Source organism: Pyrgilauda ruficollis, unplaced genomic scaffold (assembly GCF_017590135.1).
Source record: "Pyrgilauda ruficollis isolate IOZ18807 unplaced genomic scaffold, ASM1759013v1 scaffold59, whole genome shotgun sequence".
Classification (NCBI taxonomy): Eukaryota; Metazoa; Chordata; class Aves; order Passeriformes; family Passeridae; genus Pyrgilauda; species Pyrgilauda ruficollis.
Window position 1 is genome coordinate 2310634 of NW_024527599.1, and position 123720 is coordinate 2434353.

Sequence of the window (123720 nt, forward strand, 5' to 3'; positions counted from 1 at the left end):
AAAGTCACTGCCCAGAATTTGCAATGCTCAGTTCATTTCTCACCTTGACACTGCATCAACACTGAACTGACAAATGGAACCCGAAAATGAGTGGGGTCAGCAGCCCAGGCTGCAAAGGAAAATCTGCCTGGATCTTCTGCTGTTTTACAAAGGTGACCAACACAATAACAATGTCATTTTTAATGAATAATCACTCTGCTATTTTAACCATTTTTCATGTACCTTCTGCTCATCCATGCAATATTTATTGATTTAAGGCAGTTTAAAAAGTAATTCCTGTAAGAATCATCCCAGAACATTTCAGTCAATGCAGGGGGTGGAGAGAAATCTTGACCATGGAATTCCTGCAAGTTTTACCTGGCAGCCTTTGCAAAGGGCAGGGCCCAGGCTCTGTCCCACAGCAGCCACTGGAGCTGAGTGAGTGCCCTGGGAATCCCTGTGCCAAATAATGAGCTTTTCCTTGTAAAAATAGCACAGGGTATTTATGAGTACAGGACCTGATTGGGAAAGGCTGAGTTAGCATAAAAATGTGCAAAATTTGGATATATGCTAATCTGGTCATCTGGGTTCCTTTTATAGTCACTGGAGAGAGATCAGACATTGAGATTAAATGGGATGAATCATTCTCCAGTGACAATCTTTTTCCACTCAGAGGAATCCAGTTCAGCCACTTAGAGCAGATTTCCCATTTCCAAATGGCTCAAAAAGTCATATTAGTGGGATCCCCCTCCTGTGTGACTTTGACAAAAACATTGAGACATCATTGAATTGTTTACATTACAGATCCCACTCAAGATGAGCACAGGCAAAAAAAAAAAAAAAAAAAAAAGACCCCCAAACAAACCAAACCTGGTGGTATTAATTTATGGGATGGAAACAGGTTGTTGTTTTTAGTTCACTTTATGTTTTCATTGAAGGTTTCTAACCTGGCTATGTGTCCAGTCCCAGGAGAGGCACCCAGGTTCCATTTGATTTCTCCTGCTTTTCCCACCTGGAAAGGCTTGGCTGGTCCTGATCCTGGTAGAGCAGGATCCTTCCTGGGGATGAAGCAGAGCACAGCAACCCTGAGTGTCCTGGAGGATTTGCTCTGTTTGTTTTTCAAATCAGAAACACTAAACTGGGAACATCACTAACAAAAAATCCCAACAACCTGCACAGCTTTAAAAGAGATCAAGCGTGCTTACTGCGTCCCACTTTGATTTACTGCACTTTAAACAGCTTTTAATTCTCAAGAATGTGGAGGTTCATGTGTGTGGAGGCTTTTCCAGCCCCGGAGTTGCAGCCTGGAATGGCAAGCCAAGCTCAGGGAAACCAGAAATCAGATTAAAGCAAAAATTAGCAAGTGAGAAAAACCTGAATACACACGAGGACTGTTTTCCATTGATGTGCTCTAATCTGTACTAAAAGGCCCAGGGAATTTTTAAATTCTGTTTTTCTTGAAGGTAGATGTCCAAATTTCATCTTGGCCCAGGCAGGCTGAGCTCCACCATCCCAGCAGCACTCGGTGCCAGACTGAGCTTGGACTTCCCTCGAAATAGAACAAATATTTCTATCAGCTTGCTGAGAATGTGAGTCACAGGAATATTTGCCAAAATTTAAACAAGCTAAACTTCAATCCTGCCAAAAGCCCCACCATTCAATTTGGCATCACTGGCAGCTCACAGGCTCAAGAGGGGCCTAAGTCTGGAAGAGCTGGGGTGTTTTTGGCAAACATAAATTTATTTTTCTCTCTCTTTACATTTTGGAAAATTTGTGCCTCTCTGTATTAATTTATGATGTCATTAAATAATTCTTTTTGCAGCTTGTATAGAAAGAATGTTTCTTTTGAAGATGAGAACTCCCCTGAGGATGATTATAGTGAAAAATTCCAGCCAGAGGGGAAAAAAAAAAACCCTTCTCTCTCCTTGGCCACTCATGTTTCTGCAGTAGTGCTTAAAAAGCAAAAATATCTACAATATTTTAATTTAAGGACCTGCTCCAAGGAGGTGCCATGCACTTGACTGTGACAGGAGGCAGCCTAAATTCAGTGTGAGTGGAGGGGATTTATTCCTGTGATAGCAGGCTGGAAGAGAATCATGAGCCTGTGACTTGCTGGTAGAAAACATCACGTTTTGAACGGATTTGCTCTCTGCAAAGAACAGGATCAAGATTAAAAATTAAAGAAGAGGAAATCTTGGGAGTGGTACAAGCAAAGCACAAAGCCTTGTCCAACATGAACCTTATTTAATGTGCAAAGCCTGCCATGAGAGAAATGCCTGGAAAACTGGGGTTGGGGGTGGTTTCATCACAGGGTTCACAGCCCAGCCTGCTCCTACTTAAACCAGAATTAAATTTAAACCTGGCATGGGCTGCTCAGCCTCACTGGGACATGGCAGGGGAAGGTTTGTGCACCTTGCTGGGTGTTTGTGGCCTCCAAGCCCCCAGTCCTGCCAGGAAGATCCTTTCCCTGGCCATGGGCAGCAAATGCTCCTGGCTGAGCACTTTGGGAATGGCAGTTCAGGTGTCCCAGAGGATTTACAGCAGCAAGGATGGAAAATTGGCCTCCTGAGCCCCAGCCCACCTTTGGAACCAGGTCCTGAGAGAAGGAAATAAAAAGGAGATTAATTAGTGCAAAGAGCTAATAACACCAATTCAATTGAAATCAGGATAATTGCAGGTTTTGTTAATTAGGAACTCATTTAATAAAAGAAAAGCAAGCCCCACTGGAACGAAAAGAGGAGGAATAGCTGCAACAGGTCACAAGGCTCTTGTTCCACTGAAAAATACTGATGGGGAAGAGGGCTGAAGGATTATTTGGCAGATGCCAACATTTTTCATCTGGGTTTTTTTGTTGTTGTCATTCTCAGCAAACACAAATTTTTGGCTTTGAACCATACATTGCTGCAGTTTGGAGGAACATTTTCAGTGGGCTGTATTTACAAACTGATGGAAATTTGACTTTTTAATAAGAAAAATTAGGTGGAGTGTCAGCGCCGTCTGCTTGGGCAGCTTTGGTTTTAACAGTCCTGAAAGACAAAATTTGACAAATGGATTTTCTAGCTGGGAGGTTCCCACTGATAAGAGAACACTGGGCCAGATTTGTGTGCTCAGGACATCCCTGGGCATCCACAGAGAACAAGATGTGCAGAGAACAATTCCTGACGTCAGGCAGGCAGCAGTGCCTGCTGCAGCTCAGCAGACATGAAAATCCCTGGGTTTTGTGTTTTCATGCCAAAATCCTAAGGCTCAATCCTATTTCTGTTGAAGTCAATAGGAAAACTTTTATAGACTGCAGTGTAGCAGGACCAGCCCTTTAATGTTCCCCTCACTGCAGCCTTGGCTGTGCAGTGCAGCTTAGCAATGAGGCACGCAGTATTTGAGTTTGATGGATGACACAGCCACACTGAAAATTGCAGTTTGCTCCTGCCCAGGGTGTCTGAGAGAATAACAGATGTCTGAATCTGATATTCAAATTATTAATTTGAGTATTTAATACTTAGTATTTATTATTCAGTATAATAAATAAAAGATATAAATATAACTAAATATTTAAGGTGTATATATTTATAAATATAGGAATTTATATTTAAGCATTTTCTATTTATAAATATAAATATAATACTATTTATATAGCTATTATTAATATAATATTTAGTATTTAATATCAACTATGAATCTAACACATGGAAGGACAGCTGAAAATGGAACAGAGTAATACCCAAACCATTGATTATCCCCTCTAAAGCCAAGAGCTCATTTTAGTCTGACACTTTGGAGCAGATTGCCCTGGCCATGAGGAATCAATCACGGGACATCCTGGAAAGGTGATGAACTTGCCTGGTGCACCAGAGTAATGGGAACCAGTTGGAGTGCAGGGCTGGAGGAACAGGGGACAGGGCAGGGATGGCAGTGGGGACAGGGAATCCTTACCACTTACAGTAAAAAAATCAAAGTACATTAATTATATTTATTAGCCACAGTGCCTCCCCTGGTCAGACACCTTTGGGTGAGCACTTGCTCTAAGCCTTACTCATGAGAACACCAAAGGTGAGGAAGAGTGAAAGGATTTAATCCAAATGAAAATTCTGCTTGAAATGAGTCTGTTCTTCCTTCTCCCCTTCCTGATGACACAGGCAGTTCAAAGCTGGAGGGATCCCCCCAGTGCCCCTCAGCCTTCCCTTCCCCATCCATCACTCAGGGCAGGGAGGCAGCTCAGGGCAGGAAAAGCTTCCCCTGGGGTTCTGTGCAGGATCAGAGTGCAGCACTGGATTTACACCAGCACCAGGACTGAGCACTGCCTGGAGCCCCTGGCCCCTTCCCCAGCAGGACCAGGGAAGGAGGAAGGGATTTTAATTCTGGGGAAGCCTTGCCCAGGCTCCCCAGGCTGGCAGGGCTCAGGGGGGGGCTGGAGGGGTTTGCCTGGGAGGCAAACATTCTCCTTTCAGACCTCCAGGACATGCAGCACGAGGCAGGAGGAACTCTGATACCCCTGGGATGCACTGCCCATCCTCCCTGGGGGGACACAGAAACCTGGGAGCAGCACAGACATCCAACCCAGAATGTGGAGACTGAAATGGCCCAGGGCTGTGGGAATTCAGGGAGTAATTCAGGGAGAGCAGAGCAGGAGCTCCCTGAGCTCAGTGCCTGTTGGAACCCTGGCTGCTGAGAATTGCAGACTTTCTGTGCTGCCAGGCACTGACCCCCAGGAGAACACTGCACTGACCTGAGGCCGTGGAGAAGTTCCAAAATGGAATGACAGAACTGGGATTGTGGGTGTGGAGTTTGAATAGAAGTGTGTGATATCACAGGGTGGGAAACTCAGAGTTTAAGGTTTTAGAACACAGTAATAGATATAAACAAGATGGAGGTTTTAGGGCCATGGCTGATCCTTCTCCTTCACCTTCTCCATGGGTTTGGGTGGTTTTGTGTCATTGGATAAAAAAGTCCACACTGTGGGCCATGGGTGGTTGGCTATTGGGTTATACCCTGGGATCCACTGCCCATCCTCCCTGGAGGGACACAGAAACCTGGGAGCAGCACAGACATCCAACCCAGAATGTGGAGACTGAAATGGCCCAGGGCTGTGGGAATTCAGGGAGAGCAGAGCAGGAGCTCCCTGAGCTCACACACACCCTGGGTTCAGCAGGCACAGAAGTCTCTAAGATCTCATTTAGACCAACTACAACTGAAAATCAGCAGAAGTGAAGCTGAACCCCCACACTTACCTGAATTCCTCCTAGCTGGGAGCAAAGAGCTCCCACTGCAGGCCATGGACTCCATGGAATTCAGGATTTACAGATGCTCCTACCCCAGCAGTGAGTCAGCCCTTAGTGAGTGAGTTGTTTCTCTCATGCATAACACAGAAATAACATCCCCTCACCTCTTGGAAGTAGCTAATTAGATTGTCCCCAAATCAGTTTTCATCCTATTAACAGCAAAAGAGGGGGAAGCAGGAGGTCAGTGACCAGGAATTAAATACAGAGAAAACATGAGCTGGAAAACTTAAAGGAGAGAAAGGGGGGAAAATAAAAATAAAATAGTTAAATATAAATGGTGTTTTCTTGCCAAGGGGCAAAAACAACAGGCAAAGGAGTTGCAGTGTTGGATGAGTTATAATCAGGAATATGGAGAGGCTGAGCTTGTTCTGATCACTTCTTTTTACTGCTTCTCTTCTCACCATACAGAAGGAGCTGTGGATAACACAGCCATGCTTCTCACAGCTCCAAAAACACATCTCTGAAGATGTGCAAAAAAGGAGAGAAATTACTTTTGTCCTAAGACAGATTAAATATCCTCCTCCTCCTGGAATCTCTAAGTACTCCTTTGGTTAAGTTTCAATTTTTCAGGTACAAGGGCCTGTCCTGATCATCACATTGATGTTAATAAAAAAATCCTGTTAATTTCCAAAGGACAGGACATTCTCCTTCCATAGGTACTGCATGACCCTGCTGACAGTCTAATATGGCAATAATTCCTTCCTTTGCTCTGCCACCACACTCAAAGGTTTGATTGGAAATATTTTGTTCCTTTCTGTTGTTTCTTCCTGTGGTTGAGATCCTTTGTGGGACAGTGGTTCCTTGGGTTGGTTTTCCACAGCTGAGCTCCTCTTGTGTCCTTCCCAGTTTTCCTTTCCACAGACACTGCACTGCACCATTCCAATGAATCATGCTTTCTTCTAATAAAATATTATTTGAGTCTGATGCCAAAGGCCAGATTTCCATAAAAGAGATTCAGAATGAGTAATAAGTACAACAAAAAGGATTTTTATTCTTCTGTGTTTCCCTCCCCACTCTCATTTTTGGGGGTCAGAGACTCCTTAGAAGACCAGTGGCATTGGAACTGATGTTTTATATCTCCAGTTTTGTTTAAGAGCTGCCTTTTCTTTCAACATTGAGGTGTTTCCACCTTCCTCACACTCTGAGCAGGGCCATCAAGAGCCAGTTTAGTTCTTGGTTCAACAAAATATCTCTTATTCCTCTGCCCTTTCTCACCCCAGTTCCTACAGCCAGGAGCCAGAGGCTGCCAAGGGCCAGCACAGAGAACCCCCAGGGGAAAAGACTTTTCCCCAAGGGAAATCTGCTTATCCCTCTCAGCCCCCCAGCTCCCCTCTTGGCAAGGTGAAGAGCCAACAGAAAAGCGTTGGGGCCAAAATTTGGGACATTTGCAAGGCAGAGCAGAGCTGAGCCAGGCTCCCTGCAGCAGGGCTGGAGCCTGGAATGAGGGATGTGGTTCCTGGCTGTGGAAAAGCTCTGCCCAAACTGCAGCAGGAGCATGCAAGGCAGCAGAGAGCACAGCAAACTCCAGCTTGGAAATGCACCCAGAATTAACAGCAGGGACACCCAGAGGAGCTGCTGGGCAGGAGCCACTGAGCCACAGCTCCTCTGCTTCGGGATTTGTTGCTAACCTGGAAACATCTTCAGCTCTCCAAGGCATCAACAGTGCCTTTCATGTGCTGGTACCGTGCCCCGAGCAGGGAACAAGTGGGAATTGCCAGTGTAAAGTGATAGTAAAAGCTGTCCTCACTTGTGTTTAATAGGGTACATTCCTTTTTGTAATATTGCTGAAAGTCCCTCAAATCTAAGTGAAATAAAAACTGTTCTTTTACTTACTGCTAATAACAGCCAGTCGTGCTGTCCTTGAGAGCCACATATAAAAACAGTCAAGAAATATTTTCAAATGGTAAAATACTGCACTATAAATGAGACTTCTGGAGATGTTACCTAAATTAGCCTCGTTCAAATGCCTTTGTGATATTTAATCATAATCATAAAAGTCAGAGTGCTTTTGCCTTTCCATCAGAAACCAGCCTTAGATGTTTTGCTAGTCCCAGCTCCACACTGGCTGGGTGTCGTGGTGTATAATTTCATAGACACAAAGACACTTCACTACCATAGCTCTCATTATTAAACAATATATTTTAATTGTCACCACCTTTCTCATATAGACATGGGCCAAATCTGCCCTTATTGGCTTCAACTGAGCTCCACAAGGGATGAATTTGGCTCAATATATATAAAAATACAGCAAGTTGAGTAATAAAAAGAAATGTTTGGGTTTCTTTTTTTATAGCAGCTGGGGTTTTTTGCCATCTGAACACACATGCCTGGCCAGTAAAATCCCCTGATAAAGGACTGAAGTGTTTAAGACTTCATATGCAGAATAGCCCATGGTGTTTAATTACAATAGCAAAGATGCCATGCTGTAAAAAACTTTCTTACCTGGAGAAGGGATCCATGCTCTCCAGTGAAGCTTAATTACCCAGGACATGCTGAGTTTTCCCCTCTGGCAATAACCTCTCACACCAATAACTCCACTGGTTCTTTTGACATCTGAATAGTTGAATATTGTTAATTTTTGCTCTAATTTCCTTATTTGGGTCACAGCTTTCCAGTGGTTTGCTTCTGATGAAAGTATTGAGCTTTAGAAGAGCTGAATTCCTGGGACATTCCTCTTCCTTTCTTCCACTTTTCCCTTGGAATTTTGCTCTCTCAGCCTGCTCTGGCACTCCTGCTCCCCCATCTCCTTCCCAGCATACTTGGCTCCAGATGGAGATTTATGCATTTCCCCTCCTGTGATCCTTTCCTGCTCCAGCAGCAAAGCTTTCAGCTTCATCCCAGGCCCAGAAGATGCAAATTTCTGCAGAATGAATTGACTTTAGACTTTAAAGGCAAAGCTTTACCTGGCTGCCAACACTCCCCAGTCATTGCTTTCACAGCTCTCACACACAAACACAGGGCACAGCACAGTAAAAATCCCCATCCAACTGATATTATTGTGGGGAGACCGAGTCTTTGTTATTTATTGAGTTATATCAGATTTACAGCTCACATTTCTGCCCAACTTTTATTGATTCATAAAGAGAAGATTCCATTTTTACCTGGAAAACTCTGCTTTTTGTGGGGAGGGAGGAAAGCTCTCCCTTGGAAAGCGCTGGGATCTCAGGCCATGATTTAGAACCATCACCTGCATGATCCTCCTCATCCTCACTCCTGCATCCCCAGCTTTTGATGGAGCCAATTTCCTGAGTGCATGTGAAAGCCTGTGGCTGCAGCCTGGAACAATCCTACCTCAGTGCTTCCCTTCTGTTGTTGATCCTTTAATTTCCTCCAGCCGGCTCCTGCAGGGGACTCGCAGTTTTATGCTGCTCCTTTGGACTAATCATTTACAACTGCCTTGAAAAAAAACAACCAAATCCCTTCTCTGTGCTACTGCTCCATGGAAGGGTCACTAATTGGGATGTACTTCCAGCCAAAAGGCAACACAGGCTTAACAGCAATTCCCAGCAACCTGAAAATTCTGCCCAAAGCTTTCTAACCAGAGCGGTTCTGTAGAATTTTACTCTAAAAATTAGGGTTGCAATCCATAAAATTCCTCTGCAGCCCAGATTTTCACACTTTGAAAAGGCAGGCCGGCAGGAAGTCAGATAAAACTGATTAATGGATGAAATGCCAGTGCCAAGGTCTGTTCTGATGGTTGGGAATGTTACACACAGGGCTCTTATCATGGGCACAGGTCTGGGTGTGGAAAATACAAACTTGAAAAGCATCTGCAATTGCAGATCTGGAAGAAAGGCACAGGCTGGATTGGAAGTTTAAAACCATGTGCCTTAAGGGGAACTGTTACCTAGTGACAAAACAGGAAACAAGATGAAATACAGAAGGGACATGCATTAATTCCTCTGAATTATTGATGTTTGTGGTCTGTAAAATGGAGATCAAAACAGTAATTTTATTATGTAAGAAAACCAATATTCATTTCAGGCTATTTTAGTAAAAAAATTTATTAAATTCTAACTTAAAACTGAGAATCTAATGCCCAACTCTTAGGCAACAGCCTTATTAATTTATCATGTTAATTATGTGATCACAGATCCTTCCAAATACATTTTTAATGGTGTGGCTTTTTGAGCTGTGCTAATAACACCCATCACAACAGTTGTGACTCAAACACACAGACATGAATGATCAGTTATTATAATTTTTTTTTTTGGTATTTCCATACATTGCAGGTGATAAAATTGTTCTTGAAGAATTATTTTATTGCATTAAAGGATAAATGTATACAACAGTTTGGTGCATTTTACACACCAGCAACCACTACAAACTATTGCTAAACCTTTTGATGAATACAAGCACATCACTTGCAGTGAAAACAAACCCACAGCAGATTTTCAAGACCAGAAATGGGGTTTGAAGCTATTTCTGGCTGTCTCAGCCAGTCAGACTCACCCTGAAAAACAGCAAATCCAACCTTTCACATGCTCATGATAAAAACCTGAGATTCAATTTAAAAATATGCTGGCATCCTAAACAAAGTGTATGCCAAGCTACTTTAGGGACAGAAAGGCGAGTTTAGGGACAGAAAGGAGAATTTAGGGGACAGAAAGAAGATTTTAGGGACAGAAAGGAGACTTTAGGGGACAGAAAGAAGATTTTAGGGGACAGAAGGAAAACTTTAGGGGAAAAAAGGGGATTTTAGGGGACAGAAATGAGATTTTAGAGGACAGAAAGGAGACTTTATAGGACAGAAAAGAGACTTTATGGGACAGAAAGGAAACTTTAGGGATAGAAAGGAGAATTTAGTGGACAGAAATAAGATTTTAGGGGACACAAAGGAGACTTTAGGGGACAGAAGGGATATTTTAGAGGACAGAAAAGGGACTTTAGGGGAAAGAAAGGAAACTTTAGGGATAGAAAGGAGAATTTAGGGGACAGAAAGGAGATTTTAGGGGACAGAAAGGAGACTTTAGGAGACAGAAAGGAAACTTTAGTGATAGAAAGGAGACTTTGGGGGACAGAAAGAAGATTTTAGGTGACAGAAAGAAAATTTTAGGTGACAGAAAGAACATTTTAGGTGACAGAAAGGAGACTTTAGGAGACAGAAGAGAAACTTTAGGGATAGAAAGGAGACTTTAGGGGACAGAAGGGAGACTACAGGACAGAAAGGCGACTTTATAGGACAGAAAAGAGACTTTATGGGACAGAAGAGAAACTTTAGGGATAGAAAGGAGACTTTAGTGGACAGAAATAAGATTTTAGGGGACACAAAGGAGACTTTAGGGGACAGAAGGGATATTTTAGAGGACAGAAAAGGGACTTTAGGGGAAAGAAAGGAAACTTTAGGGATAGAAAGGAGACTTTAGGGGACAGAAAAGAGACTTTAGGAGACAGAAGAGAAACTTTAGGGATAGAAAGGAGACTTTAGGGGACAGAAAAGAGACTTTAGGAGACAGACAGGAAACTTTAGGGACAGAAAGGAGATTTTAGGGGACAGACAGGAGGAGCTGGAAGGGCTGGAGGATGCTTTAGGCAGGAGCAGCACGAGCGCGGCGATTCCCGCGCTGCTAATTCCTCCCTCAGCCTGAGCCTCAGCCTGCTCTGACTGCAGCAGGAAAACCTGTGCATGGAGATCAGCACTGCTCTCTGGCATGAGATCCTAATTATTTGAAAGGCATTTGTTTTCATAGGTTTTTTGGTTGTTTTTATGTGTGCAGGGCATTTTAATGCCTCCTTACAAGGCTGTTTCCAGCAGCCCGGCCGGCGGTGCCCGTGGCTGTGCTTTGTGCTCCAGGGTTTCACCTCCACGCTGGCCACAGAAATATTTTCCAAATTCCCTGTAAAAGTGGTGGATATTTCCTAAGACAAATAGTGGGAGGTTTTTTGACCTGCTCTAATTTGCTGTTGATAGGGGAGATAGGAGGTGGGGGTGTGTGTATGTCCCTCTGTTTGTGGCCTGCTTGCAAAAAGGGTTTGTGCTCATGAAAGGATATTCTTGCTAGCTCAGTTTTATAGGGCTTTTTTAGCTACATAAACAAATGGAAATGTTTTTATTTCTGGGTTTCTTTAATTCAGTTGAAATCACAGCGAGACAAAATATGCCAATGCTCCCCTACCAGGTTTTCAGCCCAGACATTGCCATGTGGGGTCTCTAAATGCACAAGAAATTAAAAAATGAGGCAATTCAAACTTGGAATAAAATGGAATTGATGAGAAGTTTTTTATATTAAATTACTTTGAGGGGTATGTAAGATAAACAAACATTGAAAAGTGAAAAGGAAGATAAAAACACATTTACCAGCATTCAGAAAACCCCAGTGAAATATTTCTTTTAAACATAAGGTGAAGCCTTTGCTTTGTGCAGGCAAATGGCAGAACCCCCACTGAATTCAATGGGGTCAGAATTTGTACCCAGGTAGCTCCTTCCCATCCCTCACACACAAATATTGTGCTTGGTTGGGGTTGGCATTAAATAATTAAAGTCCTTTACTTATCTGTCTTATTAGTCCTGATGAATACATGGCATTGATCAGCAAAACTCTTCTAAGATAAAATAGAATTTAAATTTCCTGGTTTCAGTTCTGGAGGGTTCTGTAGCAGCAAGCAATAATGAACAGAGGAGGGAAGCAGCCAGACCTACAAAAGAAATGGTATTTTAAAAGGACTGGACTTAGGGGGGGGGAAAAAGGGTTTGCCTTTGTACATAAAGAGCTCTATTCATTAAAAGAAGTTTTTACAAATGTGGTTATTTCAAATAGTCAAAAAGTGTGAAATACACTTAAAATGAGTAAAATTTGTGGGTTTTCCTGTGGGTTAAATATGTGCCATACTAATAAAGCTCTCCTCACACCTCTTCCTAGCTCAGAGTCTTTGGCCTCATTCTGCAAGATGTTTGGAGTGGAGGGAGCTCAGCCCTTCCCTGGATGGAGCTTGAGCCCTGCCAGGCCCAGCTCTGCAGGGATTCAAAGGGATGCTGCAGAGATGCTGAGAGCTGCACCCAGAGCAGCGCCCAGCACGCAGCAGGGAGCTCCTGGTGCCAGCACAGCTCCAGGAGAAATCCCAACACTGAGCAAGTCACACAGATCAGAGACACCCAGCAACCTCAGATCACAGATCAGAGACACCCAGCAACCTCAGATCACAGATCAGAGACACCCAGCAACCTCAGATCACAGATCAGAGACACCCAGCAACCTCAGATCACAGATCAGAGACACCCAGCAACCTCAGATCACAGATCAGAGACACCCAGCAACCTCAAAGAAATCACAAATCAGAAACATCCATTATCCTCAAACCAATCACAAATCAGAAATATCCAGCAACCTCAAATAAATCACAAATCAGAATTATCCAATAACCTCAAACAAATCACAAATCAGAAATATCCAATAACCTCAAAGAAATCACAGATCAGAGACACCCAGCAACCTCAAAAGATCACAAATCAGAAACATCCATTATCCTTAAACCAATCAATCACAAATCAGAAATATCCAATAACCTCAAACAAATCACAAATCAGAGACATCAAATAACCCCAAATAAATCACAAATCAGAAATATCCAGCAACCTCAAACCTTCTGCCAGGCAGCCCCCAGCAGGTCCAATTTTTTAAACCAAAAATTGCCTGAATTCTGTGGAGGTGTCACTGCAGAGTCTAAGCACCTTTCAAGTACATATAAATATATATGTGTATATAAAAAAATATATTTAAAATTATATAATTAATATATAATATAACATGTTTATTAATATCAATATGCTAATTATATGTTATTATATAATTCTTATATAAGCATATAATTATTATATATTAATTAATACATAGTATTATATTTTCAATAGAATTCTATAGATAATATATTACTATAGGTATATTATTTTTATATACACCTAGATATAGCACATATATTATATATAATAATAGATAATATAATAATATATAACATATTAACATGTAATTATATATTTATATTAATTATATTATTATTATATATTAATATAAATATATATAAAGACAAATATATGTGGAGTCAGTGAGTCAGAGACCCCAACATCAGGCACACCTCACTCCTGACTGCTATTTAATGACAGTGAGCTGCTTTCTGCAGGAGTGCTCTCCTTCCCATTCCTGTTTTTAAACATACCTGGCACTTCCACTGTATAAAAACCACATCAGCAGCTTGTACATGAAAACACATCCCTGCTTCAGGGTTCATGAATGATGCAGGGCAGCATTCCTGGCTAACCCAGAGGAACTCAGCAGGAGTTACAGGGCAGCTCCTTCAAGGCTTTAGAAACTGATGGAAACCTTACAGGACTGATTTTCCAGTGTTTCACCCTGCCTTAGTGCTGGAAGAAAGCTTCCAACAGCTTTGAAATGAAACAAAGGTGTTAAAATCTGATTATTCCTAAGTACCCAATTTCCAAGCTTTTGTCCTTGCAGTTTTCAGCCACCAGTGATGTGCAGAAGTTGAGATATCAGTGTTAAAATAAATATCTTTAAACCCATTTGCAGCTGTGTAACTCTGCTGTCTGTTGCTGCACATGTCAGTGACACACCTGAAATGTAACATGACATCTCTGGAGTGGTTTAGGTACAGAAAAATCAGACATTTTGGAGAGCATGGTTTAGATACAAAAAATTAAAAGCTGAATCTCTGCTGTAGCAAAATCCTCTCAAATTTTCATAGCACTTGGTTTAATGTAGCAAGAAAATTATCAGTCCATTATTTAGTTCACATGCACTGACCCAAGGAATTATAATGATATTTTATAAAAGAATAGGGATAAAACCACATATGTTCCAGCCACATGGTAATGCAGCACCCTTCACTAAGGTACAGATTCCCTTTGCTTCATCCAACAGTAGAGAAGGAGAAGTTAACAGCAGAATAATCTTCCTGAACACCAAAAATTAGTAAGTTTTTATTTATTGCTGTATATTTATGTCAGGAGAGATTAATGGAGGACAGAGCCATGTGTTCCCTGTTCACAGTTGTGCTGTTTAACAAACAAAGTCCACAGCAGGAGTCTCAGAGCAGGAGTTATGTCTGCACCCACTGCTCCAACTCCCTGTCCCAAAGGATTTGGGGACACAGAATTCCAGGAGAGCCACTTGGACAGCAGGACATCAAACCTGGATTTCCCAGGCGACCCTTTCCTGATGTTCTGGGATGGGACAATGTTGGGGTGACCCTCCAAAGCTGCTCTCTGCATGAAGCTGAGCCTGTCTCACCCCATGAAACCCCAATTCCTGCCTCCCAAGTCCTTCAGCCCTGCCAGGGCTTGGCCAACCCTCCCCAAAGGAGCCACGGTGGGACCTTCTCTGGATTTGGGCACTGTCAGAGGTTCTTTGAGCAGAAGATCAATTTCTCTCCTCAGAACAGAACATTTTGTTGTGATAAGTTCCCATCCAGCCTGGAAGGTGTTTGGAACATGGGGAGGTGAAAATGGGAGCAGTTACAAGAGGTTTTGTTCAAAAACATTTTTGAAAACGTTAAATAATCACACTGTGCCAACCACTGAAATTGTTTCCTTTTCACCAAGCTCAAGCAGTGATTTTACAATATTAACAAAGCCACAAAAAATCTGCCTGAAATAGTAGCAGTAATCCTTAAAAAAAATCCTTAAGGAAGCCTTCACCTGAGGGGCACTGCCTGGGGAGCTGCCCAGGATGGTCCTGCCTCTCCTCTGTCCTGTCTGTGGAGCCATTCCCTGGCTGGCTGTGTACTCACAATTAATCACTTCTGCTCCCAATGATTCCCTTGCCTTTGGAACTGAGGTTTTCAGTGTTACAGCCCATTTGTAAATACATCAGCTCACACCTCAGTGTTGTACTTGGTACCAAGATACCATCTAGAGCTAATCTGATCCAGGCAGGCTGGAGCACAGCTCCTTCCCATCCTCAAAAGTCAGCAGGTGCTGGGCCAAAAGTCATCTTTTAAAGCTGCAGTGGGCCTTGTCCTGCTCTGGAAGCTGTTCCCTCCCCTTTTTCCTGAGACTTGGCTCTGCAGGACCCACTCCAGCCACCATTTGACTTTAATCAGAGCTGTGAGTGAGGTCCAAAACTCGTTGAAAGCTCATTTATCCATCCCAGTTCACTCCCTGCATGCCCAGTAGCACTTTCTGACAGAGAGGTGCTGGGAATGGCTTGGTTTCCCTCAGAATCCATCTGTGGTACACCACTGTGTGCAGCATGTGTGTTTATTGGATTCAGAGAACTGATTTTTAACTGGAAAAAAACTTCTGGGAATCTAAACAGTGCCCTGGAACTGGGATTGTGGCACAGCTGTGGTGACTGCAGCTCTGCTCACACAAGTACCAGCAGTGATGGCACCTCTCAATTCAGCAGAGCCTCGGAGGCTCTGTGCATCCTGGAGGTATTTCCTGGACCTTTAGGACTTGTATTGATCTCCAAGCTGTTGTATTTTCAAAGTTTCAATTGGTTGTGAAAGCTGGAGTAAAGTCAGAGTAAGTGCACCCACTGCAACATCACATGCTGCAGGGAGATCACCTGAAATCTGGCTGCAGCTCTGCATTTAAAGAAATTTAGAATTTAAATTGCTTAGTGCAAGAAAAAAAATCACCCCTCAAATCTATCAGCAAAAGTTTCTGCAAATGCTTGGCCTTTAAAATATTATTTCCACCACTTGAACCCTTACTTTGATACTGCCCCAAGCAGCTGCTGTAGTGGTTGCCTGCTGCACTGGGAAAATCTCCTCACTCCAAATCAGTTATCTGCAAATTCTATGCTTCATCTGAGCCACATAATTAAAGAAAATTTCCAGGGATTTCATTGGTAAGACAATACTTCCAGCTTGTATTACTCTATTACCAGCCATAATGATCTCCAAATCCTTCCATAGCCTATCCATCATTTTAGTTACATTTCTTGCTCAGAGAGGATGACTTTTCTGAATCAATTTCCCACTTTTGGAAAGCCCTATGTCTGCCAGCAGTCACTCTCCCTGCCTGAGCCCAATTTATTCTTTTCCAGCTCACCTTGTCCAATAATTGCAGCCTGAGAAAGGGGACTTTATTCCATTTCTTTCCCAGATTCCAATATACATTCAGAAAGTAAACTGACCAAATCTAGAGAAAAGCTTGAAGCTTTATCCTCATTCCTCTGGAGCTCAGCACTTTCAGCTTCATGTCCTCACGTTCCCTGAACTGATTGAAGAACATTCCCCAGACATTTCTGAGGCTCTGTCCTGGCCAGCCTCAGAACAGATTTTATGGCCAACTTTTTCATAAGTCTAATATTAAACTGAACTACTTCCTTTCTTTTTTTCCCAGCTGCCAATTTTCCTTGTTTCACAAACGAAGATTATCACTTTTCCTAATTGTAGAGTAAGGCCAGGGATCAGATTAGGATTGCCCCTTTTCATCATTCATTTTCCAAGCAGGACTCGAGTTTCAGGATTTGGCTGCCAGGAGCTCCAGTTTCTGCCCACCTTTCCAGGGGTTTGAAGGACATGCTCCTCCTGAAGCCCAGAGCTCAGATGGAGAGGGTTTGTTAGCTTGGAAGTTGATCTAAAATATCCCACCAGAATTATTCTTAAATTTCAAATTACAAATTTGTTTTTGGTCCTAATTTGTCATCTCACAGAGATCACTGGCTGACAATCCTTTGTTGCACTGTGGGCTTCAAATGTGACCTAAGATTCTTTGATTTGGCTCCAAAATTAGCTTATATCTTCATCTGCCCCAGACTTTCCTTTTTTTTGCCATTTTCTGGGAAGCTCTGTGGGTGATGGCAGCCAGACCTTGTCAGTTCAGCCTTGGGGGTGTGTATCCAGCCTTCCCACCTGGCCTGGGAATTCTCTAGATGTCCCCAGAACTTTCTTTCTTATCACAGGTCTCAGTCGTTCCAAAAAGGGCTTCCAGATGTTGCAGATTCTTGTTGCAATTACATCTGGCCACCTTTGATTTCTGAGTGAGTCCTGCAGAAAACAAGGGACTTCAGGAAAAAAAAAAAAAAAAAAAAAAAAAAAAAAAAAAAAAAAAAAAAAAAAAAAAAAAAAAAAAAAAAAAATTTCAAAAATTTTTTTTAAAAAAAAAAAAAATGAAAACAGTACCTGAGGGCACAAAAGTCAACAGGTTTTAGGGTGTAAACATAAAAAATATCACACCTTGGAGGTTCATACATTCAAAAAAGGGCTTCCAGATGTTGCAGATTCTTGTTGCAATTACATCTGGCCACCTTTGATTTCTGAGTGAGTCCTGCAGAAAACAAGGGACTTCAGGAAAAAAAAAAAAAAAAAAAAAAAAAAAAAAAAAAGAGAAAAAAGAAGCAACAACTTCTCAGATACTGATGTTTAAAAACACTGTCTGGATGTTCTGAATTAATATTGTGTTAGAAGAAGCCAAATGGCTGCGTGCCAGGGCTCAACCCAAGGTGTATTTTTATGGCAAAGCTATAAACCCACAAAATAAGTGGTTTATAATGGAAATTCTGACACACTTTTAATACGAAGAGCAGAAATGTACTGCTTGTGGCAAGTGAGTATTTGACAGCTGCAGTGCCTGAACAATCCCTCCTGAAGGGAGGATTGATTCCTCCTTATCTCATCCTGCTCCAGCCATGGGGCAGATGGCTCCAGCCCTGCTCAGCCACTCATCCTGGAGCCTTTCAAAGCCCTTTTCTGCCTGATTGCAGGGAGAAGCAGCTCTGGGGTTCCCAGAGCTCAGCCCTGGCTCCAGCAGAGCTCTCAGCAGCTGCAGGGTGGGAGGGTTTCTGTACCACTGCTCCTTCTGAGTGCCACTGAGCTGTCAGTGAAACCCAAAAATCAGCCCTGGAAACTTGATTCCAGAGTTATGGATCAGTCCTGGAGAAAGGAGGAACCCTGAGCAGTATTTAGGATACTCTATCAGTTTATACAGGCAGAAAGATCATTGACAGGCTGTGATAATAATAGAAAATATTGGCAGCAATGAGAAAGGACTAAAAGGAATTTCATAAGGTTGAAATATCAAAATGAACACTATACCTAAAGCAGTTTAATTTGGGAAAAGACAAGGGACAGTTTTATTCCCACGGGAATGTTACAAGTGGTCACCTACATTAGCAGTCTCCCATCAATAAATCATTTCTATTATATATAAATATATAAAGGGAAAGCTGGAGGAAGAATTAGATCTGTTCAGCTGACAATATCAATACACTGGTGTGTGCTGGCTCTGGATCTGATCTGTCTCTCTGCCATGTATTAATGCTGAGATTTCCAAATATAATTCAGGGGTTCTGGATGCTTTTGCCATCCCAAACATTTTGATTTGCAGTCACATTCTTCAGGAAACCCCAGAAAGGAAGGAGTCAACGTTTGGCTGCCAGAATGGAAGCAGAGACCTGTGTACACACACTTGTACACACAGCTTGAACTTATTTCATGCTGCACACAGCACTTGCAGAGAAAGGACTGTGGGGCAAAGTGAAGGAAACCTAAACAGCTGACAAATAAACACAGGGTGATGGATTCAACTCCCCAAGCAGCATGAATGCTTTCTATGCCATAAATTAACTTCTAATGCACAGATTAACTACAGCAGCAAAGAACAATGCAGAAGCCTTTTAAAGTAAAACGAAAAGAAAATGAAAACCAAATCACACATTACTTAAAAATAATCTGTCTGGAGATGAATTAAAACATTTGTGACTCTGAAGCAGAATTCACACCTTTATTTCCAGCATCTTCAATTAACACCTCTAGGAAATTTAACAGAGTTAAATGAATGTTCTGGAGGGTGTGCTGGATCCAGGGAAGCAGAGCCTGGGGCACACCAACTGCCTCCAGTCTTTAGGAGTCTGAGGGCTCAAGACATCAGCAATTTTTACTTGCATCTTGAGGATATTACTCACAAATGTACACTGGCTTAGCTTGGTAGATTCTAAGGGCATTTACAGCATGCTCAGAAATTAAACTGAAGATAAAAAAAGCCATTTGTTGTGTGTCAAATCACAAGCAGCCTGCTGGGCTCAGACGAGAAATGCCCTGTGGTTCTCCAAGGAGCTTCCTGGGAAACCAAACACTGCTGTGGTGGAAGGCAGGACTGAAACACCACTCCAGCACTGAAACACCAGCCCAGGACCAAAAACACCACTCCAGGACCAAAAACACCAGCCCAGGACCAAAAACACCACTCCAGGACAAAAAACACCAGCCCAGGACCAAAAACACCAGTCCAGGACTGAAACAAACTGAGGACCACAGGGCAAGAAAGAGACGGGGATGGAGGTGATGGAGATGGAGAGGCAGCACACAAAGGAATCTTAACAAGGATACAACAAGACACCTCAATAATTTGGCAATTAGAGGCTTTAAAAGCCTCTTATTTTTAACCTATAAAATCAGCTCTGATGCTCTGGTGAGCTGAGAACAGCATCAGTGTATCTGGGACAAGAGCTGGAGAGTTCACTTTGATTTTTCTGAGCTCAGGCTTTGCTCTATGATTATCTTCATACATTTCACGGTGATTCCTTAGGCTAATTTTTAAATATAAATTAATATTAGTTAGTTTTATCTCCATTTGGGTGCTATTGGAATGGAGCCCCAGAGGGGGTGCAAGCCCAGCTGTGCCTTGCAGAGGAGGAAAAGGAAGGGTTGACAGCAGCTCTGGCTGCTCCCAGCCCAGCCCTGCAGATCTCCAGCAGCCACAGTGCTTTCCTTGGAGCAGCTCCTCTCCTTTTATTAGCTCCTAGCTGCTTTTCTGGGGAAGAAAATCAATGGAAACTGGATTTCCCCAAATATTTGTTTTGGTGTAAAACAAAGATAGCCCAAGAAAAGTACTTCAGGAAGAAATCTCATGACTGAAAAATTAGACTGGTAAGATTTTAAGACCAAGTTAAAAGTTATGGGTTTTCTTGGGTTTACTTTCTTTGGAAGCAACAGAATCCTACAAACTCTTTTCTGGTACAACAATGCTCAGGACCCTTGAGGGTCTCAGCATCACCTTCTGGCACGATTTAAATCAGGAGAATTTTCATAAATAATTTTAATTATTAGACTTCAATAATTTAGATTTCGAGACACAAACACAACATCCACCCCTGAGCTGTAAAAGGTTTAACAACTCAGACCCCTAGAGTCCAAGCAGCAGAAGAGCTCCAATATTCCCTCTATGGCATGGGAGCAGGATGTGGAAAGTTGGAAGGTCAATGGAAAAACTCTGTGCCATAGGAACTCCATTTTGTTCCATGGTGAAATCACCAGGGGGAAATAAAGGGATGGAAGCCACGAGCACAAAGACAACTCTGAGCAGGGGATGCAGGGGAGATTTTAGGAGTTTGGCAGTTTGGGATTTTGGGAACTCTTTGCTCACTTGCAGCACTGTGCAAACCCCATTTACCTGGGCATTGCACAGGGAGCAGATCCAGCACCTGGGAATGTGTCCCACAGAGCCTGGGAGCAGTGCAGCACTCAGGGAGGTTGGGAATTTGGGAGTTTGGGAGTTTGGGAGTTTGAGAGTTTGGGAATTTGGTATTTTGGGAATTTGGGAGTTTGGGAATTTGGGATTTTGGGAGTTTGGGAATCTGGGAGTTTGGGATTTTGGGAACTCTGCTTTGCTCACTCGCAGCACTGTGCAAACCCCATTTACCTGGGCATTGCACAGGGAGCAGATCCAGCACCTGGGAATGTGTCCCACAGAGCCTGGGAGCAGCTGGGAGCCCCTAAAACCCCTGGGACAAAACTGAACGTGTCCCTTAACCCTACCCAGACCCAGGGAAGGTTGGGAATGTGTCCCACAGAGCCTGGAGGTTACTGGGAGCCCCTAAAACCCCTGGGACAACTGGGAGTTTGGGATTTTGGGAACTCTGCTTTGCTCACTCGCAGCACTGTGCAAACCCCATTTACCTGGGCATTGCACAGGGAGCAGATCCAGCACCTGGGAATGTGTCCCACAGAGCCTGGGAGCAGCTGGGAGCCCCTAAAACCCCTGGGACAAAACTGAACGTGTCCCTTAACCCTACCCAGACCCAGGGAAGGTTGGGAATGTGTCCCACAGAGCCTGGAGGTTACTGGGAGCCCCTAAAACCCCTGGGACAAAGCTGGAGGTGTCCCTTAGCCCTGCCCAGACCTGGAAGGTGCAGCCAGGGCTGGAGCTGCCGTGGCCCTGCAGGAGCAGCCCTGGCCCAAAACCTCAGCCTGGGGGGACAAAGTCACCCTGCCAGAGGCAGAAAATGAGTTTTTGTTGAGCTCCTTTTTCCCTGTCTGCAGCTGAGGGAAGAAACCCCAACACTGCCACAGCAAGCACTTGGCTTGCCCAGAACATGGGAGGTCCTTTCCTCGGAGCAGAGGACAAGCCCAGGAATAATTGTGAAAATAAATACTTCAAAACTTGGCTCTCTTTCTTCACCTCCACAAAAAGGAGCAGTTAAATCCATAACCTGAGTTTCAGACTAACTTTTATAAATTATTTCTCCGCTGCAGCATTTCTTTGATGTTTGTGTATGAAATACTTCAACTTTCAGGGGAATCATAGTCAATGTCCACTCTCATTTTAAAGTATAATTTGTGGCTTCAGTATTTATAATGTTATTTTGATGAAACAGAAAAAATATAACTCATTCAATATTGTTTATGTCTGGTTTGAAGTCCCAGGTGTTACAAATTGAAGTTCAGATATTCAGATTTTTCACATCTTTTGCAATTTTAAACTGTGCCTATATGAAACAAAATTTTTGCCTTCCCAGGGCTCCTTCCCTGACTGATCTCCTGTTGATTTCAGCATGATTTGGCTTCTACCTGACAGCAGAATACAGAAATTGGCTAAAAGTAAATTCTGTACCATAGTAAGGATTATTTTGCTTTCTCAGTAACATTATACTGTAAGTCTATACAGTATAAACCACACAGCAAAGGAATATTTATATATGAATTATTTCCATACAAAAAGGAACTGATTTTTCCTATCAGTGTAATATTATTGTAACACATACATGGGGCTGTCTGAAAAGATGAAATCTGAGGTACAAGGTGGGAGCAACCACTTGGAGCATGGATGAATGGAAAATAAAGAGCTGGAGGATGTTCATGGGCTCTAAAACAAAGCACAGCCACAATTTAAACAAGGATTGATACAAATAAAAGTTTATATCTACAGAAATATTCCCTAATATAACACATGCAATTTTTTATATAGTAATAATTAGGGGGAAAAAAAGGATTGGGAAAGAATGGGAGCACATTTTCATGTTTTCCTGTCTTATTTATGATTGTTTTTAAAAGATTAGATAAATTAGGAAGAATATCTCAGTTTGAAAGAACAAGCTCTGCAACACCCCCCATGCAAACAAGGACTGGCCAAGGAGAGAGCAGGGTCCTTTTTGGGAATGACTTCACTGCATCCCCTCCAAAATAAAAGTGGCCTGAGAAAACAGAGAATTCCTTCAGGTACAAACCAGTGTTTTATTTGTAACAGCATCCATCTCATCTGTTTTGGACAGCCAGAAATGCAGAAGGACATCTCCAGAGCCCAGAAAGGAGAACAGCTCTGAGGCCACGTGAGCCTTTGTCACTGGAGAATGAATCCTCCCAAGAGGCACCAACAAAATTAGAAATAGGTGGCAAAGATAAAGCCAATTAGATGCTTATAAAGTATAGCCCCTTCCACTATCTCTGCTCCTTCCCAACAGACAGCCCCATCTGGAATTTATTCTCAGGATGCTCCTCACAGGTCCGGCAGTGCCCGTTTCACACCATGAGGGACCGCGAGCTCCGAGCCCGGGATTTCCCAGGGATGCACTAATGTGTCAGACTTGTAAAATTGCTCTTAGAGCTGCAGCTCCACTTAGAGAAGGAGGAAACTCACTTTAAATACTTAAGGCTTTAATATCTAGTCCATTACTCTGCAGAAAGGTCTTGTAAAGAGTCAATTATGGGATACTTCTGATTCGATCCACATGCAAGGGAAATCCGCTCCTTTGCCTTTAAAGCCCGGGACTAAGTGTCCTGTTTAAATAATTAGTGACACTTTTTCTTTGATCAAATTGATTCACATTGTTATTCTTTTATGTTAATTTAAAGCTTAATCCATGTAAAATCCAAGACAGATCTTAATCCATCATTCAGAGGGCTTTTACAAAAAGGCACCGTGGTGAGATTGTCCAGAAAACACGACAGGTTAAAGACAGTAGTGAACCAAATTGAAGTAAAATGCTAAAATGCCCTTTTTTCTTCTTTTTTTTTTTTTTTTGCCTTCTAAAAACCTGTGAATGACCAACCCAGTTAATAGCGGTAGCAGGGTAACAATTTGGAAATAATTGTGAGTGGAGACACAAAGCTGGCAGCTGCTCCAGCACAAACCCCATTCCCCAGCATGTTTAATAATGAAGCCAAAATCTGGGCGTCTCCTGCTATTAAAAATGTGTTAATAATGGAAAATATTTTAAAATAAACTGCAGTTACTTTTACTTATATTCTTGTTTTCTCCTCAAAGCTTAGTTGCCCAGGTTACAGGGAAGTTACCAGCAACAAAGTTGGAATGGTTTTCAGACAGAGCTTGTTAAGGTGCTCAGCCAGTAGAGCATGTAGGAGAAAAACCACTTTCAATATTTATAATTTCCATACTTTGGTAATATTACTATAAATCTACAAATGAGAGGTTGATAATACAGTTAGCTCTATGAGTGCATAAATATTTAAGTTTTGCCCAAGCCCATAAATTCAAGAGGCTTTGCCAACTCTTTACTTGCTGTACACATTCAAATAATCCAAATTAGTCTCTCAAAGCTGAGGTAAAAATCTGTTACAGTCTTACTGGAAAGTGACCTGATAATTTCTGGATATCAGTTATACTCTAACCATAACATTTCAGATGTTTTTGTGTTTTCTGATAACAATTAAAGAGTTGTGTTTCTGGACAGGAGGCACAGATGAGGCACAAGAAATACTTTGCTAAAATACTGCTGGATGCATCTTCAAAAGAGTCCATCAAGGATTTAAACCCTCCAAGTGTTTCTAAAAGACTGAAACTTTCTAAAATTACTGCAACACTGCAGAGGAAATAACAGCAAATAATAACAATAATAATAATTTTAAAAATCAAGGCAAACAAGATGACTGTTTTGTTTATCTCCATGACAAAATCCTTGAGCAAAATTATTTTCTAGAGTGACAAATCGAAGGTAATTGCTGCAAAATTCCCACTTGGGGATGAACAGCTGGGTCTGGAGGACCTCTGCTGTCCAGGGACTGTACAGGCACACACTGCCAGCCCCAGCCCTGCTCTGCAGCCATGGGAGCAGCCTTGCCTTGTCTCCAGCAATTCCTCTGGCTGCACCATCACTGTGAAACTGCCAAAATGAGTTCATTTAGCTTAATAAACTCAGGACTTCTGTGAAAGAGTGGCTCAGCTACCTATGATTTATAAAGTTAGAGACTCTGTGAGAATTGCCATAGGAATATTTTGATTTGCCTGCTTAAATTTGTACACGGGTGATGAAACTTGGGGGTTTGTGGATATTTTCCTTTCCCAATTTCAAACAGAGTGGAGTGTAAAGAAATTTCCAGGTGACACTGGGGACACCAAAGCACTGAAGATGCAGCAGATCCAGCGTGGTCCCACCAGACACAGCAGCTCCAGCCTGGTGAGCTGCACCCTGGTGAATCCAGCTGGACAGAAAACCTTCACAGGTTCCTTCTGCACAGAACAACCTCCATCTTCTGGGAGAAATCAAAATACACAGGAGCTGGAGACAATGGGATGAGCCCCAGGACAACTGCAGTGCACAAAACCCCTGGGATCCATCCCCCACTCACTGAAGGGCACAGACACAAGTCCCTCTTTTGTACAAGAGAAATATAAAAGTTATGCCTACAAATGTCAGTAAGAAAAAGAATGCCTTGCTATTAAAGCAATGAGGCACTTTAGGGAGCATGAGAAATGCTCCCTAAAAGGATTTTATTCTGCTGTTTAAGCTTGGGAGAGATTCCCCTGTCTGTACTGTGCTGAGCCCTGGGCATGCAGAGCTCATACACAATCGACAGACCTATAAAAGCAGCTGGGCTATAGTCTAATCTTGGTTAAGCTACTAATTTTCCTTTATTAAGGAATAGATTTTATTTTTCAGGAGAAGCTGGCCAGCCGAATGCTGCCCCAGCACTGCTGAGTTGCAGCTGCATTTCTCTTCACAGAAAAAAGCAAAGCACCACTTCCTAAGAATATTTCTAAAATTCACATTATCTGAACCTCAGAGAAAGAAAAAACAATTCTTATCTCATTTACTGCTCCTGTGCTGTTCACAAGTAAAACACGTTGTAGAAGATTGTTTACCTGAAGAGAATTTAATTGGATTCTAGTGTGTTTTAATTCACTGACCAATTGAATCCATGTGTGTGTATCAAAACTGTCAGCTGACAGTCACCGAATTCTTGTTAGTTGAGTGCTTAACAAATTCAGTGTAAATGTAATGTAATATAGTGTAATATAAAATAATATCGTATAATAAAGCCATTAATTAACCTTCTAATATCAATAAAGTCAAATGCATCATTTCTCTCCCCCTCATTTCTCTCCCCTGCCTTTACCATACTGAGTGCCACGTGAAGGGAGGCTGCCCAAGGCACTGCTCTGTCCCCTCCCTCCCTGTCCTGCCCTTGACAAGTATTCTCCTTTTAGAGGTATTAAATCTTGGCAACATCCACTGCACTTCCCACTTAAGCTGAAGTAAGTACATGTACAGAAGGGCTCTGTCAACATATCTGGAAAGATGTTTGGATTAACGAACAAAACCTATTTCAAATCTCAGATAATAAAATGCCCTCCTAAATCCTAATTGCAACTTTCCTCTCGTGTCTTAGGCCAGCAGGGCAGCAGCTGATGTGCCGATGCAGATCAAGGTTTAGTTTGATAAATGCGGCTTACGGGCTCGGGTATTGCTGACTGCCAGAGTGGCTGAATAGGATCCAGCCTTCTAAAGGTGATTATCTGCCTAAAGAAGGAAGAAGATGAGCACAGGACAACCTTGTTTGTCATTTTGTGCACTTAATCAGACAAAGCTCATAATGCTAAGAGCTTCTCTATACTATCAAAAATAAAACACAAGCAGCTTTCAAATAAATTACACCAGCGTTTTCCAGAGGGGAGGTCCGTAGGTGTGCATGGCAGAATTATCTTGTGGTTGCTGTTTTCCAGCAGAAGAACTTGGAACTGGAACATTAAATCATATTCTCAGAGACTTTTCCTGACACTGCTGAGGTTGCAGCCAAACCTCACTGTACAGGACACAAAAAGCAGCTTTTTTGTTTTAAAGAAGATGTCCAGCTATAGTACATCTACTTAGATAACAAAATCTGTCCTTTGGGTTAAATTGCTATCTAAAAAAAATAGAAATATAATGTCCTTTCCAGGAAAATACCCCTTTTCTGTACTGACATAACACCAGGGGTATGTGGGTATTGCTTTGGCTTTGAGTCTGCACAAATAATAATAATAATAAATGCAAGAATAAAGGAATTCTGGTGTAATCTGGCAGAGTGATGCATTTCTCACTTATGGATTTAATTTACACAGCATTGTGTTTAAAGCAGGTGTCCTGTTACACCCTTCCTTTCAGTTTGTTTTATATGACAAAGAAAAGAACAATTCATTTTCAGGAAGGTCTCTTGACTTTCAAAAGGGAAAATCCGAGAAGGGAAAAAAATAAAATTTATTCCTGGTTCTGCTTTAAGGTTAATACAAAATCCACAGCTCTGTCACCAATTTCTGTATGGTAAAACATCTGTGATATTTACTTCACAGTACTTGAACAAAGAAATTAAACTTAAATTAAATTTAGTTAAGTACTACTATAAATACAAATGTGGTATTAAAAGCAGACTTGTTCAAACTGCATACAAATAAACAGCATTTGCAGTGGGGAGCTCTCCACCATTTCAATGACAAAATGCTTTCTGAAGAAGCAATAAAGGTACCTAAGGAACACAAATTTAATACTAGTGTTTGAAAAAATTATAGGAATCAAAATCTCAATTGAACTGGGTTCAATCCTGGAAAAATTAAACATTTAGAACTGCCAATAACTTGTTCCTGGCAGCTGATGGTAACTAATGTTATTCTCAATTTTATCCCAATGTAACAGCAATTCAATTCTTATTTTCATATTGAAATACAAAGTCTGCACTTGTGTATAGCAAATAACTAGAATTATAAATGTACTTCACAGTGCAAATATTTAAGCAGCCTAAATTCAGAAGTGAAGGGCATTTTCTATAAAGGATGTGAGCAGGCTCAGTGACAGGAGCACTCACTCAGTGCCAGGGCCAGTGCTGACACTGAGAATTGCACTTTTTGGTCATTGATAACATTTCAGCTCCCAATCACAACATTTCCCAACTAATTATTTCCAGTATCACTTATTCCTAATCATTTCCTAGCTGAAAGGTTTGGATTCTCCCAAACAATTTCCAAGTGTGCTGTGATCACACCTAATTCTCCATCTGAGTCATTAGCAGGATAAAGTTGTTACACTTGTAATGGTATTTGTCCTACCCTCAACATTCCCAAACTGTTTTCTCTAATCCTTTAGGAAACACCATAATGAGGCTCATCTAATGCCTTCAACTAGTTAGGAAGGCAAACTCCAAGATTTAGCTCCTCAGTCTGTCTCTAAATCTTCTAAGTGAAAGATGATTTACAGTTAAGCTATGAAAAATGTGACCACTCTCAAGTCTGGAAAGTCTCAATCTGATTGCAGGGAACTTCAATCCTGAGCAGAGATTGAGTCTCCCTCACTGGAGACTGCCTGACTTAGGCAATCAGCAGCTGGTGTGAAACATTCATTAACTTATAAAAGCTTTATAGACTTGTCTGAGCTTCTCTTAGGGACAAAATGGTCAGGTTTTGCACTGAAAACACTGATCTGGGAGGTGAAGTTTATAGCTTCTGTGTTGGAGATCGAAATGAAATGTTTCTCTGTCCCATTTTCAAAAATGTTATCAAATCAAATAAACCAGAAATCGTTATTGTGAGAAAAAACAGAGTCATCTCAATACATTAGGACAAACATTAACAGAAATTCAAAGGGAAAGTGGGGTGGTTCTTGTTAGGATGAAGCCAAATCCCCATTCTTTGGGAACTGAGCCCAAAGGGTCTGGAGAACAAAAGGATAGGACTGACCTTACAGAAGCCAGAAAACATCATAAAGACAAGCCTACATTTTGTTTAGGATTTAAAGCAACGATTTAATAACTAATTTCACAGTGAGCTAATCAGGAGGTGAGAAGGAGAGTGGGACCTCTGCAATTTAATTAAAATATAAATGTATTTGTAGCAAGCTTTTGAAGGTTGATGTTTGTCTTCTGCCTTGTCAGAGACCTTCCTGATATCACACCCACTCCAAACTCCATCCCCTGTTAACTCAGGCTCTCCTCAGCATTCCCAGCCAGGCTGGAATTTACAATACAGCTCTGCCCAGTTAAAACAGCACCAGCTGATCCAAATTAATAAAACTCAAGTCTCCGATAAACCAGTCGAAGCTATTTTGTCAAACTGAAATTTTCATTTCATAATTAACCCCTGTGCAGGGCAAAAAAGACAAAAGGGAACCTGCAGCCAAGTCAAAGGAGCAGAACTGAAGAGCTGAATTTAATATATCAAGGCCAATATTGACCAAAATATGTATTTAAAGAAATGGATTTTAAAAATCTGATAAATATATAAAAGCTTTGAAGAAAAACAGCCTAGGGAGTATGCAAATGACATCTCTGAAAGCAAATTTGGGCTTGATCCTAAAAACCACTCCTAATTAAGTCAAAGAGGACTATTTCCTTGCAAAAATATTCTTCTGTCTTAAAGTTCTGTACACTGAGCAGGAGTTTTATTACCAGTTTGATGGCCCAACAATAATCACCTCAGTGTATGAGACCTCTGCTCAGGCTGACCCCAGAATTTAAACCTCCGCTCCCCTCCTCATCCAGAATAATGAAATGGCTGGAAAGAAAAGCAGAGTCCCAGAAAGGAAACTTTTAAATGGTTTGGAATGGAATGCACATCCAATGTATTTATTTGTAAAACTATTTGGAATAGCCACAAGTTCCTCATATGGAAATGAAAATTAAAGAAAGATGAAAGAAAATTAGTTTAGTGCTCATTTTGCCTTCCTCTAAGAACATATTCCACCAGAAATCTGGGACAGGGGCTGCTTCAATGTTCACAGGGCCCAGCTTTGGGCAGTGCTGGCTGGGTTCAGCTGGAGCAGCAGGACCAGCATGATCATTATTCTGAATTCTGAACCATTATTCTCCAGTTCATGTTCATTTTTCTCCAGTTCTGTGTGGGTTTCAGCTAGAGCAGCAGGACCAGCACTCCTGCTGAACCATTTTTCTTCAGTTCATGTTCAATATTCTCAAGTTCTGGGTGGGTTCAGCTGGAGCAGCAGCATTATTCTCATTTTTTCTCCAGTTCTGGGTGGGTTCAGCTGGAGCAGCAGCACCAGCACACTTGCTGAACCATTATTCTCCAGTCCATGTTCATTTTTCTCCAGTTCTGGGTGGGTTTTAGCTGGAGCAGCAGCACCAGCACACCTGCTGAACCATTATTCTCCAGTCCATGTTTACCTGGGGAAGGAGAGTTTGGGGTTGCAGTTCTTTCTGTGCCAACACTGCAGAGGTGATTTGAAAAAGTTATTTATTTCAGCAGCTCCTTTTCAATGACCACCGTTTGACTGTGGGGCTGCTCTGGGCTTTTGTCTCTGCTGATCCAAAGGAGTTATTTGCAAGCTGCTGTTCAGAGAAGCTGTGAGAGGCTGAATTAACTCGAGATGAAATGAAAGCATCTCCTGTGGCACTGGGTGTGCCCCAGGACTGGCAGCTGGGCACTGTTGTGTGTCACTGCTTTAGCACAGATCACTTCTGGAGGAAACCAGCACAGAAAAGCCCCTGCAGTGCCCAGGGGGTTCTGAAGTCCTGCTTTGATTGCTCTGAATGCAGCACTGACAGCCCCAGCCCAGGCTGATGTGTGACTCAGGCAGGGCAAAATGAACACCTCAAACAGCCAGGGAAGCTGTGAATTGCTTATTTGTTCTGCAGAATATATTCAAAGTGTGCTTTGAACTCCCCTGGGCTGTGAATGGTGACCAGGAAGAACGTGAGAAAGGGGAGAGAGAGCAAACAAATCCCATTTTCTGATTCCAGCTCCATTGTCCTCAGTGGTGCTTTCCCCACCTTTGCACTGGGAATAACTCCAGGTTTGAGAAGTTCCTTTATGCCATGGAAAGGTTTCATCCATGGTTTGATCTCACCACAGCATTGTCAGTCTACCCAGCCCACATCAATAAGTAATGTGCATTTACTTTATTTCTGTAATATTTCAGATTTTTAGGGGGGAAAAGAATTTTGATAAAGGTAGACACAGTATTATTGTTCTCAGTAGCAACTCCAATGAAAAATAAGGTAAACCTGCTGTCAAATAATAAATACAGAAACTGCCTATGTTTGTCAGACTCATCTTTTTCATCTCCTGTCTCTGATAATACAAATTATTCTCACAATCCTCAGAGAGAAGAAGGCAAACAATATAAAATATTCACTTACAAGCAGCTTATATTTTGTATTATAGTGCCACTTAGAAATATTTGACTATTGTGCAAAATTGTACAGGATTCTGTCCAAACATATCTAGCAAATCATCTGCTTATATTTAAAGCTAAGTGCTAATCTTATTACTGTTTAATATTCCCTGTTCTGGCTTTATACACAGAATATCAGTGATTTAGAGTTAAGTAAATAATTGTATTTCTGCAGGGATCAGAGTGAAACTCTCAGAACCCTGGCAGACCAGAATGCTCTGTAATACCAAAGAGAAAAATCAGTCCTATTTGAAAAAGAAATTTTAAAATATATATTTCCAGGTTGCAAATGGAAAAAAAAAATTGTTTTTCAACAGCATGATCAGCTTTTATGTTATTAATTGGCTAGAAGCTGATTTAGATACTGGGACTGGTGGAAATAACACCAGTGTTCTGCTGCCACCTGCAGCTGAACGAAGAGGCCTCATTTCTTCAGCAGCAACCCAAGTGTGGCTGAAGTTACACATTATTTTCAACAATTAATATTATATATGCAGGGTTATTATCCCCAAATCTGGCAAATGTTATTATCTTGCATGAGTGAAGAGAAAACTGGTGAGAAATTCAAAAGGCTGATGCACCCTCTTGAGCAATTGAGGAGAATAAACATATTAAAGCATTGAAGAGTGTGAATAAATGTCAATTAATGGAATATTCAATGCTTGCAGAAAGAATTTCAAACTGGTCTTTACTTAATATTTAAAGTATTTTCACATGCTGTGAAATGCTTCCTTTTGGTCTTCCCACGTGGAAATCAGGACCAAATAAAAGAAAATATAAGAATGCATTGCTCTTCTGTGTGGGCCTGACAAAAAAAGGTAACATAAAAATCAAATTCTGTTTCATCAGAACAAGCTATTAACAAAAAAGGGTAAAGAAGTAAAGCCCAAGTAAACATGCTGTTTTAAACCTGTAAATGTTCAAAAATCAATGTATTCACTACTTGTTATTCTTATCATTTCTTACAAGCTTTGGATCTGTTTAACCTGTCATTAATAAAACACTACAAATACTTCTGGAGCCATCACAAACACACTTGTCACAGCTCCTTGTGCTTTCCTTGTCACCACAATCTATATAAATAGTTTCCTGAGATTACAGGTCATCCCTCCAGGAATGAGGCAGCAGCAAAGATCTATTACAGCCTCCAACCACATCCTGATCCCTTTCTCTGGGTGTGTTATTTCCAAATATTTATTAACATCCAGAAGTCACCCAGCCCTGGATCTGAAGTGACAAGTAGGACTTCACACAGCCACAGCAATTAAATGAACAACCTCCCACTCATCTTTCAGCATTGTGTAAAACACTCCTAACTTCTCAGTGATTTTAAAAATAAACAAAGCCTTTGCCAAGAAAGACTCTTAAAGCTGGAGATTAAACCAGAAACTTTCTGTAACAGATTTGAATGGTCAGTTCTGAATGGCTTAAATTCTTATGGAATTTTTACAGAATGGAAGTCACTTATATACACATATCCATGTGTATCTAAGATATAAAGATGTTCCATAAAGCAATGATTGTCTGCATATCTGTGTGTGTGTGTTTGTGTGCACACATATTAATCCATTTTTAAAATACTAGATACAAAGGTATTGCCTAAAGCAATGGAAATCCAAGATATGAACAGCCAAAAAAAATGAAACAGATCATACCCTGATAACTTATCACATATTGTTTCTGCAAGATCTAGAATCAAATAAACAGATATCAGTATTAAATCAGAGGAGTAGGTAAGAAAATGCAAACAAAGCATTATCTTTTGAAAAAAATATTTTATCCCAATAGCATGAGTTTGATCATCAGCACAGAAATGTGCCATTTCCATTTCCTCAGAGCCAGGGAAGGGTGGCTGCCATGCTGGCAGTGACTGCCAGGGCCTGGATCCCTGCTGTCATTCCCTCTGCTGTACTCCCTCCTGGATCCCTGATGCCATTCCTTCTGCTGTCATTCCATCCCAGATCCCTGCTGTCACTCCCTCCTGGATTCCTGCTGTCATTCCATCCCAGATCCCTGCTGTCATTCCATCCCAGATCCCTGCTATCATTCCCTCCTGGATCCCTGCTGTCATTCCCTCTGCTGTCACTCCCTCCTGGATCTCTGCTGTCATTCCATCCTGGATCTCTGCTGTCACTCCCTCCTGGATCCCTGATGCCATTCCCTCTGCTGTCACTCCCTCCTGGATCCCTGATGCCATTCCCTCTGCTGTCACTCCCTCCTGGATCCCTGATGCCATTCCCTCTGCTATCATTCCCTCCTGGATCCCTGCTGTCATTCCCTCTGCTGTCACTCCCTCCTGGATCCCTGATGCTATTCCCTCTGCTGTCACTCCCTCCTGGGTCCCTGCTGTCATGCCATGGCAGTCATGGCAAGCCCCTGGCATGGGTTCCCAGTGACCAAAGTCAGCTGTGTCAGCATCAGCCCAGCTCGGGCACCAGTGAAACCAGATGCTTGTTCTGCATCCCCAAATGCAGGAATGACAGTGGATCATGGGATTGACAACACAATGCTCTAACAACAAAACCATCAGGCAACATTTGCTTATTAAATTCCAGGAGGATGCCATGGCTGGTCCTGGCACTCTCTCCCATAGCTGCTCCCATTGATTTTGCAGCTTTCCATCCTATGAAATAATACATCTCCTCTCAATGTGTGTGTGTGTGAAACTCATCACTTCTGGTAATGTCATCAGCCATGAATTATTGCTGAGCTACATGGAGACTTCTTTCAGAGTTTCTTTTGGCACTTCATGTGCTCACTTCCACTTTCTGTCTGAAGCATTGCAAGATCATTAGCTAAATCTGGAATGCAATTGGAGAACATGCAGGCTGACAGAAGGATCTGAACCTTAGATTCCAGAGAGAAAAATAACTTCTCAGGCAGATATCCTCATTGTTTGAAATATCTGGCACAGTGTTCCCTGGGAAACCACTCTGGCTGAAGGCCACAGCAACTCACATGAACTCACGCTGGGTTTACTGCAAATTCTTGATAGCAAAACAATGCACACGTCTGCTAACAATCAGAGCAGGGCATTATGCCATCCTGTAATGCAATCCTGTGCCCCCAAAGAGGATAAAACCATCCTGCCCCTCCTTAGCCATGGCTGAGGAGGAATTTACCCAGGTACACTGCAAGAGCAATGAAGCTTTTCCCTCCAGAAGGGAGTTCCATGTTCTGAGTGGTGCCCACACGCTGGCAGAGCAGATCTGAGTGTTCTCATCCTGACACACACAAAAACCACCCCAGGCACGCAGAGTGACTGTGCAACTCCTCCTTTCTCTTGGTCATTCCTTTTTATTTCCTCCCGTGGAACCTCTCCAATGAATGACCTGCAGAACAGGTCACAAAAGAGCTGCCAGTGCCAGATTTTCCAGATCAGGTGAATACGTGGTGTGACTCTCAATCCCAGCTGAGAAGTGCAAAGCACACTCACATCAGAGGCAGCACTACCTGGGCCCTTCATTAGGAGGTGCAGAGCTGCCAGATTGCCCAGGCCTCTCTGGGGATGGATCAAAACGAATTATTCAGCAGAACATTGCCAAGCTGAATGGTTTTATGATGGAAAAACAGGGAAAAATGTTGGAATTCTAGGAAGCATCAAAAAGAAAGAAGAAAAAGAGCAAGGGAAAAAGAGCCTGAGCTCTCTCTGCTCTGACTGTCATGCTTGGAGCAGCCACTGGCACTTCCTGGATGGTCACTTCATGAACTAATTGGCTCATCATTTTTAAGTTGAAATGCTCTGTGCCTGGACAAGTTTTGCTTTTGTACTTTTCTAATTCCTTCATCCTTTTAGTGCCTTTAATGCAATTCAGTGCTGAGTCAGTTCATGCAGGAGAGATGCAGTTTTAGTTTGGATAGGAATTAAGAGGCTCTCCAGTAGCAGCAAGTTTTTTCCTTCCTGCACAAAATGCTTTTTCCCTCTAGCATGCCATCCTTCCATTGTGCCCCTAATCAAATAAACTGATGAAAGTAAACATCTGTAATTCAGGAGGCGTTTGATCACTGCATTTGAAGCCAGGGGTTCTTTTACAAGTGAGCTGCCCTCTCCCAGGGTGGGACACGTGATTACCCAAGTCCTGTTGTTCCAACAGACATGCTTAAACCACCTATTGTGTGTTCCCTCCATAATTCTATTTGTGGTTTTGTTCTGTCCTGGCTCCTGCTCTGTGAGCTCCTGCCTCCCCTAATCCTCTTTAAATGAATGAGACACAGTTCTGAGGCCCAGAGATCTTGTTATCAACAATTACCAATTTCTGCCTTTTTGCAACACTTAAGGAATCAAAGGTACAAAGAGGATATTAAAGATCTTTCAAATACATGAATCAATAAGCCCTATTGGATTAAAAGAATTTATCAGCAACCCTTTCATAAATCTGGAAGCATTAAAACTAAGAAATATTACAGTGACCTCAGGTTAAGTACAATAAGGAGCAGAGCTGATGAAACATGGCTAATGATTGTGTTTGAAATACACACACAGGGGCTGGAAAGGCACTGCAGCTTGGCCCCCACACCATTATTTTCATTGTGCTGCTACATCATGAATGTTCCCAGCCCACAGAACAAAAGAAAGCAAAAAGCCTATTTTTTGTAACAGAAAGACTCAAGAAATGTGAGGGCCCTGCACAGGCTGGTTCTAAAGCATTTTGATCACTTAAAAAAGAATATTTGCTTGCTATCAGCCCACGCCAGCTCCATTTGTGTTATTGATGAGCTTTGAATCATCAGAGAAATCCACATTTGCACACATTGTTTAGACAAATGCCTGGCAAGGAAAAGCAAAGCCCCCTCCCCACCTTGGTTAGACCTGGAGGGAGAAGGAGGAAAGGAACTTTATTAAAACTAAAGTAACCCAGTGGCACTTCCATAATTTTGATAACCCAGGAAGTTTTCTTTTGGTAATTCTGTAGCAAAACACAGGTTTAATAACAGGAATGTTTTATAATGCACAGTGTGATCAAAATCAAAGTTGGGGGAAAAGCCCTCTCTTCTAAGGTCAAATGTTTTTAATGTTTGATGGAAATTTGAAAAATATCAGAATAATAAAATTTACGTTGAAGTTGAGATGCTACTAAAAGTATAAAAAATTCCTTTCCATTATAAAGAGAGTTTTGGTTTTGTGTCAGTTATTTGATGTCTAGAAAGTCTCATACCTTACTAAAGCTACCACCTCCACCTCTATTGATTTAATTTATTTAAACAAACCACTGCAGGATTACTGAAATATATATTTGCTCCATTTCAATGAACATCTAAGCACCATGTCCCTACAATAATCATATTCATTCCAGAGATAAATATTTTATAGCAACACCTTACTAGAAAGTTAATATACTAACTATATTCTTTACTCAAACTCAAGAGACAAATTAATATCCACTCTATGCTGATACCACACATAAAAGGTACTTAATTTAATTGGAATAGCTGGTAGAGTAAAAGGAAAAAAATATTAAAGGCTGCATTTGAATACTAACACTCTTTTACAGCCCACAGTATATTTATTTCCTTACTGCCTAACTCTGATGGGTTTATTTTCTTTTCTCTATGTACAACCTTTACCTCCAAGTTGGATTTGAGATTAGAAAGTGGATGGAACTTTTTCATTGGAAGGGGCCAAATTCTGAAAGCCCTTTTAACTGAATATTAATCATAATAATTTAAAAACTTGTGTAGACCTGCATGAGTATTGGACAACCTCTGACAGTGCTTTAAGGTGCCAAGAATTTAAAGATTCAGGCGGCCCAGAAAATCAGGTTAATCAGCAGTTTAATCCCATGCCCTGGCTCTAACAGGGCCCAGCATAATTTAATTCAGAGTCACACCTGAGGTGACAGGGGTGACAAAACTGAGGTGCCCAGTCTTGGACTCCCAGTAACAAACTGGATAAACTGGGGCCAGTTCAGCAGAGGGGCACCAGGAAGGGGAGCCTGGGAAGGGGCAAATGCCAGGGGGGCACAGCAGAGGATCCCTGGCACCCCCAGGGAGGGGCTGCCTGGGCCAAGGGGCTGCTCACGATTCAAACAGGAGCAATTCTCACTGCATTGAAGGAAACAAAACAAAAAGTCCCCTCTGAGGGAACAACTGAGCAGTGCAACAGCCCAGAGAGGCAGGGAAATCTCCACCCTTCCTCCAAAGTTTTGGGGATTGGATAAATTCCCAAGCAAGCTGGTCTGAGCTAAATCCTGCTTGGAGCAGGAGGCTGGGCTGTGGCTCTCCCAAGGTCTCTACCAAGCTGAATAAAGCTGTTTTAGGCCAGACTCAACATCCACCTGAATCCACAAGACCATTCTTCAGAGAGTGGCCAGAAGTGACCAGGAAGAGAAAAAAATCAGGACAATTATAATGACTCATAGCCCAGATTCCAGTTTATGGATTTCCAGAGCTGGGGAGGTGTTTATTCTCTATTAACATCTTGTTTTCACTTCTTGGAATAATTAAATAATTTCTTGTTGCAGAGCTTTCTTCCATGAGTATTTCTGATTGCTTTTGGAATCCATTTACTCACAAGGCACATGTCCCAACCTGCTCCAAGGAGTCACAATTCAATTCAACAATGCAGGAAAAGCACCAGAGTCTTTCATGTACATCAAACACTTCTCATTCATTGCTGAGCTCATTCTTTTTTTTCCCTCATTAGAAACCTTTTTGTTGTAATTTTCAAACAAAGCAATCAAATGTAATCAAGGTTCCAATGATTCTTTTGGAACTGAGGCAGCAGTGATAAAAATGTCCTTTTCAGGACATTTTTTCTGCCAGGTTTTTCAGGTTTTTTCTCTGCCAGGCTTCCCCACAGGTCTGCCTGCAAGCAGAAGGCACCTCCAGCCAGATGAGACATTTTCTTGCTGTGTGGCTCCAGCAGGGCAGGGTCTGGACACGGGAGCTCATGGCTCTTCAGATTTGATATTTATGCAATTCTTCTTTTGAATATATTATTTCTCACTATGACAGCTCCAGAGAAGAGAGGTTAAGAACAACAAAGGGCTGCCCTCCCTTGTCTTTCAGCAGCCGTTTCTGCTCTTCTGAAGGTTTGCACTAAATTGAACTCTGCATTGTTACCAGAGCTGTCTCCTCCCAAACCTTTCAACACGTGTTTGATGATCCCTCTCTGAGCAAGGGCTGCTGGTACAGGAGGAGAGCTGGGCTGAACCTGCACAAGACCAGGAAAACCCTTCCAGCTGCCAGGGAGCCTCTGGAACCTCTTCCAGTGAAGCTTTTGAAGGTGACAAACATCTGTTTCCAGCTCCAGGAGCAGCCCCAGTAGAGCTGCCAGGGAGCCTCTGGAACCTCTTCCAGTGAAGCTTTTGAAGGTGACAAACATCTGACAATGATGGTCTGGTTGTGTTTGAGCTCACCCCAAACCAGAATGTCTCTCTGGTCCCATCCTTCAGTGATTTCTGTGCTTGATGGATTATTTTCCAAATTTTGGCTTCTGTGCATTGTGCAAATTTATTTTTGCTTCCAAACCACTCCATTCTCCTGCTCATGCATCAGACTGGAAAGTCTGTACACACCATTAGCAAATTCTAAATATGTCTAAAGTTTTATGCAACTCCAATAGATCGCAGGGTTTTTCCTTTTTAAAGATAACACCAGATTTTTCTCTTATTCTCCTTTTAAAAGTATCTAAATACACTCCATACATTTACCATTCAGGTAGAGACCAATACACACTAGAAAGACATAAGTTTTTTAAACCTAATTCCAGAAAAAATGGCATTTCCTGGGTTCCCTTATTCTACTTGCTGAAGTTTGTTTAAATTACTATAACTTCTACATATTAAAACATTTTTTCTACATATATATTGAATTTTCAAATTAAATAACTTGGGAGAGTCACTTCTCCTGTTTTATCTTTTTTAAGAGAGCAATGAAAATACAATATTTACAAAGTTTGCCCCAAACCAGAAAGGTTTGATTTGGAAAATAGGAAGATTATTCCAATTACATCTGTAGAAACTGCTTTAAACCGCTTAAGAAACCTTCTTGAAATGGTCCTAATCATAATGAACACTTTTACATGCATTTTTAGACAACCAACAGTTATATGAAGGGGGCAAAATTGGGCATGTAAAGAACAAAATGATGAACTGAACTATGAAGCTCATTGATACTTTCAGCAATGCATTCAATGTTACTATAACGTATTTTTAATCGAATTTAAACTAAGCAGAACCCCCTGAACACCACATATAAACCTCCACTGGGAGAAATCCTCAATTACTTTCTGCATGCATAATACCCCTCCATAATAATCTTCAACTTCTAGAGGAAAGCAGTTGAAGTTTTTAACCAGGGATTTGGTCACACTTCATCAGTATCATATTTACATGAGCTCAGCCAAACACCAGTGAAAGTTTTACTGTCAACTTTCTTTGCATGTTCTGCTATTAATCCACCCAAAGCCCATTGAGGTGCTCCCCAAGGTGCAATCAGCTCTCCAGTGTTGGGAAGGGTGTTTCAACTCCAGCCTAAATGGATTTGCCAAGGTATGGAGTTTGTCCTATGGCAAGTTTCAAATGTGTAATGCAATTAAAAACATTCTGTAGGAGCAGCTCTAGAGATGGCAGGGAAATAATGCAGAATATGAAATATGGGAACGCTGTGCACCTGTGTGATTTGTACACATTTATAAATGCATCACAAAATATATAAAAATCCTTTCTACAGACAAATCAGACAAGGCCTAATGGATTTAGACACCCTATAGATAAAAGATACAACAGATAATACAAGAATTTAAGTCCATGTGCCTTTACAAGTGTTTAATGTATATTTCTATATAGCCACAGCAATTTTTAGTTCTTTAGCAATTACAAATAATTGCTGTGTATATGGGAATTTAAGGTCCAAAAAGTAAGTGAGTATGAACTATTCTTGAAGTTAGGCACATAAAGCTGCACATTTTAAAGCCATAAACTTCCCAGTCTATTAGAAATAGAGCACATTTGTATTTTAAGAGGTTTTCCAAGTGCAAGTGTGATTTACATTGTTCAGACACTTCCAGTTATTATTCATTTCCATGAAGGAATGCCCAGGAGAATGGCTTGGAATGATTCATCTTAGACTTGCACCAGTTCTGTACTTTCTGTTTACACCTGTGGCTATGGCAGAGGTTTTGCTCAGGTTTTTGTGGCTTTTTTTTCCCCCAGAGCTATATTTTCCCTCCGAACCACCTCAACAAGCACCATACCTCTTATTTTACAAATACTGCCATCCTTAGAGAATATTTGAAATATTCTATGTGTTAGCTCTAAAAAAAAAAAAAAAAAAATCCATATAGTAGTCAAGAACTATCAAGGTCATTTCCTTTAGATGAGTTATGTTTTGTCTGGATTTTTCAATTTTTTTCCTCTGGCAACATATGGCCAATCAGAATAAGAAAACCCCATCTGTTTGCAATTGGTTTCAGCTACCATGCTTTAGTCTGCTGGTAATATTTTGAATTCTAAGCTAAGTAGGTCTTAAGCTGAGATTTTTTTTTTTAACAGATCTCTACAAAGGAGAAGATTCCAAACCAGGTTTAAATCAACAGCCATACTTGGAGAAATAATTTTGATTTTTCATTCTATATTATTATCAGAATAAAAGCTGCTTTTTTTACAGCTCATTTCTAGAGCTGTAGCTCTTAAAGATAAAAGCACAGGGGAAGTGACAGCCCCACTTAGAGTGGTTTTACTGTTTATATAGAGCCCAGTAGAGCATTATTGTGCTGAGGTCAATAATTGTGTGGCACCAGTCGACAACAAAGCCTGGCTGCTGCTGGCATTGGAACCACCCTGGACTTGTCCAACCAGCTTGGAGTGAAGTTCCTCTCTCATCATCTCCTCCTGCTAAACAAACACCTGGGTGGGGAAAGCAGCTGATGAACCAGGGCTGCAAGCCTGGACTACATTTATTTTTGCTGGATTATTTCTAATCCACACCATTCCTCCTTTCTAAAACTCTGCCATTGAGATATCCTTGGAAGTGTTCACATCACCACTTCCAAAGCAGCAAAAGTCCTTTTGAGAAACCCAGCCCAAATGGCCACGAAATGATCAAGTGGGGTATTGAATTTACAAAAAAAGAGGGCAATATTTCCTGTATTTGACTTTTTATTCACTGCAGGGTGCTGCACCAGATGCTATGAGAGGTGACTTAGGAGATTTTCCTACTTGCTAAGCAGCAACTAAACCAAGTTGCACATTCACAAGACAAGGAAATCTTTCAGATTAGTGTCTGATAAGGGAGTAAATAAACCCTACACCAAACAGGAATAATAATCTCAGCATTTCAGTTATGAAACCTACTGTGCATCAAATCATCTCAGCAGTGCCTAGCAGGAAAACTTTGGAGAATAAACACCTGATAAATCATCCATGCAGAGACACAGTTAAATACAAACTCATACAACGTCCACAAGCAAATGAAAATTTCAGGGCAGATTTATTAGCTTGTGGATGTTCCTAATTACTTGAAAAACTATAGGCTTACTACCAATGGTAATAGCAATCTGTAACAAGACCCTAAATCTTGGGAAAGAAAGAAGTCGCTTATTGAAGAAATGGTTTCATTTTCTCTCTCCTTTTATTCTTCAGTCTTGGAACACAAAGCAAATATCTGCAGGGCCAGGGCAGTGGGTCCTGCAGCAGCTCTGTTATCCTGTCACTCCCAACAAGGCTTCCTGTAAGTATGGACTCAGAGATGCAAAGCAGAGGGCAGAGCAGGGGCTGATTTATTGCATTCAATTATTTTTGTTTAAAAGTTTCCTCTGGGGCACAAGCACATAATATATTGTACTTTCCATTACCTGGTGCAAATGTAAAACATACCTGAAAAACACATTTCATGCTTATAACATATTAAAACAACAAGTAAGATGTCATGGCATGAGTTTGATAGATTAACTGCCACTTACTGATGTTGTACTATATTAGTTAACAGCAAATTAATATCATCAGGCATATTTCCTCTCTTATACCTAAAAAATACTAGTATGGAACCAGAGATTCCCATAAATTCTTATCACTCAGTTCTAGAAGAGGCCTTTTAATCTAATTTGGGACAAGATAAGCAGCAATTTCTCCATTTGTTTGCAAACCTGTTACTCATTGAGATCCTTTTCTACCTCAGTTACCTTTTGCTAATTAGAAAGTTTTTATCCTAAAAGCCCAAAACCCTGCACAGGCATCCCCATGGGTTTTTCACTCTGAGTCTACCTGATGCCCACACACACTCCTGGACTTTAGGAAGCAGCTCTTAAAGAGCATTTCAACAATTTGTCCAGAGCTTCCCATAACTGTCCCTGCCATGGGATGTGATCAGGGCCCTTGTCACACACAAGGCTGATTTAAGGGAATCTTAAAACCTCAGCCACCACAAGCTTTTAGAATTCTCTAAGTATGGCATAGAGAATGCTAAATCATTTTTAAAGAAACCACGAGTAGATAGAAAAGCCATAGAACAGAGGTAGACTCAGGCTGTGTTTTGAATTTTAGGTCTAGCATGGTATTTATGGTTTAATATGGAGTGCACAGAGGAAGAAATTGTCTTTTAAATGCCACCTTTCAAGCTTTTTCTTTAGCATGCCATGAAGCATCAAAACAATTGGTATTTGTGTTCTTGTGCAGTCAGAACATCCCTGCTTCCAGCTCCTTTCCAAACCACCTTCACAGGGCTCTGCTGCAGATTAAGTTGTGACAATTTAAACCCAGCACAGCTGAGATTTGTGTCACTGAAACACAGAGTCATGAAGGGAGAGTCAGCCTCCAGTTCAGTGATGACAAATGAGCTCTAAAGGCTGACATTCCCAGCTTCTGCCAAAAAGAAAAGCAAGAGCATCTTTAATGAGTAGCAATCAACTGCAATCAAACCAAAGAGCTGCTGAGAAGCCTCCGTGAGAGGAACAGGGCTGTGGCAATCCAGTGAAATATCAGCTATAAAGTGGAGGAAGAGCTCCAAAGAAGAGCTTGGCTGATGCCCAGAGCCAGCTGGCACAACTGGAACTGCAGAAAACAAAGCTTTGAAGGATCAGGATTTAGCTTATTCTAAAAATATTATTAATAAGATGATAAATAGAGGAGAAGAGAAAAAATTAGTTACATTATTTTGGGCTATAAACCCAAATGCTGAAGTAAGTAAACATGGATCTCTATTAAATCCTTATCTTCATATTTTCCAGACCCAGCACATAAGGAAGTAAAGAGTGGAGGAAGTGGCTTCAACTAATTAAAAAAGAGGCAATACAGGAGTGCAGCTGTTCCTGCTTAAGCACAGCTTCAGAAAACTTGGTGCAGTTTTGCAACCTTGATCTCCAGGCATTTCACCCCAGTTTCCTTAGAAGAGGATGAAGACCTTGAATGATGCTGTAAAACACAGCTGACCTTTCATCCAGAGTATCTTTTGTGGGTTTTGTTTTGTTTAAATTAGGAAAATACTTTTTTTAAAGATTTTTTTTGGGGGGGGGAAAAAGCCCTGATATATAATAAAACATAGAATTAGAAAGAAAAAGTGTTCTGGTAAAATTTTATTTAAATATTTTGGAGTGCTAAGCTAAAACTGGAATATAGATCATATTGCTTTTAGGTTATTTCAAACAATAAAAAAGAATGACTGGGCCTGGTTTATTTAGAATCTAAGGAGTGTTCTCAATGCAAAGGGGGAAGAAAGAAGTTCTGTGCTGGAATCCTAAACGAGCAAGTATCAAAAAACCAGTGAAATGTGCAGCCCAGTGAAAGGTTCAAGCATCTAATGATAAAAGCACAGCAGTGGTTCAAAAGCAAACAAATCCTGCTAGAATGAAAAATCAATGAGCTTTGAGAAATGGTGACAATGAAAAGGTCCCTCTCCCCGTGAGATCAAATGGAGAAGCCCCATTAGCAGAGCAGCCATCTGCCTTGTCCTGCTCCCCACGTCCTGGACCACCACCCTGCCTACTTTCTCCTTCATCAATACCAGCACATTCACAGTGCAGCAAACAGGCCCAAAATTTAGGGGAAAAAAAGAAAAATAAATGATCTGGGGTGACAAAGAAAGGTGCCAGAAATCAGCCCTTAAAACCAAGCCCAAGCCAAGCCAGGGCAGCGTTTGGAAGGCAGGGAAAGGATCCCTTGGTGCACAAAATCCCCCCAGAACCAGGGGAAGGGATGGATCCATGAGCCTGAGGCACATCCCACAGAGCAAACTGATTATTCACACACCCCAAGATTAAATATTGCTATAAATTCTTTTGCAAGGTTATCCCACACAGCAGTGGGCTAAAGGTTTATGGCAGCCAATGTCAAACAAATGTGATTTCCCTGAATGCAGCTGAACAAACCTGGAGGTGAAGGACAAATTTGGATTATTGATAAGTGTCTCTTACTTGTCCCCTTTGATAACTCTCCAGTGTCTTTCCAGCCAGGCTACATATTTCTAAAATAATGGCTGCAATACAAACTGCAAGGGAAGAAATTTTACAAGAGACACCACAAAACAAAGTGCAGCAGATAACACAAGTTTAAAAGACAACAGGAGTAAAAATTCCACTCTCTTGAAGAAAAAATTGGCTCTGACTCATTCCCTGAAGGTGACATTCATAACAAAACCTAAAGCAACAAGTGGTTTATATTTGGGCTCTGTTTTATCAGCTGAGAGTTGAAATCTGACTGTGAGAAAGGCAACATTCTGCTTCTATTCATGGCAGCCCTCTCCTAGCTTTGCATGACGTTCAAAGCAACAAAATAGTTGGGAAATCAATTCAAAAAAGTTCAAGAACTACTCATTAACAGTCAGACATCTGCACTTCCCAAACCACCCAAAACAAAGCCTGGCTCTTAATCCCAGTGGATCATGTGGACAGCAGACTGTGGGGGAATGCAAGGAGTGTTTTGGCTACAGCATTAATTCTTTGCAGTGAATAAATAGATTTGCCTAAAAAGTAATGCAAAACACACATATTCCTTTCCAAATTCCCCGAGTGCCTCGTCTTCCTCTCCCCATCCTTTCTGAGGGGCTCTGTTCAATGGACAAGCCTTGCTCCAGCTCAGGCTAATTAAGAGGATGTGCCAGTTCTGTACCCCTGGAGTCCAGATCTGTTTCTCTTCAACAAATTCTGCTCTTCAATAAAAGTTATACTCAAAGTATAGCATGAGCAGACCAACTTTGTACAATGGCTCTGCCATTTATGACATGAGAAAATCATTTTCTCTATTACTATAAACTCTAATGATTCATTTGGAACCAGTAAAACAGGGGGTTTAGCTGCCTTGATGAACTTCCACATCCACTATGGATTCATCTTTTAAAAAGCATAAATAGCACAATGCATCAGAAAAACCCAAAGCAAATCATTCCCTAGCTTGTGGCTTTATGAGTTACAATAAAAACAACCTTTATTTATTTATTTTTCCACCCATAAATATCAGAGAATGTTAAAATTTGGCATGGAATCCATCTGCATCTCAGTGTTGTGCACTGATAAAAGAGATTGCAGTCATTTAAGAGACAACAACACCTGCTTGTGCCCCAGGGGAATGAGGTGTAAGCTCTTGGTGGGGTGGTTCAAACAAAATAACATTTACCCCAAAAGCCCCACCCCAAACTACTCTGCAAACATATTTCTTACTTTCAGAAAGAATGCACAGGACTCTCGTGGCTCACTGTGACTTCTCAGATGATTTCCAAATGTTTCATTACTACAGAGTATGGGATAGGATTTCTGATCCAGATGCTTAAAAGAACAAATCTAACAGAGAAACTTAATCTGAGCTAGACTTGGCAAATTTTCTAGGAAAAAAAAAAAACCAAAAAAAAAAAAAAATCAAAAAAAGAGGAAAAAGTAGAATGATGTTTTGGAAGCTGCTCAAACAAAAGCCAAAATGGAAATATGCCTCTTTCAACCATTCCCTGGGCTGCTGTTAAAAATAAGAGGGACACTTAGGGTTTCCACAAGTGTGAACTGCAGCTGAGGTTTATAAAATAGAAAACTTCAATGTCAAAAGTGCCCAAGAACAGTTCTTTATTTGTATCTTAAGCTAAAGCCACCGTTCTCTACACTGTATTAACAAAACAAAAAAAAAAAAAAAAAGAAGAAAGAAAGGGCTTGCATATACATGGAAGATTCTAGATCAATTAGAAGGAAAATATCCATTTTTAAAAATTATTATTCTTTAAAAACAACCCACAGAAGCATGTAGATGGCAGAAGAGTGACACAGTCTCCTGCTCAGTAATAATGCAGACTATTTAAACTTTAACCTGACCATTTCAGAGCACCTAATGAGCACAGCTGAACTTACAGAGGGTTTTTTTTTACCTCCAAACTGAGGAACTGTAGGACAGAGAGCTCCAATCTGCTCGGAGTCACGTAGGATTTATGTGAATTCAAATGTGCTGAGGTATTGCTTTATCTGATAGCCCTGTTCCTCCCCTGAAGAAAGACAAGGCTAAATCTTTGTACAGCCACACATCTCTCTATAAACACCAGGAAAATTTCAAATCTTAGCCAATTCTTTTTTATTATTATTATTTCAAGCCATTCAGAGAGGAGAAAGAACCAAATTTACATTTGGCTTCACTTCCTTCTGGGAAAGAATTTGGCCAAATGTTTGTATTCCATCAAGAGGAAGAAACTATGAACTTCAACAATAAAAATAACCAATACCATATACAAATTACATATGGAAGAATGGTGGTAATTGTCTGTCTTTTCACCCCCCCTACCTTATATTATTGCTGTATGGTTGCAATTTAAGAAGTAGAAAAGCTCTCAAAGCAGAATTCCTACAGTGAGCAAGCCAGACAGAACTACTACAGGGAGTATCCCTGCATACCACAGGCTGTGTGGAGTTTAATTATGTAAATCTAGAATACCACATTCACCTTATATAAATCAATTTTATTCTAATTTCCTAGCAAGGAGGAAAGGCTCACAGAACCTAGAGGCATCAGAGTTAGAAAACATCTGCAACAAATCTAATTCTTTTATTCTGCTACAGCCACTTGGCTCCCAAAGTGTGAAAAATGGCTATCACTTGGTAAAGCTGGTGTCCAACTACTTGAAAGCACACTCACTTTGAGAATAAAAGTTAAATTACAAATGTTCTTACCTTGATTGGAGATTTACATTGTATAATAGCACAGAAATTTATAGGAAGGGAGAGTTCAGTCTCTTAAATTTATGATGAGTTTAGATACTTTAACTTCACCTCGATTTTAATTACGTAACAAGATACCAAATCACAATTTTAAAAAAGACCTGAATACAATCATTAATATAGACATTTAGACTCCTGTCAGTGAATTGTGAAGCTTTTAATTTCCCTGTGCATGACTGCAATGCTGGTTTGAATTCAGCCCCACAATGGCCAAGACATTTCCCAGAGTGATAACAAAGAGGGGTTTTGTTACGGCTGCTGGAGGGGTCAGTGGCAGCTGCACCCTGGGCCTGCCATAATCACTATAAAATACTGGCCTGCAACAATGGCTGCTCATTGGAATATCAAACAATTGGAATGTTGAAGCTGGAATTTCAGCAGCTGCTACTGGCCATTTTCCATAGCTTTGAAGCATCAGCTATCAGTGTGCTCATTTTGTGTGTCTTCGCATCCCAGATCTCATTTTAGTGATAAAAAACATTTGTGGGATTGTACCACGAGTCAGATGCCTGATATAAGCCAGTATAAAAATAATCCCACAGAAATGGCAGCATTCTGAATCCAAACCATCCCAGAGATGCATTTTGCAAGGCAGTTTCTCCAGGAGTTGCCCTGGTGGAGCAGAGGAAGAGCCTGAAGCACGGAGTGAGAGGGGAGAAGGGAAAGGGCAGAACATTTCCACTCAGCCTTTCCTCCAAACCAGTTTCATCTGCAAAGATACCTGAGTTTATTTAAACCAAACTTTATTTTTGCACCAGGAAGCAAGTAAAATGATTGCATTTTGCCACTCACAGCTTCAGTGAGCACTGGCCTTGCCTGATGAAAGATCACTTGATTATCAGCACCGGGCAGACAATAAATCACAGTGCTGTGACTGTCTCAGCACTTTGCTATTCATACACATTGCACCAGCCCAATACCAGGTTTGTCCCTGTATTTTTAAATCTCTCTGTCCTTAAAGAATATTTAAAGAAATTATTACATATTTTAAAGCAAATTTCAATATAGTGGAATTCAAATAATTCTGCTAAGTTAGATGTCAGGATTTTTCTGGGAGGCATGAGCAGGGAGGAGCACTGGTAACTGCAGGACAGGATTCAGAGGTTGACATTTATTTCTCACTCAACAGGATTTAATTTCACTTAAATATAGCCCTGAAGGAATTAAAGAACAAAATATTCAGTCCCTGACACCTTAGAGCTCTGAGCCTTCCCAGTGAACAGTGTAAGCATGGATGGGATGATAAATACATGGCAGATTTTGCAAACACACATAGAGACATTTACTAAAACACTCCTCAGCTTCTTCCCAGAGTTATAAATCTATTTTTTCTTCTTTAATAAAGCTTCAGCAAACAATATTCCCAGAGAGTTGAAAACAGCACTGATGCCAGAGAAGATCTACTGACTGAGGCAGGAGGAACAAACACATTTTGGCTGAGTGAAAAGAAACATATTCAGTGTCAAGCACAAGGAAAGCAAGTCAGACAGATAATTCCTGGGAGACAAATGATTCTGGCACCAGCAGAAAGAAGCAACATGAAAAACCTTTTCCAAGGTCATCTCTGGATGCTCACCATCAGAAGGGGAAAGGCAGACTCATGGAAAATATTTAATTCATTGACACAAACTCAGGTGAGTTGCAATATTCCCTGGCCATCAGAACGTTATTTCTTGGAAATCCTCAACAACAAGCACTCAAGGGTTGATGTGTGGGTCATAGCCCTTCATATCAAATACAACCACACACTGAAAAAAAGAGTTCTATTTAATCAATTAAAACTGGTAACTAAACAGATCAGTTAAAGTAGCAGGGAAAGACAAAACACGGAGCAGAAATAGAACAGGAAAATACAATTTGTGAAGGAAAAGGAAAATTGTCCAAAGGAAATGTGGACATGAGTCCTTTGCAGGCTGGTTGGACAATTGGCTGCAATTACAGACAAACATCAGTGTGCAACACCATCACTGAAAATTCAGAAAGAAAATGCTGATCATGGCTGCAGAACCTCTAATGAATAGCACAGCTGAGCCTGTTCATAGCAATACATTCATTTGAAATAATGTAAGTAAATACTCATTTCTGCAATTATTTTCAATTTTTGTCTCTCAAGTGATTTATCAAGTCAATACCCGTGTGCCCAACAATGAACAGTGCAGTAAAGAGAATTTGGTTTCTACAGAACAATTTCATTTTGATTTTTTGGAAGTGTAATATTGGTCTGTGCTTCAGAAATAGTCAGTCATGATCTGTGTGAAATGTTTAAATAATATTTACAGCTCATATGCTCCATTTCTTTTAACTTAAATTGTATGAAGCCACCACCACATTTAAGTGGTGGTATCAGCTGACATAAGCAACTATGCAACACCCACCAAATGCAATCAGACACTAAAATTATTTCATATAAGTAATGTCAGATGAATGTTGTTCTCCTCCTAACCCTCCAAGATACCTGTTTCAGTGCTCACATACAATAAAGAACTGTGAAATAGCCACTCTTTTCTTTAGTTCAGACTGTCAACAAAAGCAACGTTAGGAAAAGCCAGGCTGATGTCATGGTTTTCGTGGCATCTTTTCGACAACAAAGCCTGGATCCAAGATCTGACCACTCACAATTTCTAAACCAGATTATAAAGCTAAATCCATGCAAACCCTTAATGGATCAGGATTTTATTTCGAGCGCTGCAAAAACTTTGGTTGTGGCCAAGTCTTATCAGCTACGGTGGCAGGCAGATTACAGGAGCTGTGCCATGGATCAGTGGGAGGCACTCCCAGCCTAAACCAATTACACACTTAGCACAAAGTTGTCAAACTGCAGAGCCATGCCAAAGCCTGACATGTCATTTGTGTAATGCTAACAAATTTTAAGGAGAGTTATAGTGAATGGGGAGTCTGGGAAAATGTACGGTGGAACGAGCAGTGTGTGGAAATCCAGGAGATTTTAGTGGTGTGTAAATGAGGGATCCACACCAACTCAGGCTTTACCACTGCAGAATCTACTGGATTCTTACCAAAAGTCCACGGTTCAAACTCCCCTGCATCCATTCATGGGCAGACAGATCTATTAAATTATTTGCCAGCTGGGAGTCATTTCTTTTACAATAAGCAGAGGAGTGAGAGGTAACTACAAAGCAATCCAGAGCTGTCCTAATTACTCCTTGCAGGCAGCAAAACGTGTGATAAAATGCATGTTTTGTGGTTCCCTTCCCCTTTACTGGCTTCAGCACTGCTAACCTGTAGCTTCTGATGGCCTTCCCCAGTGCTCTTAAACCTGGTGAAAAACCCCGAGACAGACAATCACTGTACAATTTAAGGCACATAATTAGCAATTATTTCATGCACACTTCACAATAATAATCTGTTACGTACTAAGGGGAAAGAAACATTAATGAGCTACTTCTGGTGCCGCTCTGTGTACTGTGTTTGCATAATAATGAGGCCCAATCTGCTGGAAAACACAGAAAGGACAAATTAATAAGGTCGTCATTTTTGTCTAATGATGCTTAATACAGTTTGAGCAATCTGCTCAAGACAAAAGACGGGCACTCAGACATAGCCGATTATGCATTCGCGTGGCAGCTGAAATCTTTATTAAACAGAATGATGAATCTGATTAACATGTGATAACAAATATACAGCCTGGGAGCAGGGCCCTGGCACCTCCCGCCAGCTCCAGCCCCTCCGAGGCTTTACTGAGATTGAGGTCAGACTGGAATTCCCCATAGGCGCATTAAGATAAAAGTTTGCCAAATGTGGTAACGTGCTGAACAAAACAATATCCTGTTATATAAAAGCTACTGTCTCAACAGCTGACTGTCTAATCAGTGATAGCAACAACTCCTTAATAAGTTTAAAATTTTAATTGTGGGTTTGGGTCGCCTTTTAACCTATGAAGGATGATTTAGTACATTAGCTAAGCTACATCTTAAAGCACCCCTACATTTGTGCTACCAAAATATTCTCTCTAATTCCAAAGTACTGCCTCCTATTCCATTTCATAACACAATTCTATTCCCAAGAAGGAATACACAATTATTTAGGGGACTAAAAAATACCATCTAGGGACTAAAAAATAGAATTGCTCCTTAATAAGTTTAAAATTTTAATTGTGGGTTTCAGTCACCTTTTAGCACATGATGATTTAGTACATTAGCTAAGCTACATCTTAAAGCTTGTGCTACCAAAACATTCTCTCTAATTCCAAAGTACTGCCTTCTATTCCATTTCATAACACAATTCTATTCCCAAGAAGGAATACACAATTATTTAGGGTCCTGAAAAACACAATTAGTCCTTAATAAGTTTAAAATTTTAATTGTGGGTTTGGGTTGCCTTTTCACATATGAAAGATGATTTAGTACATTAGCTAAGCTACATCTTAAAGCACCCCTACATTTGTGCTACCAAAATATTCTCTCTAATTCCAAAGTACTGCCTTCTATTCCATTTCATAACACAATCCTATTCTCAAAAAGGAATAAAAGGAATATACAATTATTTAGGGGACTAAAAAAGACAATTACTCCTTAATAAGTTTAAACTTTTAATTGTGGGTTTCAGTCACCTTTTAACATATGAAGGATGATTTAGTACATTAGCTAAGCTACATCTTAAAGCACCCCTACATTTGTGCTACCAAAATATTCTCTCTAATTCCAAAGTACTGCCTTCTATTCCATTTCACAACACAATTCTATTCTCAGAAAGGAATATACAATTATTTAGGGGACTAAAAATTACAATTACTTAGGATGTATACAATTACTGGGGTGTTTTAAGCAATACAAAAAAAATAATAATTTATATGCCAGTGTTTTGGTGTTAATGGAGGTTTCTAGGTCAATGGGGAACACAGGATGTGATTGAATTTGTAGAAATGTAGCAGTAAATTCAAAAATCTAATTTTCAATAGAAATAATTGATAAAAAGGAGGTTTAAAAAATGTACAAGATGCAATTTGTTAATCCCACCTTAAATTTAAGTCATGAAAATACAGCATTGCCTCTTTAAAGACCGACCAAATCTAGGAGTAAATAACAGCTCTTAAATCCAGGGATTCTATTTTCAGCTTGCTTTGCTGGAGCAATGTGATTTCTATTAAATGAACAATTCCTTGCCTTGCAGAACCAACTGTACTTGATTTACAGTCAGCCCATGGCACGAAGCAATTTAAGATGACACACGATCCCTCATGACAATGAACATGATTTACCACAGGGTGGGCAGCAGTAGAAACTGTAATGTTGATTTTATCTCCACAAATATATTGTTCAGCACCAGCAGGAGCTTGGACTCAAGAGTACAGAACTGGGAGCTAAGATTGACTGGATCACAGCTTCTTCACTTTAATGCATCTGTGTTTGCTCTGGGAAATGATAGCACACCATAAATCATCATTTTCAGCTCCTTGGGCTCGTTCTGTGTGCCTTCATTTCCATCAATATATTCCCAATTACAAGAAAACAACAGCCAGTGGATTTAAAGCAAGGTGGTGATAAAATTAAAGCTGTATTTACCTCCAGCATCATTCACCCCCAGTCCATCCTACCTTTGTAAATAAATATCATTATTTTCATATACAAAATTAAAAAACAAAAAACAAAAAAGAAAAATCAGGCCCTCAATCCCACCTTCAATTCACCTGGCACAAAAATCTACCCTAAGACATGGTCAGATCCAAAGCAGAGATGGACAGTGCATCCCAGCCCTGTGGAAGATGATGGGATATGTTTTTGTGAAACAAAGCCATGCATTAAGAGATTAAATGTGTCTCCCCCAAAGCCAGGAGCTCTCACAGTGACTCCCCAGAGCCAGAGCTGGGGGGGTTCAGCCTCTTGCAGGCCCACGAGGTTCTGAGGTTTCTTTTTAGTGAGGACAAGAATAACAGGGAAGAATGGGAAGGGAAGAGACTCATTCAGGAAATCTGCTGGAATTAACAGAGTATTTTTAGCTAAAAAACCCCAGAAGTTCAATCTGCAGGTGGGCTGAGAAGAAAACACTGGTTTGTTTTACATTTTTAAGCTAAATTCAGCTGATCCCATATTTACATCTGATGGGATGCAAGAGCTATAAAAAGACAGTGCAGAAGCTAAAACAAAAAATCAACTCATTCTACCTCAGAGGATCCCTTTATTTCATATTCTGCCAGTATAAATTCCCTCAGTGTAACATTTCATTACGTTTGATACAAAATGAATGCTGGAAATGCCATGAAATCTTCGTGGTGCTGTTTGAAATCCCAAAGTTCATGGCAAATAATTCTTTACAAACCCTGTCCCATCACCACACTGCCATACTCTGCATTTCAAACAGCTTGGACAACTGATAATGACACACACACAGGCAAAACATGAGGATCATATTCAGCTTTTGGCAAAGATTCAGTCTCAAAAATCCCTCATTAAGCTCAACTGTCATTAAATCCATGGAATAAATGAAGGAAAATGCAGGGAAGGCAGGGGTGTCCTGGGCTTACCTGCACAGATCCCTCAGGATGGAGCCTCACCCTCCACTTCTAAGAGAAAAATACAGAATTTTCTCATCTAAATTTCAAAGGATCCTACTGAGAATTCAGTTTGCTCACTGTGAAATACAATACCTATAAATAAATTTCTTCCTGTTGACTCCATTAAACCGTGTCCATGTTCATCCTTCAGGGGCTGATTAACTTCTTCTTTTTTAGTGCCAAAACTAACATAAAATTACATGTCTGAGAACTCAAGTCTACAGCACTTGTGTAAATATGTTTTGTTCTGGTTTTCCTTTCATGAAAGACATGGATGGCTGCTATTTTCCCATCTCTTTTCAGATGTAATATTACAGACATTGCAGCAAATTAGGTACAGACAAATATATTCAGTGACCTGAACTCAGTTATAACTATCATTTCAAATCTCTGTGGTAGAAATCAGATAAATCATAGAAAATTATCTAGGTAAATATTCATTTTTGCCTTTTACAAAAATAGTATTTTAATATTTCCTGTACAAATCATTCCATGATCATTTTGTTATCCAAAATAAACTGATCTGACTTACCCATGACTGCACTTTACTAGTGAAATGAGTAACCTCAGCTCCTATCAAAGGACTTGGAGAAATGGACTGAAGGACACAGCTCCTGCACTGCAAGTAACTTGTCAGAGAAGATTCCTTCTCATTCCAAATAGCATTTAAAGATAAACTGCCATTCAGGTCTTTCAAAGAGAAAGAAAAAGTGGTTTATAAAGGAATCAAGAGAGATTTTTGAAAGAGATAAAAGTCATTTTATCAGTTGCATTTCACACATTTCAAAATGCCAGAAGGATTGGTAAAGAATGCTCAGTCCTTGTGGCAAAATCACCTCTCATTAACTGTGCCAGCCTAACACCACTGGATGGGCAGCAGAATTGCCCACATATGAAATCAAATATTTGATTTTTGCTCTCTGTCACCTGAAGAGCCAAAGGGCTGCACAAGGCATGGGCTGACAGCTGGAGTGATTTCCTGTCAAACACAGAACTTCAGTTTAACCAAGGGTACACGTGGCCAGCTCATGGATTGTAAATGGCAAGAAATGGAAAGGATTCTGTTCTCATTATCCTTTTCTTTTATTCTTCATCAGGATAGCATGAAAAAACCCAGCAAATCTGGGAGTGCAGGGGACACTGGAGCTTCTTTTCAGTGTTTGTAAAATGTGCAGAGCCCACAGAGCTCTGAGGAAGGAAAATCTCACCATGAGCTTCCCAAAAGGTGCAAGGGAGAGGTGTCAGTGTTGTGAATGGTATTTAATTGAATTTAAAGCAAAAGGGCTTGACAAATGTTAGCTGGAATTTATCAGTGGGAACTTACCTTTCACTGGCATCTGATAAACCTTCAAAGTCTCTTTAAGGTGACCAAGACTTGCAGCATCTGAGATGACCAACACCACATTATCATCTTCTGAAATGGCCTCTAGTTTACACTTACAATTATTAATGGGTTCTTTGCTTCTTATATTGGCATTTCTGAAGAGTTTCCAGATTATTTGCAGCTCACTATTGCTGTAGCAAGCTTTTCTCAAAATTCCTATAATTTAAAAAGTGGGGTATAAGACTTATATACACACATGGTTTTGAATACAGTACTGTTCAACCATGCTGCAAACTTTCCACATTTACAAGATGGGAATTTAGGCCCTGATCCAATACCCACTGCAGGCACTGAAAAGACTTCTATTGCTGTAAATGGCCCTTGGAAGGAGGCCTTATTTAAAAGTTTTAATGTGTCCAAAATTTACTTTTCAACAGATAATTTTTCCCTTGTTATTACTCCCAAATCGACCAGCGAGCTTGAATCCACTTTGAATAAAGCCATTTATTTTTAATTTTCAGATTTTTTAACTTTCCTCAATCAACTGGCATCTGAGATTCAGTTTAAACAACATAAAACTTGCTGACAACAGCCACCCTGGTGAGTGCAGACGTTCTGTACCCCAGAATGCTTCTCCTGAGCCCTGTGGTTCCATCTCACAGGTTTGCACCAGAGATTTGATGATGCTGATAAATTCAGGGAGGGAAGGAAAGGTTCCTGATGAGATTACCCAAATCTTAAAGGTGCTTTTGGGAAAACAGAGAGGTCAAGAGTGACCTGGGCCTGCCCACTGTGGGCTTTTCTAACTGGCCTGGTTTTAATAAGTGCAGAATAAGGAAAATCTCCCACTGTCCCTCAGGCACAGGTTTGGTTGGCTGAAGAGATTTGTTCTTTCTTGGTTTCATCAGATCCAGACTGTTTAAGCATGAGGCATCTCTAATTTGCATGTAACTGATGAGAATATCTTGTAATTAGGTCATTATCACAATGGCCCAGAGGCCTAAAGATGAAGGTTATTTTTAAAAAAATAGATTTGCTGTTACTTTTATCAGCCTTTAGACATTCCCAAATTAATGTGTCTCACAAAACCACAAAGAATTCCCAAAAGCAGCTCATCCCCACTTTGTACAACGTGTCACAACAGAAAAAATCCCAAATTAATACAAGGTAGGTTCCACACTGAAGAATAGCAGTGTCATTATTTCAGGCAGATTTTTGATATTCTATACAAACATGCACTGGATTCACTGAGTTACTGAGCCAAGGTATTACCAAACTTCTCACATAAAATGGTAGCAAATTAACACCTAACCCAGAGAAGGAACAAACCCAATGAATGGGCCACTATGCTCCCAAATAATTCCTTCCAGCCTCCCACAATGGCAGGAGAAGTTGCCTTCAGTTAACTCTCAAATATCAGATTTAAGCTCAAGACAGGTCAGTGTGGCAGGACCACTGAATCAAGAAAACTGCCAAAAAATAACTTATTTTAAATAATTGTTCTTGTCACAAGTCCCTTGTCTCCCCTCACAGGTTTCTGCAGGTCTCAGAGCTCATTTATCCAGATACCAAATCCAGTGGAGAAATGAAACCAATGATTCTAAAATATCCCTGCAGCACCCAAAACTGGGAAAGTAAAAGGGTGGATGAGAAATCCCATCCTTCCCAATGAAAGAACTGGTCTTACCCTGTGCTTTGGGCAGGATTTCAGCTCCACAGACAGCACAGTGAAGTCCTTTCCTGCAAGGCTGCTTGTGTGCTTCCTTCTAACAAGGCAATGCACAAATGCATGTAAATACTGGTTTGCATAAGTAACTATGCAGATTGAAGCATTTAAATGTAAATAAATTGAATTAAATATAAATAAATTGAATAAATTGAAGCATTTAAATAGAAATAGATAAACTGCTTCAGAGAAATGCAGTACTTGAAATACTCAAAGGAGTCTGAGTCGATGGTTATCACTTATATTAGTTAATAATTCAATATACACCATGCTAAAAATGTTTAACCTTACTTAAATAGAAACACTGCCATATAAAATATGAGGATTTTATAGCCTATAACACTGCAGGCTATCCATTTGTTGGGAATTTTGCAAAGGAGCCTGGGATGGTTGGTGCCTTTGTGTTTCCCACGAGAAACAAAGGTATCTATTGAATGTGTAAACCAGAGCTCTGCAGATCAGGAGGAAACTATTTCATGGTGTTATTTCACTTGAAAAACGATATAATAAATTATTCTTAATTCCCTTGCACCCTTCCACTCAGCAGCCACTCAGAACAGGTATTTCATCCATGGATGTGGTACCTTTCTCTCTCGGGAGGAGCCACTTTGCCTAAGGGCACCTTTCCTTCTGCTGCATCTCCTCTGAACTTTCAATCCTTGAATAAATTCAAGATTTTGTTATTATTTTAGGCAACAGAAAGTGTACTGAGCTATTATATCAAAGTAGGAAAAGCATTTTCACTATTTTAGCCTTGATAGATGTGATAAATCCAAATAAATAATTCTAGGAAATTCAGTATATTGACTTCACTTCCCTTCTATCTGCAGGCTGGGCAGCATTTAATTCTGAGAACTACCACAAATATATTGCCTCTAACATATCAAATAGCACAGTTATTAAACAGAAAAACAAATTCAGAATGAATTTACACCAGAAGAAACCACCCCTTACCTTCCAAACCCAGCAAACACAAAGGGGATTTATCTACCTGTTGATTTGAGTTTTTAGAGGACAGAAATTTTCTCCAGAAATCATAGTAACAAGTGCTGATGTTTCAATACATATTTTAGAACTAATGGTTAATTTGATATAAAGTTTAAATGGGTGTGATTTGACACAGAGCAGGCCCTGCCTTAAAGGATTTCTGATCAAAGGAAGAGGCACCACAGCTCAAGAAAGGAACAATCTGCTCCAGATAAGGAAAAGGAGATGGATTTTCTTCTTTCTTTTTTTTTTTTCTCTGAATGTTATGGATTTAAAGACAGACAAATCTCCTGAAAGACAAATAAGAGGCTGTGGGCCACTGGATGAGCAGACAAGTCACAAAGCTTAAGTGATTTCTGTTATCTGTTCAGGCACACAAAAATGCACAGAGGGGTTTGGGGCAGAAGATTTGCTTTAGGAAACTGAGGATCAGGGACAGCTCCAGAGGCCAGGAACCAACAGCAACTTCAGCATTATTTCTACAGAAATGAAGAATATTTCTCTTTAGATGTGTCAGAGGTTTTCAATACTGGAATTTCTGCCCTATTAACTAAACCAAACCTGTCAGTGAAATCCAGGACACCTAAACCAAGGAAACTTGGCCATCAATATTGCAAAAATTGAACCAAAAGCCTTATGCCAAATACTGCCAGTTAAAGAAATTCAAGTGTCCTTCCCATCCTTGCAAGCAGTGTCCAATTTGATGAAGATGGATTTATTTTATAAAGAAAGGACACAAATTAAGTGCTATTGATATGAGCATGTTCACAGCTCTGTAGGGATGGACTCAAAATCTTATCTAGATGAACTTCTATGGAAAATGACCAGTAAGTAATTCAATTTCTACTCTCAAACAAAAAGTATCAATACCTATGAACCAATCTTTAGATTGTAAAAATCCTGCATCTTCATATGAATGTAGGATGGCAATGAAGAATCTTTTCTTGAAAAGTCAGTATGTTTTATTACAGAAAAATCCTGGCTATTTTCATTGCAGAAAATGAAAGAAACATTAAAATATTTAAAAAAAATAGACTGGGCAAGATTCAAAGACCTTTGTGTACAATTAACATTTTATATGTTACATATAAAAGGTGCTTGTAGGACATACAAAAGAAAACAGGTTGTGACATGAATAAACACAGAACCCAACCAACAGAAATTAGATCCTCTCACAAAAGGAAAACTTAAAGAAACCTCAAATTTTTCTCTCAAGAAGCTTCTCATCTTCATCAAATATCAAAATGTGCACAGCTCCTGCTGGACATTTTGATGTAAGAAATTGGAAGGAACCAAAGTACTGGAGAATACACCTCTTTTGGTATTTAGGCTCAATCTGTCTATGACTTGATCTGCAAAGATGCTGTTCTCCATGTTTTACTAAAAAACTCCAATCTATCAAATGCAGAAAACCATAATTTGGTTGTATGGGTGTTTGGCTTTCTGAGGAAAACCCCAATTATTTGACTGCATTTAATGGTGGATTAATTAAATCTGTCATGGACAAACCAATCATTCCAGGTCAGATCCTACTTGGGTTTCTATTCAGAATTTCCAGACATGATGTCCTTCAGCCATGAACTCAGGAAGAAGAATCTTCATTCTAACTCTAGAAAACTGCACATGGCAAAACTCTCCCAGTGAAAACCCCAAAGATTTAATGAGAAATGGAGCCTGAGGGAAGTTTTGTTCCATGAGGACAAGGAAGGTGCAGCTGCCCTGTGGTGTTTTGAGGGCTGCTCAGCACAATTCCCACAGCAGCTGTCAGCAGGTGCCACTATTGCCCAGCAGAAAGGATGACACACCTTTATTTCGGGATCTGGAGAGGCTGATTTTCCTTTTAGGGGTGTCCATCTCCTGAGCTCCTCCCTGCTCTGCTCCTGCTGCAGCTGCCACCCCTACAGCACCAGCTGCACTGTCCCTGCTCCTCACATCTTCCATGATTCCATGGGGACCTCTGCCAGCCTCAGCTTTTTCAGTCCCAGTGTGTGTTTCTGAGCTGTTGGTGGCAGAAGGATCAGCAGGGACTGTGGAGTTCCCACATTCCAGCCAACTCCCAGTGGTACAACAGCCTGGAATTGGGGGCTCAGTTCTCTGCTCCTCTGGGTCTGCATCATCATAGAGTTCTGGAGTGAAGTAAATGCTTTCATCCTCATCCTCATCCTCATCTAATGCTGAAGGCTCAGCTCTCCCTGCTGCTGAAGGGAACTCCCTGCAGGGCTCAGCTGGAAGCTGATGTCCTTCAGCACCTGAGGCCTCAGCACTCTTCACTGAAAAATGAGTTGTTTCCAAGCATGATTCTGGTCCACTTGGTTTATGTTCTGCAATTAATGACGATTGGCATTGATTGAAATGATCAATAAGGTCACTGGGCCCAGCCACATGCTCCTGGCTGTTGCTTGCTGTGGCCCTGCAGTTCTGGGCTACAGGAGTTGAAGTCAGTGGTTCAGAGCAGCAATTCTCTTCCACAACATCAGCATTGCTCCAACCATTCATTTTTTCTCTCTCTATTTTAATTGCTGCCATTTTGGGGGTGCAGTCCATACGTTTTCTTCTCTGTTTTACATGGTGAGAATGGCTCTCTACATCAACTTTCTGCTCACCTGTGACAAATCACAAAACATGATTGAATTGCATCTGATTTACAGCACGTTTAGCACATCAGAATTACCACTGTTTTAGAAGGTTTACAGTGATTTTACAGCATTCATTAAGAACAATAATACAAACAAAAGCCCAGATGTTATAACTATCTTTCCACATGAATTGTCTTAATTAAATGAATAGATTAACAGGCACATAAAGGTAGAGTATGACTGGATTTGAAATTTTTAATCTTTATTATTGTGCTCTTTCTTGATTGAAATGAAATCAGAACCTTTCCTAAAATTTAGGGATGGATTTTACTTGTGAAGCTGGAACTAGAGGAGATCACATGGAAGGTGTCTAAACAACAGATGTAGCTTGAACCAGGGCTCAACTTGCAATAATGCTAATCTTGATGTGTTTCAAATATATTTTAAATTATCTTCATAGTGCTCAATGGAAAAAGAAATTAAAATGAAAACATTTCAGATTGTACTATAAACTTATCAAAGATTACTCTTTTAAGACAACCAGATGGAACGAGAATTAATTTCAGTCTGTTGAGCACAGCTCCTCCACATTTGTGAATAATTATCATTTTCCACGATAGCACTTCTGTAATTTCAAAAAACATTTGTTTCCTCCAAAAAAGACTCAAGTCCCCATTTGAAATTGCCAGTGGAAATGAACATACTCTGTTTCACTGCTGCCATGCTGTCACTTGGCTGATCCCACGCTGCGGGATGAGCTGAGCTGATGCTTGCAGTAAAATGAACTTCCGAGGCCACGTTTTGCTCCTGAGTTTTAGCACGAACATCAGGGGACAGAGGAGGGCTGGGCTCTTGCTGAGAGCCCTGTGAGAGGTGCCTGGGCTGTGCAGGGAGCTCGGGGCTGGGCTCTGAGGAAGGCTCCCCACCCCTCTGGTTGCGGAGGGCGAAGGCGCGCAGGGACTGCAGGGCGCTGCCGAAGGTGCCGTGGTGCTGCACCTGCTGCCGGATCCACTTGGACAGTCCTGGGGGGAAGAACACCTTACTGCAGAAGAACAGCACCTCCAGCAGGCATCCCCAACCCTAAACAGCACCACAGCGTGGAGCAGCTCTCTGGCCACACAGAGAAACACAGCCTTCCCAGGCATCGCGCTGGGGACGGCTGAGAGAAGGTCAGGGAAAAGAATGAGAAGCAATTCTTAACTTCACCTGGGAACATGCAGAATGGGGATGGAGATTTGTTCACCTAAGGGTGGTTTCTTAATTAGCCAATGGTTAATTAATCAGTGGTGTTTGAAGTAAAGGACCAATGAGGTCCACGTGTATCTAACAGCCTATAGAAGAACAATGGGTTTCTTAATAAAGAATTATTGATCAACCTTCTGTAATACATGGGGTCTCTGCTAATTATTTATCAACTTTCAAACCTGGGGTCTCTGCTAATTATTGATCAACTTTCAAACATGGGGTCTCTGCTAATTATTTATCAACTTTCAAACCTGGGGTCTCTGCTAATTATTTATCAACTTTCAAACATGGAGTCTGTGCTAATTATTGATCAACCTTCATACATGGAGTCTGTGCTAATTATTTATCAACCTTCATACATGGAGTCTGTGCTAATTATTACCTGGCCAGGGGCCTGTTACAGTGATACCCTAAGAGTGCAAATATTTCTGTGCAGGTACAGTCTCAAAGGTTTCAAGAATTTGCTCATGAAGCTACAACAATTCCTCCTTTCCAGGGCTGGGAGCTTGATTTATTCAATGGCAGTATTCTGATAAGCAAACTAAAAATATCCCTCTTTTTCTGTTAAAAGCCTTTCCCTTATTCACTAGTCTTCTTTTTAGGTTCAGACTGCTGCCTTGCATAAACATTACATTTCTTTGTTGCCTGGCTGTTCATTCTGCTTGTTATCATGAATTATTTAAAAGTGACTTACACAGAGTGCAGCTATTTATTATCATATTAACAGGGTCTGATAAAAATTTGAATATAATGAAGCTTTTTACAACTTTGTGTCAGATTAAGTAACAGTAAGTCAGAAAGAATCACAACTGTTCTACAACTACAGGTTTTATTATAACCTGCTCCTATCAAAATAATCAAAATATTAAATATCAGATGTCTTGAGCATAACAGCTTTTTAGAGCACACAGGGGTCAAGTAAAAACTGATTGCCTCGATTTTATAAAGTGTTTTTGAACCCATTTAAATATTCTTTGTATATCAATTAAAAAAACAAAACAGAACCAAAAAAAAAAATCAAACCCACAACAACAACAGAGAACTTTGCTCTTCTGTGAAGTTTTACTTTTTAGAGAAAGAAATCTTACCAAGTCTTGAACATATGGATTATCTGTGCTCCTATATGAATTTCTAGTGTTTCCTTCAATAATTTTGATGTATTTTAGATCAGAGAAGGAGCTGGACTCAACTGCAGCAGCTGAGCTCCACCTGCTGACTAAGCCCAGCATGGGCTGGTGAGCTCAGCTCTGCCCAGCAAAAAGGGCAGGAAGAAAGCTCAAAACACATTCCTAAGCAGGTTATATTTTAATATTTATTTTTTTTTAAAGGTTGTGTACAGGATCTGTTTTATTTCACCTGCATTTATTTCTACCCAGTATAAAACTACAAACAGAAACCCCTTGCTGTATATTGAATATTCAGCAGTTCAATTTCTCTTCCATGGTTGGGGCACATTCTGACCCTTCCTACTCACCTGTATTTGTACAGCCACATTTCTGTAATTCAGAGTTTTCAGTATTTTTCAACATTAGGAGTTTCCCCAGAAGATTTTTAACTCTTACCAGTTATGTATTTATTGGGGTTCTTCCTGAAGCGGTCGTCAACTAAAATAAGAGCCCCCCAGTCATTCCTGTGCCTTATACACCTAGAAGTGAGGGGGAAAAAGAGTATTTATGTAATTAGAGGGCACACAGCAAAAATCTGTGGGAATTGGGAAACAGGGATTGCTCTGAGTCAGTTGGAATGAGCAAAATTATACAGGAGGTGCTCTTCTTCACCAAAAATCCTTGTGGATGTCGTGGGAGCTTCATTTTCCTTCAGCTTCTGAATGTACATCAAAACAGCTAAATTAAAAACAGAGCACACAAATATTCAACAGCCAATTAAACCACTCAATTCATTTTCCACTCTTAACTGGGCAGTGTAAATATTACAGAGCTTCCTGCCAGCTTGGTGGAATATTCTGGTTTTATCAAAATCCTTCCCCACATCTCAGGTTAGCAAGGGCTTTGGGCTCTTGCTAAAATGTGTTTGATAAGGAATTGTTTGATAAGATTTGGTTTGATAAGGAATTTGTATCTTTATGTCAGAATGGAAGCCTATTTTCTCCATTTTATACCATCCAAATAATAAATTAAACAATAAGTAACTGTCACTAAAACTTGATTTAAGTTCAAGCTGATTTATTTCACTACTGGTATCCCACAGCTGAGAGCTTTCTTAACCTGTTTGAATTAATGCTCTTTGATTCCAAAGAGGAATTTAAGAAATCAGGCTTGTAGCAACAAGAATCCACAATGAGATTTCCTAATGTTACAATTTCTCTCAATTTTCTCTCTAAGCCTTCATTTATGTCATCACATTTGCATTAGGACTAATTCAAATCAGCAGAGTTTTCCAGCTGATGTTTCTGTGGCTCTGTATCCATGACAGATGCACAGCACCTACAATAGACATGGATGACAGCTCTAATCTTTATTTGTATGATAAATTCTGTTGAAGGAGGATGAATTAATTCTACCTTGTTAATAACATTTGGGGGAATGTTTCCATCTAGGAAATGGAAGCTATACCACTTCTTCTAAATCTGGGAAGAGATCAGTGAGCACAATAATTGAATTGACCTTTTGCAAAGGTCTGAAAAACCCCACTGCTATTTCTCCCTTTCAAAAGTACTTGTAGGCTAAATATCAAACAACTGTTCTGAGCCCACTGAGAGTGTGAACAATTAGTGCACTGGAAAAGTCCTAAGGATCTTCATTTGCTTTAAAGCTCAAGAATTATTTGTCTCTGCTTGTGCTTTTTTTTCCCTGTATATCTGGACTATGAGCAATAAAACTTCAACTAAATTGAAGTAGGGTTTGAATGTAAAACAAAATCTCTGAATTATAACAATGCACAACAGGCTGAAAAGCAGAGAATTGTCAGTAGAGAACAGCTCAAGAGACAAAATGTGCAATATGAGAGGTTTGGCCTTACTTACCCCTTTGTGCTAAAAGTGAGGAATAAATCCTTAAAGATCTCCCTAAAAAAAACTTCTACAAATTCATATAGTTTTAGTTATGTTTATCTCACCTTCCCAGGGCTTGGTTGAGAGCTCTGTAAGCTTGAATTTCATACCACTGGCTCCCTGATAAAAGGCCTCTTGTACTTTTGTGCTGGTCATTGTACTTCCTCTTTAATTCAACCTAAGAAGGAAGCCATAAAATATTTGGCTTATTAATGCTGTTGAAAAGGAGATATTCTAAAAGGGGAAAACAAGCAAACACTTATTAAGTAAGAGAATATATAAATTGTGCTTCAATGTTTCAACTCTGTATTTTGTACACTAACCAATTCTGGCTTCTGAAATTGCCCTTAGCTGTGATCTGTTCCAATAATTTAAATGTATTGACATGAGCACCACACACCCATCCAAAGCTCTGTGCCAGTGAGAGAAGAATAAACTGCTCAGACAGGTGAAAAAACCCCAAACCAGGTACAGGTAGATGGATTCCAAACCCCAGATTTATTGGCTCTTCCAAAGGGAAATGCCCCACTGGAGCTGTCCCTTTGTCACAAAAGCCACTCCTCATCCCCAGCTGGGATCAGATCCTGCTTTTCCTCAGTGAGGGTTCAGCAAATCCAACTTTTCATCCTCAACAGAAGTTGCAAAAGAGCTTTGGGGACAGAGGGGCCTCTGCCAAGGAAGATTTAATTTGCCAAGCAAAATTCCCAGCTTGGCATCAGCTCCTGAGGTCTGGAAATGTTTCACTGCAGAGCACAGGGAGATCAGGCAGGGAGAAACATGTTCCCCTTTTTAAAAACACATCCCTGATGCTTCAGAATCTGGAATGAACTGCCCAAGAAATCCCCTCCCCAGTCAGGATAACCACTCACGATGCCTGGTCTGAATTGGAACAATTAGAACATTATTTATATCAAAAGGTTTTATTATTATTATTATTATTATTATTATTATTCAGCCAGGGGAATTGAGTTATTATTTTTTTAAACAAGCATAAAACTACATAAAAAAGGATCTTTCTGTTGCTCTTTTGTACAGTATTAACCTTTCTAAACTGACAAGTGAAAGGACACGCTTCAGGAGAGAAAACAGCAGACTTCTAACCTCTTCTGACAGGTAACTTTCAAGTTGCATTTGGATAAGAAATTTTATTTTATGTACTTATGCCCTTTAAATTGCCTGTCAAATTTACAAATTCAATCTTTACAGCCAGAAAGTAAATTCAGTTTGATTTCACAGATTTAATATTTGTTCCAGTCACTCAGAATTTACTGACTGGCATGTGAGGTTTCCTTTTTAATTTTCCAAAGAGAAGATGATTTCTTCTGAATGGTCTATGAACATTAAACCATTCCTTAAAAAGGAACTTGGCTTTATCTGTGCATTTCTACAAACTGAAATACTACCTGGAGAAAGAAAAGGGTACTGCTCACCTCTGGAAATGAGGAATGATGATGGAAAAGTTCACTGAAGCCTTTAAAACATAACCATTGACAATATTCTCCTGTGTGTCTTTTGCACTTGTCTTCTAGTCCTGCTCAGTTTTATAACAATTTATTTTTTGGAAGAATTGTGTTATCAGTAAGATTATGGCCATTTGGAACAAGTGGAGGTTTAGCATCCCCTCACTTTGCCAGCAGACTGTGCAAACACTGTTGGAATAACTGCACCTGTGTCTTATGCTAAAAAATTACATTATTTTTAAATACCTGCATAAACTCACTGAAGTAGCAATAAAATGCAAACCAGTCAGATCATCCAAATAAAATACATTGCTTCCACATTCTTCTAATACATGCCAGTGTTATCAAGTTTCCTGCTTGTATGCACACCACCAAAGACATTTCATTGCTCAAATGATATAAAAATATAAAATAGGGGTTAAATTAACCCCATTTTTAAATACAAAACCCCATGAGTTGGGGGGTTTTTAACCCCAATCCCTTGCTCTAAGGGTGTAACACATCTCTAAAACTTCCTTCTATTAATTTTAAAAGAATTACCAGGAAATAAGCATTCTGTTTTCTCCCTGCTCCTGCCTCAGCAGAGACGTGGGTTCAGCTTGCAGGGGGAGGCTGTGCAGGTAAAAGGCCAGGGCCTGTCATTTTAATGCAATCAGAATCTATTTCATTGTGGACCTGCTGCATTCCCCCCCATCAATTCCAGCCAGATTCAAGCTGACATGTTACATATGTGAAAAAGCCAGTGCCTCCTGCTAGCAAATATCCACAATGTGCAGGAAAGCACAGGCTAGAAGGGATTAGTTAAAATGTCAAAAGACAGCCTTTTACTTTTACCTGTTCATCCTTAAAAACATCCTCCCAGCTCTGGGGCAGGATTTGCAGACAAAGAGCTGCACAAGGCCCCTGGCAAGCTCTGCCATCCTGTAGCTGTCACCCAGATTAGGCTTTGATCTGTCTGGGAGGTCACGGGCACAGCCACGCTCACTCCGAGCTCCCCACGTTCCACCTGCAAACCTCTCCTGCTTTTAATGCTTAATTACTCTGACATCTTTCACTCTGCAACATTAACTGGGAAACAGCAGCGAAAAAAGAGAAATGCCATGAACAATTTTTTTTTTTTTTAAAGGATTGGAAAGATACTTGGAGGCAGTTTGTGCTACAGCTCAAGTGTATTTTTCAAACAGAATTAGCAATAGAGGTTTTTCTCCAATGACAACAATATTAAATGACATTTGTTACATTAGATTTTAAAATAAGTTACCTGTGGTGATATTCCTTCATGTGAAGGAACTCAGACTTATTCAGGCTATAAATTGATTTATACTGTGTTGACCATGGATTGTATGAGTTAGTTCACAGCACAAAGCTGAGAAGAGGAACTCAAAAACTACAGCTTGGTTTTGACCCCCAAAATAACCTGCAAATTCACACACAAACCTGCAGCCTTGTAGCAACACACCAGGCTGAACCAGGCTTATTCAGAATACACAAACAGTATTTAACAGCAAGGTATGCAAATACCAACCTATAATGGACTAATTATTTCTAAATCAATCAGGATACTGTAAAGTGATTGATCATTACCACAACATGAAGGTTGAATGGGATAACATCTCCAACTGCCTCCTGTTTGCTCTGGTAGGTTAAAGGAAGAGAAAAGAGCTGGCAAAGGCCAATAAAGCTGGGCCTGTGTCCCTGCATGGACAGGTGGAGGTGGCACATCCACACCTGGATCAGCTCCTGCCCTTCCCTCCCCAACACTCTCCTCCATGGAAAGAAAAACCAGAAAATGGATAGAAACATTTTCTGCCATTCCATTAACTTGTTTCTCTGGTTTTATGAGAGGAAAAATAGTAATGAAAACAAAGACATCATCCAAAAATTTTTTTAAGTTACATTCATGTTTAACATCTACTAATTCCCCACGTCTTAAAAACAAACAAGCAGAGAAAATACCAGGTGGCCACTGCTCTCTTCCATCCCAAAAAAGACATAAAAATGGTTTTGAAGCAAATCTCCCATCCTAAAAATCTCATGTGCCCACTTAGAGTCTCTCTTCCACCTGAAATAGCAATAATTAGAATTTTTCAGGCCATCTACTTTCCTCCTGACGAATGCCAAGGAACCATAAAAAGTTTGTGAGTGCAGGAAAGTTAAAGACATGAAAAGCCATTTCTCTTTTACATCTGAAAATTCTTCAATAGAAGCAGCACTGAACAGTGCAGCATTTCACTCACTTCAAAAGCAGGAACAAGGGCTGGGAGGTTTAACACAAATAATGCACATGTAAAGAGCTGGGTGAGTCACAGAACAAGCTTCAAACATCCTCACCCCTCACAGACCCACTCACAGCCATGTCTCAACACAATATTCCCATTTATCAGCCCACAGGAAAAAGGCAGGATTTTGTCTTTAAATGTTCCAAGCATTCCAAGTGCAGTGTTAATACATAAATAATATGGAATAAGCAAATGATTATTAGTTGAATTTAACCAAACTAGATTCTGTTGATTACAATAATTTATTAAGGTCATTCTAATGAGTTCATAGAACTCAATAAGGTCACTAGACACAAATATAACACTTTTATTTTCACATATAAATACTGGATTTCTTTATAGAACAGCAACAACCCCCCCAAACTGCCAATGAGACATGATCAATATTTGCACTGCTCAATTATCATCAGGATGCTGTTACACAGAAATTGCTCAGGTGACCTTTTCTGCCTGAAAATTTCTATGTGCACTTATCAAAATTGCCTTTCTTGAATAACACTGAATAAAAAAAGGAAGCAATCCAGATCTCAGACTTGCTCTGTCTCACAGGGGACATGGAAATATATTGGGATTGAACAGTGCAATGTGAATGGGGATATAATCAAAACTAGAGAGTTACTGAGACAGAAAAAAATGGTACAATAATACAGTGCAAGGGATGGTTAAGCATAATAATAATTTAAATTAAATGTTAAAATAACAATAATTCTCTTAGAAATCTTGCTTTTCCTAGAATATGGTAAATAAGAAATGAATTTTTTCAGCAATCACTTACATAGCACAAGATTCTTTCTCCTTTCAAGGGACACAAAACATATAGGCTTAAAAACTGCCACAAGGACTAGAAATTCAATATTGAAACACATCATTATTCTGAAATGATAGAAATATCTCAATTTGTTGAGATAGGAGAAGTGGAAATTTCAGCCAAAGAGCTGCAAAATTTTTGTATCATTAAGTTACATAAAGCCCAGAAAATTGTAATTGAAGTGATGATTTCCTTGGTGTTAGAAGTGAAAGAATAAAGGAAGTATTGGAAAGAATAAAGGAGATATTCCCCCCATGGCAGCCAGGGGAAATAATTCCCAACAAAGGCAAACTCCAGCAATGCCACTGCTCCCAGCTCCCAGCCTCAGTGAGTTTATTTGCCTCTGCTGATGTGAAAGACTTGGACTTTCTGCATTTTCTGCTGTGTTTTGGTCAAGTTCTGCTGGCTGTTCCATGATGAATCCACTCTCCTGTAGCAGGATCAAAAGCATCTGGAGAGGTGGAAGTGCAGAAAAGCTCTCTGGGCAGGGCACTGTGCACTCCAGAGCTGCCCATTATCAACATTTCGGAGCGAGCTCTTTCTTTTCAGCTCCCCAAGGGAAGAGCAGTAAATTATGGCTTGAACTAAACAAGTCACACTTGGCTCCAAAATCAGATTTTCCTACCTCTACTTTCAGGTCCCAGAGGTAGGCAGAGGAAATCCTGGTCACAGCCAAAGAAGTCATTTTTGGCTCTGAAATAAATTTTCCTGCTTTACTGGAGCCAAACTCTACCATTGAGAGCACCAGAGCTTTGAGCAATCCTTGAACATTTTCTTTTATATTATTTTGTTTTAGCAACCTGATTCTTCAGCAATACGAAACCCTTTGCAATAACACAGAATTAGGGGGTTGGCCTCTTTCTTCAATCAGTTTTGTTTATAATCAGGTCCTACTTGTGAGCCTGAATCATTTCTTTCTCCCTAACCCTGACAAAGTGTTTTAGACTCTTCTTTTGTGAAAAGCAGTGAACCTAAGATACAATATGCCTAAAAATGTTGAAGTGAAACTAAATTATTATCTTTAAAGCCTCCACAGAAATTACTGTAACTTATAAAAGCACACAGTTACTTAAGGAATTCAAATGTTTGCCACTTAATACCAGGATTTGGGGCATATACTTAGCACAAACATATGGAAAAACTAAAATTGGATATTATTCATCACACTTGACAATGAGTCTCTTGCCCAAGATTGATGTCTGGATCCAAAATGCTACACTTCAAAATATCTAAGAGAAGTTAATTAACAGTATGTTAGCATCAGATAACACATCTGTGGGCTTATCCATCTCTTGCTGTCACATTATTTATGTTCTCTAATATTCCAGCTCAATCAAGTTACAAATCATAAAACATATTTAGAAAGCAGGTTGATCACAGACAAGTCATATTAGTGGAGATGAGCCAACATCAAACTGCCAGCATAAAATATTGCTCTCCAAAGGTCCAATCCCACAACCCTGCTGGTTGTGCTCAGTCCTGGAGTATTAAAGGGATTACTCACACAAGTAAAAGCTCTGTGCAGGAGTAAGGGGTTATGGAATTGAGGCTTAAGAGGACTTTTATTAACCCAAAAAGCAGACATGCAAATGTTTTTTCATGTAGAAGCCCAGCACTTTTTAGTGATTTAATGCAATCCCAGAAGCATATAATTCACGGCTATTCCAAGGGAATTGTTAATCACTTGCATTTCCTATTTTTAAAGGAATGTCATTATCAATCATCTTATCAGTTTCCTCCTCTGGTACCTCTGCTGAGCACCTATGGCTGTGTGAGAGGCACAGATGCACCATTTTCTGTCCAAGTCCAACCTGGCCTGTGTCACTGTGGTTTGAATTTTCTGTCTGCTGAAAACTCAAGGTCCTCCCCAGAAGTTCCAGGCCTTACCCAGTTTTCTGCTTCACCTACAAAATCCAAAGAAACACCAACCAAATGCTGTGTAACTATTCTCTAAATTTAACTGTTTCATTTGGGAATTCCAATTCCTTTCCTAAGCTGAAAAAGATGATTAATCTTCCAAATATTTGGAAGACATTATTAATAACCTTCTTCAAAGTGACCCTCCTTCACTTCATCCTTCTTGCAACTCAGCTGGTAAAAAAATGAGCATTAATCCAGAATTTTTTGGGATCTGATAACCCTAAATCCGTGAGCAAAACAAAAGCCTGTCCAATATAAAGACAATTAAAATAAAAGCCATTTCCTCAGGCACCCTGCAAGGAGCTGTGCCATGCAGCAGCTCTGCAGATCTCATGCTGAGAGACTGGGGCCTGCCCTTCTCTCATCCAGAATTGATCACTGCAGAGCTTTGGGCATTCCCATCTCTAAACAGACACTCAGACCTTGGGCTGCTTGCAATTTGGCAGCTTCTGTTTCTGGCCCTACTGAAAAATTTAGAGGGTTTCTTCAGTTTAATTTTAAAAAATAGCTCAACAGAACACTGATTTTTAAAATATAGTTATCAGAAATCCACAGATGCACCTGTGATCCTGTTGTTTGAAATATTTGGTTGACCTCAAGGTAAAATCAAACCATAATCCACTGTGAAGATAATGCACCCATAACACATTATTTTCAATCTAATTTTGTATCACTTAGAACCCAAACCCATTGATTTTCAGGAAATTATTTGGCATTAATTGTAAAGTTCCAGCCACACAATGAAGGATTTCCTAAATACCTTGTCAGCACATGCCCCTAAAAACCAGCATTTCTAACTCCAGAAAGGAGCCTGAGCACTCTTTAAATGTGAATTTTTACACTACAGTGGAGTGCATTATATTTCAGAAGGACAAAGAATGTTGTGGCTGAGTAAGTGCTCCAAGGAATTCTGCAAACATTGGAAGAACTGCACTAACACAGCCTCCCTGGCCCTTGTAGGATGTGGTTTTTCCCAGCAAGGCTGGAATTAGGCACATGCTGCAGACAACAAAGAAGCCTTTGCTTGTTCACTTAAGCTCAGAACACATCTCTCAAACCAAAGCTGAGTCTGTTTGGCCTTTCAAGTGCAAACCTACGATTTTCTTGTTTGATTTGGCATTAGTGAGAGCCAGAATCCAGCTGCTCCTGGTATTTATTTATTCTGTGATCCTTCACTTTGTTTCTTGGCTGCTCAGAGCAGTCCCAAAAGCTCTCAAAGGAACACACAGGACAGGGCAGTGACAGTGACTGGCAGCAGTGGCAGCACCTCAGTGGCACAGACCCCTAGAAAGAAGTGGCATTACAAACTACCCAGTAATAAACCTTTTTTTCAGTAAGTAGAAAGCCTAGAAAAATACTTTTTTATATTTATTGGTTTTCTTTTCCTTTCAGCTCTGTGCCTGCTCTAATGGAACATCATCTCTCTGTCAGACAAGCCTTGCTCAAGTCAAAAGGAAGGAAGTGTTGAGGTGGGCAATTACACAGCAGTGCAACAGGATGCTGCTTTCACCACCTCCTGAAAAACACAAATAGTTTCAGATTTATTTCACTGCAGCCATTTCCAAATGCTATTTTTACAAGGGGCTTACAAGTTTTTGCCTAAAGTTACACAAACCTTGAATATTCCAAATAGTGCTGCCCTCAGTATCCAGGAAGAGTTTATGTTGTGTCATAAATTCATGTTCAAAATTGCAAGCTAATAAAGCAGCACAAGCTTGGAAAAAGTTTCCAGTTCCACTCTGTGCTGAAGTGGGACAAATAATTACACTGAAGAAGGCAATGGGATTAGAAAGGTGAGATAGTGCAAGCAGTGGGACATACACAGTTATATTGTAAAATAATAACATAATTAAACAATCCTTATCTTCCCACCTGTCTTCTGCAATAACCAGCCTTATTTAAAGCAGGATTACAAAGTTTGTATTCAAAAAGCAGTATTAAAACTTTTTATTTTCTGCAATAACCTGCATTATTTAAAGCAGTGCTCCACCTCTTACCTGTGCAAGGTCACTCAAAGAATCCAAATGGGATGGAGACAAGTTCAAAGGTAAACAGAGAGAAAAGGTATTTTGTGCTTATTTAGTTTTGAAGCTGACATAAAAATCTATTTTATGCATATTTAGTGTTTGGAAGATGACACGAAAATCCATTTTGTGAATATTTAGTGTTTTGAAGATGACACAAAAAGCCATTTTGTGCATATTTAGTGTTTTGAAGATGACATAAAAATGCAGCCCAGCCCTGAAGTGATGTCCTACCTGCAGGTCCTTCACGTTTGGGAAGGGGATTCCGATGGTCACGACTGCCCTGGCGTTCTCATCACAGAAATCCAGCCCCTCACTGACCTTCCCTCTGCACACAGCTACCAGGAGAGCCCCATCTGCAACAGCACAGCAACACTGAGCATGCCAGGGAGAAGCTGGGGATCAGGAGAAATGTGCACCAAAACCTTTGAAATATGGTATAATACACTGGCTGGAAAGGGTGAGTGGCTGTAAAAATAGAGGCTCGTTAGAGGGATGAGATTAACTCCACTTGGATCAAGAATATTCTGATTTTGACCAGCAAATAGCAAAATAATTTTACACTATGTAATGCAGGGGTAATTAATTATGTGAGAACAATGTGTATCTACAACAAAATGTTGAATGTTAAACCTTGAATTTTACTTGAAGAGTCTGCATCAACTATTCTGAATGGCTGAAAAATGTACCTTTTTCTCCTTTATATTTGATTGCATCATAGTAGATTTTCAGCAGCTCATCAAAGTCACTCTTGGCCCCTCCCTGGGGCTCTGCAATGACTGTTTTAACATCCTCCAGCTTCCTCCACAAGCCAGTGTGCATCCAACGATCCTTTAACTTGTCCAGCATCTGAAAACCAACAGAAAAAATCCATGTCAACCACTTGAACTGCTCGAATAAAGCACACCAAGACATTTCTTTTAGTGAAGTTACATTATTCAGTTTTTGTATTTGTGAATGCAAGTTTTCCTGCCATGCACAGAACCTCAGCTGGGCAGCACTTGGGAAACAGTGGGGGGCACTTATTTTGTTAATTAGAAATAATGCAGATTTTTGAGTTGTCACAGCAAAACTCTCTAAATCCATGACAGTGGCCATTAAAAAGCATCTTGTGTTATTGCTCTAAGTAGAGGAATGTCATCCAAAAAAACATGGAAGCTACCTGTTTTTTGATTACTAAGTAAGATCAGAAACAAATTCCAAATCAATTTGAAACAAGCCTTTATATCCTAAATTTCCAGAACATTTCAATACTTAAAAATTTACATGGAGAAGTTGAGGGAGGGAATATTGATGTAGGAATTATCAGCTCCTCTGCTTCTTGAAGAGCCCCTCAGCTTTACTATACCTCCCAAATTCTGAACTGTGCACATTTCACTCCAAGTTAGAACACAAGTTCAAATAAACTTGTCCCATTTTTAATGCAAATAGTGAAAATGCTGCATTACAGAAATCAGAGTTGAAAATTAGCACAGAACCTGAACTCACCTGGGTGGGGGTGCTTTAGCAAATGCATCAACTTCTACATTGAATTTTATCAAGTCAAGGAGCAAAAAAGTTTCTCCTTGAGCTGCACAGTGCTGCCCTTGAGAGAAGGGCAAGGCAAGCAACAATTCCAGGGTGAGCCAAGGAGCTCTGGGTCAATGGACAGAATGAAATCCTTTATTTCACCCTTTTGCTGCTCAGTGATCTTTAGTGTGTTACTGACTCTGAGCAGTTCGTATATGAGATTTCAACTCACAGATTCTGCAGGAAGGGCTGTGCTCTCCCTGTGTCTGCATTTCCCTCCACTCCCCTCCTGAAGACTTTTCCATATTTTGCTCCAGGCTACACAAACTGCTCCATCTGGAAGCTGCACTTGCCCTGCTTCATTCCTCCAAAAGCCACAGCATCCCTTCAGTGCAGCCCACTTGTTCCAGTGCACTCCAGCCAAGATCCCAGGATCCTGAATGGGTGATTGTTATAAAATAATCTGTCCCCTGTCCAAATCCACAGTTTAAGTGCTACAGTGAAGCAGAACTAATGACAACTAATTGTTGTCACATTTGAGAATTTATAGGAAACTGGTTACAAGGCCCTTTGCATTTTTCATGTCCTCAGCATTAAAGATCTGAACTCATTCTCTGAGATGAAGAATTTGGATGGGTTCCTCACAAGAGGGGACAAATGCTGTTATTTCACATTTTCCCTGTTTTGTCCCAGCCTCTGCTCAGGGAATTACTCTTGCTTTACTACTGATGTGACACCATTAGCAAGCAAGCACAGAGAGAGTAAGTGATGAGTAGTAGGAACAGTCTCCCCCACAAACAGCTGTAGCTGCAGAATAAATCATCTCTGCTAAATGTGTCTGTCCTCCTGTCTGTCCCCTTCCCTCCCAGCTCTGTCATTTCCTGGCAGCATCCTGTCTGTAATCTCTTTTTCTATCAAGGCTGTAATCCTGTGACTGAGCAATGAGTGTCCATCTTGCCATCCCAGCCTGCCACTGCAGCCTCAGTTCTTGGATGTGATGTGGAGATAATTCTGGGAAAGCAAAGATTCAAACACATTACAGCTCTAAGTACATCCATTTGGGATCTGCCAAGGACTGTAACATCATTAACTTCCAGATTTCATTCCTGCTCTGTGCAGCTGGGGCTGCCTGGGCCCACTCAGCAATCCCTGCTGGGCTGGCCCCTGGCACTGCCAGGCATGCCAAGGGCAGCCCAGGGAGAGAACACTTGGGTAGAGCTCAATTTCACTTTTACATTCATAAAACCATCCAGCCTTTGACTTCCAAGGGTCACCCAGCCCTGATTTTCTCCTCTCCTCTCATCCCATCCATGGTATTTCTCACCAACACATCCCTAGGAAGTGTTCTTGCCAGAAGGGCAAGTTTCCTCAAAAAAAGTCCTTAATGCCTCAATTCCACTGTATTTCTCTCATATTTGAAAGAAGTAAAATTTATATTCAGAACTGAAAAGATGGCAGGAGAAAACCTTTATCCAAATTCTTAATAAAAGTTCTTTTCTCTTTGTGGGCTCCCCAGCCCCTCCAGGCAAGTCCCTCTTGGACCAAGCTTCAGCTTTCTTGTTCCATTGACAGCAACCATCACAACAAAAATCTGTGATTTTGATGGAAATATGGGAATTATTCATGAAATCTTTGGCAAGAATGGAACAATTCATTTAATTCACACAACACTATTACCTCTTCCATTAATGGAGTTTGCTAGATATGGAAACTTTCCCTGTATCCACAAAAACACAGAACCCACGGCATGGACAGACACTAAAACAACAAGAATTATGGAGCTGACTGAATACAAATAAATAAAATATAGAACACACACATGCCTCAGAAGAGCCAGGAACCAAGTGCGGGTTTCTCATAAAAAATTATTTCACTTTGGGTTGGAAAAGTGCAAATGGGAGCAAGATCTGATGCCAGGAATCACAGGAAGGAGCCATTAATGCCCCCAGTCAGTCACTCCTCCCACCCAAGGGAATAATAGTTCCTGCACTGGAAGGCAGCCTGTGTATATTTTATTAAATCCCTTAAAAATGGATTCTCAAATGGTTCATTAACAAATGGTCTTCCTCCAAGAGAGCAGAAAATCCTGTTAGAAAGAATCTGTCATCTTCCCATGCACTGAGGGATGTTTACTGGGATAGCTTTTCCCTTTTATTCCTTTCTGCAGTTTAAAGACACCTGTAAGCTATGATCCATAAAAACTTGGGGCTCAGTGTGTAGCTCTGCCATCCATCCCCACCAGCATTCCTTTTTGAGCAGTTTTTGGAGTGTTCTGGAAGTTTGGGGATGGGGGGAGCTGTTTTCTCCTTCCATTATGCTGCACTCCAAGGCCAAACCCCCCAGTGTGTGCCCACAAAGGAGCAGCTTTGCCCTTTTCCATTTGCTGCTTTGTTTTATACAGTGCCAAAAATCACATTAGGGGGCTCCCAGGTCATGAAGCAAACCCAGAGATTTGTTTAATGTATTTCACCCTAAGGCAAGTTGATTGTAATTTCCACCATTGGATCAAACTTAACTTGGGAGTTAATTTCAGATTGGTGGGATGTGCTTTTCCTGCAGGATCCATCACCTCCTGACAGGGAGGTGTGGAGTAGAAAATAGCTGAGAAAAGAGGAGGTCTAACAGAAAAATTCTGGCTTATTTAACTCTTTTCCTGCTAATTTCTTTACATAAAACATTCATTAAATATTTTAGCATTGATTCACGTCATGAATGGGTCACACCTTGTCAGCAGAGGAAAAAAAAGGTATCACAGAAATAATCAGAAGTGCTTGGGGAAGCAAGAAAACACCCCAAAATATCCAAGGATGCTCCAGAGCAGTACAGGATAATGACCTAAGGAACACCTGACAGCAGAGTAAAACAGCTCTGACTTTACTGGGTAGTTTAACTCTTAACTATTTAAAAATAATTATCATTGCCTTGTGTCTTTGTACACTTTTAAAACTACAAGCTGCCTCGTTTCCCCACATTTATACAACAACTGGAGAGAAGTTATTTCAAGGTGAGCAGAACTTCCACAAACATCTTGTAACCCTTCTTAAAAATCTGCCATTATACCCTAAAATAACCCCACTTCAAACTTTGCTTTTTTTGAACTTGGTTCTATGTAATGATATGAAGTTGCACTTTTCATTTTTATTCAAATATTCAGGTAGGTGGAGGGGAGAAAGGGAAGAGCCATTAGGTTTTTCTTAATAAAAATCACAGTATTGGCACCACTGGTAGTGCAAGAAGTCTGAGCTCCCCGAGGGACCAGCATTGATCTAAAAGCCTTTTCCCCGTGTTTGCTCCCAGGATTTTCTTTGTGAATAAGCACTGCTCCAAATCAAAGCGTGTCTCCAGTGGGCTGGAAACGTGTTTGAAGGGTCAAACAGAAGTTCTGCAGGCTGGCAGGCAGCACAAAACTGCAGAGAAGCCAACAGGAGCTGGGGCAGCAGGAGCTGAGCTGGCCCAGCCTGGGCTCCCTGCACAGCTCTGGGGAACAAGGGGGCTCTGCTCCAGCTGGGAATCAAAGGGGGGCTGGCACTGAGATGGAGCCCTGGCACCCCAAGGGGAGCCCTGGCATCCCAAAGGGAGCCCTGGTATCCCAAAGGGAGCCCTGGTACCCCAAGGGGAGCCCCTGGCACCCCAAGGGGAGCCCCTGGCACCCCAAGGGGAGCCCTGGCACCCCAAAGGGAGCCCCTGGCACCCCAAGGGGAGCCCCTGGCACCAAACAGGTCTCTCATCCCCCCCACCAACATGGAGAGTGCCCCAGAGACTCCCAGTGCTGCTCTGACCATTGCTCTGCACTGTTTGTATCTGGCCAGAAAAACAACAGGTGGCACAGCCAAACAAAGAGGCTTTTCTTAAACTCTGAAAACCCTTAAACTCAGAGAGACTGTCAAGAAGAAATGCACTTCCCTTGCTTTGCTACAAAGTGTTTCCCACCATTTGGGCTGCCTGTGAAAAAAACAAGCACAGGTTGTTTTGTATCACAGAACAACCCAGCCTCCACCTGCATCAGCTGCCTCCTCTCTCCCTTTCAGTGCAAATAAATATAAAAATTGAAAAAACCCAGTCACTCTGACAGGTTCCTTCTGCAACTTGAAGCTTGTAGGTAAAGGACATCATATTTTCCACTGGAGCAATCCTCTGCTGGTCCCAAGGCCCAGGTGCTTTTCTCTGGCTCTGATTCCAGAGCTCCCTTTCAAACCTTCCAGGAGCAGATCTGCTGAGTCAGCTGCTTTCCTCCAGCTGGAAGTTTTTGTTCCAATCCTTCTGGTCCCAGGAGAATCACCTGGATCAATATTCTACTCCCATAATGAAAGGATGGAACTATCCCTATATTAGTGATAATCCTAAAACATATTCAGACATTAAATCAAGGCATTGCTTAAACAAAGTGGCCTTAAATTCCTGTTATTTCAAAGGAATCCTGGAGAGTAGATCTGGCCACACTTCACCCACTTTTTTTGGTATTACAGGTTGCCATTAAATTAATTTCTTCAATTATTAAGATGGTTTGGAAAAGTAGAGAATTAGCAGAAGTTATTTGAGAGTTCTTGAAGTAAAAACTTTGCCAAAACTTGGTACCAAATGACCCAGAATCCTACAGACAACTGAGCTCCAGGAATATTTGAACTCTTCATTTTGGGGAAAAAAAGAAAAATGTATAAAGAATTTACCAATGTGGGGTCACAGGATCACTAATTTATTCCATTTTCACCTTTAGTTAAAAAACAAACAAACCAACCCCAAAACAAAACCAACAACAAAAAAGGGCCTTTGAGGTTAAAAGTGAACAGAAAGGAAACAACAGAAGGAAGAAAGGAAACAGGAATGAAATGGGAATAAAAGATTGAAAGGACAAGAACAAACTGCCTGGAAGGAGTGGTGTGAAAGGAAAATTGACTTTCCTTCCAAAAATAGGAGGGAAAATATTTGGGCTAACTAACCAATAAACCCTAATGTGCATTATCCCAACCTCTGAAATCACCTTTTAACAGTTCTAGGGTGCTGTTCCAAACAGAACCATGAAAAGCACAATGTCCCTCAACAAGAGCCAAGAAAGAAAACAAAGCAAGCAAAGAAACCCAACCACATTTATCAAAATCACCCAAATTATTCCACACTTTGAGAAGGACTAGAAGAATATTCATTCACCTCTGGGCCACAAGTCATTTACCCAGCTGGCAGAAATAATTTACATTTCACCTTTTCTTCTTCTTAATCACCCCACACACTTTTTTCAAAAGGTCATTTTAATCATATTTTTCACCAAAAAAAAAAGAGAAAAGCCTCAGTTTTGCTCAACAGCCAGGCATTTGCACTGCTCTGGGCTGGGACTCCACCAGCCAAGAATAACTGAGGCCATTGAATTATTTAAAGCAGTTGTTTGCACTCAATTAGATTTTCATGAAAGGTTAAGCAAGAAACTGATTCACAGCCCCTCCTCATGTTTATGGGAGGGTTTTCACACAGGAAAAGGTATTTAAAATTCATTCATTTGAATGACTGAGCCAATGCAAAATATATATTTTTTCACTAAAAACAAAGGTATTTTAAACTTCAAAGTTCATTTTCTCAGCTTCTAACAGATTCAATTTCAAGAGAATGTAAAAATATCTGTGCCAAAATATTTCACTTTTGAAGTAAAATTTCTTTTCAAAATAGAGCTTTAAATTCCCACTGTTAGTAAGAAATTGGAGAGAAATCCTAAATATCTATATAGATACACATGCACAGGGAAATCTTGTCTTTTTGGACCAAAAATAAATTGATTTAATGCAGCATTTTAATGGAAACAGGTCACACAAGGATGTTACTCTTATCAAGGAGAGGCTGCACCTGCTTTCTCCTGCACATTTCCCATTTGTTGCATCAGGAGCATCACCCAGCAAAGCAGAGAAGGGTTTTGAACCTGCCTGGATCCCTCAGTGCTGATTCCAGGTGAATTCCTGCCTCATTTCCCTTCCCAAAGAGTCACAGAGCCTCTGGAATGAAATGCCCCAAAAGAGCAAAATAGAAAATACAAAAAAAAAAAATTAAATTATTAATCCAAGGGGCTGTGCAGGGACCTGGAGCCATGGCACACTTTTATTCTGATATTTTCTATTTCTCCCAGAGTTCTGAAGGAAGATCAGAGACTGAGTTGTCCTAACAGGTGGTCAGGGAGTCTGTCCTCAGCACTTCTGGGAAAAAGCTGCCCTGGACTGGAAATCTACAGCACTCTGCTATTTCAGGAGATTTGTCTCTTAATCTCTCTACTTCTTCACAGCAGAAAATGAGTTTAAAGATAAAACTTTAAACCACAGAGGTGGGATTTTGCAAGACTTTCCCTGGAAATGGTGTCTTTTCAAATGGAGAAGTACTGTACTTATTTTCTCAAGGAGAATTTTAAATAAACATGAAATAAACCCAAATATTTAGGACCAAGAATGGTGTCGAGATCCCCACATATGGTGGGAAATGTGGGGTAAAATCTGTGCTCATCCACACAGACACTGCAGGGGAAATGAAAAATAAAAGGAAAAAATGAAATAGATAAAGCTACTGTGCAACTCAACTAACCCCTGACCACAGTGAAAAAGTCTGTATTATGAACAAGGTTCTGATCACCATGTGCACACTCCAGCACAATAAAAGGTGAATAATTCATCATCATTTTCAAAGGCAAAGTATGCATCACTCAGCTTGGGGGCAGCACGGGGGATTTCACTGGCAGCATTTTTCTTTGGGGACAGTGACAAAGTGGTGCTCAGCAGCAGGAACCTGAAGCACTGAAGTGTGTTCCATGTGCCATAAATCAACACTGCAGCCACAGGATGTCTCTCTGGTCCCAACATTCCATCAATTTTTCAATAACCCCCTTAAATAATGGAAAACGTGAACGGCGACAACAGTAATGAAAAATGAAATGTTTTGCACGCCAAAGACTTTAGAAAACACTGTTAATATGTTGCTTCTGCAGCTAAAGAAGCTTTTTTAGAGACATTTTCTCCCCAAAAACCCAATATGTTTGCCCCCCAAACAAGCTGGAGAGTTTTTGTTCAGTCTTTGAGCTCTGTGGCTAGGAACAACCTGGTTCAAAGCAGGGCTTCTTTTGTGGTTTTAAAATTAACCAAGACAACGAGTTCTGTGTTCCAGGAACTGCTTGTACATCCACCCTAGGCTATCATTACACCTTCCCATCCCAGCGAGGGAAAACCCTTCATGCACACACAGCTCTCCAGAAAAAAAAAAGATTTTTAAAAGGATTGTTTAAATCCTGGTCTGGAATGAAAAGGAAAATTATGAACTGGTCATGGATGAAGTCAGCATCTCCACTGCTGCTCTTCCCCAGCCAGAAGCCAAGCTCAGTCATCTCTGACCTCTTTGTTTTTTCAGAATAAAGGGAAAAAATAACCCCAGGTTGTGTTAGTGGCACATGAGCAGTGGGGCACAGAAGCCCTGGGAGAACTGAGCCAAGGGAGGAGCAGCCCCAGCCCGGGCATGGGGCCAGCCTGGGCACCAGGCTCCCCCAGGAGCTCCTGGCACTGGGAACCTGCCCAGCTCTGAGCTGCCTCTGCTCCCTTCCCCAAGCACAACAGGAAATGCTTCATGTGCCTCCACCACATATATTAGACCATCCTAACTAACTAACTAAATTAATTAATAATAAGTTAAGTATTTCTTCCAAGTACCCAACTCGATCCCTTCTCCGTCCTTCCCTTCTGTGCCCCTAAAAGAAAAAATCAGAAGGAAAGAAATAACAGACTTTTCTGATTCTTAGGAAAATAATTTCTCACCTAATGATCAAAAATTGGCAGTAAAAGCTGAAAATGAAGCACATTACTGTAGCACATTGCAAGTTGTTTTGAAATATTTTTGCTAAAAGTTAGTCCATTACTGTGCTGTAAAATGAATCAAAGGGCAATGAATACTCTTTAGAACACATCACTCACTAATTAAATGTTATCACACAGAAGCCTGCTTACCCTTTCAGAAGGTAAAACTGAGGCATGACTTTTCTAATTTTCTAAGACATGAGTTGTTGGCTCCCAGACCTCCCAATGATGTCAAATTTCTCTGAATTTAAAATAGTCCAAGTACTCCTTTCAATCCATTTAATATTCAGACTCTTGTATGAGCTGTTACACTGCTGATGCAGAACATGCTCCCTAAATAAATCCTTTCCAGTTCTTTTCTCTCATATCTGGTGTTTTTCACACATGAAGAAGTCACATCAAGCACTGAATCTTTCACAGACATGGCAAAGGGATCATGAACTCTGCAGGTTGTAAAGGTTCAGAACATTAATGTTGGAATAACCTGGGCAGGATACACCTTCTTAAGAATGATGTGCTTATGGATATTATTCCCTGTTCACAACTGCTTTCCTTCCCTTTTATTGAAACCTCCTGGGAAAAAGACATGTTCACTCTGTTATTTACTATCAGGACTCCATCATTCACACAGTGCAAACTTCTTTGACTGTGAAAACTCATTTTCAATGCAGTTCCTACATAAATGAGAGGAAAAATATGCAAGCAGCAAGTGTTAATTACAAGGGAAATTGAAGCATGTGTTAACGAGCTACAACAATTCAGCTTGCAGCGCTTTGACAAGTCAGAGCTCAGAAGTGAGAAACAATAATAGATTTTTCGTTTATTTTCCTGATGCTGTCTGCTCAGGGTATTTAAATTAACAGTGCAATAAAATATTAAACTGCCCAACTCTCAGGGTGTGAAATTCACAGGCCAAACACTCATCTGCCAGCGTGGCAGATAATTTTTTTAGACATAATATCCAATAATCTGTCACGACTGTCGCTCCAGATTGGGCTTTATGTGACGAGCAGCACCAGCAGCAAGGAGCTGCTCTGTGTAAAAAGCAAGTGCCACAGGGCACCTGAATTATTGCACAGCCCTTGCTGGTGACCACAGCAGTTCAGCAAGTCATGAGCAGTGTGTTTGTTCATTCTTTGCAGGCTGCAATTCAAAGAGAGTATGTGGCACCCAAGGCACACGTGGGAATTTCCTCTGGGCTGAGGAGAACGTTCCAGAACAAGGAGGGACAGAGGGAAAGGGTCCCAGGGCAGGGAGAGCAAACAGCTCCAAGCCCACTGCTGCTGAGGCTCTGCACAGCACCAGGAGCCACAACAGGGCATTCCTTTCATATCACCTCACCCACATTTCCAGTCACCCAGAATATCCACCTGAGTGCCTCTCCAGTTGCTTGGTTAATTCACAGTCAGACAGAGCCAGCTAAAGATGCTGCAAACTCACACCAACAGCTTCAGAACATCAGCCACAGTGAAAAAAATCAGGATTTCCAAAGGAGGATCTTTATAGATTCTCCAATTACAGTCAACCACTGGAAAACATATTAAAAAAAAAAAACCCAGAAACAAGAAAATGTTTCATCCCTGAGACTGAAAACAAAAAAAAAGGATAATGTTGGAATGTGCAACATCATCTCTTCCCTTGAGCTGTCTCTGACACTTCTCTGACCTCCTGATGAGCCACCACAGTTCACAAAGCCACCTGGAAACTAACTAGGAAGAAAAAAGAATAAAAAGGATAAAAACTTTTCCTTTGCTCAGGAGAACCACAGAGCAGCACAGGAACAGTCCAGGGAAGGGGGGAAGAGCCTGCTCATCCAGCCCAGGCTCATCCAGCCCAGGCTCATCCAGCCACAGGTTCATCCAGCCACAGGCTCATCCAGCCACAGGCTCATCCAGCCACAGGCTCCCAGACCAGCTCCTCTAAGGTCTCAAAGCATCTCTAACACTTGGGTTGTTTCTAATTCCCCAGAAATCAGGAAAATCACCCCCTAACTGCTGTGCACATCCCTAATCCTGTCATTATTTAAGAAGGAAAACACATTTTGCAATTATCCAGGTTGTCAGTTACCATCTCCAAAGATAAAATTTCAACTTGGCCTGATGTTGGTAACCAGGCAGTGAGGAAAAAACAACCACCAAAAATAACAAATCTCGGACAACTCAAGGTAAAAAAATTCTAAAAGAAAACCTTCTAATAACTCATTAGAGTTTAGGAGAACTCCAACTAGCCAACACCTCAGTTATTCCTGTGCAGAGCCCAGCACTGTTCTGGCTGTGAGTTTGCTGCAGCCTCTGCAGTTCCACAAGAAATGATCCTGCCAGGGTGTGAATTGCCAGCTCCATCTGCAAATTTAATTTGGCACAGCTGGATTGAACTGATGACATTGAAGATAAATATTATATACCTGGTTATACAAAAACTCTCATCCCAGTCATTTTTGTACGGAGTTTATAATTCCTTCTGCTCCTGGATTTTTCCATTTGAAGCAATTTCTCAACAGTGCCCAAAGCAGAGCAAAGTGTAGTGAGGGAATGGTTAAAAATCTTCCCTCTCACACAGGTTTTTTTACAGACATTTCTATGCCCAAGTCAATGGGAAAAGCAAACTGTAGACTTCAGGAATCACATTCAGATTTACAGAGCTCTTGGAGCTCTCAGAAGGCACCTCAGATAATTGTATTTTTGGATGACTGTGAGAGCCTCAAGAGCTAGACAGTTTATATGACTGATATTGAAATGATGGAAAATAGAGAATTCAACTGAAAGTAGATACTGCATATGATTAATGGGAACAAAAACTCCCATAAAACATAAAGAAGCTGAGATAAAGTTCAAAAAGAAAACTACCACTGCAGGGGAAGAGCAAAAAACAAGCAATGAAGAAATAATATGGACAAGTAAAATGAAATTCTATCTACATTTGTTAGGTGCAAATGTTGAAATGAATAATTTGGGAGCCATTAGAATTCAGCTTTTTTTAGAGCTCAATTTCCCCAAATCATGGCCCATCAGACAGAAATCACTTCCCCAAAATTTCCATCAGAGGAAGGACAAAGGACACTGGAAAGAGTCTTTCCTTCCAAAGAGAAATAAAAGCCCAAAGGGTCACTGTGGTGTCAGAGCACCAAAACAACTCCTGGCACTTGCAGGGCACTGCTCAGCCCAGAGTGCCAGGACAAGCCCCAGGTGCCCCTCAGGGGTTGTTCAATCACTCCTCCCTCTCCCTGCTCTCCTTTTAGGCAGAAGTTGGAAGCAGAAGCTGCCAGGGTCCTGTCCCTAAAGCCCTCTCCAGCTTTGGGGTCTCTCTCTCTGTCACAGCTCCACTGCAGCAGTTTGGCTCAAACAAATGAGGTTTCTGGAGAAAGAGAAAACCTCTCCCTTGGGAGCAGAAAGCCAATGCTGGGCAGAAAGTGAGCATCATTATTAATTTACAATTATTTTGTAACTTACTCCTGAAATGCCAAACCTCTTCAAAGGCATCTTCCTTTCCATGCCAGGGATGCTGGGTATTAGCTGCAGTCAAAACATCTAAAATTGGATGACACCTTGAAACATTCTTATTTCCTGTAGCATTTTCAGGCTGTAACTGTGTCAATTACATTCTCTAACACTAAAATTATGCAGAAAGTTAATGTTGCTGTAACTTGAAAGAAGAAATTTCTGCCATAAATGACACGAACAGATCCCTACACCCTGCAAATATTTACACACAGGAGTAAATCTCCTCTTCAAAGCCCTCCTACAGCCGTCAACAGGAACATCAAGGAGATTATAACTCCTGATGAAGCATTTATCCCTGCATATAATACAGAAAAATGCTGAACCGAAAAAGTTCAGCATTTTTATGGAACTTAGTAGATAATTCCTCAGAGCCCCATCTGTGGTGCAAAGAACTATTTTCCTATTTAATTTCAAATTCACCTTTTAACTGCACGAACCTAATGGTTTCCAATTATTCCTCAGTACATAACACAAGCAAAAAGAGGCTGTGGAATGTTTCTCTCTTATCTGGATATTGTCATTTTACTGTCTCAAACTTCTAAAAACAAGCTTTTGGCTGGGGAGGAAATCAGCCAGCATCAGACCTAGTGGGGAAACCCTGCACTTGCTCAATGTCTGTGGCTCTTACATAGTTCCAGATGTTCAGAACATTAATAATGCACTAACTCAAAACCTCTTTTTGAAACTTTAGAATGTGCAAATTGCATTAAAACCTCTTTGCCCTCATTAATGGTATTGTTACAATCCCAGTACTCTGGAAAATGTTTTTTGGCATTTGTTTAACTTTGTGATATTGCCATTTACTCATTTTAACAGCCAGTGTTCAAATCTTAATGCTTTTAATAGGCTGGGCTAAACAGACTACCATCCTTTGGAAATTTATTGAAGTAATTTATTAAATAAGTAAAAGTTGTCTGAAAGCAGCATTGCTTTGTTTTATTGATGGCAGGAAAAATGGGTTTCTTATAATTTATTTACAAACCCATGTTTCAGGAAAGTTTTAGAAATGAAAATATTGTCTTTTCAGAGTTCTATTCATTGTCTGTTACTGAAACACGTCTTGAAAACAAGAATTTCTACCAATCTCATGTATCTCAAGAAGAAAAGGCTCTGTCTGAAATAAAGAAGAGCCAGCCATTGAGAATTAATCATGAAATGATATCCCCTCCCTCAGCCTGCCATACCTGAGGGTGCCACATTCACCTCAGGCCAGGGTTTAAATCCATGTGGACACAGCCAGAGGTTGAACTGAGGTCCCTCCTGTTGATTCCAAATCATTCCCCTGAACCTGAACATTCTCAGTCTGTTGAAACCAGCTCCACGCTGCTCAGAGTTAATTAATATTGTTAATTCCTGCCTGTCTGGAGCTGTGGGAGGGTGCCAAGAATGGTTTGTCAGCACAAGGGCAAACAACACCTGCCTGAGACTCCTGCGCAGGTTTGGTGGATACCTGACACAGGGAGAGGGAGCCAAGCAGCAAGGAGAGGAGTCCCAGCCCAAAGAGATTTGCTGTCACCCAATCCTGGCTGTTCCCACTCCAGAAAACATCACCAGCCCAGAGAGCAGGAAAATGGGATGAGACAGACAGAGCTTCAGCTCTGAACTAGCAGCTCCTGAAGTTATGAGACAAATAAAAACTCAGCTGTGAAATTCAGCACTTATTTTTGCAAGTGGCAAAAGTTGCTGTGTGCCATCACTATAACCTTACCCCAAAATTCTCAAGGAAAAGAGCCAGTGCTCTTTTATATGAATCATTTATATGAATCATTTATATGCTAATTTATGCTAATTGTGCCACTATTTCATGATTAAGGAATAGATTGGGTTGCAAGGAACCTTTAAATGGGATCCAGTCCAACCTCCCTTCAACCTCGGGTTTTCAAGCAGAGAATTCTTATCAGTTCCTAAGTTTTCCTGTTGAAAACACTCATTCAAACCCTTTTCAACTACAACTGTAAAAATCCTGCTTCCAAGTGATAACTCCTCAATTAGCAGATCCAAATTAACCAACAATGCCTCAGAGAACACAACAAACCAAAGCAACATTAACATCATTCTCCAAAGCTTCTTTTGTTAAAAAAAAAAAAAAGCTACTAAGAAAGGTCAGTTAATTCATCATGATGGATTATCACTAAAATTTATAAGCATTAGCATTTTTCTCCTTGCTGGCTAGCCTGACTTTGATATGACACATATTGAATGAATCATCCAAGATGCAGGCACCAGGCAAGATATATCTTAATGCAGACAGGTTGGCAACATGAGCCCTAATGGGCCTTATCTTAATCTTGTTTAAAAGCATCTTAGATTTCTGGGCAATCTTTTCACCTTCTGATATTCTCTTTTATAGAGTGTTTTTTGCTGGAGTTGCTACTGATTTTCACATAAATGCATTTTTGCTGCATAGTATCACCAGTTTTAGGAGCCTTAAAAATGATGGAGCTTTGGAATTTAGGGAATGCTAAGATGAAGCTGATTTTTTAAAAAGTCAATGTGCCACAACTCCAACAATGGCATTAAAAATTTCCATGTTGTTAGTGAATTCCCCCACATGAACCATCCCAGCTGTTCACAACAGACACCTATCAAATGTGGGGATTGACAGCTCATGGGCTGTTTGCCCATCCATATATTTTCCTCCACTGCATTAACTCCATATATTTGCTATACATATATTTTAAACAGCCATTCTTCAATTAAAAATATATTTACTCAAATACCTGATTAAGATAAAGGGAAATTTCTCTACTATTGCTTTTTCCCCATTCACATTGCAGGTAATAATTCCAAACTGAAATCCAATGTAGACACCAAACTAAATTCCAGCTCCATCAAATTACCTGGATAGAAAGTACTTAAAATTCAAAGCATTGTCCTCAGCCTTTCAGACAGGAAAAAAAAAAAACCCTTTATTTGTCACTTATTCCAAAGTTGAAGCTTCAATTCATAAAACAGATTGAGCCATCAAAAAATCTGCTTAAATCATAATAGTGAGGTCCATGACCATGTGTATTAATCACATCTTGACAGTCTTGAAAAATTCCTTTGAAGGCTGCAGCTTTTTAAAGAGAGGCAGCAATTTCCTGTGAAAATCACTTTTGAAATGCAAATATTCTTTATGATGATGAAAGAATACTTTGTTTTCCCTGCATTAATGTGCTTACATTATTCTGTATTTTCAACATATTAATCTCAGACTTAAAGGCAACACAATCCCGAATAAAAGTAGTAGGAAGAAAAAGGGCATCCATAGCAAAATATTGGCAATGTGATTTTAAAATATCATCCTTCAATTGCCTGCAATTTCTATTTATCAATACTTTCCTGAGCTCAGGGAGTGTTCCTCCAAAGAACAGAACACTCAGCGTGTGCAGGGTGACCTTTCAGTGAGGCAGAAGGGCAGGGGGGGAAGGTTCCAGAGCTGGCCAGCAATTGTTTTCCTCCTTTATTAAATGTCATTACAAAGTCTCTCTGTACTTGCAATTCACATTACTATTCTCATAAAAACTTTCATAAATATTTGTCAGGTCTGGATATGGAAGATCAACTCTCCAACATGACACACTTGGAAACATAATGCTGGAAACTGAAAGATGCTCCAGTTAAATTCTTAAATGAATTGGAGATTTCTTGTCAGATCACTTCCTTTGCACGGACATGCAGGGTTTTGTGAGGTTAAATAAATTTATGGTCAGTAATCTGCTTTTTTCAGGGGCTCACATTACCTGGTCTGATGTGGTCACCTAATGGTTACTGCCAGGAATTGCACTGTGGCTCCAATTCCTAAAGACACCCAGGCAAGAAACAACCCTCCCTTTACAGCCTGACAGTTAAATAATAAAAGATGAAGGGATTGTAAAAAAAGAATAAATAGTTTTTATTTCATTTTGTAAAATATTCTCTGCTTAGAAACCTTAGGGATGAGGGGAAAGGTCTGAAATTCTATTTCCATCATGTGAGGGTTTTTAATCATTTGGTAGGATTTTTTGAGAGGTCTTTGTGTTCTGTCTGTTAAGATGATTTTTAAAAATCATGAATAATCATTTAAAATTTAAAAAGTCACAGCCTTGCAAGCACTACAAGAAAAATGAGTTACAGAATTATCTTGCAGGTTTATATTCCTGTTCCTGACCATAAACAACAGTAACAACAAATAGAGAAGAAAGCAGAACTACTGGGAGATCCAGATTAACCATAATTAGATAACTGTTGTCAGTGAAATTAGATATTACATAGTTAGAAATGGAGAAATTTGATTCCTTTCAGCCAATGTCCATGAGCAATTCCCCTGACTAAAGAAAAATACACTCCAATCTCCAATGCAGTGAAATGGAACAAGAAACAGGGGAAGGAGAAATTAACTGGATGAATTCTGCATTCTGATAGCATAGAAAGAACATGCAAAGGCATTCTTGCTGATGAGTTATACAGAAAGTACCATTTCATGATGTGATTTAAAATTTTTTTCTTAACAAACAATTTCTGACCCTTCAGGGAAACAACATGAGGAAAAAAATATGGATCTGGCTGGTTTTATGGTAATGCTAATTGAAATTATTGTCTGTGTTAATAAGTGCATCTGTTGAGAAAAACCAAACATGTTTGCTCATGAAAACAAACCTGAATGCCAAGAAATAACAATATAATCCCACTGTGTTATTACAATTTATTTGCTAAACATTTCTGTATGTTGATTATAAAGCGAAAGATCACACAGTGCATTTTCAAAGGTGTGTGGTTTGAGGGGAAGAACAGCAATTCAGGTTTCCTTACCTTATAGGAGGGCAAAAAGCACAAAATTCCTTGGCCAACTGTCTGACAGACTGACAGCAGCAGGGCTCCCACCTCGTCCTGGAAGTCGAAGGTCTCGGTGTGCTGGAAGGTGGCGCAGAGCTGCCGCCCGCTGGGGCCCGCTCCCACCGTGCCAACCCAGACCTGGGTGTTCCACAGGGACAAGGTTAGTTCTAAACTGGCTGGATAAATCACTCAGGTTCAATAATGAAATTTGAAGTGTGAAAGAAATGTTGAGATATTTCTTAAATTCATTTCAGTACTTGAAGCGCAGTAGTTGATATGAAATTAACTTTTCCAGGGAAATGTGTCTAAAAATTGCCCCTTTATTCATTTGAAAATGTCCTTTTCCATTGCATTAAGCCAAGCAACAGTCTGGACCTTTCTTTTAACTGGCAGAAAGGGTTTGCCATCACTTTTGTTTGGTTTTTGTACCGTGGGCAGCATTAGAGCTCAGGAGAGGGAACAGCCATGCTCAGTTTACCTGGGAATTCCGGATAACGTGATTCGCCTCCAGCTGAATGGAAAACTTCACTCCAAGCTCTGAGGAAAAGGAATCCATGGGAGAGAGTGTGCCTGATGTCAGAACAATTGTTCTAACTTCATTTAAGTCAGAAAAAGCCTAGGTGGGAGAAAGAAAAGCAGGAATTTAGAAAACCAACACAATCCCTTTCAGATCTGATGAGTATTTGTTATCACTCAGATTCTTTTATGCTTTCTTCACACTCAGCTCACCACAGCAGGGTTCAAGCACCAAAAATTCAGCATGTGGACAAGGGTTTTCTGCCTTGAACTCTTTTTGTGCTTGGGCCTCGTGAAGAAGGAACTTGTATCTGCACCATCACGTTGGTCTTCAGTCATCCAGGTGTAAGTTTGTTGTAGAGCAACCCTGTAATCATCTGCAAACCTACACAGAGAGAGAAATATCAGTAAAAAGTACAATTAAGCAATCAAATTGTGAGCATTCAGCTGATAAATGTTAGACCTGACCTGCTGTTCTCTTTGAAGAGACAGGAAAGGACCATGAACAGGCCTTTGAGCATGATCTGTGTGGCAGGGCTCACAACTGGCACCTCAATAATTTCCTCTCTCCCATGCATAGATACTTTTTCTTCTTTTTCCAGGACAGCAACAAGATGTTTCTGCAAGAGGCAAATTCCATATTAACAACATTCTAAGTGTCTTCTCAAAACCAAAGTTAATAGAGATTCAAGACTGTCAGCTCACTGCTTTAAAAGCTCATTGAAATGTCTATAAAGTCAGAGGGAAAGGGGCAAAGAAAGGCCAAGGGAAAGGGAACAACACTTTGAATTTTTAACAACACTTTTAACATAGCTGGCTTACACAGAAAGGAGGGGTAAACTTGAAAATAGGGTAAAAACAATTCCACACTCAATAAAAATGCAGCTGGATAGAACAGGCAAAAATATCACTGGCTTCATGGTTCAAATAACTGTATGTGAGCAATTGTATCCTTCAGAACATTGATTCTCCACAAATTCCAGTAGCTCGAGTGGATTACTCCTGGTTTTCATCAGGAATCATTTTCAGACAATTTTCAGTATTGCAGTAAATGAAAAGACCTGTTTCCATTTAACTTATGGTGCATTTTAACACGTTGAACACCACCAACATTATGCATGGTGGTGCCCATTTATACAGCACACAACATTACCTGTAAAACAGGAAAATTAATGCCAGTTATTCCCATTTTGTAGAAAAAGTTGAGCATTTCTTTGCCACTCCACACCTTACAGGCAGTTTCATAGGCTCTCTCCACCAGCTGCCCAGAGCTCTCCTGTAACCAGCTGAAAGACAGAAAAAGCAGAAATCATTTCAGCATTGATTTTAGAGATTTAGAGACACTTTGCACGTACAAAGCAAACCTCAAAAATTGCACCAGACTTCTAAGATGATGATAAATGTTTTACTACATGTAAGGAGAGAGATTCTGCTTATCCTTTATGCCTGTTTTCCAGTGTTGAATTCCCATGGAACTGCTTTGGATGCAGCTCATTGAAATGAGAAGAAAATTTCTCCCCACATGTTTATACCTTATATAATAGATAATAAAGAAAAGGAATTAAAATGTAATTTCCTCTTATGATATGTCAGGCTCATTCAAGCAAGATTTCTGCTGCATATCTAAAGCCACTCATCACTACTCCAATTGCTGCAGGTTGGTTTATCATCCCTGTCAACTGCTGACTTTCTAATTAAGAACAAATCCTGAGGCATGAAATGAACACTTTTCACATTTACACATGGAAGGGAAAGCGGGGCAATAAAAAAGTGCCCATTTAAAGCTACCCACAGGTACTGGCAACTGCTGCAACTTGAAGCAGAATTATAACTGTAATACAATGCAAAATGTGATTGCTAAAAGCATGAGCTAAACATGGAGATCATCTCCTTTGAGGAAGAGCTGGAATTTTCTCTGAATGAGCATGTCCTCCCTCATCCCTGCAGTAGCACAAGCAAGCCCTTGTCTCTGGTTAGAAAACTAGGCAGCTTCCTCTCTCCCAGGAAAGGCTGCAGCTGTCTGCTCCATCAAAAGGCAGGAGGCATCAAAAAGACAGCTGTCAGTGCTGCAACAGCTCAAAATGTTTACCTGCAAAACCAGTTCATCGTTAGCAACTCAAGAGCAAGGCTCTGGGACTGTTTCAGTTCTAGATTTCCTGCCCTGTCACCACAAATAATCTGATGCATGGAACAATTAAAATATAACTTCCCTTCTGCCAGGTTAAATGCAAACAAAAACCCACCAATACTGCCACAACAATCACTTCTTTGACTAAAATTTGCTTTATCTCATTAAGGAATGGTGATCGCTAAGACTAAGGCCCCAATTCCTCAAATGTAACATTAAAAAGACCTGGAATTGAAATTAGGACAAGGCCCCTGTGACAGGAATTAAACAGATTTACAATGTGTAAAACACTTCAGTAAATTTAAAATGTTTCCCTGTTATGAACTTCAAACACCATCACATATTTTTGAAATAATAAATGCAAATACAAACTAAGCACAATGGCCAAATATGACCAAAAGCACCCTAAATTCTCAAATAAATTCAATCTAACATGAAAGCATTTACTTGCAAAGCTTGTTAAATTATTTTTAGAGCTAAGCAGGAAGCATAAATAAAATTAGCTTGATTCCCAGAAAGGTTATCTCTGGTTTTGAAGTGAAAATTGCTGCATGCAGTATTTCCAGGAAAAGAATGAATGGAGGTTGCACACATGCCTTCAATTCCAGGAAGAGTATTTGCTGCTTCCCTCAGTACCAGAAAATTCCACTGTTGACACAGCATATTCCATTGACCAAAGTGATCAGCCCTGCTAAATGTGCATCTCAGCAGCAGAGCCTGCCAGCACACCTCCACTGGCCCAGCTGCAAATTCCTCACAGAGGTCACTGCAGCACCCTGTGGCACTAAGCCCATCCTTAAGTGCTTTCTGGAATGAGGGCCCAGGATCTTTAGAAGAGAAATAAGATTTTTTTTCTAGCTCCCCATGCATTTGGCAAAGCCATGTCACTGTGCAGGTGCATTTTACTTCTTACTGGCTATTTACACCCAGTCTTCTGCTTTCCAGCAACTGCTTTTCATGCTGCTGGCAGATTTGCCAAGACAATCAACCTTAGTTTTCCTGATAAGGTTAAAAAGCTTGAGGCAATCAAATCTTCAGTCATGCTGTTCTTATCTTTTACTAAAGTTTAACATTTGAAATATCCAAGGTAGGAGAATTGGCTTCTGCCAAGCAGAAAAAGTCCCTTGTCTCTGTATGACACAAGCATTAACTCTGAGCAGAGAGTGAGGATGGGAGAGTGAACTCCTCCTGTGCTGTGCTGCAGTCTATTGCAGCAAAATGAAAATATTGCACACACTGAAGCAGAACTCAATTAACTGCAAAGCCACTTGTAGCATTATTCACTTTCTTCTGCTGACTTTGATACTTCTACTTCACCCAAAAGACTTTGCCCTGGACCTCTTGTTTCTTCCTGGCCTTCTGTCCATTTGATTTTGTTACATCCCCTCTCATGACTTTCAACTTATGCTCAGCTCTTCCCCTTCCAGAAAGTTGTTTCCCAGGGAAAACAAAGGGCACGACTGACAAATACACTTTTAACTATGAAGAATTCAGTTGATTCCAATCTGATTCCAAGAAGAGATTCCAAACCATTCCAAATACTTTCTGTCTAAGGCTCTGAAAGCATTCTATAAAGATGAACTAATTAATTCTTTGACAAAATAATGCTATTATTATTTGTCAAATAAGCAAACATGTGAAATACAAAAATTCATCTTATGAAAATTTTCATACTGAGCTTTATAAACCAGGAATCCAAAAAGCCCTATAAAGAGCAGCACATCATTCAAGAGCACAAGACTTTTCAAAAGAGAACTTCAATGTTTCCATGTGAGACCAGCAGCTCTTTTAATACATCAAACCCTGTGGATTCCTCAAATGAGCATAAATCAAACTGCACAGTTGTAAGTAAACTTTTGTTGCATTTTATCTGACGTGAAAGAGTAACTTCCACCATCAAAGGGAATCTAAAGGTTATTTTAACATATATTAATTGATATAAAGCAATAAAAAGTTGCCTTACTTTATCAAGGAGCAGCACACAGCTCGGAGGGGCTCGTGGTGCTTCTGCCTGATGCTGTTGCTGACCATGAAATCGAGCTCCTCTCGGGCAGCTCGGAGCTGGCTCTCGGTAACCCCGTAGCTCACGGACTCCCGAGCACAGTCCTCAATGTTGTGGGCTTCATCCAAAATGACTACTTGGTCTTTTAGGTTAATGTCCATCTAAAAAAGAAAATTATTGTCTAGTGAAACAGAGTGAAAGACATGAGAAACGGTAACTAACAGGAGGCTGTTAAAAAATGGATATTCTGCATCACAGTGCAAATGAAGCTTTTCAGGTTTTGAATCAATTTTTAAAACCTAGAAAATATCCAAGGGGGAAAAAAACCCCAGAGTTATTTTATAGATAGTATTTTGGACATGAATGGGATCTCAGCTGACAACAGAAACATAACATTCAGTGGGTAATTTCTTTTTAACTTCAGTTCTTGCCACTTCTCACCAATATACTCACACTGTCCCGGATCTGTGGGTCCAGGAGATAATTGTAGGGACAGAACACGATGTCTGCCTCCACCATGAGCTCCCTGGCTGCAAAATAGGGACAGGCACGAAGCTTCCTGCCCAGGCTCACCAGGTCCTCAATGTCCCAAGCCTGGTACAGCCCAGGTGCAGACTGCAGGGCATGGGGCTCACTGAGCTTGTGAGCACCATGGTAATAAGAGCAGGACTTGCCCTGAAAGCAAAGAAATGCAGAGACTTAGTGGGTACAAAAAATAATGAAAACCAAGCAGGCTAAAATCTTTCAATGTTCCATGCATTTGGCTGTTTCTCAGAAACATTTTTAATAGCTGCTCTTTATGCCAGACAACACCTCATGCCAAGTAAATCCATGTTTTTAAAATGTACATCAATAAAGGACACTTTTTTCTTCTTCATTTATAAACCCAGAGATAATTTAACTCTTATTACAACGTTAACCTGGCAGTCATAAATCTTATTCCTGTCATCCTAAGTTTTTACAGTATTGCTACTGTGTATCAACATTTTCTAACAATTAATCTTTAATTTTAATGCTACCAGGTGGTATTTAACCAATATAATATCAAGAAGTAAAAAATGTTACTCATTCCAGCTGTTAAATCTGACTTTATTTCATGAATGCTCATTTTTTAAAATAAAATTACTCACATGTTTTCCTTCCAGCAATTCTACACACATTTCATTCCTGTTACTACTGTTGGACACCACTGGATGAATGCAGGTGTAATCCCTGCTGGAAAGGATTGTCATGGGGACAGAGGAATACGCTGTCCTCTTCAGCTCCCTGCTGATCTGGGTTATTTGCTTGTGTGTTCGTGTCCCAAAAAAAATTTTGGGAACACACAACCGATCTCCGTTTTCTTTCTTCTTTGTGTGACTGGGATCTTTATCAGGGTCTTTCCCAGAAGCACAGGAACACTCAGTGCAAGGGCCAGGAGGCTGCAAACCAAGACAGAAAAATGATGCACAAAATCCCACTGTGAGATGAATGTGCTAAACCTGCTTATGGTGTGGAAAGTGCCCTCTGGGATAGCAGGTTCAGTCACCAGGGCTGCTCATCAAGCTGCAACAAGTTCTAAAATGTTAAAGGACCACATTCTTGTGCCTGGAAATTTCTAAAAGAAAACTTTCGAGCAATCACAATTTTATCATAACCCAATCAGAAAGAATTATTAATCCAGTGGAATATTTACGTATGTGAATAATGCAAATAAAGCTTCTCACATTGAAGCTTCAGCTCAGGACACTCCTGTTACAGAGCAAGAGTCCAAAACCTTCAATGAAGAAAACTGGGAACAGACACTCAAATTAAAATAATTTTTTTTCCTAAAAGCAAGCAGAAGAACTGTAGACAGTTCAGGAACTGTGTGCAGATAAAACAGACTACACCACACAGTCTCCATTAGAAACATGTTTGCTGTGCCATTCTGCCAAAGGCCATCGAGTAACCAGGAGAATAAAAGAAACACAGGGAGTAATTCTAAACAGAACCTAATCCTGTAAAGTATTTGTTAAAAGCCATGTTTGTTCTTCCTGAGAAGCACTGAACAGAACATTAAATACTGGAACAACTGACATGAAATTGTCATAATGAATTTGAAGAGACACATAGGAAACAAGGAGCTCAAGTGTAACCATGTCCAAACACACCTCTCATGAAAAATAAAGAGTTCTCCCAGAGTCAGACAGTTTGTATCTGGGCTCCAGGTGGTGGTGCAGGTAACAACACGTAGCTGCCCACTGCAGCACTCCTCCCTCCCTTTAATTGCATCAGTAAGATTATCCATTATAAACAAATGCTAAGTCATGCTGTGTGTTACACCACAATTCTGGGGATCAAGCTGTCTTCAGCTTCCACTCCAAGGAAAAGCAAGTTCGTGTTACCCTCAGCCCCACTCAGCCTTGTCTGCCATTAAATATTACAATACATGATAGAAAGCATGTAAATGTAACCCTCTGGAGCTGCCACTCACTGGGATAAAAGGTTCACTGATGTGCCAAATAAACAGGCCTCAAAGCAGATAAAGTTACACCCATGCTGGAATTGTTACATTCCCCTCTCAGGTTGCCAGGAACAGCAGATTTCATTACCCTGTGCTGCCACATTAAATAGCCAGTTCCAAATATCCTGCCTTCTATATTGAATAATTACTTATTCACTGAAAGGATAAAAAGAAGAGTTATGAATGGGGCTCTTGTCACCAGGCAAGCAGGAAACAGCTGACATATGGTATATGTTACATACGTGCAATGCCCAGCTCTGGGCTCACACTGAAAGCTCCAAGGCTACCTTGATATTTCTATCACTTAGATTCTGCTTTGCTCCTGGAAATAATGAAAACCACATTACCAAGCTAAAAATTAATTTAATTGAAGCAGTGACTGTGTAGGGTCTTTAAGAATACATCTATCTTTTAATTTTAATCCAAGTCAGATTGTGTTTTCGGAGGGAAAAACAATACACAAGACACCAAGATGAGACTTTACCACTAATATTTCACTGCTGTGCTAAGCCAAATAAAAATAATAGAAAATATTAGGACCCATCAGGCAGCTGTTTTGTCAGAGTTCTTAGAACAACAGGAAAATGCAGCTCAAATTAATATATAAAAACATGAACAGAAGGTTCTCGTATGATGGGCTTAAAATACCAGATATTATTCTTTTCATAAAAAGGAAATAAAGTGTTCTTATGTGTGAGGCTTATAAATTACAGTATTTTACAGGTGGGCTTAAAAGTTTGGTTTAAGAGGTTTGGAATTGGTATAATACTGGCATTAAGAAGCACTTTAGCCATTATTCCAGTACTAAAATGTTACCTTTAACTTTGAAAAAGTTTTATGTTCAAAAAACACTCCAACCCACAATACTGAGAAAGTTGTAAACTCAGGCTGATTTTATAGTAAGCAGTTAAGAAACAAAACTGCCTGCAGTAGTCACAGCATTTCTGAAAGCCACAGCCACCATTAGCCCCAAATACTTTAATAAATAAAACCTTTTTAGGAGGTCCTTCATAATGAAGAAAAACTTTAGAAAATTGGTTAAAACACAGTTTAAAAGTTGAGTTCTTCATGTTCTTTCCACATTACTCCAGTGACTCAATATGCACTTGAATCCTTAAAATACATCTTTAAACTTTATTAAAGGCAAACTATTTTAAACTCTGTATTTCTCTAAGAACCAACTGTGGATATCATATAGCAACACCTAATGTGGTGTTCTTCTCCCATTCCTACAGCAGAAAGAAAGAAAACTCTCCATGAACAAGGGGTTTCCTTGGCAGTGCCCTCCCAAAGCACTGAGTTTTACACTCACACCACGGAGATACTGGTTAAGTTGTAACAAAATTAGAAAATGTTTCAATCTATCTGTGAAGGAATTAGGGGAGGGCTGATTAGAAATAATTCATACCGAGACAACAGAATTGTATTTCATAATACCCTCTGGCTTCAGAACTAAACCTGTTTTCAGCTGTTGGAATCTGAAAGAGGAATTTTCATTTGGAAGACGGCAAAAAAGATCCTCCTGTACTTTCTGCAGTATTTAATCAGAAACACCCAGGAACAGATGCCATTAGAGATCAGATATCAGCCTATATGGACCTTAGGCTAATGCAGCTTGTTTGTACTTCTGTCAGGGCTAGATAAACCAGCCTATCACATCAATATTTATATGGCAAAAACGTGGAAGTCCTATTAAAAAAGGAATAATCAAGCCCACCAGCCTGTACTGTGTGTAAAATAGAGCTAAACAAACACTGGGGCTGTGATCTTTGAAACACAAAGAGGTAAGAGGAGTTCTTCATATCTCCATCTACATTTCCCAGTTACAAAGCCACCTGAATGCTGCAGCAGTGAATGTCTCTTGTGTGAAATATCACACAAGCACAATCTAGGGAGATATCAGCAGTGACATTAGCAGAGCTTTTCAACTGCTCCTTTGGAAGCTCTCAGAAAGCCCAGTATTCTGCTGCTGCTGCAGCCTCTTGTTTAAAGCACACAAAGCAGCTGTTTATCCTCCCCCAGTCACCAGCAGGTGAACCCGGTTCAATATTTATCACAGGCTTTCACAGATCACTGCTAACCAAGCAAACGTTTTAATTAAGCTGGAACTTGCTTCAAAGAGCTCATTCAAAACGTCAATCAGCAGGAAAAGGATCAGATACGGTGTCAGGTGAGAGCATGTAATACAAATCCACAACTTTCTTCATCCCATCGTGGTAAATTAGCCCATTCTGGAGTCCAGACCCTGATTGTAACAGGCTGCCAGTCCCCTGGAATGTGTAACAGAAGTCACCCAAACCCCATTGTGCAGGTTGTAAGCAATATGTTAAACTGCAATGGGCTAGCACATTAAGACAGATTCTTTTCACAGTTGTTTTTTGATACCCCAAGTGTTTGTTACACTACTCTCCATTTACTGTTTACTTTCTTTCCCTGCTAGAAATGGGGATTCCTTAACCCAGCTGCCCCAGTTTCTCAGGCCATATGCTTTGACAGAAGTAATCAAGAGAGTACCCTGAGGTTATAATTTCCCTTTAAGCTCACACTGGAACTGCCCTCCCTTGCAGGAGTTAATACAGAGGGCCAGAGCTGGATTCCCAGGCTTGGAGTGAGAGCACTGAGAGCAGGTTTGGATGCTCAGCCACACAGCTGCAGGTGTTGTGATGCTGCAGTGCTGGGCAGCACCTCTCCTGCTCTTACAACAACCAACCCATTCTCCCTCTTGCAGTATAAACAGGACTTGGTAAGAAACTGAATCTGCTTTAAGCAGAGGACTGACCACTGTAAAACACAGGTTCTTCACAGGCAGGCTTGCCTCAGTGAACAAGATAATGCTGTTATCACATTATTGTATCACCCTAAACACACAGTCCATCAGGGTAAGTGTTGAACAGAAGCTCTGTTGACTTCATTTCCTAAGCCACACTAGAGAAGCATTTTTATACTAAGAGCCTGTGCAGTGATGCTCTTCCTGTTGTAAGCTACTAATGAGAAATAAGGCTTTGCTTTCTGCAATTTTCTTGATACCAGACAAGTTCTCAGTCTGCTAAAGGAAAAGATCATCACAGCAAAATAATACCTTATTCTTTCATCCTTAAAAAGAAACTTAAACAGAAATGACCCCCTTTCTTTCTTCTTAGGTTACTTCTTTCTGAAGATGTAGCAAACAGTAGACTGTTTAGTTTTCAATTTTCTTCTAGACAAGAAAGTTCTACAAGTTTTAAATCAAATTTTTCATGTGCCCACACCAAAGTATCAGAGGAAATTTTACAATCAGGAAGAAGGAGAGTTCTTTTTATTTGAAAATGAATAGCACACTCTGGTGGCCTTTGGGTTTCAAACTACCAATTGAAACTCAGCGGCACAGAGCATTTCAAATCTTACTCAAAAATCTACAGAGCTCTCCAAAACTAATAAAAACTACCTCCCATCAAATGGCCTAGAGATTAATTTCTGTAAGAAAATATTTAGCTCCCAGTATCTTACAGTAATCCTATAGCTTTTGGTTTCCTTTGGGGTTACTACATCACAGCTTGGCCTCTCACACTCAGCCCTACTGCCTCACATTCCCTCTTCGGCTGCTTTTGCCCTAACAAATAATTATGTAAAATCTATTTTCAAACAGTAAGAAATGCAGAAAATGCCTAACAAAGCTGCACAAACAGGTGCAATCTGTATCTTAACTTCTGATGTGATACTTCTGCTACAGAAAGTGGAAATAAAAACCAAAACACTGAGGAATCTGTGCATGAGCTGCAATGTTTGCTCAAACTTCATTAGGCTGCATTTCATGCATAACCCCTTCACATAAAACATTGCTTTTAAACTGTTCTTGAACTAACACTCCTGGTGTAAAAGATATTACTGAATTACTCACTGTTTGGGGAGAAAAAGTAGTGGTTTTCATGCTTTTTTCAGAATGAACAGTCAGCTCTCCGTTTTTCCTCTGATGATAAACTTCCAAAGCATCAACCAACTGCACTCCTTTTGCAAAGCAGTGGCGTTTTCTAACCTGCTGGGGAAAGAAACAGTGTAAAAATGCACTGGGCAGAGGGATGTGCTCACACTGGCAGTCCTGGTTTTGTTTCAGCTGAGTCTGGTTTAGTAACTGGGCATCAACAGTTTAACCAAGTCTAAGCCACACAAAAGTCATTGAGGAAAGCTATAACGTTTTAATTATAAAAGCATCTGTAGTTATTGCTGAGCTTTTCTGTTTTGCTTTCCCACTGCTACAAAACTTACAGAAATCCTAACACCATCAACTGGGAATAAATATATTTTGGGGATATTACTTGCCTAAATGTGAAAGATTTTAGGACAGGGCATAATGAACAATTTATTGCAACAATGGCCTCCTTTGCAACAAGTAACAATAAAAATGAACAAAACCCTGTCACTCTAAACTGTGACTGGGATGTGATTCACTTATTTCCCACACCCTCCTCTGTAACATTAACTGGGATTTGAGAGTTTGCTTGAGCTACACCCAGATGATGTCACTGCTCACCTGCTGCTCTGTTTCTAAGGGACGAATCCTCTTCCTGTCTACTTGAAAATCATCGTTCTCTCTGTCACGAAGAGATAACTTTTTTTTGGCAGACAGCTTTGAAGCTAGTGTTTCATTTTCCTTACATTCTGTAATTAACAAGATAAAAGAAATGTCCATTATTAGGGAGGCATTAAACAAGGGCAACATTTTAAAATGTAATTACTACAGAATAGTAACTGCTAGAATTACTATAAATGTATATGGTGTAGGAAAGTGTTAGACACATTAAGCACTGGACAGATTTCATGCAGGGCAGAACCACGGCTGCTATTATGATGGTAAAAAAACATCCCTGGTTTGAAAGCAGCAGAATTTTAGCTGCCTACAGATGAAGTTACCTGTGTTTGCCAGCGGGCTTCCAGGTTTTCTGGAAGTTCCTGTGTCAGGATAATGGGCAGAACAAGGAGCACTGGGAGTCCCACTCGTTGCAGCCTCGCTGCTCTTGGGCTGGGAGTGACACTTGCAGTGACACGGTGGGGACGGCTCTGCCTTCCTGTCCTCCTTGTCACACGACGAGGCTGGCCCTGGTTTCTCTGGGGGACAAAGCCATTTGTCTGTCATTAAAACCACTCCAGACTCGACACAAGAGCCAGAGGTGCACACCAGTGAAGATGAAAGTTCAGCACCAGTCAAGCTGAACAAGCTGTGGTCACCCTCTGAAGAAAGGAAAGAAAGGAAAACACCTCCCTCCTCCCATTCAACCCACACTACCACGAGGATTTTCTTCCCAAGTTCCACCAGCCACATTCCCTCATGGGATCCAAACCCAGCTTAGCACTACTGCTTCATGCTGCCATTAAGGCAAAGTGCCCAGTGCTGGACCCAGACCTGAAACCAAACGTTTAAAGGCTGATGAAAAACAATTAATTATTTTATATTTCATAATAAAAGTTGTGCAGACACAAAGACACTTACCATACAAAGCCTGCTGCCATGATAATGCAGAACAAAGTAAAGCCAAGCTTTTGCCACTTCCTGTGGGGCTCTCCAGCAAACAGTGCTGCCTGTTATTCAAGCCTTTAACAATCTTCAAGGAGAAGAAAAGAAACAGAATTAACAGAAAACAAAGCAGATGTCTTTAGCTAATCTTAGCAATAACATCCTAATGTCCAGCCTAAACTTTCCCTGGCACATCTTAAGGCTGTGCCCTCTTGTCCTGTCACTGGTGAAAACTTTTAAAAAATGTTTAAATATAAATGCAAAAATTCATTTAGAAAAGTTCCCCAAAAAACTAAAACTTCTTGAAATATTACCATATACAATTAGTCTGTTTAAACAATGTATTTTTTCCCCTAAAATCTTGAACATTTGTACACAACTGTAATTGCAGCATACCTAGATAAACAACCACATACTTACACCACAAGGAATTTGTTTCTTGGCACAAATGCTCCTAAATCCAAAATGCACTTCACCATTCCCTAACCATGGCCCAGGTATTGCACAGCACAGAGAGCACTGAGTGGTTACAACTGAACTTCCCAACATACTGCAAGCTCTGAATTTAACGTGGCAGCTTCCTAGATGCTGGCAGAGATTTTGGAACTCCAAATATTGGAAAACACAAGGTCTTAGGCTGGGAAATGCCAGTAGAAACTCTACTCACAGCGTTCATCATGGCGAGCTGGGAGGGGTAAGCCTTGCAGGGGAAGAGGATCTTCACCCCCCCAATTGTGTATTCTGCCCCATCAGAAGGCATTGCCAGCTCTTCTCCTGTTTGCTTCAGGTTTAAAACTGCAATTAAAATACAGCATTAGCAACTCAATGCTAACAAACAATAAATAAACAAAAACACCATGAGCTGCACACACCAGTTCAGATCCCGTTAGTCAGACTGGAGACAGAACCCAAATCCATGCAGGAAAAATATTTTAGAATATTGAGTAACTAAAACCAGCCAGTTTTTAACTCTAAAGGTCCATCAGCTTGAATGCAAGAAGTCATTAACTACAAACATCCAGCAGCTTGTACATTTTATAACAATGAAAAATAAATCTGGACAGCGACTTTAAAATGAGATGCTTAAAAACATCTTTCTTCCACAAATAACAGAGTAATTAGTCAGGGGAAAAGTATCACTCAATTTACTATTCTGTGTTTATTACCTTGAATATCTCAGGATAATAAAAGACAGACAATTTCCCTGTGTTAAAAAGGTGAAATTATTGAACTAAAAATATTGAAGAGGCATAAATGGCTTTAAGAGACAATATTTTTTAACAACACAGGGGGTTTTTTTCCTCATATTTTTTCAACACTGATAAAGACAGCAACTTTAAACTGGCAGATCCTCTGGGATAAATTAACTCATCTGACTTTTAATAATTAAACATATGCATCAGAAAAGCAGCAATTTATGGCGCGATTCAGCTTCACCATCGAGCTTCCCAACAGGAAAAAACAATTCTAGCCAAAGACGACGGCTGACATGAGTTTACATCCAACCCTCCTTCCAGAGGGAAAGGGCACCTCACTCCAAGGCTTTTCCCAACCCATTCTGGGACGGGCACTCGCTTAAACGAGCACAACCCCGAACTCAGTTCGCCCTGAGGAGGAGGAGGGAGGGCCCGGGACACCGCAGGGACCCTTCGAGGTGTGACCAAAGCCACCAGCTCCCCCAGCGACATCTCCACCCGGGCAGAGCCGCTTAGCTACCCGAACGCTCAGGAAGCGGTGGGACCGCCCCAGCCCAGCCCACAGAGCAGCACCTGGGCCTTCGCTTCCTCTGTGTGCTCGGCGAGGCGGAGGCGCCGGCAGCCGCTTCCCCCGCGCCCCTCACGGCCCCTCAGCCCCTCACGGCCCCTCAGCGCCTCCGTCCTTCCCGCCTCCGCCCCAGCCAATCAGCTGACAGGAAGGGGCCGCGCGCCGCCAATCAGCACAGCGCACACTGGTATGCTCCCGCCTTCACCTCTGCGCGCCGCCAGCCAATCACAGGGCGTCTCGTTGGCTTCCGGGTTGCAGGCGTTGCTAGGCAACGGCACTTTTGGTGAAATACTCAAATACTTGTTATTGTTATCGGCCTTTATCATTAGTATTACGACTAATATGTTCATTATTCTTTTATTTTGTTTTTATATTTATCATTTGTATACTATTTTATGTGTATTGCACATTATTATTGGGTATTATTATTATTATTATTCTCCTTGTTTTAAGCAGAGCGCACAGAAAACACCATGGAAAAATTAAGAGTTTTTGGAAAGTCAGTGTCTTTTCATTACTGCCACACAGCTCCCGTTCTTGTCAGGTGTCTGTGCCCCTCAGATGAAATTTGGGATGAACTTGGAAAGTTCAAAGCAAAACAGAGCACCCCCTTTGAACTTCAGTCACACCGTTGTTGTTTTTGGTTTTTTTTATTTAAATACCACTACAGGATATAAAATTACACTTGGAACCGAGGAGAAAAAAAATACATACATTTAGATTATTTACATAATTTACATAAAGATGACAAAAATACACTCGGTAGGCAGATGGTGACGGGGTGCCACAGCAGGAATCCTGAACACAAACCCACAGGGCTCTCCCACATCTCCATGTGGGAATTCCAGCCTCCTACACAAAAGAACAACCAACTCCATGGTGGAGCAGAAAGGATTTGGCCTTGGAATTGCTTTGGCACGGCTGAAACCTGTCCCTCCTCTCCAGGTTCCTCTGCACAGTGACTCTCAGCATCCATTTCTCTTTTTCATCCCATCCTGATGACAGCTCAAGACACTTCTGCACCCATTTCTTCAAGTCTTTTTCATCTCTTTTTTTAAGTTAAAAACCACAAAACCATCTGAGTTGTATTCTTTAAAAATCCCATTTCTATGGCTCGTTTTTGCTATCAGCACATTTTTTTTAAAGAAACTTTTAGACCAGTTTCAAACTCTCAGTGAAGCCTGGTTGATCTTCAAATTAAGCTCCTGATTTCATGAACTGAAGCTTTGAGCAATGGTTTGACACAGAAATAAATGTTCTGATTTTCTGAGAACTCAGTGTGATGGTGCAGTTTTTCACAGCACTTTTTCAAGTATTCCTTGGAGCACTTTATTCCAGCCTGCTCTGCAAGGCCCTGGAGCAGCAGCTCATTTACCTCAAGCAAACTTCAATCTCCCATTTTTCTCAGCCATCATTTTGTTGTTTGCCCAACAAAATGAATATTTCAGTGTTATAAAACCCTTCCAGATGTGTTGCTGTGCCACTTCAGCAGCTGAGCAAGCCTGAAAATCACTATTTCCCTGGAAATTATTTACTGATCCCTTCAGCCTCTGAAGTTCTCCCAAAATCCTGTCGAGGGGATTTTCTCCTCAGCCGTGACTCAATCAATGAATGAAGAATGTGGACTTTGCTCCAGCTCCTCAGTCCACTTTCACAGCTTTTTCCAAATTTAGGCACCATAAAGAGAGGGAAAAGCTACAGGACAACTTGCCTGGAGGTTTTTTTTAAATGCCACTGACGCTCATGTTGATGATTTCAATGATGGTGTTCTCCACACACTGGCACAGCTGCACATCAGGGTCCAGGCTGGCAGGGTCCCTGGAGCAGCTTTTGCTGGAGGAATCTTTACAGAGCCCTGAGAAATCGTGTGGCTTCTCCTTCAGCTGCTGGAGACCTAGAAAAAGCAGCAGGAGAAGGAAAAGAAATACTTGTTGAGAATTGTTCTTTCCATAACACAAATATGAGATTACAAAGCCAGCACCTCCCATGCTTCACCACAGGTTATTTCCAGAGACACCACGAAATGTGAAATACAAACTCTTAGAACTTTAGGCTTGTTAGCTAAAGTTTAGAATTAAACGCAAGATTTGATCTGAAACTTTAGAAAAAGCTTTCAAATTTAAGTGCTAGAAGCAAGAGTATGAATTTATAAAAACCACGTTAAACTAAGTAAAAAAAAGTTTAGAGTTTTAAAGCTTAAAATATAGAAAAAATAAAAGTAGTTACAATAGTAAACAAGAAGTTCAAAATGCAGTACTCTAACTTTATGTATCAGAACATAATTAGCTGAAAAAACTTGAGTCCATAAGAAGAAATATTTAAAGATTGAGTCAAAAACATAAATATCCTTTTTAACAATATTTTATTAATCAAGAAGTCCTTAAAAAGACTTGTAACTAAAGGTCCTGTGGTCTTCTAAACCATACTATAATGATATAAACCGAGCTCACCCTTCCTACCTATAAAAGATAAAAAACATAAACCACACCATCGAAGCCAATTCAAAAGTCCCATCTCAAATTCCTTCCAAAAGTCCCCACAAGTAAATTATCATAACACCACAACATTTAAGTAAATAATTAAGTAAATTAACTAAGTAAATAAGTAAATTATCAGAGCAGCACAACGTTTCTGTCTCATCTCCCTACGCCTGACCCCTCTGGGGTGCTCAGTCCTTGACTTACGGGTGATGATGGGGTCGAAGTCTCGAGTCTGTGTAGCAACATCAGAGGCACAAACTTGTCCAATCTGGATCAGCAGGGACATGATGTCCTCATAGAGGGGAGGAAAGGCCTGGCAGAAGGACACCAGGCAGGGCAGGGTGGGCATGAAAAACGTGTAACGCTTGGACTGGGTCAGAACTGCCAAGGAGGAGGAAACGCAGAAGAAAAATAAATTATTATAAAATCCAACCAAAAACTGTTACTTTTACAACAGCAATTAGACAGACAAAAGTGCATTGAGCCTAGAGAAATCCTGCTGGCTCCCCCAGAGGTGGGTTTTGGGGTGGCTGGGCTGGTACCTGTGAGCAGGGTCCCCATCACGTTGATGGCCAAACGAGCCACGCTGAGGGATTTGGGCAGGGCATACTGGATACACAGGTAGGACAGCAACTGGATGGCAAAGATCTGCCAAAGGAGAGAAATGCAAAGAAGTTACAGGATGGTTTATAACTTCTAGCCAAAGCTCTTCAGCACACTTAACAGTAAGTAAATATTCCCTGCTTTACCATGAAGGAAATTGAAGCCAAAGAAGCCTTAACAATAGTTGTTGTGATTATTTTGCTGCTGGTATGAAGAAAAATAATCCACACATATTAAACAATAATCAAAGTGCTTCAGAATCTCCCCCAGACACTACTGTTCCAACACTAATGCTGAGCAATAAAGCAGCAATGAGCAACACAAGCCTTGCAGGAGATATTTATCTCTGATACATTCTAGTTTTAACCTCAGTTGATCAGCAGTAACTTAATACTAGAAAGTATTAAATAAGAGCAGCTACAAAGTTGGTTTGATACAGAAACAGGGAATCTTTAGCCCAAAAAATTCCACTTGCCTTCAATGTCAGGCCTTTAATTTAAGGTAAAAGTGCTACAAATATTCCCTGAATATCCCAGGCAAGTTAGAACAGGATGTTTTTAGTGAGTGTTTTATTCTCCCCCCTCAGCCAGTATTTCACCCAGTACCTGCTTTTCCAGCTCAGGCTGGGCAATGAGCTCAGGAATGAAATCCAGACAGATGTGCATGGATGGGATCCCAGCCACTGTCAGTGCCAGGAGTTCACATGGATAACCCTGTGAGATTAAGAAAAAAGAGGTGAGCCAATGTCTCACAGGTGTGTTTTAAAAATTCTGCCTCAACTAAGATTTTAAATTACACCTGTGTTAATGCTGTTTCAAAATGTATATATTTGTAACTCCCTTTTGTCCAGAGTTTGCAGCAGGCCTGTAATGCCAAGGCAACAGGAGCAGACTGGGTACAAACCCAGGGTCTGGATCAATTCTTTACCATCAATATTCAATTCTTTATTTGCATAGAAGCTCTCCCTCCAGTCCCCAAAGGAAAGGAGACTTCAGTGACCTTTTCCTTCTGTGTCTTTCCTGGGTTCCAAATTTCACCATCAGCCCCAACCTGCTCATTTCACAACTGCCCCATAATGACTTTTTTATCACTTAATCAGTTCCAGGTCAAGGCAAATTAACTCCTTGCAAAGAGTCTGCCATCTGGCAAGGAGAAATTTAATATGCATTAAAAACACATTTGTATTTTAGAAATTACTGATCTTCCCCCTCTTCTATTTTTTTTTTTGAAGGTACTCAGCTGCTTTTGCAGGGCCAACCTTTCTCCTTCCACTGTAAAGAGATAAACTGTGCCCAAACAAAAAGGAAATATAAGGAGATGTTTACATTTGAAGCCAAATTACTTTTGAATAATGGGAATATTAATTTAAAAACACAGCCAGAAAAAAGGAACCCACAAAAGATGTGGAACAAGTAATTACAAGGTGATTAGGGCAGCTTTCCCTGGCTTAGATGGACAAACTGAAAAGGGCAGAGGCACAAAGGAGGGGAACAGGCAGAGTTTGGGTGCTGCCTTCTCACCACAACCAAGAGACCAAGCACCGGGATAAGAAGAAAGCGTGAGCTCTGCAAACTGAGGGAGACAGAGGGAGAGAAGGGTGTTGTTATCATCTCTGAGGAACATCCATGAGCCCCTGAGCTCTCCCCTTGGCTCCTTCCCCCCTGACACCCCAGAGGAGAGCCCAGGCAGGGCAGGCAGACCTGGAAATGCACGAGTTTGACGATGTTGGGGTCAGCAATGTACATCTGGTGCAGCAGGCAGCAGATGAGGCACTGCACCTCCCGCAGGTTGCACAGCAAACTCTGCTCCCCCTCCTCCTCCTCCTGCTCCTCCTCCTCAGCCTCAGTGCCCTGAGGGCTTGGGGGGCTCTGCACATCCCTCAGCAAACCCTGGGCACTGCTGCTCTGGCCCTTCTCCTCTTCTGTAGGCAAGCAGATCTCCAGGAGGATCTGCACAGCAGCACTGTCCTGGGGAGAAAAGCCACAGAAGATGCTTAAAAAAGTGAAATAAAAACAAATCAAATACAAAATAAGGATTATTTAAGAAATGGAAGATTGTCATGTGATTAATATTACTACCTGTCGATTTTTTTAAGTACAGAATGAAAATGACTGAGCTGAAGAATCATAAATCCTGTAGAACATTTTAAAAACTTCAACACTTTAATCAAGATGCAAAGAAAGCAAAGGCTAGATCTAACAGAATATCATAATCTCAGATGAAAAGAGTAAATTCAGTGGAATCTCATATTGCTTCAAAATAAATATCCAGTGGTCCCTTAGAGCATCCAGAGCAGACAAAATATGCAAAGAGCCATGTAAATCACAGTACTCATCCCCCTGCTCATTTAAATATAAAACTTCCTATTAACTCAAAAATCATATTATAATGGGAACTCCCTATGTGACATTTTTCCAGGGATGAAGAGATGTCTGTGGAATGGGATTACTCAAGAATTTCCATAATGTCAAGCTAAGAAATGAACCATCCTTCAGCCTCTGCCACTTTCCAGTGCTAGCTGCTTCTCTAAAACACCTTTCAGATATCAGGCATGGGTCTGTCACATTTATTTTTTGTTTTACTGCTCCAAATCCAACCACAGAAACAGCCTCTGGATCACACAAGCATCAAGGCAAAAGGGCTGGTGAGCAGAACCTGTCTGTTCTGACAGAACAACCACTATCAAAGCAGTAAATCAGCACAATGCTTCAGACTAGAAAAAAGAAAATATTTAACCATCTGAATACAGAGGCTGTTTTCTTTTCTATGGGAACAGAAGTTGGCAAAAAAAGTAATTTACAAGGCCTCCTTTTTTAATTTCCTGTTTCTGCATTTCTCTTTCATCACTGTTTTCCCTCACATCATGGAATTATCCATTTCTTCCCTCTTACCTGAGCAGCAAGCAAAGCATTTTTTAACTCTTCCCTTGTAACTTCTGGGGCCTCTGGACCCATTGCATTGTTTTGGGATGGCCTAATGTCCTGCTCTGCCGTTTCCTTCAGGTGAGCATTAAGGTAAGCTTTGGAAGCAAGAAGATATCCATTCAACATGTGCAAAATGATATCCATCAGAGGAGGACTCCTGAGATGGAAACACAGTAAAACAAAGACTTTTCAGTACCATGAACAAACCAAAAGCACTCCCAAAGGCTGGAGCACCACAGCTCCTCCTCTGGCATCCCTGACATCTGGGGGAACAATTTCCAAGACTCCCTTGGGAAATGAAGCAAATCTGCCTCTGTCACATCCATCAGCAGCACCCACTGGCAGAAATTGTTGCCCAAAAGGATGGATTAACCCACAGGCACAAGAGCTGGAAGGATGTCACAGCTAAACCTCACCCACCACTACGTGGCAGCAGCCATTTCTAGCACTCTGCAAAGCCTGTTTACCACAATTCACACACCCAAATCCAAAAATGGATGAGCCATGTGCAAATCCCAAAGTTTTGACAGGATGAAATGCTGGAACAGCAGGCCCAGCTCCACAGTCCTCAGGCCAAGCTTAAAACAACAGAGATGCTCCTGTGATTGGTTTGAAAAGATGTTTTGAAGTGCTGAGAGCTTTTAGAAGTTTCCTGTTGACACCTTTGTGTTAAGCATTCCCCGTGCAGCAGCACAGACACTCACCTGTGCACTCTCTGGTCACACCTCAGCACAATCAGGGGGTCAATCATCAGATCATTCTGGGTGTATTTCTGCTGCCGCACGATTTTTGCTGAAGGCTGCAGGGCATTAACAGTCATCACCCACAACCTAAAATGAGAATATTATGATTTTTTTTTTTAAATAGAAAATTTGTATAAGAAAAGGGGTTCCCTAAGCATTTGGTCACTCAGCCATACTTTTCTAGGCCTGTCAAGTAGCAAAAACTCCATTTGCAGCCCTTGAAGTTAACCAAGGTGCAATTTACTTACACTCCCTGGACTGAGAGCAGTTTTTACTGCAGCAGAGTATCCACTTCATTAAAAAAGGCATTTTCTTACCAAAGTGAGTTCCTGTTCCATCAGTAATTCAGCATAAACAACGGACACTATAAAACCATACTCCTGTATTTTAAATTGAAGACTTCCTTTCCCCTGAGAATAAGAACCACCTTCCTTTTAAATGCAAAGTTTCAAAATATCAACAAACTAAAAAAATGCAGCTCCAACACATTCTATTCAGTCACAGCCTCCAATCTCCCACCTAAAGGCACTGTGTTACTATTTTTAAAAGAAAAAGTGTCCTCCCACCTATGTGCACCAAGAAACCAAACAGTATTTTGAGCCTTGATACCTTCTGGGCATGACAGTGTTCAGAACCATCCAGAGTTTATTGACAGCCTGCAGAATTCCCCGTGGGACTCCAGCCTCCAGCAAAAGATTCATGTTTGAGGTCAACACCTCTGCATAGGGGATCAATTCTCCAGCTGAGAGAAGGGTCAAATGTTCCAGGATCTGCATCAGCTGGGTGTGATTCCCAGGCAGCATGGAAAAGGCTGGAAAACAGAAACAACAGGATCTGGGTAAAACTGGACTTCTGACGTTTGAAGCATCGAAGCATTTTGGTTATACAAATAAAGTATAATCACACACTTCCAAATCTACTATATCCAATCCATTTGGAAAGAATTTACTTGCAACGAAGCTCTTTACCTTCTTGGAGCTGTTTGGGAGAGTGGTTCTTGGCCATGTTGGTGAGGAGCATCCTCCTGAGCAGGGCGTCGGTGCCGGTGATCTGCTCCTCGCAGATCCAGTCGTCCACAATGCACAGGTGGGGGTAGTTGGTGGCCAGGAGCCTCAGCAGGGCAGAGTGCAACCCTTGGGGACATCAGGGACATTCACAGCTCAGAACTGAGTAGCTGCATCTGTCACCTGAACACATCTATGCCTTTTATTCCAAGCCCTGAAGGGCTGGCCAGCAGCTCAGTGAGGTGCACGTTCACAGCCTGATGCTCCAACTCCAACACAGAGGCAAAGTTACCCTTTGGAAAGTAACTCCTAAACTCACCCTGGAAAATTCAACACTCTCAGGTAATTCCTACCCTAAAACCTGCCCTAGGGAGGTAAGACCTACTCTAAAAGGAACTGCTTTCCTCACCCTTTCACTGTGACTCTTCAAATATCTCTGCAATCTCAGTAGCTACTCCTGACAGATTTTAAAAGCAAGAAAAAGGAAAACAAGCTATGGAAAAAACAACAACCACTGAGCTGAGAACACTCAGCCTTCCTTTTCATGCACTTTAGACCTTCAGACCCATTTTTACCTCCCAGTTCCTGCTGCAGCCCCTGTGCCTGCCGGATGAGGTACTTGATTGGAATCTGATCCATCAATGCTGAAGAGTAGGACTTGGGTTTTCTCTGCATTGCAGCTGCAAGAGAACAGGACAAGAAACCACATGTAGCAGCTACAGCTAAAAACAAATATTTCTCCAACTGGATTAATAAGGAAAATGTGAAGCACTTGTCTCTATATTATCCAGGTAAAATCAAGAAAATATCAAATAACTGCAATGGATTTTATGGTATTTCAGACTTCCTTGATTAGCATGAAGAAAAAAGGCTGAAGAATACTGGAAATTTTGCACCTTAAAAAGGGCTGGTAAAAACACACACCAGGTATAAACACTGAATTTTCACTGAAGTTCAATTTCATCAATAAAATACACAACAGTCTTTTAGAAGTGATTTAAAGTCTTCATTTCAAAGGTAAAAATGGGATCATTAAGTATTACCAACTATAAAATTGCCAACTCTGAAGAAAGAAAACTGTGTGCAAGTTTGATGACACGAGAATAAATGAAGATCTCAAATAATTATGAAGTCTTTGTTAATTGTTATTGTGTTCCTTAGATGCTCATAAACATTTCTTGTAACTCAGCTTGGACCACTTTTAATGTGTAAAACAAATTACTCCACTAGACAGCTTCAGCAGGAGCTTTACGTCCTCAATCTCTACAGCAATGTTTTATTTACTGCAAACACCGGAACTTTTTATGCTGTGCTGGAATCTGACAGCACCATGAATTTTTCCCCTCTTTGCACCTAATTTTCAGTTAATCTGTTTCCCCCTGATGCTCTCACATTTACCTAGAATCTTTGTGCTGGCCAGCAGTGCCTCTTCATAGGACAGGACGTAGTAGAGGACGAGCAGTTGTGTGGTGATGCTGAAGCGTTGGGTGGAACGAGAATTCTCCCCCTGCACATAAACCACACACAAAGGTCAGGTTGCATTCCTGATTCTTGGCAAGAAGAATTTGGATTTATCCACAAATATGATGAATATCTGAGTAACAAGAATCACTTCAAAACACATGACGGTCACTGTAGCAGGAGGGAGTTTACAGGCAGTAAAAGCAAGAAGTGAAGCAACTTAACACAAATCCAAAATCCTGAACCACGTCCCCATAAAGTACAAGAAAGATCCAAACAAGATGATTACCCCAGAGAGTCCTTGGAAAACATTCAGGATCTCCTGCTCTGTGACAGGCTGGTTGGTGGCCTCTGGGTTGGATTTAGATGCAGGAGTGAGGATGGAGTTAATGTAGACATCAATGAGGGGCAGCAGCTGAGGGTGCAGTGGGGTTGTGGTTTCACAGAGCTGCCGGTAGATCCAGTCCTGCAAGAGAACAACTCATGACACAAGCAGAGGCTTTGACTTTGGAAAGTGCAACACTACTTCTGAAACTCTGTATCCTGGACCCTGTTTCACAAACAGAACTTGTCCTGGCTGGAATATCATTCTGACTACAATTAAGCACAGATGGGGGAGAGAGACTTATTATTTTTAACTTCATTAAGCAGTGGTCTCTGGATTGCAGAGCTAAAAATGGGCACCCTAACTTAAAACACAGTTCACTCTTAAATTACATGGTAGGAAAGTACAAGAGTCATGAAAAATTCTGGTCCAATATGTCAACCAGCCTGCAAAACCTCATCAGCAATCAGAATTATGAACAGAAACAAGGGTGGTACCTTAATGGATACTTTGTGCTTGGTGAAGGAACGACTCTTTAAGAGCTGGTAAATGCAGTGAATAGGTAAAAAGCCAGTGATGTTGGCACTGAGGCTGCCTGTCACAGGCACACGGACAGCATGGGCAGTAACCACCTGCAGGGAAGAGACAGTGAACAGAAAAACCACTCAGCACAAGGTGTTCAAGACACACAGCCCTGACTGGCATCTCCTCATTTTTGGGGAATACCCCAAAGGGAAAGGAAAGAGCCAAGGGGGGAAAAAAAAATCCCTGTTGAAGATACCTGTTCAGTGAAAATCTCTTGTGTGAAGATTGTCTTCATTCTGCTCAGTGAGCTGGGCTTAATAACAATCTGAAATTCAGAAGAAGTACTTAGAATTGCAAGTTCTATCTTTCTTATAACTAAGGACTGCAAGTTTATTTTATAAACTGTTAACTTTTAGCCTTTTAAAACTAGTCTGTTTTCCTGGTATCCCAGTCAATTCACATTTGTATCAAATGTCAAACAGAAATATTTTCCAATGTCACAAGTTAATCACCCAATGTCTTCCTTGAACTAAAATCCCCTTCCCCAGCTTTTACATCTGGTAAGACACTGTTTCACAATAGTGAATTGTTGGCAAATCTCCTTTGGCAATTCACTGAAATTAATTTTTACATGTATAGGTATCTCTTTTAACTATTTGAAATAAAAACGTTGCAGCTCAATTTGGAAAACACTTCAGTTAGTCTTCTAGAAAGTTCATTTCTTGGAAATAATGATTTCAACAGGCCATCACTTCTTGAAGATTCTTTTATCACCACATTCCTGACGAGCTATGCACATTTGAATGTTCTTCCAGGTTAATTATTACTCATTTTTCAGGTTATATTTTCTTTAGGTATATTAGCAAAACCAAAGATCTTTATATCAAAAGTAAAGTAAATAGCACAGTACCAAATCCCAGTAAAAAAACTGATTTTAACAGACAAATGTACAGGCTAGAAATAGTTTAGGCTTTACCTTCATTCCCAAGGTGGAGCAGACCAAATCAATGATGGCACTGAGCTGATTGCTGTGGAAATACATGGCTACCAAGAGGAGCATCTCTCCAAAGGAAGCAGACACACCAGAAATGCTGATGATAACAAAGAGGAAGAAATACAGGACATAAGGAAATAGGACATAAATAAATGTGAGATTACTGGAATCACTAAATGAAATCCAGCCTGCTCTCACCTTTCAAAGTAGGCTTCTTCCTTTATCATCCAACTGAGCCACATCACCATGAGTTGCTCCTGTTCTGGGGTGCTGCACAAAGAAAATCCATAATAGATCCTCTTCCCAGAAAACCAGTGCTAGTTTCACCACACTTGCAGAAAAGCCTCTATTTGAGGAACCTTACACCAGGAGACTTTTTGTCACTTTCACTTTAGCATCCAACTGCTGATAAGAAGTGATATTTGGCACAAAGGTCAGTCCAACTGTCAGGCAACTTCCTTTTTGGAATGCACCCAACAGAAAGCTACACCCTGAATTATCTGCACTGCTTCTCTCTAAGGAACTGAGCCATTAACCTGTTCCATGGAACAGTGAACAAGTCAGGCCTACTTCAGTCTTCAAAAATCCACTCACGCTAAGCTCATGCTAATGCTCACCTCTCAAAAGACTTGCTATAAAACAAGACTGAAATATCCATTCACTAACCACAGGGTGAGACAAATCCCTTCCATCAACGTGTGGAGACTTTATAAAGCACTGGGGGGGAAAAAAGTGCAGCTCTGGGAAGGGCACTGCCTTAATGGTGCTAAACCAGTCAGATCTTCCAAAGCTCCTCCTGTACTGAGTACCTGACCAGAGTGGAGAAGGCCAGGAGCATGCAGAAGGACAGGGACACGAAGCGGACACCGGCCGGGGTTGCGGGTGGGCGGCTCGTCATCAGCTGCAGGAGCTGCTCAGCTTCCTCATCCGTGGGCCTGAGCAGGACAGAGAGCAAAACAAAGCTGGGGATTGAATAGGGAAGAGACTTCCAGTCTCTCACAATGGTTAAAGATTGAATTTTCCCTGTCACTCAATCTGTCAAGGTGGTAATTTGCTCTGAACTTAACAGAGATAAAAATCTCTGTTAAGAGGCAACAGTGAGAAAACTTCCCCAGGATATAATCCTATCTATTGGTACAAACTACTTAAATGCATAAAGATGTTACATTACCACTCGCTAAAAAGTGAAAGCAAAGGAATAAATTAAAAATCCATACAATGTATGTTGTTTGCTGGAAGAGAAAATAGCTGATAACTCTACACAGTGCTCCAACATGTGGGTTTAGAGCCCTCTTAACAAGTCTGCAGAAGTGATTTTGCAGCAACAGAGGACTGAAATTGCTGAGTCCTACCACAAGTTTTGAGGACACAGTGGCATTACAACAGAAATGCCCAAAGCCCTCACCCCCTACTGAAATGGACAGCCATGAACAAAACCCCAGAGCACGAGCAGGCTCCTTACTTGAGGCCAGCAATGCCCATGAGGGCACAGTAGAGGCGCAGCAAGGCGCTGGCCTTCACCACGTGCTCCTCCTTGAGCCCCGAGTACACGGACACGTTGGGCTCCGTGTCAGCGTCCGCCTCCTCCACGATGTGTGTGCTGCGCACCGTGGGCAGGATCCCCATGAGCTCCAGCAGCAGCTGCCTCCTCATCTGCCACAGCACAGAGCTGATGTTATCTCTTTTTCTCTGTGTTAAGAGGTTAAGAGATGAGAACAACGTCAAATTCAGCCCAACAAACAATATAAGAGTTTTCATAGTCAAAGGAAGAGGGTTATTTTTTTTTAAATACAGTTTTTGGTTCCGAGTTTTAACTACATCACCTGAGCATCTTCCCACTGTGAACACTGAGAATGAACATTTTTATCAGGCAAATGTTACAAACATACAATTCCCTGGTTTCCATGCCTAAAAACCTCTCAGGGGAACAACCAAATAGCTGCTGCCTTCAGGGACATTATTTAGAGGAGGTTGCCCCGTAAAGGTTTCTCCAAGACTACAGGATTTATGTGCATTCAGACAAATCTGCAACACGTCCAAAAGAGTTACATCAAGCTACAAAAATATTCCTTTAAAAGCAGAATACTCAAAGATTTTCTTACCTGTTGTCCATTTCGGATGAAAGTTCCGAACCACGTCCGAACCTTTGCATTTGTTCCGAGCAGCAAACCACTCACAAAACACACCAGGTCACTCACTCCATCATCTGAGGATTCGTTCTTGGTGTGATCCAAGGTCAAAGCCACACCAAGACCTGGCAGGTGACACTCCTCCACCTGGACAAAACGCTCAGGCTCAGTCACCTTTGCTGGGTTTGAAGCTTCAGGAAGGTTCTTACGATTGTCACAAAGACTCACCACCATGCCCCGGACCCTGAGGGCTTGGGAAGGGTTCATCTTGCACAGGTGCCGAAGAGCCTCGGTCCTGCGCCGGCCGCCCACGCTCTCCTCATCCTGCCGCTCGCCGTTCTTAATCAAACCCCTGCACACTGGAGAGCCAACAGCAGCTCTGAGGAAATCTGCCCTTCCCAATTCAAACTATCACCTGTCTCAGTGGCATCTAAATCCCTGTTGGCAGGGACAGAGGAGGCTCTCAGCCCCATTCCCTGCCCAGTCAGGCTTTGTAACGGTGACCTACAGATGAAAAGCTGTGACACACACAGCGAGCCTGGCCTGCAAAAAATGGGAATCAACATGCCCAGGTGGCAGCACCCAGCAGCTCAAACCTGTACAACTCGTGGTTTAGCCCAGAATTAACCACACTGGTAGAAATCATTTCAAAAGCTGGAGAAGAAGCTGAAACTCACCCTCGTTGAAGCTGTCAGGGACATTGGCCACCAGCAGGCAAAGGAACCAGGCTCCGTTCTTAACGTGCAGCAGAGCTTCGGCCACATCCACTATTGGCAACAGTGATGGCAGCTCTGCATGGAAAGAGGGTGCTAAAAGTCACAATGTTTCACTGGGAAACAAAAACCCTGTAACTTTACATCTGTCACAACAGCTCCCAAATTGCTTTGTTACGTTTGTGAAAACACCAAAAGTACAGAAACACACCTGCTTGCAAAATGCAGAGAACATCTGCTGCCTCCTCCAGGTAAACAGGACTCTCAAAGAGCTCAGAAGATTTGAGGAAAAACTCACCATTTGATTCTGACACCTGCAAGACAACATTTATCATCAGTGAACAGGTTTTATGGAGCGATTTGTCCAAATCTGCTTTAAATTCAGCATGTTTAATAGATGAAAAACTGCCAAAAACACAAAGCTATCAACACAGAAGTAGTAGGAAAAGTCAGTAGAAGAAATATTTACTACTGGAAATAGTTCAACACAGATGGTATCATTGCTTCTTTTCAGAAGAAAGAAAAATAGCCCACTGACATTCTAAGTTTACACAAGGAAAATAAAATGTCTGGTGAGAAAGTGGGGGAAGAGAAATATGATGGCTAATACCACACTGCAGTAGGAGCAAAGAATGGGATAGAGATGGGCTCATTTTATTTCCAAATTGTTTCTGCACTGACAGATCACCAAATCACATTATGTGTGAGTACAGCATATTACAGAGTCTCTGTAACATCAGCAAATACTTGTTTTAGGAAGTCACAAAGATTTTAAGCAAAAGCCACTGTTCAATCAGACTGAGACTCTGAACCTTGATAAAGCAGGTAAGGTCTGGAGAAGAGTGCTCACACCACCAGCAGCACCAGAAACACAACCAGTTCAGAGGGCAACCTAAAAGTCACAAATATCCACCTATGGGGAAGTTCACCTTGTTCATAATGGCCAGCAGCTCGCTCAGCACCAGCCGGAGCCGCCGAGGAGAGTCACTGTGCTCAAATTCCAGCGTCAGCCCGTGCTGCAGCTGTGACACCAAGATGCTTTCTCCACTGCCACCTCCCAGCTTGTGCCTGGCACACAATTCAAAACAACAAGTATTAAACGTTTCCGCAAAGACAGAAATGCTTCCTGTTAAAGGAGGCAGCAGCTCCCTAGGGATCTCTCCTATCCTTTAAAGACTGTTGTAATTGCAGTACAAGAAAGCTAATTCAGTACATTATCAAAATTTCAAGCGCTTCTATTCCCCAGCAGCACAAAGAGTCAGGAAAGCGCATCCACCTGAGCTGTCCCTTTATCCCACAGAGCCATCCCAGCCCTTCCTGCCGGGACAGCTCCCCCAGTGCATCCCACACCCTCCGCTGAGCACGGCGGGGAACAGATGCCAGGACACACAACCAAACCCCAGGGTTTTCCTAGGAGAGCATCGAGGGACACGAACGGCCCGGTCCGCCCGGCGCTTCAAGAGCTGCCGCAAACATCGGAACAGCTGGAAAAGCCACGCAGCGCTTCCGCCACACATCCCCGCTCTCTGCGTTACCGGAGCTGCTGCTCCTTGCTGGCGTCCTGCTCCAGCGCGTGGAAGTCCACGGACAGCAGCGCCACGATGGAATTGACCGCCTCGACCCCCGAGAGCAGCCGCAGGATCAGCTTCTTGTCCTGCGCCCAGCTCTGGCTCTGGTCGGCGGGCGCGCACAGCGCCATGCGCACGAGGCAGGGCAGCAGCAGCCGCAGCTCGGGGTCGCTCAGCGCGGCCAGGCGCACCACGTCCACCTTCTGCATGGCCTCGAAGGCGTAGGGGCTGACGAACTGCAGCGCCGAGCACTCGGACATGGCGGCGGCAGCGGCTCCCTCACGGCCCCCGCGCCCACCCGCCGCCGCCGCCACTACTACCGGGGGAAGCGGGAAGTGACGTCACGGCGGGAGGGCCGAGGGGCGGAAAGGGCGAGGCGGGAAGGGCTGAGGGGCGGGAAAGGCTGAGGGGCACCGCCCTCCCCGCCCCCTCAATAAACCCACACCACAATCAAGGCTTCATGAATAATTTATTCCATTTGAATTTTTTTTTTTTTTAAAAAGTATAAACCTTTTTTTTTTTTTTTTCTTCATTTCCTCGATCACAATTTGTACAACTCAGTGTTTATGGCATTCGGCAGAAATAGTGTTTGTTCCTTAAATCGCTTTTTGTTTCTGTGTTTTGTCACGATGAATGCGGCGGCGGCTCGGCCGAGGGCACGTGGCGGCGGCTGTGCGAGGCTCCCCGGCACATCCAGCCGTGCCTGAGGGCTGAGGGAGCGGCTCCCTGACCTGTCCAGCCACGCCAGAGCGGCGTTGGAGCAGCTCCGGGGCCTGTCCAGCGAGGCGTTGGAGCAGCTCCGGGGCCTGTCCAGCGAGGCGTTGGAGCAGCTCCGGGGCCTGTCCAGCGAGGCGTTGGAGCAGCTCCGGGGCCTGTCCAGCGAGGCGTTGGAGCAGCTCCTCGGTGCGTCCAGCTGCGGTGTTGGGATTCCCCGTGCGTCCAGCCATGGCAGCGGGCTGTGGGAGCAGCTCCCCGGTGTGTCCAGCCGTGCCCTCAGGGCCGGGAGCGGCTCCCCGGTGTGTCCAGCCGTGCCGGAGGGGCGCCATGTCCAGTCACAAGGCCGCGGGCTGTGGCGGCCCAAGGCAGCGCTCGGCAAGGTCCTCACGTCCAGTTGACTCGGAAAAAAACCTAAAGCTCGATGAGTAGCATCCTGAAAAAGTGACCCTGAGGATTGTGGTAGGTCCCAAATCCAGTTTTACTGTAAATTAAGCTTTACTCCACTGAAAATAAAAAGTACACCCACAAATAATAGTAAAAAAACCCTTTAAGTAAGAAGCATAGTCCTGGGCCCTTTAGTTAAAAAATAAAAGGAAAAAAAAATAAAAGAAACAAAATCACCTTCCCAGCTGGAGGTTGCAACGACAGTAATGTTGTACAATGTCACCCCATTAATGAATTCTCCAATGAAACCCAGATGAAAACAAGGTTGATGCAGCATTACTATCCCAACAGACTGATATGTGGTGCTGTACTGTTGTGCAGCAAATTATATGGTGCAATAGCATTTTTTTAAAATGTTTTACTCTTATTCTTGAAAGCTTTAAAATAATGCAACATAATATTTTGATATTACAGTATTAACAAATAGTGCTTGATTAAAGACATTGGCAAGTCTTCATAGCAACACACAAAGTTAAAATTACCATCAGAGGTAAATATAGAAATACAATAATCTGCTCCATAAATGACAGCTAAGTAAGAACATAGCTGAGGATTTAAATATAAATCCATTTATCTTTAATTATTTCAGAGAATGTTAGAAAGACCTAAATGTTACAGCTCCTTTTAAAATGTGAGGGTTGTTACAAGTACAGCTGGTGGCCTTGCTGGTCTTAGCAACATGGTTTTCAGACACCTAATTCAAATTGTAGTGAGTCAAATGTGACTAAAAGGCTTAAATGCAGTAAGATCTGGGTTAAAATATGTATTTTTAATTGAAATGGAAGGATCTCAGCTGCTTCTTTCCTTGGAAGAGATAAGCCTCCACAGCTACTTAAAGCACTGACAGGAACAACATTTTCTTGCAAGGCCGTTTTGAAAATCTGCAGCTGAAATTTTCAACTACTTAAGCTTGTACTTGCTAAACAACCTTGACTTATTGGATTCTGACGATTTTATTTATAAGCCAGCTATTATGTGCACTTAAAATAGTTAAATGAAAGTAGCTAACAAAAGAAATATGCCCAATATAGTAGCTGGCTCCGTGGTGCTGGCAGGCTGGATATGTACATTGCCGGCTGTGACTATCACTCCAGAAATGGCCCTTCTAGTCTTTTATAGTGGTTATAATATTATAATTTAATTGCATTTGATGGGGGGGAGGAGTGGGAGACTGGCAGCTTTCACAGTAGGAGTTTCACAGGGAAGGCTGGTCCAGGTAACAGAATACAGTTACACCAACGTTCAGGCAGCTGATTCACTTACCTTTAGGAATACAAGTCAGATTGAACACAAAACAAAGCCACACCAAAACCCAGCCCTTGGAACTTGGTTAACTGAGCCAGGGTTAGAAATGACCACTTAGCAACAAAGCTCAAAAAAAAAAAAAAGGACATACACTTTGAAAATTCCAGTTTTAGGAGCACTTTTCCACGTCAAAAATGCCAACCAAATGAGAAAAACCTTCTGTAAGACAATAATGTGCCGTTTAATCTGCGGTGCGTTACCGAGATAAAGTCATGGACAGACCCAGTTTTTAACTCTATTTATCAAAATATGCTAACTTCTGATTGCACTCATGTTGTTCTGAAGAAATGACTGAAAATTCTCATCACCAATTGTACAACTTCTTTATACAAAACCAAAAAAGTTGCTAATATTGTATGTACACGATTCAGTGAGACTGTTCATACGAAAAAAAAATCACCTCAGGCAGGTCTTTTGCATTTACGAAATGAGATTTTCATGAACACAGTAAGTTTGGTAAATGCAAGCAAATTCTTCCTTGTAGAGGGGTTAACAGCAGGTGCACAAATGGATCTTAAAACTTGCTCCTTTACAGGTTTAAACCAGCGAGACAGACAATATTAAGACCCAGGACTTGGGTTATCGTGACAGGCTCCCGGGAGCGCTGCAGGAGTTCAGTTTTTCATCTGGCAGTCAGATAAGGAACCCAGAAAAAGCATCTGCAGCTGCTCTTCAGCACCCGTAGGGGCTATTTTAGAGCAGCCACAGACATTTGGCATGTGCTAGGAAAAAAGGAAGGAAACTACTGAGAAAAAATGGTGACTGTATATAGAGGGAGACGTTTAGGAAAGCCTTGTGGTTTGTCAGTCCCTTCCTTGGGGAGGGCAAAGCCTCCTTGGCACATGCCCCAGCCAGAGCCTGAAAATGGGATATGGGGAAGGCCATACACTGATACTTGGGACCTTCACCACAGTGCCACAAATACATGGAAAAGGAAAATGTTCAGGGTTTCGTGCTGTTTTTTTACTAGTGGAA

General features: G+C 41.0%; 2 protein-coding genes across 4 annotated transcripts; both read right to left on the minus strand.

The window, feature by feature from the left end:
• Nucleotides 1-58546: 58546 nt before the first annotated feature.
• On the minus strand, nucleotides 58547-104916 carry BRIP1 (BRCA1 interacting helicase 1). Its single transcript, XM_041482892.1, has 20 exons — nucleotides 104816-104916; nucleotides 103714-103841; nucleotides 103023-103134; nucleotides 102446-102640; nucleotides 102066-102193; nucleotides 101436-101570; nucleotides 96204-96494; nucleotides 95527-95748; nucleotides 95035-95234; nucleotides 92097-92229; nucleotides 91412-91563; nucleotides 91157-91328; nucleotides 90906-91043; nucleotides 90404-90565; nucleotides 73503-73662; nucleotides 73048-73169; nucleotides 64388-64500; nucleotides 62875-62957; nucleotides 60772-61089; nucleotides 58547-60094 (listed from the first exon to the last, which is right to left on the minus strand). Exons 2-20 carry the CDS (start codon nucleotides 103804-103806, stop codon nucleotides 59256-59258), a joined length of 3768 nt encoding a protein of 1255 aa, XP_041338826.1. The 5' UTR covers nucleotides 103807-103841; nucleotides 104816-104916; the 3' UTR covers nucleotides 58547-59255.
• A 534-nt stretch (nucleotides 104917-105450) lies between these two features.
• On the minus strand, nucleotides 105451-120605 carry INTS2 (integrator complex subunit 2). Of its 3 annotated transcripts, none has more exons than XM_041482741.1 (24): nucleotides 120247-120605; nucleotides 119641-119779; nucleotides 118923-119025; nucleotides 118676-118789; nucleotides 118227-118357; nucleotides 117972-118145; nucleotides 117332-117558; nucleotides 116679-116804; nucleotides 116068-116139; nucleotides 115852-115966; nucleotides 115132-115200; nucleotides 114848-114982; nucleotides 114315-114491; nucleotides 113963-114071; nucleotides 113140-113244; nucleotides 112529-112693; nucleotides 112170-112371; nucleotides 111522-111647; nucleotides 110785-110974; nucleotides 109594-109860; nucleotides 108499-108606; nucleotides 107833-107938; nucleotides 107495-107671; nucleotides 105451-106704 (listed from the first exon to the last, which is right to left on the minus strand). In XM_041482741.1, exons 1-24 carry the CDS (start codon nucleotides 120537-120539, stop codon nucleotides 106535-106537), a joined length of 3600 nt encoding a protein of 1199 aa, XP_041338675.1. In that variant the 5' UTR covers nucleotides 120540-120605; the 3' UTR covers nucleotides 105451-106534. The 3 variants fall into 3 exon arrangements, with proteins under 3 accessions (XP_041338675.1, XP_041338676.1, XP_041338673.1); XM_041482742.1 differs by having other exon boundaries at nucleotides 117332-117522; nucleotides 119629-119779; XM_041482739.1 differs by having other exon boundaries at nucleotides 119629-119779.
• Nucleotides 120606-123720: the final 3115 nt, after the last annotated feature.

Coding starts and splice junctions, on each gene's coding strand:
- BRIP1 (XM_041482892.1), bottom strand. CDS start 103,806: ATGCCTTCTGATGGGGCAGAATACACAATTGGGGGGGTGAAGATCCTC. Junction 96,495..101,435: donor CTACTTTTTCTCCCCAAACA/GTGAGTAATTCA, acceptor CTTGGTTTGCAG/CCTCCTGGCCCTTGCACTGA. Junction 60,095..60,771: donor CATGGCAGCAGTGAAACAGA/GTATGTTCATTT, acceptor GATTTGTCACAG/GTGAGCAGAAAGTTGATGTA.
- INTS2 (XM_041482739.1), bottom strand. CDS start 120,539: ATGTCCGAGTGCTCGGCGCTGCAGTTCGTCAGCCCCTACGCCTTCGAG. Junction 114,072..114,314: donor TTTTCCAAGGACTCTCTGGG/GTAATCATCTTG, acceptor GTTTATGTGCAG/GGGGAGAATTCTCGTTCCAC. Junction 106,705..107,494: donor CTTCGACCCCATCATCACCC/GTAAGTCAAGGA, acceptor TGCTTTTTCTAG/GTCTCCAGCAGCTGAAGGAG.